Consider the following 120,939-nt stretch of genomic DNA (forward strand, 5'->3'; position numbering starts at 1 on the left):
CTTAATACTGTTGACACAGACTTAAGCCAATATTAAGAATATAAACAATATTAAGTCCAATATCTTCATATACATGGAGTCGTTAAACACTCCAGTGACAGCTCCATCTTCCTCAGATGTGCCCAATTTCACTGTCCCTAACAAAATAGTCGAGCGCGCTGTCTCCTGTGACAGCTCTTGTGGTAAAAGCTAGCTAGCGGGTCGTTTAACATACTAATGTTCAACATAACTGAGACTGAAAGATTTGTGAAGTAGATTATACTGGAATACCTTGGACCAGTTATGGAAACCAGAATGGAAACAACCTTCATTTAGAAAGCCTTAGGGTCACTTTGGGTTTATATATCTTGCATATAGCTGATTCTCAGCTTGACAATGCATTTGCAGCAGTTCGCACAGAAAGCAAGGTAAAAGCCTCTATGGGATTCGAAAGCTTCGGTCTTTTTCGTTGTTATTAAACAAAAAATCCTATCGTAATACCGAACCTCTTGAGACGGACCGGAATCAATTTTTTTCCAGGACATAAGCAGCAAGCTCCCGGAGCCCTCCTCCCCCTCCCCGCCCACGAGAGAACCATCCTACTATGGAACAGAATACTAGTAGCAATAGCTGGGGCTCGATCTTTGGCATTATTCAAGATTGTTCAATATATTTTAACAGGAGATTTTCTCCCAAACTGCTATACATAACGAGACCCGGGCTAGCTATGTCGTGCAATGTCCCCAACTGGTGTTAGTAACTGGGCCAACCGTTCTGCCTTTCTGCCTTTTTACTTTATCATACTTTTTCCTCTTTGTGCAGTTTATTCAGAAAACTAAACTCAAGAATTTCTCTTTCAAAACTACAAAGGTCTCCGTCGTCTGAGCTTCATAAAATACAAACTTGTTGTCATTACTTGATAGATCCAAACCACACTCAACGTTGATTATTTACACATGTTATAACTACATTTTCTAACTAAGCAACAACGTCTAAACTAGGTCCCATTTGAGGATTGAACTTACGACGTCTAAATGGATGTCGTGTGCTCTCCCTCATCAAATAATCGGTCAGTCAGGAAAGAAAGCAACAAAGAAAATTTCTTACTGAATTTCTTTATCCATTACAAAATAATATATCTTTGATTCATGTGATACAAATAAAATTCATCTTTTATAGAATGCAAAATATCCTAGGCAAGATGCAAGTGCAACTCCAGCAGCAACCACAACCAGGCTCTTTTTCCCCACTTTAAAATATCGAGAGTGACCTCCCTTATCTTCCGAAACGCCATTTACAAATTTGGCGCCATCGCCCTGCTCGCCCTCTGAATCTGACTTAGCAGAGGATACAATAACATCTATGATGCTTTGAGAATGAGTGTTCTTTGTCTTAGTCAGCTGTGTGTCAGGAGCCTTTGCATTTACTGAAATGAGTAACGGCAACATGTAAGAAAAACTTAAAAAACATAGAAATGGGCAACAGATAATGATAGAGTTCATGATAGAAGGCTTATTTAATAAAGTTGATAAATATTTAGTTATCATGCACAAATCGGAATAATGTCGGCAGGTAAACGAAATATCGACAAATACACCTAAAAATTTCTGCATATTTAAAGAATAATTAACCAAACGGATTTATTTGTATGATGTTATTATTACGTCTGTAAACAACGAATGCTTAAATGTCTTTCATCCCTACTTGACCATTTAAATCTGTATTTTCTCTCGACAAATTAAAAGACTACAACGATCAAATATCGACCAGATGTCGCAGACTTTTTGCCGACTTGTAGGTCATCGTAACAATGGGCAAGACGATATTTTGGATGTACAAATGATCCAATGATGGCCAGATATTGATTTACAGACAGGGAAGCCATTAAATAAAAAAAATTAAATACATCTTGTTTATCTCTTTGTAAATACCCAAATTTATTGCGACATCGTGCATTTATTTAATGTTATAAAACGTTCAAAGAGTGAAATCCAAATACATATATTATTGTATACAATATAATGTGAATCGAATATAATATAATATACAAATAGATCCACTAGAAGCATAGAACGCGATCAAGCAAGTAATACCTACGCAATCCTATTAGGGCCATGTCGTATGTCGTCCGTCGCGGTTTGCGGTCAGCCACGACAATGCGACACGGCATCGTAAATATCAGACTAGGTTAGATTGATTCTGATCATGAGAGGTAATGAAATGTGGAACATCCCTCACGCAACTAAGTCATATACTAGTAATATTAGAATTTTCTTTTATCGCGATGGCAAGCATGTACTAATGTTATATACCTGTATTTGTAGAAGTGTGTTTGAACTGATCAACTTTATTCTGTGTCTGTTCTTCTTTCATACTTGGTAAATTGTTGTGACATTCTTTCTGGTGTGCTGCCGGGGGCAAAGATGTGTTCAAATCTAAAAATAGAAAAGAATATTAATTATTATTTTTTCTGTCCGTCAAAATTTCATTTATATCTAATTTTCCTGTTTAAACTATATTAACCGAAAGATGAACTGATGGATCGAAACGTAATCATTAAAACAGTCATCCTTTAAAATGAAATATGCAACATTTAAAAACATTTCTTTTACCCTGGTTTTTGTTCTGACCTGTGCCATATTTCACACGGGCGACATTTTAAAAATAGTAAGAAGTTATGGACTTTTTGACCAGTTGTGCATATGGTGTGATATACACCAGAAAAAATGTTGTCCGAAGTGGTAGCCGAGCTCAGTGTGTGTATTTTTATATTTTCTGGTGCATATCCCATCGAATTGCACAGCTAAAAAGTCTATAACTGTTTTATTATATGAAGAATTGATACATTCAGTAATAATGGACGACTATTTTAGAAGTCGTGTTAAAGTTATATAATAATAATAATTTTATGCGCAAACAACGCGCGATATAGTATGGTGTTCTGAGCAATCATGAGCCATTCTGGCCAATCAGAAATCATATATTTATAGTTTAGATAATAATTACACTAAGTGGTTAAGAATAAGACTGCTACCATACCTTTGGAATTGTCTGTGACAGGTACCATGTTTTTATGCAGTATCATCCCTATGTTTCTTGGTGGCGTGTATTTTGGTGGATTTCTAATTTTTGGCACGACGAAACTCACTTTATCTGATTTTGGTATATTGAGAGATGGCACGTGAAAGGTGTCTTTTCTTCCTACAACCGTCGTTGAATGATTATAGCCCTCGTGTACTGAAACGGCAGAAAAATAGTGAGGCGTCACGTTAAAATAGGACCACGTCATTAAGATATAAAAACATAAAATACAAACTTTTCTCCATCATTTAGATCCATATACCTTGTTTTTAAGGAGTAAATAACTGAAACTTGTATTCTTAAAGGCTTACGAATATGTTGCTCAACCAATTTTAGTCCAGCAAGATTATTGAAGATTGTATTTTACTTCACTGCGACGCTTAGTCGTTGACTTACCGCAGTCGTTGATTTATCGCAGTTTACGTGTCTCAGTAAGTCAAAAAACATTCACATTATAAAATAATAGGCTTATCGCAATACCTTCTTTTCCTACGAATGCTTGTTTGTTAAATGTATGTTCAACCATGACAGGTTTTTGACCAATGTAGATTTTGTGCGGCAGTATGGTTTCAATGTCCACGGCAGCTCCAGTACATGCTTTTACTACCAGAAATTTATAGTGGATTGTACTTTCTTTTTGCAGCCTGAAATAAAGATTAACGTTATATACTGTTCATAGGGAGCTAGTTTTCATAGATTTCGCTGTTCAAAATCAATCAAAGAAATAAGGTAAAAATTCTTATTAATTTTATCTTTAGATGTAGTAGTACTAAAACAAATTTTATAAGTGCATGTAGTAGTTGCAATGATGATGATAATAATAATAATAATGATGATGATGATGATGATGATGATGATGATGATAACAACAACAACAACAACAACAACAATAATATCATTAATATTATTATTATAAAAAGTAGCAGTTAACCAAAACATAAAATATGTAATCACACTATAATAGGAACAATACTAAAATACAAAAATGTAACAAAAATGATAATATATGCTGTGATGACAACGATATTTTAATTCAATTAGGCAGTTTGTTTTAAAGTGTTCGAGAAAACATGTCTTCTTTTATCTTTATTTTAATGGCGTTGTAAGCATGAGGTTTCGTTAAAACTTTTGAAACATTATTTGGCTGTCAAACATTCTTTTTTGGTAAATGTATGCCCTTTTTCTGAAGACTTACCACAAATCTTTTACCCAGTAATTGTGACCAACAGGCTTACATCTTGGAGCTATATTTGGGTCATCATTCCCAAGTTGTAACCCGGGACCAACCACGGCAACAAAGTACTCGTTTGATCTGCCTTGGTAACTATCGAGGGGCTTGTACACCCTAAGATGGACTTTCACAAGATCATTCCGTTTAGTTGTCATCTAAAAAAATCAAATCGAAATATTTACACTTTGAATTACATGTACGGAATATTTACACCTTCTATTACATGTACAGAATATTTGCAGTTTATATTACACGTTCGAAATATTTACGCTTTCTATTACATGTACAGAATATTTGCAGTTTATATTACACGTTGGAAATATTGCACTTTCTATTACATGTGCAGAATATTTGCAGTTTATATTACACGTTCGAATATATTACACGTTGGAAATATTGCACTTTCTATTACATGCACAGAATATTTGCAGTTTATATTACACGTTGGAAATATTACACTTTCTATTACATGCACAGAATATTTGCAGTTTATATTACACGTTGGAAATATTGCACTTTCTATTACATGCACAGAATATTTGCAGTTTATATTACATTTTCAAAATATTTACACTTTCTATTACATGTACAGAATATCTACACATTATGTACGAAATATTTTCACATTCTGAAAGGAATATTTTTTTTTTTTTTTTTTTTTTTTTTTTTTCCAGGGGTAAATCTTTATTTAGAAAAATTCAATTCAAATGTTACAAACAAGCTCTATGGCTTTTTCAATACTACATTAACAATCACCACTTACTACAAAGTATATCTTCTGACAAGAAAGCGTTAAAACCGATCTATAGAAATAGCTATGATACATTAATAACAATTTAACAATTTCATGTAGATATTACTGTTCGATTACACTACCGATAATAAAAAAGTTGTTATTTTACCCCACTTTTATACATTTCCAGTCAATTATCTACATTTCAGTTCTAAGTTAATCCAATTCTGAATGTTGCATATTGCATAATCATTTTTAATATGAGTTCTAATAATGTTTAAAATGTTTTTCAAAAACATCAGCTACTAGAGAACAACATGACCAACTTATCCACAAGATATATAATTATTCATGTAAAAAAAATTCTTCTCCACACTATTAACTTTGTTCTTGAATAGGAATTCAAATTAAAGAATTAAATATCGAGCAAGGCGTCAGTATACCACTTTCACTGGCTTAGAAGATCTACAAGAGTCCATCCCTTTTGTTTATCTTCTCTACATGTTTTATCAATTATTGCGGTAGCAAGTTTAAAGCTTGCCTTAAGTCCATGTAAAGATGGTATAACATCCCTTCTTTTACAGAGAAATATGTATCTTTTAATTTCTAAGCACAACACATTATAATTATATACAGTTTCTCCTGGATAACCCAAGATAAAAGATTTACAATTAGTAAAAAACATATTATCATAAGTTTTGGCAAGTTTTTGAATTTCTGTGATCAAGTGTTTTACATGACCACATTCCCAAAATAAATGAACTAAAGTTTCTTTTTCACTTTTACAAAATGTGCAATATTCAGTTATAGTCTTGTTCATTTTGAATAACAAAACATTTGTACCTAATATTCTATGAGAAATTCTAGTTTGTAGCCACTGTAAATACGTATCCTTACATGTCATATAAACCCAGCTATATATGTGTTTCCATTCAGCAGTATCAATATCAAAGATATTACACCATTTTTCTTGAGACGTTGGATTGTCAGGGTTTTTTATAAAAATTCTGTACATTTGTTTTATTCCTTTATCTGTACTTAAAATAGGCTTCATAAAAAAAGGTATGAATGGGAATACATGGTCCATATCCGACATTTTATCAAGTAAACGAATAGATTTAAAAGCTTATGAGATTGCTCTTTTAATTCCTTCATATATAAGAAAATTTATTTTCAAATCTGAAGTTCTCTCTAGGTCTTGTTGGTCAATAAACATCCCATTTTTGTTCATAATATCTTTCACATATCTAATACCTTTATCATACCATAACTTAAAGAATATAGGTTTTCTATCAATAAGAATAAAGTGATTATAGTATAATGGCATTTCAAGAAAATTATCCACCGTAACTATCTCAGATTTTTCAATCAATTCAGAAAACGCACGCAATACATCTTTCCAAAAGCAATTTTTAACATTGTTGACCATTATGTCTATGTATCCCTTTCCACAATTGCATAGTTTTTCCAGATTCAATGAATTACTAGTAAGACAGTAGCATTTGTTATTTGTACCCTTTAACATCCTTTTAAACCAGGTAAGTTTTAAACTTTTCATGTATGCGTACACGTCAACCATTTTTAAACCGCCTTCTGCATATTCCTTTACTGCAACTGAGTTTTTAATTTTTGCCGGCCCTTGCCAAACAAAGTCCAAAAACAGTTTATTTATTTCCTGTAAAGTTTGTGTTTCGGGATTCGGTAAAGACATAAAAAGATGTGTCAGCAAAGGTAAAAGAAGAGATTTTACAACAGAAATCCGTCCAATCGGTGTAAGGTTTCTTTTGTTCCAGTACGAAATGACGTTCCTTATTTTATCAACTTTTTCTTTAAAATTTATATCGCACATGGTTTTAAGGTCAATATGAAATGTTAAACCAAGCAGTTTTAAATGATTTTGTACCCCAGTTTAGTTTCCATTTTGTTTTTATCGACCTTGTGCTATATTTCAAAGCACCGATCCAAACAACATGTGTTTTTTCAAAATTCACCTTTAGACCGGAATACATTTCAAACTCATTTAAAACATCTAAAGTAGAGTGCAGAGAGGTTTCAGAACCATCTAGCAATAACGATGTATCGTCTGCAAACTGACTTATTTTATATTTCTACTCCATCAATTACAATTCCTTTTATTTTCTTACTGTTTCTAATCTTAATTGCTAATATCTCGGCACATAAAATAAAAATGTAAGGACTTATCGGGTCCCCCTGACGACAGCCCCGTCTAATGATAAAAAAGTCCGACAAATAACCGTTTAATTGAATACATGTTTTGATATCTGTGTAAAACAGTTTTATCCATTTCTTGAACATTGGACCAAAATTAAAGAACTCAAAAGTCTTGTCATATATTTTCACATTCTGAAAGGAATATTTATACATTTGTCCGGAGTATACACTTTTTAATATATGTATGAAATATTTAAAAGTCGTACATGTCATACAAATACTGTCAACTTAAAGATTTAGATTTTGTAAATGTAAACAGTAGATTAATACCAAATTGAACAACGAGTTGGTCTCATATAAAAAGTGGAAATATGAAAGACATGACATTCTTACCATTATATATTTTATTTGTGTATGTATGAAAAAAAAACACATTCAAGTAAACGATGAAACAGAGGATATTTCTTTGTTTCGGTGTAAGATTGAAATGTCTGACACTTGTGAACACCAGATGGAATACTTTCACGAGTGGCAATGTAAGATATGGTGTTTATGAGTGAAAGATATTTTGATCGTACATGTAAGCAAATAATGTTCTTTTTATTTCATGTTTTGGCTAAATTTAATAATTTTATGATTTCTTACCAGAGAAAGATATATTTGATATTTTTCACTGCGAAAATACCATGGGTAAAACCAAGAAATAATGTATAAAAAGCAGTAAAACTTTTGGGTATAAGGGGTTAGCCTGATAAAGTTCTTTTATCCCATAGAGTAAAACAGATACAAACCTTTTAAGACATTCCATATTTTAGCGGTATGCCTTAACTTAATGCATCAAATCTATTAATTATTTAAATATATAAATTAAATAATTGATCAAAACTTTAATATAAGTGAACAGAAGTAACTAGATAATAAATACACAAACACTTTTAACCAAACAATGTATAAATACAAGTAAACTATATAAACTTGCGAATTAATAAATAAAAAAGAAGAAGACGAACTTTTATAATATAACAATTCATGGTAAATTATCATATTTCCTACCTTTTTGTTGGAGATAACGCTGAAATATTGAAATATGTATACCGCGAGAAAATTCTGCTATGGCGCTGTGTGTATGTTTCAGCAACTGACGTCCCGACATGGATACGGCGTTACGTATTGACGTCATGGTGTTGACGTTTTATGACATCACTGATGGTCAGAGACTACTATAATATGGAATAAAGTAATCGTTAACTTTGAAATTAGGTTAGTCCGTCTTTTATTGGTCAGTTATGTAAACAAATTCGGAAGCACATTTTTGCATTTTTCTCCTGCGGTCGCAGTATTATTTATACATTTTGAGGAAACCTTCTACATTTGACGTGTATTACAGAAATTGTATTTAATGCTGATCTCCCATTTTGCCACCGATTTAAACAAGGGTTTCGACACATTCAACCATCACACTAATATGATACGGTTATTATAATAGTAGCTCGATCTGGGATGCTGTATTCGGCTCGAGTGGATTTTTCGCCAGATCCGACCGTCTTGCAAAATCCACGAGAGCCGAATACAAAATCCAAGATATAGCTACTGTTATAACGACCCTTTTATTATATACCTCCACCTTTTTGTTGTTTGATTTACTAACAAAGCACGCAAAAATTAAGATCTATTTCCATTCTAACATGTTCGAATTACACCAGAAGGGATACTAATCTGGAATCCTGTTTTAGGCGTAAATGAACGCATTACTTCGGAATAGCCAAACGTAGGTCATAATCGACAAGAAAATAAACGGTAAAATCCTTGTTTTTAATACAAAAGAAAATCATAAAAGTGTTATAATTTCTTTTATGACGTTCTACTCGCGAAATGACGTTGAAAGTTAATCAGCGTCGTAATTATTTGGGTTTTTTTTCTTTCGTGTGTGTGTTTTGTTTTGGGTTTAACGCCGTTTTTCAACAATATTTCAGTTATGTAACGGCGGGCAGTTACCCTAACTTGTCTTCCAGGATTCTGTACAAGTACAAACCTGTTCTACGCAAGTAACTGCCAACATCCCCACATGAATCAGGGGTAGAGGACGAATTGCTTCAGACACAGTGTTGTTTTTTTCTCAAATCGTCACGGAGAAAATACGCCCCGGTCAGAGATAAACCTCACGACCCCACTGCATAGTTTATATCACGGTGTCAAGTAGAAGTTAGGATTAATTCACATACATGTATATAAAATTTGAAGCATAAATTATAGCAATAGACAGTTTACTAACTCATTGTGCCAGTTTCAAGGTCGAAGTCATAGCCGAACACTTTTTTCGGAATCGAATCGATATAATACATGGTTTTGTTGTCGACCGACCATGCAAGACCGTTAGAAACCCTGACCCCTTCTTTGCGTGTCTTCAAAGAACCATCCAGTTCTAGGCTGTAAAGAGAACCTTGGTGTTTGTCCGATACACCCGGGGTTTTCTCCAAGCCCATTGTACCTGGAAAGTGTAAAACAGTCCTGATCGGATATATTAACCACGTGGCACCAAAAGCAATTCATTTCATTCTCCATGTACACGGTCCTTTAATGCTGTAAAATTTAATCTTAAACAAATTCTATTCAATTAAATCGGTGGCAAGTTAACACGCCTTTGTTCCTAGATATAGTACATATACCTGTATCATGTATCAAATATACCTAGATGATTTAAGTTGGGAGAGCTATAGTAATAAAGATTTTTTGCCTGGTCCAGGGATCGAACAACTCCACAAGCTGTGTGGATTAAGAGTCATATTCCGGCCCGTCTCGACGAGTCGGTATTACGATAGGATTTTTGTTTAAAACAACGAGAAAGACCGAAGCTTTCGAACACCATAGGGGCTTTCTACCTTGCTTTCTATGCGAGCAGTTACAAATGCATTGGGAAGCTGAGAACCAGCTATTGCAATCTATAAACCAACAGAGACTCTTTCTAAATGAAAGTTGTTTCCTTTTTGCGTAAACTGGTCGATGGTATGCCAGTATATGTTCTTCACAGATCATTCAGTCTCAATTATGTTGAACATTAGCAAATAAACGGGTCGCTGACTAGTCTTTTACAAAAAGCTTACCTTGTGTTACAGTCTATAAGATGACTAAAAGAAAATGCATTTTACCGAACCAGAGTCTTCCAGAGGCATCACATTTTCCGTCGTTGATTCACGTGTCTTTTCCTTCGTCCACTGTTTGTAGAGTTGTAAGTTTCTTTGTGTCCCAGTCAAAATGGCAGATCGACTTCCCTACGGAAACTAAGTAGCCTCCTTTTCTGCACGGAACGACTAGGGAGCAAAACGTGTCTGAAAAAAGTCCCCATTTGGATACATCTTTCATTACTGGACACATCTTATAACTGACTACTTTTAACTTATATAGGTACAGTTTTATCACCTGCTATTGTAACTATAGTATAACTATAGTATAACAGTTTCCTTTATTTAGGTTACTGACCGTTCCAAGGCGGTGCCCCTATTTTCAACAGGTTGTTTTGTCTGTCTTGTATTGTGTGTGGCGTATGTTTTGTTGTTTGTTGTAAGCGTTTTTCCTCCACCCCACTCCCCCTATTGCCCTCTCCTTTCCCTTGCATTTACGTTACTTTTTGCATCCCCTCCCCCTTTACTTTTAGGAAGTTTTCGTGGCTCCTCTTTGTTTTGGCAGCCGAATCCCAAGACGGTATTTGATTGTTTTTCCTACTTATGTGGGTGCGTTTGTAAGCTTGTGAGTCTATAACGGTGCCCTACTGTTTTCTTATGTGTTGCTTGTTCGTTTTTCTATGTTATTCAGTTGCTCGTCGTTGTGTGTTTATCTTTGGTACATGAGTGTCTGCGCTATTGTGGTTTACGTTGTAGTGCGACGGTTTTTAAAGAACATGGCATTTCCTTGTATATTCGTCCTTGTTCTACTTCCCCCTTCGGATTCCTCCCCCACCCCCGACTCCATTTCGCCCCTTACCAATTCCTTCCCCTTTATCAATATTTAGCTTATATCAATATGTACTTGCTGGATGTTTGAAGCAACCCGTCTGTGCTTTTGGTGCTCTGTGCTTCCGAGAAATCTACCCTTACCTATTATCTCTAGTTAACAGATATGACGAAATTTCAGCTAGCGGTTGAGCATGGTTCCTCTAGTTTCAGAATGGTGGATAAAGGTTAGACATTGTTAACGGGGCTGTGGAATTACCGTGTTTTCAGTCTTTTATTTGCATTTATTGTTCGTTATAGCTATCAAAACAGGAACACACGGACCTTGCAGGAGTGTGTCTGGATGGTAATGTGGCCTGTTATCTACTGTTAAAAGTATCTAAAAAAAGAATGTCATATTTTGTATGACCAGTTCGCTCTACTGTAGTAGAAACTAAAGTACGTTCGATCAAGCGCATGTGCAGAAACACTTCCTGTTTCTTACTATGCTCATGAGTTTTCCATCTTTTGGTCGACCTGGGTTTGTTTTTATTTTTTGGAAAGGGTCCTAATGTCTGTTGTATACTTTTATAGGCCTGTTTGACTGATGATGGAATGTTCAACATTTCTGGTCAATAACAGTTGTCTTATCCTACACATTTGACTTATTATTTGGTTATATCATAGCTGTCTTGCCATCTGGTATTGCTCAAGTTGCTACATTTTTTTGGAAAGTGATTTATCAAAATCACCTTCTCTATGTAGCCGCGTAGAATTTAATCAGGAATAGACTGTCAAACAACTATTTCGTATCTATCCGCTGAACAATGTAGTTCAATGCGGAATAATTTACCACGTTTGACGTCATTATTGTTATAGACCGGAAAATTTGGCCTACTCTATTACCACCTTTGAGGCAGCCGTGGACTTGATCACTTATAAGTACTCATGTCCAGTAAAAATAGTTTGACATACTTCGAATATATACCGATGGCACAATAATTTACTACGAATAACTATCGGCTGCATGCCTTTATTAAACATCTTTTTACTTTACAGGAGGTTTAAATGCATAACTGTATATATCATCAAGTCGCAGTATCATATTAATGATATGGTTAGCCGAATCGAATCCTATATATTGGGAGCACTGTTGGCGCTTGTGCCATTTTTGGAATGGATTCTTTTCATACACGTACTAGATCTAACATAAATCACCTTCCATCAGCACTGTACTATCAGCACTTTGATTTATATATCATGCCTGTCAGTCACACGCCATTATGGGCCCTGAATTTAGCTATAAAACCTGCTGTCTCAAAGGTGGTAATAGACTACATCTTTCCGGTCTGTAACGATAATGACGTCAGAGGTGGTAAATTATTCCGCATTAAACTACATTGTACAGCGGATAGATACGAAATAGTTGTGAAACCTGAAGCAATCCAGGCCATATGAATGTACTGAAGTTCTAAACACCATTGAATATGCGGATACACTCAGAATTGTTTTCATTTCCTGGTGACTGACAGCTCCGAGGCGGGTTCACAATTTTGTGCCTTACGTTGTGCTGTTTTTGTTTTATTATTGTTGTATATCTGTGGTTCTATTTCAATGTAACTTGCTGATGGATTACTATTTCTGCTCTACCTCCCATACTATAAAACCATATGAGCCGCGCCATGAGAAAATCAACATAGTGCATTTGCGACTAGCATGGATCCAGACTAGCCTGCGCATCCGCGCAGTCTAGTCAGGATCCATGCTGTTCGCTAACAGTTTCTCTAATTGCAATATGGTTTGAAAGCGAACAGCATGGATCCTGACCAGACTGCGCGGATATGTCGGTTTTCTCTTGGCGCGGCTCATTATTGAGAATTGTCTAAGACGTATTTATCCAATAGCTTCAGACCATGGATATCAGCTCAAATATTATATTATTTACAACACGTTATTCCTACAATAAGTTAGATCCTTGGTGTTACAATTTACTTGTTTGTCAAACTCGTAGGTATATGTACTTGTAATGCCAAGATACTGTTAAAATTTACCAAACGCATATTTTTCTAAAATCACAGAAAGTCCCACGCAGCATAGAGCGCTCTATTTACCAAACGTATATTTTTCATCTTTTCCCGTTTCTGGTGACCATCTATGAACGGATCCATCGTTTATATCGACATAGAGCAAGGTCTGTGTCCGTTCATCCCAGTGTGGCCCCTCCCCTATAGTGACACAGCTGCGCTCTATCGCAGTTTCAACTTTGGTGGCCATCGTGCTCTGTTCTTGTTATTATCTGTAACAGAAATGAACTACATCACAGAAATCTACTAGTCCTAAATCACAAGACCTAGAATATTGCGATGTTGCCTTTAATCTATCAATTATATCACATGTATTTAGTGTTGAATGGTCATCGCTAATGTCTTTCTTAAAATCAATTTTAACAATCGATTTTGATTTATAATAATTCAAAATAATAACAAAAAAGCAGCAATGTAAGGAAAATTGGCAAATTGAGGAAAATTAAGCACGTTTAATTTGGTTATATGATTGGAAATCGATAAATCTACATCTTTAAAAAGTTTAATTAAAAACCTACATGTTAGAACTTGTTCTATACTCGAAAATGTCATCAAAGGTGCATACCCTTGTGAAAATTGAGCGGAGAACACTATAACAAATCCGTCTAACAAACAAATTAAACACCCATACGACCCTGTCTTTTCTTCTTCGGATACAATGCTGCTATGAAAAAAATATGGTTTATAATGATCTTCATTGTAGAAGAATATTTGATTGAAACGTGCAGAACTGCTTTAAGAGAAATATTATGATATTAATGAGAGATAATTATTATACGTTTCGTTTAAAAATAATTGTCTCATTAATTAAGCATAAAAATAGTCTTACTTTTTTGCACAAATACTTTCTATTCCTCAAGATCAGCAATGCGCTATTAAAATTGTCTCCGTTTTCATAATATGGTTATCTTATCAACCTTTATCTCGTTGTGCAAATGTAAAACCATGTAAACGACCTAACGTTAGCTAAATTGCAAGTTATAAACGTAGATATCATGTATATATAGTACTGGATTTTATTATTTAATTTGTACGAATACATTCCTTTACCTGAATCACCCTGGTATTCATTTGCAGAACTGGTGACCAGGCCCCGTGTTCACAAAACATTTTCAGTCTCAGCTGAGTTTGATAATGAAACTTTATTTGTCATTTATATCTACACATCATGTTTAAAACTGAACTTTAAGTTATCAACTATTTTCAAGTGACTATTCCGTATTGATGATCAGCCTCAGTTTGAATTTAACCTTAAAGTTTTAGTTAAATTGATATTAAAATTTTGAACTCAAACTCAGCTGAGACCGGAAAATGTTTTGTGAACACGGGGCCTGATCTGGCACATAGTGACAAGGAACTGGCGCCCAGCGAGTAGAGCTGGTACCAAGTGACCAGAACTAGCACCGAATGACCAGGATTGACACCTTATGACCAGACTGGCAACAAGTAACCAGAAATGACACACAGTGACCAGAACTGGAACGTAATGACCGGGACCAGTACCTATCGACCACAGGTGGCACCCAGTGACCAGAGCTGGTACTTAATGACCGGAATTGGCACCAATCGACAGGAGGTGGCATCTAATGAACAGAAGTGGCAACTTATGACCAGAAGTGGCACTAGAAGTGGCACCTAGTGAACATAGCACAAGCTCGATATTCTATACGCCGAACTGTCTGATTTTGATATTCTTGTCTCTCTGAAACCTGCATGAGTAACTTTCTCGTATCCGAAGATATACTAATACATTCATTTCATAAACCTGAACGCAAAGACCGTACTGGTGATTCTCATGGATATGTTATCTTGTATATAAAAGATAACATTCCCTACTTTCGCAGACGTGATCTAGAGATCAATCGCCTTGAATGTATATGGGTTGAAATAATGAGTTTTTTTATCGACTCCCAAGTTCAGATGGAATATACAACAATATCATAGAGGACTCCACTGGTCTAGCAATTGATAATAATATCCCTGATCTTATAGTCACTGGTGGCTTTAACTACAATGCCCGAGGTCCAGTTCCACATCGGAACATATTATCCATTACACAACAATTTAGTCTCGAACAACTAATTGACTAACCAACACATTTTACTGAGACTTCTCCGTCCTTACTAGATCTTATTTTCGTTTCAAATACAAAAAATGTAGCAGTAACGTTCTTCTCACTGGCATAGGAGAACAGTTCCTGGAACAGGAACAGCGCTATCACATCCCATTCTACGGCCTTCTCAAATTTCACAAACTTAAACAAAAGTGTTTCGATCGACTGGGAATATGATCGAGGCGATTACGACTGTCTGCGAGTAGACTACACAACTTTATTTGGAATAGCTGCTCTGTTCAGGATATAAACAAATACGCTTCTAACATAACTACCCAAATTTCTGCCATTGCAAAAACATAATATCCCCCACAAAAACATCAAAGTAAGACCCTGTGGCGTACCTTGGATGAATAATGAAATAAGGAAATACATACGCAAGCGTAAGAGAATTTACAGAAAAGCCAGAAAAATAAATTCACCTTACCAGTGGCAAAAAATTAGACAACTCCGTAACGAAACCGTTTTGCTGATTCGTAATGCAAAATCAAACTACTTCACAAAACTTTCAGACAAACTCAAAAATGGCTCATTTTCTTCTAAAGATTGGTGGAATACTTTAAAATCTTTCATTTTTAAATCAACCGACAACACTATTCCTCCACTACAATTCCAATACGCATCTCACCGCGCAATCTACAAGAAAGGTTATGCCACTCTGACTTTGATAAAGCTTACCTTCTCAACGAATACTTTCAGAAGCAGACATAAATTGATGACGGAAATCGAGACATCCCAGACCTCTATCCTTCAAACCAAGTCTTAAGTAATGTCTATCTTTATCCAACAGAAATAGAAGATGTTTTAAAGTCCTTAAAAGTTGACACGGCCGCAGGTTTTGACGGCATAAGCAATAGAATTTTTCTTGAAGCTTCTCATGAACTATCTTTTCATCTTTGTGATATTTTTAAAGCCTCATTACAACTCTCTATTGTACCAAATATGTGGAAAGAAGCTAATGTTAGCGCAATCTACAAGAAAGGTGATGCCACTCTTTTACTGGTAATAACCGTCCCATACCCCTCTTAAATACAATTGAAAAGGGTTTTGAAGGTCTTTTTTTTTAAGCATGTTTTCAATCACCTTCATGATTCTCGTTTTCTTACTCTAGTGCAATCTGGTTTCATTATAGATGACTCAACAGTCAACCGACTTGTCTACATATATGACACTCTCTGTAATGCTCTCGATAACGGTCTTGAGGTCCGAGTTGTCTTCTTCGACATCAGCAAAGCCTTTGACAAAGTCTGGCACAGAGGTCTGCTATGTAAACTTAAACATGCTGGGATTACAGGTGCTCTCCTTCATTGGTTTGAAAATTATCTTTCTAATAGTCGTAAACGAGTTTAAATCAAACTGGGCTTTTGTAAAAGCTGGCGTTCCTCAAGGATCAATCCTTGGTCCCTTACAATTCCTTATCTTCATAAATTATATTGTTGATGAAGTTAGATCATGTGTTAATCTTTTTGCTGACGACACAAATCTCTACGTTATAGTTGAGCAACAAGATACAGCGGCAGGTTTTCTTCAGTCTGACATTCAAACAATTTCCTCGTGGGCAGATAAATGGCTCGTCACATTTAATCCTGAAACTCTTTTGATATCTAGAAAAAGAAATGGCCAACTACATCCTCCTCTTCAAATGTATATTCAATACATACCTGAAGTAACTGAACACAAACAACTGGGAGTATTCTTGTCAAGTGATTGCTCCTGGCAACCTCAAATCAACTACGTTTTTAGAAAAGGCGTGGAAGAGGGTAAACATTAGACGCAAACTGAAATTCTCACTTGATCGCAGATTTCATGAAATGGTTTATCTTTACTTGAATATGCTGATGTGGTGTGGAGCAATTGTACTAAATATGAACTGGACCAACTTGATAAAATTTGAAATGAATGTTCACGCATTGCATTGGGTGCAACTAAACTTATCTCATTAGAAAACCTACAAAGAGAAACACATTGGGAAACTCTCTCAGAAAGACACTACAAACACAGACTCACTTGTTCTTCAACCCTCTTGACCCCAACATATCTGGTCTTCTCTTGTTCCTGACTCAGGAGACACACGTTACAATCTAAGAAATTCAGACGACATTCTGATATCATTACCTAGTAATTACTATACTCTTCAACACCTCTAACTTCTGGTATTATCCTCTTTCGTCTTAATTTTTCTTTAACAATAAAAAAAAGTAATGAATTGACAATCTGTGCACATTTTTTTTTCAGATAGCATTATTTTTTTCTAGTCCCGCTTTAGCCTTAAACTTATAATATGTCTACAATTTAATTGTCCGCGAAGGAGAAGAATTCTATAAGTTATCATCTCCTGGGTTATTATATTCAATGTATGACTATGTATCAATATATATATGTTTACTATTTGGTAATAAATATGTTTAAGCGAACGACCAAATCGGCGCCGATTAATCCGAACTGGCACCAGTGACCAGAGCTTGTACCATCTAACGACCTGAACTGGAACCTAAAGTCCAAAGCTGGCAACAGATCGGATCATAATAGGCACCTTATTATGCCACAACTTTTCTGTGGTGAATATGGATTTGGCATTGTTCATTCACCCGTCTGTCTGTCAGAGAAAATTTGTGTTCACATATCGCCAAAAATATTTGACCTACCGTATATACACTTAGCTGAAATGTTTTTTTAACAGTAAAAGGTGTACATAAGAGACAACATGGTCAAGCAGCTCATGCTGTTACTGAACAAATCATAAAATGACCATATCGCCCGGGGTGGTTCAAATGATATTGACTGTTTGGCTGTGAATATATTTCATGTCTAACTGTATCATGGAAACTACGATTTGTATTGAATACGAAGTTTCATGAAGATCCATATAAATCTCATTTTCTATTGTTTGGCCACCTAGTGATCTGCATTTTATGCGAAGGTGACCCCGTTTTGCAAATACTAAAGAAGTTATTTATCAGGAATACTGAATTCTATTGGATTCGTACACAGCAGTAATAATCCATATTTGGACGAGGCGAATTATATTTTTTTTTTTGTAATTATTTCCTATACAAGTCAATTTCATTGCAATGCAAAATGCCATTCATGGCACTTCATCAGCGGTACCTGTAGATTTCCCTAGAGATGTCAAAGGAGTCTTGCGTCCGAGTCCAAAGTTATAATGACAAGCATACATTTTCAAGCCATTTATTTGCACGTGTATGCAACACACCATTGTGTATTCAATAAAATATTTTACACTAATAACTGAAGTTTTCATTTTATCTATATCTCACTTAAGAGAATACATGTAGATCTTTTTGAATTTGCATAATGATAACAGTCATGCGTGGTACAATGAAAAATATTATAATAGTACAGACGATGAAAATCGAAATATCTTTCACATAGAGTGAACACAAAATACAGTTTTCACGAATGGCGTCGACAACAGTGAACATGTAAGATCTGGTGTTCGCCAGTTAAACATATTTTGATTTCAGATTTTTGAACCTCGTGTCTTGTGTATGCATTCGTTGTTTCATAATGGTGCAAAAATATATTTGATGATTTTCATTATGTTACCAGGGTTCATACATGAAGTTATAAAACTGTCTTTGGGGACCAGAGTTTTTGCGTCTGATTGATTTAAAATGTCTGATTATGTGTATTTAAGCACTAGGTCACATTTAAAATCTATTTACTAAAACAACATTCAGGAAATGCTCAAATAAATTTAAAACACAGTAGTCTAGGTCTTTGTAAAGACAATTTAAGCAATTAAACTATACCATAATCATATCAATAAACATTATTATTTGACTCATTTTAACAGTTTTTAACAACATGGAACAAGATCTATATTTCGGGCTTCTTCACATGCAAAACATCCCATTTGGCGAAAAGAATCCTCACAAACTTTAAACATTGCAGGAGCTGTAGATCTGCGAAGTGTTATCGGAGTCCGAGCTTTAGAGTAGGCAAGCATTGTTTCATAATTGACAAAAAATAACATGTCATTTCTATACATAATATTTATTATATCGAATGCGATAGTGTAAGTATCTGTTTGTATCGGAGTCTTGTTGCACTACTGCTTGAGTCCGTAGCCCAATTCAGCACCAGCCGAACAGCTTACATCTGCCCCTGTGGTGAATGTGGCTTCCGCTGCCAGAAACAAGCAGGTTTGGCCTATATCTCTAGGTTCAGCGACCCGCCGCAACACCTGTAAAAAACAACAACAAAAGAACTGGTGTGCCAAACGGAAAACTTTTTCCGCATAAACTTTCAGTACACGCCATATATTTGAAATTCCACGAGAGATCTAGATTTGTTCTTGTCAAATGCATAACAAAACTCAACAATTATCCAGACCCAAACGTTTTTAATAAATTATGATTTGACACGTACGGTAGAATTTTTGCATCTTTCTAATCCACCTTGTAAATCATCTTTAATGCAGTCTTCTAACAGCGGTGTTCGAACAGCTCCAGGAGATATTCTGTAAAATATATGAGCCGCGCCATGAGAAAACCAATATAGTGCGTTTGCGACCAGCATGGATCGAGACCAGCCTGCGCATCCGAGCAGTCTGGTCAGGATCCATGCTGTTCGCTTTCAAAGCCTATAGCAATTAGAGAAACCGTTAGCGAACAGCATGGATCCTGACCAGACTGCGCGGATGCGCAGGCTGGTCTGGATACATGCTGGTCGCAAATGCACTATGTTGGTTTTCTCATGGCGCGGCTCAATTATGATACAATTTACAATGAGAAACACACTGACAATACATGCTTTTTTAAAATAAAATTTGATATTTTAGTTATAATATTTTTTATTATGACTCCTGTCCAAAAAGATCTTAAAATTCCAGTCATTTGCCATTGTATCCAGAAACTAGTGAATCATCTTGACTTGAGGACACTTTACATGCACTCATTAGTATCATTTTTTGGCGAATGCCGTTATAAGAACGAATTCGTGACCTTGACCGACCCATGCCACGTGATTTCAGTTTGCAAATCAAACTACTTGATAACGCATTATAGATAATTTATCAAAATGAAAGATTTATGCAACACTCTGCCTGATTGGACGGGAGTGTCAATTTTTGTATCACTCCGCTGATTGTGCTACGCTGAGTGAAATGTAGACAAAGCGTTTATCCTAAACGACGCTGTTCACAGTTTTAAAGCTAACTTTCGCTCAGTATATTTAGCAAGAATATTGATATATCTCAAAATGATAACTAAGTTTAATAAATATGATAAAAACCTGTTCAAATACCAACATATATCAAATTAAAGAAAGAGCTGAATACGGTCTGCGTATCACATGAATAAGGGTGTGATAAGAGTCTTCTATGTAGGGAAGTGCTTTTTAAAAGATTTTCCTTGTTACAATTGTCGTCTGTATTTGAAAAGGTTTCTTGCTTTTGTGACTTATTCAGACTGCATATTAAAATGAGTACTTGTTTGCTTTGATATATTAGTATTTGTTATAAATCATTTTACTGATTTATTATATATGAATATTTTTCTTTAGTATGGTATGCAAATATTGAACTCAGTTGAAGTCTGTTTTACTATGTATATGCATATAATGACTGAATCTCATTACAGTGAAAAGAAGGTACGCTGCATACAGTTTATCTACGTGATATGACTACGGTCAAACTTTGCTTATGAATGTGTCCCTTGACCTTCACTTTTTTATAGGTGTGACGTTATTGTCCAAAGATTCAAGAATTAGCGAATATACATTTGTTAAAGCGGGATCAGTTGGCCTATTTTAGGGGCCGCTAAAATAAAAAATCCTTTGATTTTTTCTCATGTATTCTAATTAAACTTGATTTGTAGCATCTTTATTAGGCCCGCAGCCAACTTTGTTCAGTTGGGACATTTGACCCCTTTTAGGGGCTGCTAGAGCTAAAACTAGAAATGCCTTTAGACAGCGTCTCATGAACAGCTTGACGGATCTTTGTCATACTTGGTCTTGAGCATCATTATAAGATCCTCTTCCAAATTTATTTATATAGGAACTTGGGCCCTATTAGGGACCACTATAGCTAAAAGTAGATATGCCTTTCTTAGCATTAACCACTAAAATGTAATGGATTTTTATCAAACTTGGTGTGTAACAATATCGTAAGGTCTCCTGCTATTTTGTTACAAATGGGGATGGGGACCAATTTAGCTAAAAATATAAACACTTTTAATGACCTCTTCTCATGAACCGCTTGACGAATCTTCATAAAACTACTGCTGTAATTATTTGGCTAAGGATAAACGAAACAAAATTGCAACCCTACGAAACCTTTGTGAAAAATTTAAAGAGAACCATTTAAATTGTTAAAGAGCGGTGTTTAGTTTTGCATGATGAAAGATGAATGTTAGATGAAAATTTCATAAACTTCTTTCCTTATTTCAATTCGCCGACCATCTTTTTAAAGACATTTCTTGTTTAAGAATGAATCTACTGTTTATTGGTCATGCGGTGCCTGATAAAAAGTTTTTTTATTTTGCCCGAGACACACTTCAAAACGAGTGTCCTATAAGAACAAAAACGAGAAAATCAGCTTACGCATTAACACGAACGCCATGTTTTCCCTCGTCGGTTGCCAGTGCCCGTGTAAGCCCTACTACCCCACCCTGCAATAAACAGACGTTAGATTTAGATATTTTTTTTTATTATTGTTTTTTTTTTTAATTTTAACCCTTATCATGCTGGATACGATTGATTTTGCCCTTGCGACCAGTGCAGATCATGATCAGCCAGCCTGCACATCCGTGCAGTCTGTGTTCGCCATTCAGTCAGTATCGTTTTGGTACGCACCCCTTTTAACAGTTAATGAAAGATGGACAAGTTCATTATAGAAATTTAGCAGGGTAAGGGTTAAACTACTTTTTTTTTCAAAACCTTAGTAGAAGATGCATTGAATCTAAGGTTCATACGACAATGGACATTTGTACAATGTATAAGCATTTATAAATAAATAAGTCCAAAATATGCTGTTTGAAAAACACGTAATGCGAAATAAGCATTTTACTAAACGTGAGTGAACTAAAGTTAAAGATCCTAAATGAAATAGTTGTTGGTCTTTTCGTGGACATACCTGAAACTTATCTTAGTTGCTACATATTATACGACATCTGACAACGAAATTCCTAGTGACCTACCGTATCTCTAAGAGTATAAATGACAAAACCAGTAGTCTGACGAAAGTTTGACCTATTTAACACCAACAGAAAACCAAAGAACGCTGCAACTTTTGTATTGCACATCCATCCGATTAAGATATACATGTATATATGTTAATTTGTTTCGTTGGTTTTAACGTCGCAACGACATAATATAGGTCATATGGCGACTTCCCAGCTTTGTTGGTTGAGGAAGACCCCATGTGCCTCTCCGTGCATTATTTCATCACGTGCGGGCACCTGGGTAAAACAACCGACCTTCCGTAAGCCAGCTGGACGGCTTCCTCACATGAAGAATTCAACGCCCCGAGTAAGGCTCGAACCCACATCGATGAGGGGCAAGTGATTTGAAGTCAGCGACCTAACCATTCGGTCACAGAGGATTTGTTAAATTCACTGCATCACATACAGCAGTAAGGTGTATACAAATATACTAAGATCACATGGACAAAGCTGTTACATGGGAGGAGGGCTGGGAGGAGAATTTATTGTCAGACTGCAGGCTCAAGTTAATGAATTAACATGCCTTCTTCCTCTATGGGGACTTACGCCCATGGAGCATATAGACACTTACCTTCGTTGCGACATACATTCCTGGATATCATGGACACTTATCTTCACTTCAAGACATACATTTATGGACCATATGGAAGCCCATCTTCGTAGTGACACACTGGATCAAGTAAACACCGTACTTTGTGGCGCCATAAGTTTATCGATCTTACAGACGCTTATCTACGTGGACATACGTACACGGATCATATGGATACCCACCTTTGTGGCTACATACGTTCATGGATCATACAGACAATTACCTTCGTGGCGACATACGTTCATGGATCATATAGACATTTACCTTCGTGGCGACATACGTTCATGGATCATTCAGACATTTACCTTCGTGGCGACATACGTTCATGGATCATACAGACATTTACCTTCGTGGCGACATACGTTCATGGGTCATACAGACATTTACCTTCGTGGCGACATACGTTCATGGGTCATACAGACATTTACCTTCGTGGCGACTTACGTTCATGGATCATACAGACATTTACCTTCGTGGCGACATACGTTCATGGATCATACAGACATTTACCTTCGTGGCGACATACGTTCATGGATCATGCGGACACCTACCTTCATGACGACCATGTGAACACTGTCTTTGTAGCGGCATAGGTCATTGGATCATATGGAGACCTACCTTCGTGGCGACATCCGTTAATGAATCGTAAGTAGACACTACGTTCGTGGCGACACAGGTTCATGAATCATACGGACACCTACCTTCGTGGCGACATAAGTGACAGCCTCGCCCTGGCCTAATGTAAATGCTGCACTAGAAATATTTACGATAGATCCCTGTGTCCGTCGAAGGTAAGGTAGAGTGTACTGAAATATGAAATTAGTGAGATACTTGTTTTCAAAAAATCTATGATTTTGATAGTTTTGTTGTTGGTTTTGTGTAGCATAACAAAAAATCTTTAGCTTCTTACATCAATGTATCACTAAGTAGAAGGATAGATGTTACCGGAATAGTGCAAACATTGAAAAAAAAAACAGAGTTGATGTCATACTCGTACAACATGTGCAGCGTGTGTATACTCATCTCACACGTGTGTGTAACCTCACTTTTGTTATGTAGAAGTTAATACTATCAAACTCACGGTCCTCAGTACTTACTGCTACATGTACTATCTAAACTCCTCATATCATATAGTTTGAAAAATATAGTTACATTTTCTTTGTTCTTCCTTACGGTAAAAGTACAAAACTTAACAACAATGGTAAATATGATTAACATATTTATGATTTACCTTGCATGCGAGGTAATAGCCAACCAGATTTAAATCAAGGAGCTTGCGGAATTCGTCTGCTGAAAAACCGTCTATCGTTCGGGAAGGTGGATCTAAAAAGACATCGTTATTTTATGTCATTTTCTTTAATCACTCTTTTGTATGTTGCATGTTGCATGATTGTTATGTAATACTTGTAACTGGAACAGTGGCCAAGTGGTTAAAATGTCGACCGCTTAACCCGGAGGTCGAACGTTACTGGGGTCGCGACACCTTCTCATTTGACACCAGTACCACTTTTTCCAAGAAGACGATTCAAATGAGCCGCGCCATGTGAAAACCAACATAGTGCCTTTGCGACCGGCATGGATCCAGACCAGCCTGCGCATCCGTGCAGTCTGGTCATGATCCGTGCTGTTCTCTAACCGTTTCTCTAATTGCAATAGGCTTTGAAAACGAACAGCATGGATCCTGACCAGACTGCGCGGATGCGCAGGCTGGTCTGGACCCATGCTGGTCGCAAATGCACTATGTTGGTTTTCTCATGGTGCGGCTCATATAAGCTTTCATCACAATCGAGTTTAAATAACTTAACATCTGAAATGGAGTAACTGTCTTATCAAATTCACCAAAACTTACTACCAGCTACCACAAATTTCAAAATTAAAATTACAATTAACATGGTTATTCACAAAATGGCACAAGTAGACATTATGATCGTGGAATAATATCAAATACTAGTAATAAATCGTAAACTGCTTACGCCACCCTGCGTTGTTTACTAAGCAGTCAACCCTGTGGTATCTCTCAACCGTGGCTTCTACTGCAGCCTAAAATTTTAAAAACAGAACTACCTTTTGTACATGAAAGTTACACTCTCATATGATACAGCACAAGACTTTGTCATATGTTAAAGGCACACTTCTAAATCGATTCAATTTTTGTGCTGGATCTCGTATTACACGAAATATTTATTACTCGGAAAATTCGAACGATACTATTCGCTCAGGAGAAAACCAACATAGTGCGTTTGCGACCAGCATGGATCAAGACCAGCCTGCGAATCCGCGCAGTCTGGTCAGGATCCATGCTGTTCGCTTTCAAAGCCTATTGCAATTAGAGAAACTGTTAGCGAACATCATGGATCCTGACCAGACTGCGCAAACGCAAACGCACTATGTTGGTTTTCTCATGGCGCGGTTCAAATCTAATTAAAACGAAGAATCTCCTCAAAAAGTCAACTTGATCTTTTTTTCTTCAAGACTGGTATAAATTTTGTTCACAGAGACACTAGATTAAAATAGTAGTGTGTTGATGGAACGAGTACTGACATGGAAGATTAAAGTAATCAAATTGAAATCAACATTTTAAGGTAGTGGACGCCTAAATACACTATGATTGCGTATTCCCGGTAGGCAATTAGGAATTCTTCGGAGGTAAAGTAGCTGGACGCGATAATAACTTTCCGTAAAAAAAACCCGGAAACTGTCGAAATCGCTCACGGAGAGAATGTCACAACGGCTCCACTACCTTAATTAAACATATTATAATCGGGTGTAGTACTTGAATTTCCTCTTCCTTTGTCATATCGCAGTGGATGTAAAATACTTCTCCTGGACCTTCCGCCTTCATTGTTTCACCGACCGCATCTTTAACATTTCAAAAGCAAAACTATAACTTATTATTTCCGACTGAACAGAATCAAATAGAACAGAGACAGTGTAAAGAAATTAACGTTACATTCTGAAGTCTAGCTTTTAATGATGTCAATTCGACTTTCAAATTCAAATTCACCTTTGCGATGGTATCATTTAGATTCATATCTTGTGATGACCCAATATAACATGTATATTTACACTACGGAAGTGTATTATTTAGGTGTAAAAGATGTTTTTCTTCTAACTTTATAAAAAAGAGCATACATATGTGTCTTACCATCGATATCTAATACAGCCACTTTTCCACCATTTTCAGCTGGAAGTCAGATATTACAAAATACATGAAGATAAGTGTACACATATCTTAAAGCTGTACTACGGTCATCTTTCACTAAACTATTTTGTCATCGGGTATTGTTTTAAGTCTAGAAAGTCCGTTTGTTCGTTCGTCTGTCCGTTAGCAATTTCGTGTCCGCTCTGTAACTCTTGAACCCCTTGAGGATTTCAAAGAAACTTGACACAAAAGGTCACCACATCGAGACGACATGCAGAGCGCATGTTTTGGATGGCTCGCTTCAAGGTCAAGGTCACACTTAGGGATCAAATGTCATATGACTTTGTTTCTTGTCCGCTCTGTAGCTCTTGAACTGCTTGAAAGACTTTAAAAAAAACTGTAGCTCGATGAACTGCTTGAGGGATTTTAAAGAAACAGCACAAATAGCAGAACGCATGTTTTGGATGGTTCGCTTCAAGGTAAAGGTCACAGTTAGGGTTAAAAGTCATACCTTCGGACGTATACTGTTCCGCATGGCGGTGCCATTCATTCCTCATTACGTTGAATGTATTCTTAGGTAAGAGTTTACGAGGACAATTTGCTCTATGAATGTAGACTCTAAGTTGTTACATTGTATAACCGAGTTAACTCACCAGTTACAGAAACATGATCTTGTTAATAGTAGATTACAAAGTTGTACTAAAAAACTGTGTGACACAACTAGAGAGTTATAGGCTACAGATGCCGCGAGAAACATAAATGCACGAATCTATATATGTACACATGTATTCAAATGAAATACTAAAGAAGATTTTCTGTCATTTTAGGCTGTTAAATGAATTAATAATTTCCTAGATTTACGTCAGCTCGACACATTTTTTCGGCCAGTATGATTTTCCAGCTCTTGACATAGAGGATGACTACTTCGGCCATTATTTCGGCCACTGGCGGGTACCTGGGTAGAACCATCGACCTTCCGGAAGCCATTTGGATACGTCGATTTACAGATGTGCATCAAAATACAAATGTATTTACATTTGTTACTACTTAAACTACCCGCATCTAATGAAAAATAAAGGTGTTTATAATTGGCGATAGCAGGGACAGTACCCTTTTTATGTTTTTTCTTTCTATTTCATTCTTTCTTTTTTTGGTCAGTAGCTTTGTTGTTTTTTCTTGGAAAACTTTTTTGAGTTCCATTTCCAAAAAATCCTTTTGTTTGAGAAAATCCACATACACATGTATATATTTATTTTTTTCTTAATATCAAGAAGACTAAGACTGCATATGCGCATTTAATGTGTATGTCCATGTTTTTGCTGGAATTCAAAATATACATTGTTGTATATTAAATAAATTCATATTGTAAGTTTAACAGGTGGATGGCTCTCCGATCCCTATTGATACCATTTACGAGTATAATAGACGTTGATACCATCTGGACCTCAAAAATACTGATAATGTAATGTCATGGTTGGCAACTTCATACATAGATAATGTATAAGATAACAAAGTTTAATGAGAAAACAAAATTGCACGTAAATAATAGAGTGCTCTAAATGCAGCCAGCATCATAAATAACCGTAAATAGCTATCACGTATGTACCCGGGTCACGATTTCTGTCCCGATATTGATTTGCTCGCGGCGCGTGACTTGCGTTGCTATTTAGAATTTGTACTTTAATCAAACAAAAAAAAAAAAAAAAAAATACAACGTAGAATGCAAAGGTCGAATATAATTTACGTAACTCCCGGGTATTTGAAGGTACGGTACAACTGCACGTATTATCATGGGCGTACATATACCGCGGCGTCCCAGTTAGTCTGGCTACCGACTAGAAAATCTTTCTTTTTTTTTTTTTGAATCATTTCTCTTGATATTTCGTGCGTTTTTTTTTTTTTACAAAAGACATGATTGTTTAGAAAGACATGATTATACAAAACTTGAACAGCCTCAGGAATTATCTCCTGTGAACAAAATGTAGGGTCTGGAGACAAACTACGATCCAGCCGGAAATAATCCGATTGATATCAATCAGTTTCAAACTTGTATTCCGAACAGTTACCAACATCTGTTATAGTGTAAAACGTAATGTCAGCTATTCTTTATAGAATACATGGTTATTATAATAGAAGCTCGTTCTGGGATGCTGTATTCGGTTCGAGTGGATTTTGCCAGATCGGGTCTTACGGGGCACGTAAGCGCCGAGTGTGATCCGGCTTTGCAAAATTCACAGAGCTGAATACAAAATCCTAGGTCTAGCTACACTGTTATAATGACCCTCAACCTTTTTGCCGTATTTAACGAAATATTTTATGTGCGCTATTTATAGAACTGTGTCTGGTCATGCATATTAACGAAAGTAGTCCGGTACATACAATATTAAAGGTACAATACGGATCTTTTTCTGCGTGTTCATATTTACTTGTGAAATTCAAGCCGTTTTTTTTTCAGAATTTATATAGGTATATGATAAAACTTTATATTAAAAAAAAAGAAAAAAAAAGAGGTTTCGATTCCACGAATCAGTGCGTTTAGCCCGTCAGACACAAAGGCCTTGTTAAGCCGTTGAAGAAATAATGCAACAAACTATCCCTACAAACGCATATTTTGAGCCAATATAGTCTAAAGTATACAAAAAAGAGAAACACTCAGCCCAGATTTTAAATATAAAATGAAATAACAAATGAGGTGCCACAGTGAAAAGCATTGACAGTATGCTTCTTCTTCTTCTTATTATTAAATTATTATTATTGACAAGTCTGTAACTAAAACTGTTGCACGAAAAAACTGAATACTTACCAAAGACATCAACACAACCCCTTCCAATACCTTTACATCCCCCTGTTACTATGGCAACTTTGTCCTGAAATCTCAGCCGAGATGCCATCTTATCGGCGGCACATGTATTCACACATCGAAACGCTATATTTTGCTGAAAGATAAGACAGGTTTTAAATGGAGTACAACGCCTTATTTAAATGTATTCGCTGAAATCATCAGAAATTTGTATGTTTTTACACTTGGGAAGTATAATAAGCTATATAAATTTTGGGAAAGGTCATATACATCTCTTAATCTCCTTTTTAAATCAAAGAGTTATACAAGTATTAAATATATCAAAATAGATACACACATTTGATCATCTATAAATAAAATTTAGAGTTTATCTATTATCAGGGTCACTCAAGTTCATTTTCGAAAGACCATGCTGTAGTATAGCTAATTTTCATGTAATAAAATTCAAACCACAGAGAGCACTTCTGGCAGGCAATTGCAACAGGCTATTCTGCCACATCATAGTACAAACTTGACGATCATGTATATGAAAAAGAAAAAGAAAATAAAAACGCAAAAAGATAATTTTATACATGTCTTACTAAAACGTATGAGTCGGATTTTACGGCGATTCGACAGAAAAAAAGGGGATCATATATATACCGCCGAGTCATAATAAAAAGGTGCTTATTATCTGACTTGTATTTCTAAGAACTCAATGAATCCAACACTAAATAACTGCTTATTACATACCGCACTATTAACAGTAATTAATAAACGTCCTCGGAAACGGTTATTACTGCCGCCACTGGGGGACTTATAATATACAGCCGCGTCTCCACACCCTATTACCTGATGTCCACCACGCCGAGGGATGCGGCTGCCACAGAGGTCAGAAATCAATAACGATGAGTAGTGATGTTAGTCTTTTGAGCTGTATTTTTTCATTTCGACTTTCCATGAAAATATTCTGGTGCAAGCATACGTGTAAATGCCTTAACATATTATATAATTAATCCTGGTCGCCAACTTTGCGAAATAAAGAAGTATTCAGCTGTTTAAATTGGACGTTTATTAAAATTGATGCGAAGATCATATTCAACGGCCCAATTCGAAGTGTTTACAAAATAATTTGATCGGGTTTACCTCACAAGTCAAACGATCAATCATCTGGGGATAACCCTGGCAAGTTTCAAGTCTGTCCGTACGTCTACACCGACGTTATGACCCTCCAAAGGGACCCGGGTATAGTTACGTATGATAAACTTTACCGCAGAGGGCATTTTTAAATGATGCCCATCCCACCGAGGAGTCAAAATATAGGATACCGTTTACGGCAGAGGGGAATTTGGTGTAAAAACGTCTATTTTGGATGTTTGTTTCGCTTTTAAGTCTTGGGAGGTCATGGAATCATTTGCAGTATGCATTGTTTATATACTTATGTTTAATAATGGGCGATTTTCAATGGCGAACACCAATGTAACACAGTGTTAATCAGTCTAGATTAATTGTATTTCTATCTCCGACATTGCCTACTATCTGCTACATGTATAGATTGGTTCTGCTGCTGTAAATGTTCATTTTGTAAATTCATTTTTGTTCCAATTTCTTTTATGATGAAATATACAGAAATAATGATATCTTAAGTCCTGATACTTGCGTTCTTGCAAGATTCTGTGTTGAAGTTACGGTTGATATTAGGTATTAAATAGTTTTGCATTTATTATATACAGCTTTCATTTAAATACACATCAGATAATATAGTTAAACACAGTTTGTCGAGTAGTATATTTAAGCATATATATTTGAAATGCATGAGAATTGTTTAAAAAAAGCTAAGACACTGATTTGCAGCTTACGAGTGATTGACCATTTAAGTACATGGAACTGGAATAAGATGAAAACATTTGGAATGCTGGATATAGGACAGAAAACATATACCGACGTGATTCCAAATGAAGGTGAAATATTCATTTCTAGTGACCAGCGTGTTGGCATGTATCGAAGTTACAGGGCAAAATATCAAAATTGAATACATCTTTAAAGTTTTCAAGAGAAATCGATCAGAATGAAATCTTCATTTCAGATAGTAACTTGGTAATAACAGATGGTTCAGTTATTTCCATTGCATTTTGATAGATCTCTCTTGACATGACAATTAACTAAATGGTCAATCACTCCAGTGTTAACTTCAAAATCATTGTTACAGTAATAACACGTGTATGTCTTCATCTTTGGTTCTGAAATTGAATACAAAATAAATTGTTTAGAACATTTCTGTAAACGATTAATGAATAACAGCTTTATTTAGAACCGATCACTTGACTTATGCCACTGACAACAAATATATTTAAATTTTCTAGCCTAACGGATCTTTTATGTAGAACTATGTTACTATCAGTAGCCTCTTAGTACGAAAGCTTGATAATGCAAAACAATTTGATATTTGATATTAACCTTTATTACATACTCGTTTCTATTCCCGGTTAAGTCACACTGGTACCGGAAACGTCAATATTTTTCCATATACTGACGCCTGAATTTCATATCGGGTGCGTGACGTAATTCAGTGTGTGCTGTTGCCCTTTTTTCTATTTAGTTTAGTATTGTCAGTCCTATTCAGGCTATTGAACAAATTTATGATATTTGCATTATATTTATACATGTAGATGTGTATGTAATAAAAAGGTTATTATCTTTGCATCGGAAAATATGTACTCGTTCTTCAGTGGAAGAATATTGCGCTCCTAAAGTCGCGCAATATTTCCACTGAAGAACTCGTGCATATTTCCCGATACAAAGCTAATAACCTATAAATATTCAACACTGAATCCAGCAAGAACGCAAGTACCAGGACTTAGGATTTCATTGCTGGCAGCAAATGTCTGTATATTATGATAAAAAAGAAACAAAAATGATTTTACAAAACGAAGACTTTCAGTGGCAAAACAACTCTATACATGTACAGTATCAGATTGTATGCAATGTAGGAGATATATATAATCTAGACTGATTGCAAAACGATTTATCATTTAATATAAACCTAAAATTCAACACTGAATCCAGCAAGAACGCAAGTACCGATACCATCAGGACTTACGATATCATTATTTCTGTATATTTCATGATAAAAGAAATTGAAACAAAATTGAGTTTACAAAACGAAGACTTATAGTAGCAAAACAACGTCGGAGATAGATAGAAGTTCAATCTAGACTTATTACCATCGTGTTACAGCGGTGTTCGCCATTGAAAATCGCCCATTATTAAACACAAGTATAAACAATTCCATGACCTCCCAGGTCTCAAAAGCAAAACAAACAGCCAAAATAGACATTTTTACACAAAATTTCCCTCTGTCGTAAACGATATCCTATTTTTTGACTCCTCGGTGGGATGGGCATCATTTAAAAATGCCCTCTGCGGTAAAGTTTATCATACGTGACTGTACCCGGGTCCCTTTGGAGGGTCATAACGTCGGTGTAGACGTACGGACAGACTTGAATCTTGCCAGGATTATCCCCAGATGATTGACCGTTTAATGTGTGAGGTAAACCCGATCAAATTATTTTGTAAACACTTCGAATTGGGCCGTTGAATATGATTTTCGCATCAATTTTAATAAACGTCCAATTTAAACAGCTGAATACTTCTTTATTTCGCGAAGTTGGCGACCAGGATTAATCATATAATATGTTTAGGCATTTACACATATGCCTGCACCAGAATATCTTCATGGAAAGTCGAAATGAAAAAATACAGCTCAAAAAACTAACACCACTATTCACCGTTATTGATTTCCTACCTCTGTGGCAGCCGCATCCCTCGGCGTGGTGGACATCAGGTAATAGGGTGTGGTTTCACTAGGTGTGACATTATGCCCAGAAGTCACACCCTGGCGATTTATTAACCTCATTATTATATGAGCCACGCCATGGGAAAACCAACAGTGGGTTTGCGACCAGCATGGATCCAGACCAGCCTGCGCACCCGCGCAGTCTGGTCAGGATCCATGCTGTTCGCTATCAGTTTCTCCAATTGCATTAGGCTTTGAAAGCGAACAGCATGGATCCTGACCAGACTGCGCGGATGCGCAGGCTGGTCTGGATCCATGCTGGTCGCAAACCCACTATGTTGGTTTTCATATGGCGTGGCTCATTATGATTGCAGTTAAGTGGCTAGAACAGGGCCATTCAGGTCCAGACGTTATTGACAAACATGCATGTTAATTAACAGGTACATACTGACCGGGGCGATAATGGTCCAAACTAATACTACAATTTTATTAACCAATTGAGTACATATAAGATAAGATAGATAAGAAATCTGTTTATTAACGTGACCTGTGTGAGCATATTTAACAATTAAACACACCCGATCCAATGGGCTTATAAGTCACCAGGAAATGCAATACAAAGAACATGCCTTATGTCACATGAATTTTTTTTCTGAAACTATAAAGAGAGATAATCAATTATTTCAATATCATACCTAATACAACATTGTAATAAAAAGCACATAACAGATGTGGATCATGAATATAAATACACATAAATACATAATAAATATACTGAAAATAAGCAAATTATATACAGGCCTTGTCATTTGTCCCAGATGATCAGACGCCTTGGGTCAATTAGACCATAACAAAACAATGAGTACAAAAATGATTTGTTTATGTATTAACAGACTTAAAATAAATTACAAATGTTATTTTCGAATTTGCCAAGGATTAAGAAACAGAAGTGGAGGAGCGGCAACCAGGTTGATACTGACACTTCATGCCAAAATTCAGCTGTTGAAAACTATTTCAACACCGTTTTTTCATCTTTGATATAGATCTATAGTAAGGCTGGAAAATACAGTAATAGACAGACAAGCCAAGTAAGCATATTTAAATCAATTCGACTGCTTTTAACTGGTAAAATATCGTGTCAGATAGTTTTGTTTGTATGTTGCTACATACCGTAAAAGGTTAAGGGAAAGAAATACAAAGTGAACAGCTACGTTTAAATCAATGTAATTTAATTCCATGCAGACAAAGGTCACTGCATGCTTAACCAGTAGAAATGTTATAATCTACTTTAATATTCGCCAAAGCTGATGAATAATGTCCTACAAAATCAATAACTGAAATTGCACAATGCTCTAAACATAAGCACATTAACAATTATGTTTGTAAATAATGCAAATTCGCCATGCAATGTAGATAACATACACGAGTAAACATACATAAATCAAAATAAAATTTCTGCCCTACAGATTACAGTTGCGGTGAAATACTTCACAGGTGTAAACGACTTCTTTGATCTACCACATACACAAATGGTAAAGAATAAATAAAGGTAAACAACCGTATTAAGGAAATATCTATCGGGAGTAGGTATAACAATAAAAGGGAAGCAACTTAGTTAAACACAATATGATAGGATTAATATATCTATTACAGTAGCTCGAGCTGCATTCTCGCATACCAGAGGTCTACCGTGGTTCCCCGGATGAACCTCTGATGGATGAGAATGCTCGAGCTGGGGTTCTGTATTCGGCTATTTTTGCCAGATCGGATCTAACGAGGCGCGCTAGCGCCGAATGTGATCCCACGAGAGCAAAATACAAAAATCCCAGATCTAGCTATGAACCTTTTATTATATACCTCTACCTTTTGTTTGTTGTTTTGTTATTGAACGAAATCTTCAATGTTTATCGATATTAAAATGGAACTAAGTGAAGTTTTTATGTGTGCTATTTATAGAACTTTGTCAGGTCATGCATAATAATGAAATTAGTCCGGCAGCATACAATACGGAAGGTACAATAGTAGTATTAGAAATACCGATTTTAAAACAATATAACCCCCCCTGACCCCTTGTCCCTATTCTATAAGTGGACTTTAACCTTGCCCTAAAATTAAAATACTAATTTGGTACCCTTAATACCCTGAAAATCTTTTAAATCTTTAGTTAAACCGAATGAAAACCTTTGGTTTAACCAAAAAAAAGATTTAATCTTTGGTCCGGACTGACCAATGCTGGACAATTAAAAACCCAGTTAAAACCAACTAAAAAGTTTTAAATACATATGATATAGATGAGTTTACAGAATAAAATATATTGTTTGAAAGAAAGAAGATTTACTGATAATATAAATCCTCATTATGTTACAACAAAAAACGGGAGAAAAATGATAAAGGCTACTTGTTCATCTTGTGGAAAAATGAAATCAAAGTTTGTTAAAAGTACAGGGGGTAATTTAGATATTCACAAAGCAATGTTACCTTTATTACCTAAGAAAGGTTTAACACTTCCAGGATATAATTATTGTGGGCCAGGAAATCCCCTAGATAATGGACCCCCTGTCAATGAACTGGATGCAGTATGTATGGACCATGATTTTTGCTATGACAGTGGTGTAAAAAAGGGTACATGTGATAAGCAAATGCTTTCCAATTTAAATAAAACTAAATCAAAAACATTTGGAGAAAAGATTGCAAAACATTTAGTTGTAAAACCAGCTATCAAAACGAAATACACACTTGGTCTCGGACAAAAATCAAAAAACGGGAAAAGGGGGTAGAGCAAACTTTTACTACCCCCGAAATAAATTGGAGCGATGAATTAGCAGAAGAATTACACAAACCAATTAAAAGAAAATTTAGGAAACGAAGAGTGATAGTTAATGATATTGATGATACTTGGTCAGCTGATTTAGTTGACATGCAAGCTTTTTCAAAATATAATAAAGGAGAAAAAGTACTGTTAACCGTTATTGATATATTTATTAAATATGCTTGGGTTATTCCATTAAAGAAAAAAAACTGGAGAATCTGTTACGAAGCATTTGAAAAAATAATTTTAGAAGGACGATTACCAGTAAATTTATGGGTAGATGAAGGAAAGAATTTTATAATAAAAAAATTGAATCATTTTTGAATAAAAATAAGATTAATATGTACCTTACATTTAATGAAGGAAAGGCTGTAGTAATGAAAGATTTAATAGAAGTTTAAAAGAATAATGTGGAAATATTTTACAGCAAATAATACTTATATTTATTTAGAAAATTTTTGCAGGATATGGTTGATAAATAAACAAAACAAAACATTTAATATAAAAATGACACCAACCGAAGCTAGTAAAAATTTAAAATAAAGGTACTGTTTACTTTAATTTATATGGTGTTTTTAAAGATACCAAAGAGTAAAACAAAATTTAAAAATTGGTGACCGAGTTCGCTTAAGTAACTTAAAAGACATTTTGGAAAAAGGATATACACCAAACTGGACAGAGGAAATATTTATAATTTATAAAATTAAAAATACAAATCCCGAACATACCCTATTAAAATTTAAATAATGAAATATTAAAGGGTTCTTTTTATGAACAAACTTTTACCTACTACACAAGAAGTTTTAGAATAGAAAAAGTTATTAGACGAGACTATAAGAAAAAACAAGCTTTAGTAAAAGGGAAAGGTTACAATGAAAAATTTAATATTTGGGTACCATTTAGTGAATTGAAAGAAATTTAATTTAAAAATATAATTATTAAATGGTCCATAAAAATTTAATTTCTAATAAGGGAAAATAGAAACATTAGATCATTTAAATCATTCACTTAACAAAAACTAGCTGCGCTTACAGAAAAAGTTATAAATTTTTTTGGAGAGTAAGTCCCGGATTATATATTACAGCAGTGTTTTGGTTTTTTCAGCTGCATTAGCATTTTGTTACAGCTTTCCTATATTTGTAGCATTTTGCTGGCGCTGTTCCATCAGTAATTACCATATTTACAAACAGACTAAAACTTGACGACAAGAAATTTATTTTAAAAGCACACATCACAAAATAAAACAACTAAAAAACAAAAGCACGGTTTGGGAAAAAGTAAATAAAAGAAGAAGAGAAACAAGTTTATTCAGGATTTTTTTACAATACTATTAGAAATTGCAGGAAGAAAAAAATATTCAATGCCTTTTGAAACGTATATGAAGGAATTTAAATTAACCGGATATAAAAGTAAAAAAAAGAAGAGCGGTTTTAAAAAATTTTACGTGTGTTTTTAGGATTTTTTTCTATAAGTATATTATATATAGATGGTTAATGAAAGGTAAAATAATGATTATGTCAAAATTATCTAGCACTTAGGAGAAATAATGAACCCCAGATAAAAATTCATTTAAGAAAGTTTTTAAAAAGAAGAAATGTTTTAATCAAAAACTTGACAAATAGTTAGCGTGATTATAAAAACCATGTCATTGATAAATTACAAAATGTTATAGATCCTTTCTTCGTAAAAGAATTTTATTTGAATGGACTGTGGTTGTCTTTAACTGAGAAGAAAATGCTGAAAGATTATGTGTTTGTCCCAGACCAAATAATATTCGAAACAACCCTAAAAAAGTTATTGTAACCGACTGTAATACTAAGAAGAAAAAACATATAAAAGCAATTATGCAGCGTCTAAAGCCCTTTGGTATTATTCTGGGTTAATAACAATGTGCTGCAAAGGAGAAAAACCGAGTAAAATGTGGAATATAAAAAGTTAATGGAAAAGATTAAAATTTAAATATTTTATTTCTTCTTAAAGATAATTTAAAATTTTATTTATTTTATTATTTTTAATTATTTTTTAATTATTTTTGCTTAACGAATTTTATTTCTAAATATAATATATAGATGGAAATCGAGAGATCTACAAAAACAATATTATAAGAATTTGAAATTAAAATTACATATAGACAAGATCCAAAGAATCAATTATATTTAACTATAAACGACTCTTATGAAATACTTAATCTGAACTTAAAACTTTTAAAAGGTATAAAAATAAACGTTGTTTTAAAAATAACTTTGCAAAAATGGAATAAAATGATACAATATATATAAATCAGCTTATTTCAATCAAGGCTTTAGAAATTTAACACAAACGAAATAAAAAAAAACTTTAAAATCAAGCTTTTGATGAAAAATAATAAAATAAAAATTGGTTAATGATTTCTGAAGGAAGTGGCTGGAGAATAGAGTCAGTTGATGCTCATTATATAAATAGATATAAGTATAGTCCATTGGCTGCTTCAAGTTATTTGAATTACCAAAAAACCATTACAACATCCAATGAAAGGATCAATAAATAAAAGAATGATGATAACGAATGTTTTAGAGGGTGCATTTAGCTTACAAATTTCCTATTAAAAAAAAACCCTCATGAGTTTCAAAATATAAAAAACAATAAAAGATCTTGATTATACTGGAATTAAATTTCCTGTTACATTAAATCAAATACCTAAAATTGAAGTTTTAAATGAAATTATCATTTAATATATTTGGTTATGAAGAAAATAGTATTTATCCATTGACATATCAAATATCAATACGAAGAACACTGTGACATTTTGCAAATTACTAATGAAAAATAAATGATAAAAAAGATAAAATAACTGAGATGACTGTAACCCCTCAAGAACTGTAGTCCAACATTATGTTTGGATAAAAGACTTTAATAAATTAATGACTAAAAAAACCCAAAGACCAACATAGAAAATATTTTGTAAAAGTTGCTTACAACTTTTTACTCAAGAAAGAATATAAATGAACATATTCCATTTGGTTTAGCTATTAATGGTCCCAAGGCGTAAAAACCAAAAGAGGGAAGTAAAGTACAATTTAAAAATTACCATAAGGTTTAGCAGTACCTTTTGTAATTTATGCTGATTTTGAATAAATAACTAAGAAAGTTTTAACTGCTTTTTTAATCAACTGAATCTTATTTACTGAACCATATCAAAATTCATATAATGTGTGGTTACGGCTATAAAGTTGTTTGTTGTTATGACATAAATATACTAAACCAGATTTATAGAGGCCTAATGCAGTTTATAAGTTTATTGAAAAAATGCTTGAGGAAGAGGAATATTGTAAAGAAAATTTAAAGAGCACTTTAACAAAGAACTAAGAATGTCTAAAAAAGATGAAAGTGAATTTAAAAAACAAAAGTTTGTCATATTTGTGAAAAAGAATATATAGAAGATTCAATCAAAGTACGGACCATTGTCATATAACAGAAAATTCAGAGGAAAAGTCCTCACTCAGAATGTAATATTAATTTTAATTTAACACATAAAATTCCTTTTATTTTTCATAATTTAAGAGGTTATGACGGTCATTTTATTATGCAACAATAGGAAAATTCAAAAAAAGAAATTAATGTTATTCCTAAAAAATATGGAAAGATATAGGGCATGTATGATTTCCGACTTGGTCTTTTTTGATTCATTTCAATTTATGCTCAATCTTTGGATAACTTATAAAAAAATTTCCAGAATTTAAATATATATCTCAAGAATTTGATTATATTAATTTAAAAAACAAAAGGGGGTTTATCCATGATTACATGGTTTCATTTTAAAAATTCAAAGAAACAAAATTACCTTCTAAGAAGAGTTTATTCAATTTTAAATGAACTAATATTTCTGATAATGAATATGAACATGCTAAAAATATCTGGAAAAAAATTTAAAATTAAAACAATGGAGAATATCATGATCTATATTTAAAAACTGACGGTATTACTTTTGACTGATGAAATTTGAAAATTTTAGAAAACCTATGTTTGGAGTACTACAAATTAGATCCTTGTCATTATTTTAGTAGTCCTGGTTTTAGTTTGGGATGCAATGTTAAAAATGACTGGAATTAAGTTAGATTTAATAACTGAATTGATATGATATCTTTTATAAAAAGGGGACTGGAGGGGGAAAAAGTTATATTTCAAACAGATACAGTAAAGCAAACAATAAAATATGAAAGATTATAATTCAAAAGAAGAAAGCAAATACATTAGTACCTTGACCCCAATAACCTTTAGGGTTTGGGCTATGTGTCAACCTTACCCTCTGGAAACTTTAAATTTTTTATCCGAAAAACAATTCAAGAAATTAATTGCAAAAGGTAAAACTAACTTTATAATTAAATGTGATCTTGAATATCCAAAAGAATTACATAAACCCACAACGATTATCCTTTAGCTCCTGAAAAAATTAAAATCCCAGATCAATGGTTTTCTGATTATAGTAAAAATTAAAACAGAATTTGAAATAGGATAAAGAAAATGTAAAAAATTAGCTCCAACTTTAATGAAAAAAAAAAATTTAAATTATTCTTTTTTAAAAATCTTGAACTTAACACAATTAGGGTTAAAAGTAAACAAAATACATAAATATTAATTTTTTGATGAAAGTCCTTGGTTAAAAAAGTATTTGTTTTAATACTCAAAAAAGATCTAAAGCAAAAAATTCATTTAAAAGGACTTTTTTTAATTTAATGAACAATTCTGTATTCGGTAAAACGAGGGAAAAATTTACGAAAGAGGGGTAATATTAAATTAACTCATGATGAAAACATTTTTTTAAAATACATAGCCAAACCTTCATTTGTTAGTTAAACGATGTTTAACAAGAATTTGTTTGGTATTCATAGAATAAAAGAAATTTTGTTTATTAAACAGACCTTGTTAGTTGGAATGTGCATTCTAGATTTATCAAAATATTTAATGTATGATTTTCATTATAATTATATTAAGGAAAAGTACGAGGGTAATTGAAAAATTACTATTCACTGACACTGATTCATTATGTTATGAAATAAAAACCAAAGTGCCATATGAGGATTTTTTAAGGACAAAGATTTATTTGATAATAGTGATTACGATAGTAATTAAAAATTTTTTATTTGATAATAATAAAAAAGAAATTTTGGGAAAATTTAAAGATGAAGCTGCTGGCTTTCCCCATTGTTGAATTTGTTGGATTAAGAAGTAAAATGTATTCAATTTATTAGAAAAGAAGTTAATTTTAAAAAAAAGTAAAGGAATTAAAAAACTTGTTGTTAAGAAAACAATAGTTCATAAAAATTACAAAGATACTTTGTTTAATTCAACCCAAATAATCACACCTTTAAAGTTATTCTTTTCTAATAAACACAATCTTTCCAGTTATGTTTAAATAAAACTTTCTTTATCATGTTATGACGATAAAAGATATATTCTTGATAATGGTATTGATACATTGCTTATTCTTAAATTAAAACTTAAATTAATTTTTAAAATTTAAAAACTTAAATTAAATTCTTAAATTAAAACTTAAATTATAGAACCATAAATTGTTAACTGAATATTCATAACATTTAAAGAATTAATATAAATAACATCATTTTTTTAAATTCATTTGCAAAATTTTAATAGAAAATTATTTTTTTCTGTTATTTTTACATGATAACTTGAAGAATTACATTTTCTTTTAATTTTTTTATTGTAATTTAGCTTCTCCTTTATCTAATTTAATTGCATCAACAAGAATAATTAAGAGCAATTAAATTAATTGTTACATTTTTACCATTTTGAACTAAACCAGGACTAGCATTTACAGTTTTCCATTGAAATAATCCACCATCAGTATCTTGAGTATAACATGTTAAAAAAAATGAGGTTTTCTTATTAAATTGTCTTCCATTTTATTTACTTTTTCATTTATATTATTGAATATTCCCATTATAAAAATTTATTCCAGTTAAATAAAAACACAGTTTTAATAAGTTTAATTTAACATGTTCTTATTGGTTAAAATAATTTATAATAGTTTTTTTCATTTTGTTTTACTTTATTAATTTTTAGTATTTTTATAAATAAATCATACAACGGTACTTTATCTTGTAACAATTTTAATGAAAAATGAAACAATAAATCCGCAAAAGCATACTTTTTGTCTTGATATTGAACATTGTTGTATTTTACATTTGGTATATACTGAATTACTTCTTTTGGGGGAGGAAGTCCAAATGGGTCAAAGTACAAAGTATTTAAGTAACAAACCCAATGTGTTCCAGGACCAATAGAATCGTCCAAATTTATAATTCCCACTCGTCCTTTACTTTTAATTTTAATAAATTATTTCTACTAAATACACCCCTAAAGTTTTTAATTTTTAAATTGTTTTACCCATTGTTCAATTTCAAAGTTAGAAAAGTTTGTTTTAAAATTTTATTTTTTTTTTACTAAATTTTATTTTTTTTTTACTAAATTTTATTTTTTTTTTATATAGGAATTCGTCTGTAAGGTCTCCGTTGTGAATCAAATCTGTAGTCCTTTTCCACTTAACAAAGATGTAATCAAAGGATTCCTAGACTAGCAGCCAACATACCTAAAAACCCACCGTCTTGTTTTGTTTTTGTGTTAATTTAATCACTCCAGACCTACTAATTGTTTCTTTATTGGGTGTAAGATACGGTGATATCATATTTCTCTTATCATTAGCTACTGAAATCATACCATTTCCAAGTTTTTTACTAACACCAGACTGGCTACCCCAGAAAAAGCCCCAAATGCCTAGGGGGGCTAATATTTTTGGAGCTATTTTTGCTGCCATTGAAGAATTGTTTTTCCTAACAAACCAGCCAAGTTTCCAAAAAAATCCACCATTTTAAACCTTGACTGGACATTTGGCTTTTTGAAATTGTAATTTCTAATCCCTTAAAATTTGCAACAGCTTTTTTAAATTGTTTAAATTTGTGTTTTTGTTAAAAGTAAAGGAAAGTTTCCATGTAATTTTTTCATGTTTTAATCTAAAAGTATGTGGATTTTGTTGTTGTAGGCTCGGCAAAATTTTTCTTTTGTCCATCGGTAAGGTTAACTTTATATTCATAAAATTTTGTTGTCATTATATATAATTTATATTTATTTTATTTAAACAATGACAAGTTCATTTAAACAATGACAAGTTTCATTTCCAATGTATTTATTTCAACTGTTTCCTCTATATAAAATTGGGTAAATACGAATATTAGCTGCTGGGGAATATTTAATTTTAGCTGTTAATGTAATATGCTTGGGATATTCTGTAGTTAACTTCCTTTTTATATTCCAAGTTAAAATGAATAAATCCAAAAAAACTATTAAATTTTTGTCTATTTAGCAGACTTCCAGTAGTCTTATTTTTTTGTTTTTTAATAATAATTAATTACATCGTCAATATTCTTGATATACTTGTGTATTCGTTTCTGGATAAAAAACACCATTACCAACTTCAAGACGAACGGAGCTCAAAGTGCAATTTTCATTTGCTGCTTTAAATTTTTAAAGTATCAAATTTAAAGGGTGGATTATGTTCTTGTGAATTACTTTTATCAGGTCGTTGTAAATAAACAAATACATGTTTGTGGTTTGTTACACCAGCTGTTATTCTAAAGGTTATATTAGTTGTTGTGTATCAGTTGATTGTGTCACCATTTCCCTAGGTATGACCATGTTTGCTTTTTTAAAATTTCTTTCAGTAGTAATTAGATCAAACCCAAATTCATTAAAAATTAAAACGTGGAACCCATTAAAAATTAATTTGTTACAATTACCCCTACCTGGATCAGCCGAAATAGCTCTAAAAATTAATTCATATCATCTGTCAGCTGCAGTGTTTATTTGAATTTGACTTGGAGGATAATATTAAGTTTCTAAACCCTTGAAAAAATGAATAATTTATTTAATGGAATTTTAGCATTTACCCTTTACCACCTTCGATTAATAACTTCCTAGAAGCAAACCCGAATTATTGTAGCTGGTCTTTTCTGCTTTCAGCACTAGCGTTAAACGTTCTAAATAAAAAAATTTCCCATTTGTTCCAGTTGTTTTTGCATAATCTTCAGATAGTTCAACTAAATTTTACATTTATACTTTGTATAAATTATTACAATCATATACAATTTTTCCATTTTGTTAACCACTAACTGATCAATTAATGAGCTGCATTTTTAAATTAGAGCAATTTGATTAGCATCTCCACGTCACCATAATAATTACCTTTAGCAAGTTTATTTACTTTAAAACTTACTTCAAAATAACCATTAAACCAATCAAAATAGGGAACTTCTATCATTAATTGTAAAGTGATATCCGTTTTTTTTGTTGCTTAACATTATTTCCTAGGACAAAATATTAAAGCTGTATCAAATTTGAATAGGAGTTAATTCATTCTTTCACAATATTGTTTTGTTCTAAACATGTATTATTATAATATTTTATTCTTTATTCTATTTTTTTATTCTATTTTTTATTAAAGTTAAAACTTTAGTTTTTTAAAAATTTAATCTGTTAATACGTTTTTGTCGAGCTGAAGTTCCAGATCCTGAAAATATTCTATTTTTTTCTCATATCAATATCCCCCTCCTCCTTACTATTTTTACTGTTTTCTTTTCTTGTAATTCCTTAGCAATTAAATTACCACTGCCGGAGCAGGTTTCTTTTTAAGTTTTCAAAAATTTAAACAGCAGCCAAATTTCCAACTTCTGTTCCAACCTTTTTGTTCCACTTCAAGTGCTGCTTTTCCTGCTGTTTCCAAAGCTTTTTTTCCAGCTGTGCCCAAATTTAAGATGCAACTCCGCTTGAAAAAAATTTTTGTTAAAAATATCAAAAATTTCCTGTTCCATGTATGATTTCTTTTCCTGTGTGAGCATCAACATAAATAAATATTCCTTTATTTTTGTCATAAACTTTTTTTGTACATTATATAAAACTAAAATTTATAATTTCATAATTAAGTTTTAAAACTTAGTTTTAATTAATTTTTTTTAAAATTAGTGTAAAACTTGTTTCAACCCATTTTAAAAAAATTATTCTACCAAATACATCTGTAATATATATTCTAATTGAATTTATAATATTTTTTATTAATTTCAGAATATCCAACTCTTTGTGGTTCTTTTGTAAATGGAAAGCTCTTGTTAAATCTGCAGTACTTAAAGCATAAATAATATCACTGAAATTACCATCAACAAGTGAAAATTTTCAATAAGATCACAATGAAAGTAAATTGTATCCACAGAGTTATTATATTTTTGGGGTTGTAGTTCCCCATTCAGTATTTCTCATGCTTTTTTTTCAAACCCCAAACAATGTATGAAAATTTGACATTCTTAAATCCAACAAAATTATCTGTAATTGAAATCAAAATCTTAAAACTACTTAAATTTAAATTCCAAACTTATGGGGCAATTTCTGATTTATTAAATTCAAATCATCATTACTTATTAATGTTTTCCCCGATATAATTATTAATATCTGTGTAACTGTAAGAACCGTTTGTAAATATGATATCTTTCCATTCCTTACCATTATTGTAACGAATTCTTTTATTGTCATATTCATCACTAAATTATGCCAAGAATAGGTCAAGTGTTAATACTATCCAAAACCAACAACATAAGTTTTTTTTTTATCTAAAATTAAAGAACGACTAAATCTGATTGTAAAATCACTAGGAGTATTTTTATTATCTTTAACTGTTTCGAACTTAATACTATTTTTGTTCCATTTATATATTCAAGAAAAATAATTTTTAAAATAACTTTTCATGTTGTTCTGGCAACAATTCATCCATTTTTAATAGTTCATCAATATTCTAATACCCTTTATTTTTTAGTTCTTCATTATTATTTCCAGCATCAATTGAACCACAAATTAACTCCAAGTCATTAACCAAATTCTTTTGGATTACTGGACAAACGTCATAACCCTGTCCTCTAATTACTTTTTAAATTTCATAGATCTTTTATTGATAGGTAATCCTGAACTTTTCTGTTAATTCTTTAAAAATTTTCTAGAATGAATTGAATGTTTTTTATTATTGTTAATATCTTTTATTTATCAAATCAATCAAATCATTATCTACTTCAGTATTAATTACTTTTTTTTTCCAGTTATTCTATACTTAGCAATTAACTTATTTTGACCATAAAGTTTTTAAGTTAATAATTAAATTTCCATATTGTCCATTTTGGGGAAACTTTATAAGGGTTATGATGTTTATTCCTTGTCCACTAAATATAGGAGATAAATTAAAAGTATTTATCAACCGTTTTTTGTACTTTATCAGTTCGCTTGTCATGTTTTAATTCTTTTGCTTCTTCTTTCTTATTTGGATCTTTCGATCTTGATTTGCTAGCTAATTTGGGCCCTTTAACTTCACGATATTCGTAGTAACATTACCTATTGTATTTTGGACTGTGTTTTCATATATTTTATCAGGATTAGATTTATCTGCAGTAAATAATTTAAACATTTTAGACGGTTTGGAATATCCATATTCTTCTAAAACATCAGTATCCAACTCAGCATCTAAATCTACTGTATGTATTTTTTTTTCTTTCGGCCTTGCTCCCAATTTTTCTTCTGATTTTTCAGTTGTATCATGCTCATCTTCTTTTAGATATTGTGGTGATGGTTGTAATGGTTGTTGTAGTCCCGGAGGTGGTTGTTCTTCCAATAACTCTGTCACCATTTTTAGATTTTCTATTTCATGTATCTATCAGCAAAACTTTTGGAAGTAACGCTAATTGCTCCTTAATTCCAGGTAATGCTTAACTGACTTGATAATTGTTCTTTTTGACTTTCTATTTTTTCAGTAATTGGTTTATAAATTTCAGTATACAATCCCCATTTGTAGCTTTCTTATTTTTTCTCTCATTATTTCTTCTCTAAGATTTCTCATCTTTGCCCAACTAATTTTTTTTCTTATTATCATTTCATTAAGTTTTATTGCATTTATATAATAATGTAAGATAATGTAAGATATTGTAAAATAATGTTAAAAAAATGTATATTATATAAATGGAAAATCCAATTATGATACAAAAAGTGATAAATCCAATAAATTTAAACAATTTTATCCTTTTATGCCAGATTCATGTTTTAGAATGTTAATATGTGGATCTTCTGGTCTGGAAAAACAAATAATTAATGCATATACTTCGAAAACCTCTTATAATTATGATAAATTATACTTTATGCAAAAACTTAGAACAATCTAAATATCAAGATTTAATTAACCATTTAAGCCAAATTGCAAAAAAAATTAAAGTAGATCCAAATGAAATACTTAATATTCAGCTGATCCCAACCAATTGAACCTTGTGAAATCTTGAATCAGAAAAACAAAAAGTAGTAATATTTGATGATTTTGTATTGAAAATAAAAAAGTTCAAAAGAAATAACAAAATACTTTATTCAAGGACGTCACAAAAACTGTTGTGTTATTTATTTAAGTCAGTCTTACTATTTAAAACCAAAAGATATTCGAATTAACTGTTCACATTATATTTTATTTGAAAGTCCAGGTAAAATGGAAAATGATAGGATTTGTACTGAACAAAATATAGATCGTGATTCTTTTGCTAATGCAACAAATCAAAAATTGATTTCTTATATATTGACAAACCAAGGAAGTTTTTAAGAAAAAACTTTACTGGTAATATATAATGGGTGTTTTTTAATAATATAGAACAAATAAGTGAACCTGAAAGTGTAAGTAAAGTTAAATTGATATTGATTAAGTGATTATGCTACTAAAAACAATATAAAAGGCTTAGAAAGGACAGGAATCATATCTTCACAGAAATAAGGAACTTGATAACACAATGAAAAGAGCATTTAGATATGGGAGGTAATAAAATAATTTAAACCCAGGAAATCCAGATAAATCCACCAATGTAGTTTCAAGACGATTTATGTTTAAAAAAGTTCAAAGTGTAATAGAAACTATAAACTTGAAGACGTCAAAAGTATAAAACAAACACTAGAAGCAGAAGTAAAATATTGAGAATTAACAAAAGATTTTAAAAAAGAATTCATTATTTAATATTGAATACAAGGTAAAATTGAAGAAGAAATGAAAGCTATGGTTGATTTTATTAAAGAACTTGAAGAGAAATCAGATTTTACAGATGATAACATAAAAGAAGTATTTCGAGTTATTAAACATTTTACACCAAATTCAAGAATTAAAAAAATAGTATGATTAAACATGAAGAACTAAAAGACAAGATTATTGAAAGCAGAGAAAAAGTTACAAAATATGTATCAGTTTGAAATTAGAACAGAAAAAAATAACTAAATACTGAAACTGAAAATAAGCATAAAGATTTATTAGAATTAATTTCAAATAAACTTGCAGAATATAAATCTGGAATTGGAAAAGGCAGCTTCACAAAGAGGTGATGATCATGATACAGCAAATTTGAGGAATTAAAAAAGAAATTAATTCTAAAAAAGGATGACTTTAAAAAACAAATTCGAATTGGATTAGTATTTTTGACAACCGTCATAATTTAAAGTATGCAGACTTAAGTAATATTACAAAAAAATTACAAGAAGATATGACGCAGCTTTGCTAAAGTTGAAGAACATAAAAATGAACTGGACTTTGTAGTTGAAAAATCAGTTAAACAAGGAGAGTAATTACTGCTAATACTGAAGCAATTATTGCTAATACTAAAGCAATACACAGTTAATAATCAGATAGAAAATTTGAAGAAAACTTGTAGACCTGATTAATAATTTTGATGCACGTCACAATATAAAGTACGAAGAGTTAAGTAAACTTAAAGGTTTATTACAAAAAGAATTTAATGAATTTAATGATAATTTAATGATAAAATAAAAAATAATAAATGATTTGGACTCTGTAGTTGAAATATCAGCTAACAAGGAGAATCAATCACTGTAATACCCAAATAATTTCTGCTAATACTAAAGCAATAACCGCTAATGTCGAAGAAATTGCTACTAATGATGAAAAAATTTTTAATAATTGGGAAAAAATTATAGAAGTAAAAGATGCTTCTTAAAACAGAAACACAATTAGCTAGAACAAAAGGCGTTGTTGACAATTTATCTGCTTCTGAAGTTTCTACAAACAAAACGAGTTTATGATTTTAGGCTGAATTTTTAATTTCTTAAACTTAAAAGAAAGACAGTAAAATAGAAAAAAAGGGTAGAGGAAGTGAACAAAATTTGGGTTCTCTTTGAATACTATTTTAATCATACTTTTGATTACATACAAATGAAAAAGTATTTTGACCGTCGTGGTGCCTGGATACATTCAACATATAAAAATATGGCTGATCTGAACTATTTAAATATATTTGAAATAAGACCTGGAATTTTCGTAGATTATAAAGATTTTATAAACACAAACCAAAAATATAAAATAGATGTACTAGATAGCTTTGATGGTGGTTTATTTGTCAGAAAAACCGGAACTTATATAAAGATATTAAGATTTTATTAAAGGGGACGAGCTCTTTAGGTGAACCCGGGTAAAAACCGACTAAAAGCCCAATATCACATTTTATTTAGGTGGCGGAATTTTAGACCTCAGGATGATGTTTTATTTTTTTGATATTTTGAATAATGTAAATAACAGCTGAGGCAGCTGAGGGGCTTTGCACTGAAAGTTATATCTATGTATAAGAAAAAAATTAAATTTATCTAAACAAGGAACAATGTTTGATATTTACCCTTATACGATTCAGCATCTACAGAATAACATTTAAAGCTTTTGAGGGGTAGTTTCATTAGATTCTACTTTTCGGATGAACCTGTATCTTATGATGGAAACAGACTTTTGGATTAAAAGTTTAATTAAAGTTTTAATTACTATGTGTACCCTATAATATACTTACTAATTGAAAATAAGATCAAATATCTTACATTTTATTAAAAATATAATCGCCAAAGTTTTGCCCAAAAGTCTGCCAAGTTGGCAGACACTGCCACATCGCTGCCACTTGGCAGAAAATGGCAGGTTTTGATTGGTTGAATTTGTGGGTTTCCCGCATAATCATTTTTAAAAATGCACTTGATTACCTTTGACACAACAGGTACATAAAGGACAATAAAGTGTCTTACAAGTAGGACAAGCTCTCAATACACAAAAGAATTGTATTTGTTATAGGGTAGTATTTGTTCTCCAGTTAAACTGAAACCTGATCTTTATCTTGATATGCCCCTGTCAATCAGGAAGTAAATACCGGTGTATAGATATTTAAGTCAATTTTATTTCAGCTTGTATCTTTGATAAAGCCTGTGGGTTTTTAATTGTCCAGCATTGGTCAGTCCGGACCAAAGATTAAATCTTTTTTTTGGTTAAACCCAAAGGTTTTCATTCGGTTTAAACTAAAGATTTAAAGATTTCAGGGTATTAAGGGTACCAAATTTAGTATTTTAATTTTAGGGCAAGGTTAAAGTCCACTTATAGAATAGGGACAAGGGGTCAGGGGGGTTATATTGTTTTAAAATCGGTATTTCTAATACTACTTACAATATACAATACGGACTTTTTTCTGCCTATTCATATCTAACTGTGGAATACAAGCCGGGTTTTTTACAGAATTTGTATAGGCACATAATAAATAGATATACTGAAGTCCTATATATATCTGGGGCAGCGTTTAAAAAAACGGAGGGGGTGATAACACCACCAAATTGAATATGAAATTCAATATACATAAGGCGTAAAAAAAATTGTTCTTTTCCTGTATCTCGACCTACCCTAAATTTTTGGTCCGACCCTAAATGTTTTTACGGCCTTGGAGAATAATTTTTTCACTTTTTTTTACAAAAAGTTGCAAAACTGCACTTTTTATGCTTTAAACATTGTCCTTGATGTTAAAAAAAACTTACTGATCTCTAAAGCATAACCCCCTTATTTGTATTCATTTTTTTGACACAAAATAAATTTTCCCAAAAGTCTCCCTAAAAAAAAATCCCCCCCCCACGCCAAAAAAAAAAAAAAAAAAAAAAAATTAGACCTACCTACCCTAATTTTGTTGAGTATGTTACCGGAAACAAAGATTTTTTATTAGTCCTAATATATAAAACGTTACGGACAGAAAACATGTTGAAAATAGAGGCAGGTGCGCCTTTTAGCGGTTAAAGTAACATATGTAAAGGGACTTGGAGTTTAAACGCGTTTGGGGTAAATAAGTTTCAAATCTGCCCTATACAGCCAGCAGACCTGGCATTATTCATTTCATGAACCTTACAATACGCTGCGGATATTCAATCATAAAAACATTACTGCAGCCAAGTGCAAAATTTTATGCAGAACAAAAACTGTAAACGATTGCATTATTTAATCTATTCGGTTTTAGTAATCGTTTCGAGGGAAATTTAATCCCTCCCTGCTTAAGTGCATACATTATGCGTATGTAAATCGTATACGTCCTTCGGAATAAAGATTCATGTGTAATTCATAGGCTATATTTCATCTGAAATGTTCAACGTGAGTTTAAACAATACTTTCATGATATATTCAAATGTCCGCTTAAACAATATTTTCCATAAGAATTCTTTAGTCGAGACTGAGACCGGATGCTGTAAAATTTAATATCACCGTCTGGTGTTCATATGACAGGCATAACCGTTTAACCAAATACAGTATGCACGGTGCGTCAAAGTCGGTTGTCAAAAGGAACATTACGGCGCTACTTAATTCTGATAATAGATTAATGGTCAACATTTTATTGAACATGAGTTTACATTTCAGTTCTCCAGAAAAAAAATCTTAGCCATTGATCGAATCTGCACCAACATGCCTCGCATGTGGGAAGTCTGGGTTATATTACCTTATCAAATAGGTCAAACAAAAGACAATAAAGTGGAACTAGTAGCTGTTTCGCTTGACGTACGGCATAAATGCCTTATAGGATTTGTCTAACCGGTGTCAGTATAATGCGATTGGGTGGGTTATCCTGTCATGTGTCTATTCCATTGAGGCAAATCTTTAAAGTTGGACATGTGGCTGAATATAACTGAACAAGTGTTAAAAGGCTAAACCCGTACACATACGCGCGCGCGCCCGCGCGCGCACAAATACATGCCGCATTCACACAAACATACTCCGTATCAAGTCTGAGAACTCGTACATGTATCAGTATTTATTACACCTAGCAAAAACGCTCAATGCAAACTTTCCCATCTGACTGAAATAACATATCATAATATTATTCCCAAGTGTGCGCCATCGTCATTTTGATTTTCTTTGCTTGTGATATTATCCGTAATTAAATGTTTCATCAGCAATTGTGGTGATTTGGTTTTCTGCGCATGTGATATTATTTTTCGTATTTCCCGTTAAATGATATAAAACTTTCGCTTTGAATTAAAAGGTAAAGGTTAAAAAGGTGAGGGTTAGTTTAATTAACCGTTACTTTGTGAGAAAAAATGAACATAATCTCTATAGAGTTTTTAGGCGACCCAATAATAAGAACAGTTTAAACCAATTATACTATATCCGAAGCAATTTACAGCTGAGTCAATTAAGGCAATAAAGTGCCTTGCCTAAGAACATACCACAGTGGAAGCAGTGAGAAATCGAACCCGGGACTTTCAAATCCGTAGGAAAGCGTCTTAGCTATCTTGACAAATGCGTCTACACAACCTCCGTACAGGAATATTGTTAAACAATCATTCCTGCCTCCAGACAAATCATGTGATGATGGTAAAGTCATATGATCCTAAATGGCGACACGCTTAGCAACGCTTGTAGTCTGGTAGAATCCAAGTAAGACATTACATCAGCTACTATACAAAATGGTATTACATATTCATGTAGTATAGCATTGTAGGTAATAAATCCGACTGATAGGAAGTGGCATTTTTGTACATTAAGGTTACAACACACACATTTCTATATAAATTGACATATTTTCAATGGATGCAGCACACATAAGAACCCATTTTAAATTTCTGTAAATTACATTTTCTTGAAGAATATTGTCAGTGCTGAATAAAAATCAAATGAATTAGGGGGGTCATGTTTGATGCAAGAAAAATATTTGCAATCAAACAAAAACTGCAAAATCAGTTAAAGAATGAGACCCCAAATTGTACTCTTCTTCTTCTTCGTTCGCAAATACACTGTCAGATCAGTAGCCTCGATGAAACTTGTGGTTTGCCGCAGATCCTCAATGCCTCCATACAGCTTCTGTTGGATTGAGGTATCTATCGGCCAAGTCGCAGCTCGCTCCTGGTAATGCCTTTTACATCTCTGAGTAGATTCTCCGTAGTCTGATCTTCCTCACCGCATGGACAAGTTAGTGATGGTGCCAGTCTGTAATTCTTGTACATGTGGGCATTGAGCTTGTTGTGCCCAGAGCGAAGCCTGACCAGCATCGCTCAGACCGATTAAGGAGATGAAAAGGATCTTCCTCTATTGGTCTCGTTAATGCCTTGATGTTGGTGACTTTCTTCTTGTAGCTCACAGGTGTTGTCGGTTGTTCTAACTGAGCTCCAAGCTTAGCCAGTTGGTCTGCCTCTTCATTGCCTGCAAGTCTACAATGGGATGGAATCCACGGAAGTGCTACTTTGCAGGTTATACTCAGGCTCTGTATTCTCCTGGCTAGCTGCGGAGCTTTATTGTTGATCAGAGCTTCCATGACAGACAGTGCATCTGTGAGAAAGACGACTGAGGAGCTTTCTTCTGCCGAGTCTTCAACCATTGAGACGGCCGGCATGAGTGCTTCAGGGTCCGCCTTGTAATTGCTGCAGTGTTTTCCGTGACTGCATGTAGTGTTTCTCTCTTGTCAGATGGTAATGAAATGAAAACTCCTGCTCCTCCATCTTTAATGGCGCATGTGGCTGATCCATCTGTATAGACATGAGTCCATGTTTCCGGAGGATAGTCTTCATTGATCATAGCCAGTGTGGGGCTCTTCCGAATACCTTCATCCTCTTGCTTCCCGCGGTCAAGATGAGGAACAGCAAGTATCACAGTCACTGAGGACAGATCATTCGGTGGTGGGTTTATAATGTCTTAACTATATAGGGGAGTCGTTTGTATGTTCAACTCCGTTTTGAGCTCTCTCGATTGAGTTCTTTTCATCGTGAACAAAGCTGCTACGTTTGAGCCGATGTTTGGTATAGCCATCCAACTTGGCTTTCATGGGATAAAAAAGCTGAATACTTGAACTTCTGATGCTTGAAGCAGGACCTTTGCATGTCTCCTGTCTTGTAACGGCTGTGTACCTGTCAGTGTCTCCTTAAAGGCGATTGGTGTAGACTTTGTAGCACCTGTCATGATCCGCAATGCTTGGTTTTGAACCTTGATTAGAGCCTGTTGGTTACGTTTGGCAGTAGTGGACTAGGCAGTTGAGCTATACTCTAAATGGGGTCTCACTGTTCCCTGATATACTGAGTATTTTCTCATTTGCTCCCTACGTTGTTCCAGCAAGTTTGCGCATCATGGCAAGCTTCCTTCGGGCCTTCCCTTTTGCTTGACTAATGTGGGGTCTCCAGGTTAGCCGTTTGTCAAAGGTGACTCCAAGGTATTTTGCCTCGTCTGCTTCAGTCAGTAAAGTATTTCTCATCTTGTTTTTACTCGCCATCTGCTTTGCTTTGACGATTTCTCTGTATTGATCGAGACACATCAATCTTCAGCCCACGCTGAAAGCTTGTTGATGGCTTCTTGCATCCTATGTGTGGCTGTTGTGGCATGTTTTTCCTTTCACCATAACATCAGGTCGTCAGCGTAGAGTGCAGCCGTAACTCCTTTCGGTAGTTTAGACACCTGATCATTGATGAAAAGCAGGAAGAGTGTAGGGGATAAGACTCCGCCTTGCGGGACACCATGATGCAACAAGAACTTTCTACTGCTGGCATGTTCTAAGCTGACTCTTGTGCTCCTGTTGTAGAGGTATGACTTAATCCACCTCAGCATGACCTCCTACTCCACTCCTCATCAGTTTGACGAGGAGTCCATCAGTCCAGACTTTGTCAAACGTTCGCTGCAGATCAATTCAGGCTGTAAACATAACTTTATGCTCTTGTAAAGCGTCCTCTATCGCTGGCGATAAGTGGTCTGGTCCTCAGCGGAGCGGAGTTGTCTAAAGTCAGCTTGCTGCGTTGCAAGTAGGTACGTTGTTAGTCGCCATGTACCACTTCAGGCGTGCATTCACAATCCTCTCCATGGTCTTTCCAACACAGCTAGTTAGGCTGATTGGTCAATAGCTTGCTGCTTTCAATGGGTCCTTCCCTTTCTTATTGATAGGGATCATAACTGCCTCTTTCTATATCTTTGGAAGCAGTCCTTGTGTCCAGCTGTAGTTGTAAATTTCCAGGAGTTTGCAAAATGCTGCAGTGCTTAGATGGGTCAGCATTTCATTTTTACTCCATCTGGTCCAGGAGACTTCCTTGTCTTCAACTTCCTAAGAGCTGTTTGTAGTTCTATAGTTTAAGACTCTGTTTCATGCATTCTGATGTCACTTGACTTGTCTGCATTTTCCTTTTTTTCTTTTTGGGCTTCTCTTTTCCGTTCCCTGTTGATGGGGATGTTGGAAACATCTTTGTTGTAAGGAGCAAAAGTGTTTGCCGCTTGTTTACCCGTCAACAGTTCACGATTCTCTTCCAAAGTTACTGAGCCTCCTTCTGTGTCTTCATCGTTAATCTCCGCAGCTTTTGGCCATCTCGCTCTAGGTTGAGGGAAGCTGTTTTGTTTCACCAGCTCTTCCTCTGTGCTTCCATTTTGTGCCTGAGGAATTTGACTTTGACTCGCTGTAGAGAAATGTTAATTTCTTGTGAGGGATTGTTTTCTGCTTCCTCCCTAGCTTCTGATAGATTGGCTTGTGGATTCTCCAACTCATCACTCCAGTAGGGCTTATAGTCTTTCTTGCTTCCCTTGGAATGGCGCTGTAACCAGCCTTTAGTATACTGGCGTTGAAGTCTTTGACGACCCGGTTGATGTCTCTACCTTTCACTCTGATTTCTTTACACAGCTCATCACTCAGGCTTTGGTTAAAAGTCCATCCGGCCTTCTTGTAGTTCCATCTGGCGATATTAGGTGAAGCAGAGGCTATACGGTCCATAGTAAGATGGACTGGGCGATGATCGCTACCTCCTAGTTGCTCATCGACTTCCCGCTTGACATGTACATGTACATGTATTCACAAGTTACACTCCTTCTTTCTGAGGCTCAGAACTTGGAACTCGGAGTCATCCATATGCATGTTGGTCAGGACAGCACTGATGTTGTTCCTGACCAATGTCATGCTGCCTCCTTTTCGTCTGCCAATTCTGGCAAAAACTGGCGAAAACACGATATCCTCTGACTTTGAAGGATTTCTCTGGTTGTAGGTGAGTTTCCTGAATGCAACAAACATTGGTGTATTTCTCATGGAGGTTATGCTCAAGTTCAGCTTTCTTGTTGAAGACGCCCTCCGCATTCCAATGCATCAACCTTACAGGCTGATGCGGATTGGTTCTCCTCCTTAGTATGTTCCTCCTCCTTCTCTTTGCATGTTGTGGATTGAAGGAGGGACCCCCAGTAGCTGTGGGTGGACTCTGTCGAGGCTCAGAGCCCAGCACTGAATCTCCCTGGAGGGACCTCAGAGATTCAGCACCACATTGTTGAAAACCGGATGGCTGTGTAAATAGCGATATTGCATGGTGCTGTGGTTCGTTAATAGAGTGCCAATGGCCCAGCACCTCTGTCTTCAACTCTCTAGATTTCTGTCAGGGTTACCTCACCCTTAGTTCCGAGTTCATACCCTACCCTGGGAACACAGGGGGCATTGTCCCATAGCTGGGGATCTGTCCATAGGCATCAGGGCGTGTCCACGCACCGGAGGGCCGGGCCTGGCATGCCACATGTCTGGGGTAGACCTCCTCCGAGTCCCCTGCAGTTCTGCCTGAGGCCGCCAAGTGCTCATTTACCGTGTGGCGCCAACTGGGAGGCACTGCAAAAGAGCTTGTCTGCAGAGAGAGATACTATGTACTGGCAGGGAAGACTTAGGCACTCGGCTTCTTTTTCACCAGAAGGCTAGCCAGCGGCGGAGGCTGAAAGCGGAAGGTGACAAGCACACAACACACAGCACACCACACTTGACGCATCAACAGACCAATGCCACACTCCAAATTGCAATGAAGGTGTATGATCCATGACAAGTATTCACGACAAAGACTGTTATGAACCAAGTAGAATACTATTTCTTCAATTTCGCGCATATCAAACCTCGTGAACATACTCAAAATCTCAAATTCGCGGAATTTTGACCGAGCGAAAATATGTGTTTTTTATCCGCCATTATGCGGCCAATATGGCGACCGGGATAAGGAAAACACATTTTTTTTTTTAATTTATAAAGTTTAATTAACATCTCTATATATTATTCTTATACTAGAAAACAATAAAATCAATTTATTGTGGCATCTGTATGCAATTTGTAATATTAAATTATTACGTTACCAAAATAACTAAAATTAGCATTGTATCAACAGAGCAGGACATTTTCTGAATTTTCCAAATTGTTATTTTCCTCGGCAGTTTCTACAATTTTGTTTTGTTAGAATAAAATCACTGTTGTCGTGAAATCATTGTTGGATTCAGATGCGAAGGAATTAATCACGAGGGCCAATCTGGATGATATTATTCGTTTAACAATAAAGTTTTTAGAACACTGACGATTCATAGTATTTGCCGTTTTCAGCGATTTTTTCTAGCGGCGCTTGCCGTTTGATGCATGACGTTAAACTGTGACGTCAGAAAGTGATTGTGTATTATATTCATGTTTCTGCTTCTGTTTAAAAATAAAGAATCGGATCTTTAAATTTCTGATATCAGTTTCCTTTTTTTTTGGTCGTACAGTGATTCTTAAACTTTACCCTGCCAATTTCTAAAGATGGCTTGTCCATCATTCAATCGGCAGTATCATTTATTCCATTCGAGGATTCTTGAAATTACAGACTGATAGCGAACAGTGCAGACATGATCAGCCTTGCAGTGATCTTAGTCTGGTGTTGAAGGTGAATCACTTGCACCATTCATGCTGTCTTAGTCTTCGCTTATCGAAAGGCAGTAGGCCTATCACTGCCGCATCAGGTTACTTTGTCTGCACTGGTCGCAAAGGCAGTATCACTTGCCGCCAGCAGGCTGATCTTGGTCTGCACTGGCCGTAAAGGCAGTATCACTTGCCGCCAAAGGTTAATTTTGTTCAGAAGATTATTGTAATCAAGACTGTCCATTGCGTAAGAAAATTTGTTTTTTTTTTGTGTAAGATGAATTTTATGTCGAAAATAGTAATTTCACGAGTGGTGAATGTGTTTGAACTCATGAAATTAATGCTAGAATATTAACATGGGATGTCGAACAATGTAATTTCCTCCGTGAAGGCATGTCTGTAAACGACTGTCGTTAAAGCATTCTTTGTAAATTAGATATGTCAATTTGGGCCGACACAAAGCAGAGAGACGGAGAGAGATTGCGATTTTAAACATATACGAGTATCAGTACGTTTCAGTACATGGCGGGTACCTAAAGTACCGTGTATTGATGTGTAGAATGTCTCCACGTTACTTTCGCCAACAAAATGAATTTGCAAGCCATGACTAACTATTTCAATTTGACTGACGGACGGACATCCAAATTGTGCGAATAAAAAGGGAAGCCACTAGTTACTAAACGACATACACTAGACTGGCATCGTGGCCTCCGTAAACAGGTGGTTAAGGTCGCTGACTTCAAATTACTTGCCCCTCATCGATGTGAGTTCGAGCCTCACACTGGGCGTTAAATTCTTCATGTGAGGAAGCCATCCATCTGGCTTGCGGAAGGTCAGTGGTTTTATCCAGGTATCCGCTTGTGATGAAATAATGCACGGAGGAACACCTGGGGTCTTCCTCCACCATCAAAACTGGAAAGTCGCCATATGACCTGTACTAGTAAATGTGTCGGTGCGACGTTAATAAACTAGACTGGCATCAGTCGTTAGAACCCTTCAACACAAATACCTCTACGATAAAAGTCTCTATCTGGAAAAGTGACAATATCTTTTATCTCTGATTCTAGCTTAATAAACTAGGTAAAGCATTCCAGATCGATTTTGTTTAAACAAGTCCTTTTCGAAAATATTAAAATATTTATGATTTCAGCAGAAATCAAATAATGAGATATGAAATGAAACGCATACACCAGTCAATTCAATAAAAATCAAAACATTGAATAATTTGCAATTCACTGGATGGAAACCATGTTTTATCCATAATATTCATTTGTTGAACAACAAAATCAAGTTAGCAACGATCATTTGACTGTGGGTTCTCACTTCGAGATATTGCATTTTCATTTAGCTTAGAAAGAAGATATATAGACCTATCAGTCGCACTTTTTTCACTAGATAAACTTGACTGCAATGAAGCCTTTCCACAGCGTTTGTTTAGGAATCTTTCTTGCCTTTGCAATCAAAATATGTAGAAAGAGTTTCAATCTGGACATTGGATTAAAACGGACGATGCCGATAACTTGGACGTTCAAATTTTTCAAATGATTATACTTGAAGACATTAAAAAATGCATTGAATCGTGTAAAACCAGGAAAAAATGCAATTTCTTCAACTTCGAGAATCGCGCAAAACTTTGCTACCTCATTGAGGGAAACAGCACCATTTTGCCCGAGAAGAAACCCGGATTTAGCTTCGGAAATAAGACAGAATGGGATTTGGTAAGATAAAGGTTTTGGAGCATGCGTGTCAGGAAAGTATTAATGTCTTTTCAGTAGACTGTTTTTTTTTCTTCTTCTTCTTAAAACGTATAACAATGCCATTTATTTTATTCATCATTACTAAGAACTCAAATCGTGGTACTAGGAATTTTAATTCTATCTTTTGAAAAAATATATTAATGTGATTTGATTCCAACATCAAATAATAACCACGGGTTGCATCGTCAAATAACAAGTCACTAAGTATTTTAATTTTGGTGACTGATTTGTTGATGGATTATTATCAAACTATTTATCATTATTTTCTTTTATATTTTGTAAACTTTCGAAAAATAATCATTAGCCTGAAGCTTTTCATGTGCTAGGATTTCTCACAATTTTTGTTATAATGATATCATGGTATTAATGAATACCCGTACCGCTAGAATCTGATTCTGGAGGTACGGATCCGTCAATCTAGACAATCCTGTTTTTGGGAATAGTTATTTCGTTTAAACGAATTAGTTATTTCGTTTAAACGAATTAGTTATTTCGTTTAAGCGAATTAGTTAATTCGTTTAAACGAAATAACAAATTCGTTTAAACGAAATAACTAATTCGTTAATTCGTTTAAACGAAATAACTAATTCGTTTAAACGAAATGATTTCGTTTAAACGAAATGCTTTCGTTTAAATGAAATAGTTATTTCGTTAAAACGAAATGATTTCGTTTAAACGAAATAAAAAAAAGTCTCACAGTACCTAAGTGGGAAAAAAGTGCGTAACATGTCACTTTAAGGGCACCGTAAATTTGTACCACTTTGATTCCTCGTTATTTATAAGGTGTTCCTCGGTTATTAAGGTTCGAATGAAAATGTTAACAATTGGGCGAATGCTGGTATCTTATGAATAGTTTAGATTCAAGTTTTAGTTGAATACTGGTTAAATCTTTATTTTTGTTGTTTATTTGCAACAAAATTTAAGATGTAAATAACACACAACATCTGGAAAAAGGAGGTCCGTACCCACAGACAACCCCTAACTGGATTGTCTAGGGGTACGGATCCGTCGTACCTCTAGACACTTCCATGCATGTATTTCTGTTTCGAGGAGTGTTAGGTGAGAAACTATTTTAGTTTCAAAGACAAAATCTACTCGCTTCTTTGAACTTTTCGAGAAAAACATAATCTTTCGATTCAGCAAATTCGTCATATAACAGTGATGAAATGCGGAAGAGTTGCGATTGTATTATGTTTAATTTCATACTGAAAACTGTACAAAGTTGATAGCAGGTAAATTACTGGAAGTGTCGCTTATACGGTTTCAATTGTAAAAGTGTCAATTGTAAATAAGTCTAAAAAAAACATGGAAAAGCTGCTAGAAATGGCAAACCGAAGCAATTAATAATTGAAAATATACTTTAATGGAAACATTTGGGACTTTGGCTATATTAAATCGCGGCAAAAGCTACCTCAGTAAATCTCTAAGTTGAAGGGTTCTCTAAAACTAGAATGTCGTCCGGGTCCGAGTTTCAGATCAAGTTAGATAAATAATGTATTGTCTCAGGCAAGGCTGAGGCAGGCAGAGACCGTGCTAGGGCGATCATGGCTTCTTAAGATGCCAAAAAGAATTATTAAGGAGAATGCTAGGAGGGACAGATTTGGCATGAGAAAAAAACTCAAATAGCATAGAGGTTGAGATGGAATGTATAGTTAGTCGGAAACAAATAATAAAGTTCGAAATCTTCATTAAACATTAAATAGTTTCAAACATTTGCAATCTTCTTTTCAATAATTTGTTTCTAATCAAAGGTAAAGTAGCTTGGGGAAAGTTAAATCATTAATTCATTTCACATTGTTCTACGCGGTCATTAATTTGAGGTTTTATACAAAGTTTGAAGCAATTATTTGTTTTATATAAACTTAGTTGATATCAGACATTCGTCTGAGACTTTGGTTTAAAACAGACTGGCATTCATCAAACAGTAATGGTTTGAAACAATGCCTTGGTGAATGCATTTAGTTGAAACGGACAGAAGTCTGACACTCTGCTTTGAAACAATCATTAATTTGACTCAGTTCCTGCTCCAACAGTTATTTTTCCAACACTTTATGTCACTTTGTATTTGAAAGCTCGGCGAGAAACGTTGCGCTTCTACAGTGTTTTTCAAGCTTAAAAAAAAAAGATACCCGATGTTTACACAGTGCGCATGCGTAAACATTAAACTGTTTTCTCATAACACACCGTAACAAAACGACTTTTCAGGCATTCGCAGGAAAGGTTTTCAGATACTAGGATACATTATTTATGTTGCTGTACATTACTGCGAAATCGTTTAATTGTGCTGATATAAAATTTTGTGTGTTTTGTTCAAAACTAAATTTCAAAGTTTAAAGATAAAATGAGCCGTTCCATGAGAAAACCAACATAGTGGCTTTGCGACCAGCATGGATCCAGACCAGCCTGCGCATCTGCGCAGTCTGGTCAGGATCCATGCTGTTCGCTTTCAAAGCCTATAGCAATTAGAGAAACCGTTAACGAACAGCATGGATCCTGACCAGACTGCGCGGATGCGCAGGCTGGTCTGGATCCATGCTGGTCGCAAACCCACTATGTTGGTTTTCCCATGGCACGGCTCAAATATTCTTTAATCTTCTTGTTCATTGGGATTAAATTTTTGCGGCTTCACACTATAATGAAATCCATGAAAATTAGTCCGCAACGAAATTTTATATTTTCTAACGTTCTTTTACCTTTCACATGCTTGCAGACAGGATATGAAGCGTGTGGTAACTGCAGTGATTACAACGTTTGCAAGAAGGGTGGTGACGGCAAATACTCTAGATGTCTTAACTCTGGTGAATATGCTTTTTTTAATTACCCGCCGAACGCGGAGGGATATTGTTTTGGCGTTGCCCGTCCGGCAGTTCGTCCGTCCGTCCGATATTGAAACCCTCACATAATTATTAATTAACGCATAACCTTTGCTCACATATAGTATTATCTCCCTTGACCTGTAAAAGCAGAGTTTGTCCCGATGATTTTTTTTGCCAAAAAAATTGCTTTTAATTAAAATAGTCTTTCAGCTAAAATGCTAAAATTACCAAACCTCACATAATTACTAATTAACATATGGCCTTTGCTCAGATATCGCCTTTGACCTAGTAATGGCAGAGTTTTCTCCCTAAATTTGGTAACAGATATAGAATTTTGACTGTGTAACCTGTTGCCGGATCTTTTTCACTAGAATTTTTTTTTAGATATTGATTTAATTCGAAATGTATTCAACTTAGCCTTAAATATGAAATTTAGACGTAATATGTCTTTCAGATTGTTCTTCATGTCCTACGAATTTAATTATTTAATTAAATCCCTATTTTGCGAATCTATAAAAGATAATAACATGTACTAAATACGGTAAACGTTTTGACAAATAAGTTTCCATAGTGGCAGTTTATTGGAAAATCATAAATTAGAAAAGGTTCGCTTTGCCAAAATTATAGTCTATAAATTGAAAGTCTCTGAATGGAGTAAAAATAAGTTTTATTTCATCAATATGTATTCTTTTATCAAAATGCATGCAATAGTTTACAATTTATTCATTATCGGAGATAATATCTGATGTAAATGAAAACAGGTATGGGAAACATTAACCGGATTTCTAGACAAATCTAAAATTTTCAGTATGGACACAGATGTCGGCCATAACTAAAAAACTGAACATAAATCTGTGAAAGAAGCTGCAGTCACGGTCAAAATTTTTTTTCCTTGACTGTGCTCACCACTGAAAATATTCATATGGCAAAAAAAAAAAAAAAAAAAAAAATAAAAAAAAAAAAATAAAATAAAAAAATACCGATTTCTTTCTGCAACGTTAAGTGACATGTTTAGAACAAAAAAGTAATTGTTTCGAAAACTATACTAGTATTCAGTGGTGGCAAACGATGTTTATTTTTTTCAAAATTTGAAAATTTTCCAAACAGTGTACCCCATATCCTTTCCACAGCCTTAACGTACTAAAACGTATTAACGTCTGATGGCCCTTTCAATCTTCCGTAGAAACAACATTTATTACACGAAACTTATTTTGAAAATATTTCTGAAATGTCTAGGTCTGCAGCTCTCAAACACGGTTATATCTTACATCTGAGGCAAATACGGACACTCTCAGACAATATCAAAAATGACATTTTGAGCGATTTGATGAAGTTCCAAAATTATCAATGTACGCTTGGTCCGTTACGGACCCCTGTGGGATTTGTGTTTATCAAGAGCTCAAATATTTTTTCATAGATTAAAAGCTGACATGCTGTACTAAAGCCCAGGTAATTTCAATTCGTAATAAAATGCTGAAAATTGGCTCCCCAATAGCAAAAAAAAAAAAAAAAAGAAGTCCACGCGCATACATTTAGACGGGGTGACCCCTGCGCGTGACCCCTGACTATCTACGAATCAAAATGCAGCTTTCGTTTTCAAGTTTAACATTTCTACTTTCATTTTATTTACTTCTGGAAATAGCTGAAGGTCGAGTGACGTCATTTACTGTGTTGTCAAAAACATACATATGCCTGGCGAAATTGCATAAATATGTGCTGGCCGTCCTAAGGATATAACGCTTCAAGTCAACCTGAAGACATTTACGAATGAAGAAAAACAATTTAAAATGTTGATTTGAATGGACTTTCTTAAGTTCTTTACAAATTTTCCATAAATTAAGTATTCCAGTGTGCTTAGTTTTAGAAACTTGCCAGTGATATAAATATAATGTTTGTTTTTTTTATTTTGTTTAGACTGATAGTAATACTGTAAATGCGTTGAATGACGTCATGTGATGACTTCTTGCAGGAAATCTTTCGTATTTTTTTGGGAATTACTTCAGAAGACATAACATCATATTCTTTGAACCGATCAATGTGTAAAACATCCTACACACATCCATAACTCTCTGACTTTAAAAAAAAATGTAAATGAATGATTGAGAATAGATATATTTTGTTTGATTTTAATTCTGTATTTATGACAAGATAAAAAGTTTGTTTCAGAAACTTTTGGTCCGATATTTGAACTATCTTTTAGTATTTAATTCTATTTAGTATAACTATGAAGACTGGCTATGTATGCATTGATATTACCTAACCTTTTTACAGGATGTGGACCGCCGGAAAAGAAGAGTAATGCGATTGTCCTGGGGAACATGTTCTCAATCGGTGATAAGATCCAATACGAATGCAAGAAATTCTACAAACCAAAGAATGACGTTCCATTGACATCAACGTGCCGTGAAAATGGAACATGGACTCCAGTAGATGAGTGCGTGCTTGCAGGTAGTTCTTTCCTGTGAAACATTTTGATGGCTTCCATGAAACGCACAAGTCCTTGTTTAAATGTATAACACAGCATAGCCTAGGGAATTCACATAAATAATTAAATATCTCGTTAAATATGCTGTACCCAATTTCATTTAAGGTTTTTATGCATCCTTTTTAAAGGAAATCTAGCTTTGTTTAGGTCAAAGTATAATCTGTCCAATACATAAGTCAGGAGCCCTTAATGATCCGAGCAATTATAGAGGTATATCTGTAACTACCACAATGTACAAAATCTTTTCTAATATAATGAACTCACGTTTATATTCGTGGGCTTAAAACAATCAAAAAATTGATGAAGCCCAAGCAGGATTCTGCCATTGATAACGTGTTTTGTTTACAAGCCATGGCTCAGAAATACTTGTCTAGATCTGGTGGTCTTTTTACTGCCTATATGTCGACTTCAAGAAAGCTTTTGATAAGATTAACCATAAAAAGTTATTTGAAAGTTTACAATCTAAAGGTGTAAACGGTAATTTTCTCAGGATCCTTGCTCAAATGTATCAAAATTTACAATCTTGTGTTAAGACATCAACTGGGAGAGTAACGGATTATTTTCCGTGTAACATTGGTACAAGACAAGGGGACATAAGTAGTCCTATGATTTTTTCCTTATTTATTGATCAGTTATCCTCCTTACTGCGTGAAAAATGCAATTCAGGTATTTTTATCGACAATTCAATACCTGAGATATATTATGTCTGATGTTTGCAGATGACATTGCAAATTGTGCAGAAACTGTATTTAAGTTACAACAACAACTCAACGTAATAGAACAATTTTGTAATTCAACAGGGATGGAAGTTAACCTCAGTAAAACTGAAATAATTGTATTACGAAATGGTGGACCCTTAAGAATTAATGAAAGATGGTTTTTCCGTGGCCAATTAGTTAGCGTTACGACTGTTTATAAGTATATGGGCATCTTATTTACGCCGACCTTATCTTGGACAGCAGCTAAAGAAAAGTTAGCGTCACAGGCACAAAAGTCGATATATGCTATGTATAACTATCAAAGGCCATTTGGATATTTTAACATTAAACAGTTGTTTCAGTTATTTGATGCTATGGTAAAACCAGTACTCTGCTATGGATCTCAGATTTGGGGATATAAATATTCGCCAGAAATAGAAACCATACATACTAAGTTTTGTAAAAAATTTCTTGGAGTAAAAAACTCAACGAATAATATAATTGTTTTGGGAGAATGTGGCAGACTACCAATGTGTATAACCTATTATTCAAACTGTGTTAAGTATTGGTGTAAACTAATACAGATGGATAACTCTAGATACCCTAAACGGTGTTATTATATGCTAAAATCTTTAGATAACATAAGCAGAATCACCTGGGCTACTCAGGTCAAACACTTGTTATTTTTGTATGGTTATGTTTGGGTTTCTCATGATGTTGGAGATATTGACTACTTCGTTAGTATTTTTCGTCAAAGACTCATAGATTGTCATACACAAAACTGGAAAGAGTCTATCGATGAATCAAGTAGATGTCACCATTATAAACATTTTAAAACTTTATTAAATACAGAACGTTACCTTACAATAAATTTGCCATTTAAATACAGGCTAGCAATGTCAAAATTTCGTTGTTCAAGCAATAAGCTGCATGTTGAAACTGGTAGGCACAACAATACCCCTTTTGGATCTCGTATCTGCCAATTTTGTTATAATAGAAGTAACACTAGTATTGTTGAATGTGAATATCATGCTTTTTTTCAATGTGAGAAATTCAGTGAGTTCCGTAATCAGTATCTTCTTAATTGGTATTCATCTGACAGAAGTATACAAAGTTTTTATAACATGCTTAGCTCTGATAATGAAAAGGTGTTGTATCAAACAGCATTGTATCTTGAGAAGCTTTTAAATAATGTTTGACCTGTTAATTATGATATTCAGCAGCCTATAGAACTATTATGTTAAGATATGTTTGCTAGTCGACTGTGTGCTGAATCTATGAATATGTGTCTCAACTTAATCAGTGTATATGTATACATTTTGTGGGATCACAACTATCTGATTGAACCACATACTATATATTATTTAGTGTATTTTGGGCCGGAGGCCTTTGTTACATTTAATAAACTTTTGACTTGACTTGACTTGACTTGAAACAGTCTTTTTAAACTTGAAAACACCTTAAATTCTCCTTAGCCTTTCCGTGGAGGTTCTTCATTGTCTTCGACCATCGCGCAAAAGTTTGCTTTCTTAAAACAAAATAATAATTGTTTAAAAAGCTGTATTCAGTGGTGGCAAAAATTGTCAACAATTTTGAACATTTTCCAAACAATGTACACCATATAATGCTGCAAGTCAACCTGAAGATATTTACAAATTAAGAAAAAAAAATGAAATACTGATTTGAATGGAAGTTCTCATTACAAGTTCTTTATAAATTTTCCATAAATAAAGTATTCCAGTGTGCTTATTTTTAGAAATGTCGGTGATAAAAGAAATTTATTTTTGTTTAGACTGATAGTAATAGTGTAATTACGTTGAATGACGTCATGTGATGACTTCACGTGTTGTCAAACTTGCAGGAAATATTTCGTATTTTTTTGGGAATTACTTCAGAAGGCATAACATCATATTTTTTGGACCGGGCAAAGTGGAAAAAATCATACAGACATTCATAACACAGACTTTTTAAAATTAGAATATAAATGAATGATTGAGATTATTGTTTTTATATTCTAATTACGTTCTTATGTGAAGGTAGAAAGATTATTTCATAAACTTTTCGTCTGATATTTGACTTATTTCTTCGTCTTTTTCAATAGTATCAATTTTTTTTTATTGTTTTACAGAATGTGGACCACCGGAAAAGAAGGAGAATGCGATTGTCCTGGGGAACATGTTCTTAATCGGGAATCAGATCCGATACGAATGCAAAAAATTTTACAAATCAAACAAGGTGACATCAACTTGCCGTGAAGATGGGACATGGACTCAAGTAGACATTGTGTGCGTGCTTGGTAGGTAGTTCTTACCTGTGAAACTATTTGATGGCTTCCGTGAAACGCACCACTCCTTGTTTTAATGTAAAACGCAGTAGTCTAAGAAATTCACATGCATATATCGTTAAATATGCTATACCCACAATTTAAGGTTTTTATGTATCCTTTTCGAAGGAAACCTAGCTTTGTTTAGAAACTGTGTTGAACTTGTTTACACTTTATATTATCCGAAGCCTTGCCATGGAGGTGCAATTTGATAATGTTTCTTTGTATTGTTTTCGTTTTTAGAAGATGACGTTTACAAGGTCCCCGAGGGGAGATTCTACAAAATCATCCTTGGAAAACAAAATTGGAATGATGCTAATGTATGTGTATAGCTATTAATTTAGTTTTAAAAATCAGAAAAAGAAACGACAGGATAGTTACCTTTATCATTACATAATGTTATACAGGTATGAAGGCTAGTGTTTAGACAAAATTTCAATACACAACCGTGAATTTAGTAAGCTCACATTAATATCCACTTAAACCCAATTATGAAACATCTTGAAGCGTATTAAAATCATTCTTTGTTCCGATTTCCGGCGTTATTGGTGCGACATTAACGCGGTTGGTTTCGAACCCTCGATCGACAGTATATATGTCCGACAAATTATCTATTGAAATATAAACATATCTTTCTTTATTGAGATTTTTTAACTTATGATTTCAATAATTCTAGAAAATATGTTCAAGTATTGGCGGATATTTGATTGACATTACATCTCAAGGAGAACAGACTTTTATAGAAAAGAAATTGGGGGGTAAGTATTTCCACTTTTCATAAACCATTCCCGTTAAACGCAATAGTTGTGTAATTTTAAGTACCACGATCCGTCATCGTCCGCCCATCCCCATTCGTCCACCGTTCATCGACAATTTTTTATTATCCTATATATTAAGTTAATTAACAGGCAAAATTGCTTCATCAGCATTAGAACTATGATGCTTAGCATAGTCAAAACATGAACAAAAAGGCGCGGTAGGAATTTTAAAAGGAACATTAGATTATAGCTTTAACTGTGTTTTTTTCTGACGGTAAAGCTCAAAATTGCATAGGCACGACTATGAATTTTCCCTGGATTTCACGATATTTCAAATAACATCAGGAACTGTTTTTCTTTTCGGAAGTCGAATTACAACTGAACTTTGGTGGGTCTTTTCAGTTGTTTTATGTTCAATATCCTGGGTTTTGATTTGATTTTCTGATACTCATGTAAAGCAAACCACTTATTTTCATAGCAAGCTACCGTAAAATAGAATGCTATTTTTGTGCGTTTGTAAGTGTATAAACCACATTGGGACTTCTTGCATATCATTCAAGAATCGCTAGCGCGATTTACATATTTGCCAGAACGCACAAAAATAACATTTAATTCTTAAATGATCACGTGATCCGAGATAAGTTCATTAAGGTAGTACAGCGTTTGGAATTTCCAGTTATATCTAGAAATAATGAATCAGTTTTACTATTCAAAGTAATGTTTCTCTCTACCAATCGGGGAGAAACCATTCTGATGCCTAAGCGGCAGGCAAAATTGAATCAACATCTCCAGAACTAGGTTGCATGACACTGTAAAAATTGCCACTGGTAAACGGATAAGTGCAAGTTTCATGGAATTTACCAAAAATGTATAGAAAAAAAAAAGAGTTCAAAATGTAGTTCCATGCTGTTGATGGAATGAATCATATGAGGATGTGGCAGTAATATTTTTGGCTTAGTTTTATCGTTTATTGTATTGAGTAAAGATTTAGACCATTTTCATTGTGAATCATGTTCCAGTTTTATTCATTGAGTACATGTCTACATACGCGTAATTACTAAACGGCAATTTCCATGGGAGCATTTTCAGAGGGTGATGTTTTTCCAGAACTTATTATTTTTCTTATATGAAAATAACATCTCAATATTTTAGTTTTTGGTAAGAAGACATGTTATACTAATTGACTATAATGGTTTACGTATTATTGGAATGCTCTAAAGTACTGAAAACGAGGTCACAAGATTTCATTGTTTATATGAAATAAAGAAGGAACTGAATTGGTATAGTGTAACCTTTATACCCGGTCCGGAGAAAATTACTTCTTCTTGAAACGTCAATATTTTTGGAACATGGAAAGAGGGAAGAGGACGGGTTGTCATGTATCGGTTCAGAAAGATTTTTGACATGTTCAGCCATTGAGCTAATACTAAATGAGTAATATGGCTTTTCTACATTTCTAAAAATGCACTTCGGTCGAAATCCTTTCAAAATGGTATGTTTAGATCCACCACAAAATAAACAGTAGATGACCTTAAATATCCTGTACATAATAGTTACTAAGTACAAAGGAGAACATCTTACTAATAGGAAAGTGTTGTTTGATTAGTTATTCATATCATACTTATGCTTCTTTTATATATTTCAAGCACACGTCAATAAGGTATTTTCAACGGAAAATACATTCCTGCATTTTTATACGCACGAAGGGATGTATTATGTTATACCTCTGGTGTCCATCTGTCTGTCCGTAAGCAATTTCGTGTCCGCTCTGTAACTCTTGAACCCCTTGAAGGATTTCAAAGAAACTTGATACAAAAGTTCACCAGAACGAGACAACGTTTAGAGCGCCTGTTTTGGATGTCGCGCTTCAAGGTCAAGGTCTCACTTAGGGGTCAAAGTTCATATCAGTTTGTTTCGTGTCCACTCTGTAACTCTTGAACTGCTTGAAGGATTTCAAAGAAACTTGGCACAAATGTTCACCACACCTAGACGACGTGCAGAGTTTATGTTTTGGATGACTTGCTTCAAGGTCAAGGTCACACTTAGGGGTCAAAGGTCCAAATGTCATATATGACTTTGCTTTGTGTATATTGCTCTGCATTGCAGTGCTATTATTTTTTTGGCAGATCCCTTTTTTGTTCACTTACAATAAAAATTTTTTGCATTACTTCCCTTTTATGTTACTATAAATAGTTTATTTTGAAACGTTTTTATTATTGGCCGTAGGGAAAAACCGAGACCACTTTCCTGTGGTACAACATGGATGGTACCTCCAATTTTTAAGGTGTATTTTGACATACCTGTACCTGGTAAGGATTATTTTGTGGACTTAGAACTTCTGTTTGAATTTCTCCCCTTTGTTGTTTCTGTCCTTTGGGCTTCAACAGTCAGGTTCTTTAAATTTTGCTCCCATCCTCTGATATAACCCTTCGGGCGTATATTGCCCCGCTTGGCGGCGCTCTTGTTGTAGAGCGCAGCTGTCTCTTATCAAAACGTAACAAAAGATAATTCAAAGGTTTGTGAAAGTAATGAAAGTTGTATATTACCTTTACAGATCGGACCTGTTACTGGACAGGTGGTAAAAACATGCATGGAACATACAAATGGCTGGATGGAAGAGAAGTTAACTACACGAACTGGTACCCTATGGAACCTAGAGACCGCGACAAAGAATATTGTTTGGCTATCGAAGGTGAAATAGGATTCAATTACAAGTGGGATGACAAACCTTGTGACAGTAAATGTTGTCCTATATGTGAACTGAATTAAAAGAAGATTCTGATTCGTCAGGGAGAAAGGTCATAGTGATATACATATAGGTGTTTGAAGTAAATTTGTCTTTGGATTGAAAACAAGATGTTCCATTTTCCTTGACAGGTGTAGTAACGATAGATTTTCTGTGCATAGCAATAGATAATACTCGATTGCTTTATACGCTTTATAATTTAAACTTCTTTCTTTCATTGTGTAACACACGGTGGCATAATGGTGAATATTAAAAAATCACGAAACCAAAGTAAGTTGCTCGGGTATTTTTTGGTCTTTTGAAAAAAGTCATGAAACGATCAAGTGGACCGTGTCATTTTTTCAACAACACCACCACCAACAACAACATCATCATCATCATCAACAACAACAACAACAACAACAAAAATACACGAAGAAATTTCTTTGGTTTCGCGATTTCGCTTTATGCACAAACTTTGTCACATTTTTTTCCACTGTAGTCACAGATGTATCGTTTAGAACTTTTTGGTAATAAATATATAATACAATTATAGAAGCCGTGTTACTGGTCTTGAACAGAAAAAGAATTAAAAAAACGAAAGAAAGAAACCTCAAAAGAAATACATGTCAAATTTCAATTTGTGCAAGCATCTTCCGCTACATTGTACATTGTATATAAAAATAAAGCTATCATATAAATGCTTGTGTGAAAATGCTGTCTTCACTCCCTCTCATAGTCATTTTTGATTGTATTAAATTTCATAAAATCCCTTCTGTAATTGATAGATGTTCAGCCATTCAATTTTCTCTTTGTGCAATCTGTTTTTACATGTGAATGAAACCGCCAAATTGTATAAAGTAAGACTAAGTGCTGTTTAAAACAAAGTTAAAACAGCCTACATTGTATAAAACCGCACAAGTGTCACATTGGTATGTTCTTTGTTCTCTACAACAGGGACCTATGAAGGGATTTTACAGTTCAGCTAGACAAATACCCCATCATATTTGAAAACCTGTCAAATGCCTAAATTTTGATGCATTTTTGCAATAGAATATCAATGTGTAAATGTCGAAGGTAACGAGGCTCTGCTGAGTTACCGTAAAGCATTTATCCAGGAGCGAGATATTTCCATATACGCTTTCAACTAGTGACAAATTCTTTTTCTTGCATGTCGTATTTCTCAATTTATAGAAAAAAGTGAGTAGAACGAATGTTTTTCTTTTAAGCACTATCTTATTATAGTAGCCTATGAATTTACGCATTCATTCACCAGTTACAGCACATGAGTCATCTTACACCCCGGGATGTAAGACGAGTTTTTCCCGCACGGAAAAAAACACAGGAAAATCCTTTCCGGCATGTAAAAAATCTTTATCAAAGTTTTCAGCATTTTACTAGATCTATCTATGAATATGTCCTAGGAGATCATTAATTATATTCGAGAGAAATATTTTTAGCAAGGCAACCTACAGTTTATTTTTTATTTTTATAGAAATCAATGTCATCTCTGTTCGAAGAAAAAAGTGAGTGTTTAAAATTTTTATTTAAAAAATAGAGATCTGCATCTCACAAATTCTGTACTGGTGAAAAGGGTTTAAAAAGTGTCCGTTTGTTGGTCTCCGACCAGTAAAGCGTTTAAACATCAAATCACATTCTTATCCGAATATGATTCTTCCAGTAACTGATCACATTATACTTTCGGTAGTGGCTTAAGGTCTTGTCACTTTACCTAGGAGAGGAGGTTAAGTATATACACATTTTACACTTATAGTTAATATATAAATGATACAAATTTGTTATTTAGTCTGAGTAAAAACAGAAAAGGTCCTCTATACTCGTTAAATTCTTCTATACGTGACGACACGCATAAAACTGACAACACAAATGACGTCACGCACACGATATCAAATTTAAACGTCAATATTGAAAAAATATTGACGTTTCATGATGAAGTAGAATAATGTCTCTAGTATTTTTTTTTATAAACGGCTATGAAGTAGATAATTGTCCCTATACTCTAGTATTTCTTTATATTTGGCGATAAAGTAGGTAACTGTCTTAATTATGTCTTTTTATATATGGCAGTGAAGTAGGTTACTGTCTTTAATATTTCTTTACAGAGTGCGATGAAGTAGGTATTCTTTATATACGGCGATAAGTAGACAATGTCTCGAGTATTCATTTAAGACGGCGAGGAAGAAGGTAACTGTCTCTAGGATTTTTATATACGGCGACGAAGTTGGTTACGCTCTTTAGCATTTCTTTGTTACTGTCTCTAGTATTTATTTATATACGGCGATGAAGTATATGTTCCACTATTTATTTATAAATGGCGATAAAGTAGGTAATTGTCTCTGGTATTTCTTTATATACGGCGATGCAGTAGGTAATTGTCTCTTCTATTTCTTTATAAACGACAATGAAGTAGGTACATTCTCTAGTATTTCTTTATATACGGCGATGTAGTAGGTAACTGTTCCAACTATTTCTTTATATAAGGTGATTAAGTACTAAGTAACTGCTTTTAGTATTTATTTATTAACGCCGATGAAGTAGGTAACTGTCTCTACCATTTCTTTATATGGCGATGAAGTAGCTACTATTTCTTTATATGGCGATGAAGTAGGTAACTGTCTCTACTATTTCTTTATATGGCGATGAAGTAGGTAACTGTCTCTACTATTTCTTTATATGGCGATGAAGTAGGTAACTGTCTTTAGTATTTCTTTATATATAATCTTGTTCATGTTTTCTCGTTAAAATACAGTCAATTTGACTTCAACTGCATTTAATTTGATTTAATTTGCAATCTCCTAAAAATCCCGTGAACTTGGAAGATCATGTCTTTAAGTCTGATTGCCTAAGTTGAAATTTTATATGACACTGTATGGAATTTCAATCGACAAAATATATCGTCATTATGAATACAATGCATATAAACAGAAAGTTTTGTTAAATAGCTAAAAACAGGAACAAAAGTGATAATAAGTGTGGAAACATACAGGTCATTTAAAGTAATAGAATATATTGTTGAACAAGGCAATGCCTCGGATCGAAGTCTGAAAATTGTAAAGATGTTCCGAAATATGAAAGCACAAAAAATACATATAACTACTTTAAGGTGTCTTAAATCTCACAAGAGCAGGAGAACTCTCTATTTGTATCACACCAATGACATACGGCTTTAGAAATGTAACTCACAAGGCTTTCCGTTAAAGCAGATACCTGTATGAGCCGCACCATGCGAAAACCAACATAGTACATTTGCGACCAGCATGCATCAAGACCAGCCTGCCCATCAGCGCAGTCTGGTCAGGGTCCATGCTATTCGCTAACGGTGTCTCTAATTGTAATAGGCTTTGAAAGCGAACAGCGTGGATCCTGATCAGACTGCGCGGCTCATATCTTGAATTTATGCCACTTCATGACTAGAATGACATTATATCAATGAATTCTAGTAAAATATTTTGAAAAAAATAATACAAACAAATAAAATAAATTTTCGAAATGTAAGACATATTCAGTATGAGACAGTTTTGTTATAAGAACCATGTGCTGCAACTAAAGTTGTGACCGACAATTTGTCCACTTGTATGTAACGTAACAACTAAAACATTCGTACACTTTCATGAATTGTATGCTGCTGGAAAAGGCATGTTCTTGCTGAAGATAGTGTATTCTAAATGAAGCTCATAACTCTGTGTAAATTCAAAACAAAACAATACAATCTGCTGCACATCCAGGATCTACGAAATCAGTCGTGACCATTAGATCAATGACAGTTATAGTGGCATATTTTTGCCAAACTCAAATCCACTTTTATGCTACACAGATTTCTCTAAAATTTCGCATATACAGTTTGTATCCAGGACAAACCTACCTGTTAATGCTAAAACTCGTAGCTATCAAGTTGACTTTCTGTAGAAGTTGATAACATCGAAAAATAAGTGTCCGTATTCGCTAGGGGTTTTGGTTTCCATGCTGGAGAACATTTCAGCCGCACCATGAGTAAACCAGCATAGTGCCTTGGCGACCAGCATGGATCCAGACCAGACTGCGCATCCGCGCAGCCTGGTCAGGATCCATGCTGTTCGCTGACGGTTTCTCTTATTGCAATAGGCTTTGAAAGCGAACAGCATGGCTCCTGACTGCGCGGTAGCGCAGGCTCGTCTGGATCCATGCTTGTCGCAAACATACTATGTTTGTTTTCCCATGGCGCGGCTCATTTCTTGAATCTCTTAATAGCTATAGAGAACTCATCAATTGTAATTGCAAGAATACATGTACAAGCAGATATAGGTATACAAATCAAATATGCTGTATAATTATACAGTTGTGTCCGAAACTTTAGGGGAAACACATTCTTTTTCGGGAAAATGGCCTAAATAAACAATATTAATTGTAATAAAGTACATATATAGACCGGAAGTTTGATACCAAGCACTATGGTTTCGTGTCATTCTGAAGGCTTTGTTCTGAATGCAGATCTAATACTAGTATAGTTTTCAGATAATTATTGATTACGATGTTATAATAAACCTAGTGTACATCAAATTTTGCGTTATTTACAGGTGTTTGGATAATTATATGATATTGATATACAAAAATGTATGCTTTAAACATTAAATGTCATGTTAAACAAAACAAAGTTATGTTTATAATGAATTTCAGTAATGTAAAGGAGAAGTTTCACTTTTGCCCCAAACTTGCCTAACAACTGAAGGTCTCTAAACGGAGTAAATTCTGAGCCTCCTTCCATCAAACACATTTGTTTGAACTTCGTTATTGAATGTGTTTCATATAATGATCTAAGAAAAAAGTTTATCCCAGGAATATTTTGGAAAAGACCTAGTATGTATAAATTTGTACAACTTATAAACTCAGAAGATGCCAAACTCGTAAAAAATCTCGCATGTCACATCGAAAAAGCTTTTCAAATAAGAGGTAGCTTACTATATTTACCATAGTGAATATATGTAGATAGTATTTTTATCATACAATTATTTCAAAAGTAAAAAAATCCGTCTTTGTATTTGTTGGGAATTTGTTTACAGAATTGAGTATCTAGGTCGTGTTAGAATGTAGTGCCACATCATCCAAACGGATTTGCCATCTGTCAACCTTGTCATTTCGTTTTTCGGACAAGATGGGCGGAACGATGGTACAGATCTTGTTTAAATTTATTTGTCTGTTTGTGTTATAAGTTTGACATATTTCATCCAAGATATATATAACAGATCTTTCAATATTATTCTGAGAAAATCATTAAACGATATATTTTTATGATAGAAACATTTGTTGTCTGAAAATATATTTTGGTTATATATTTGAATTATGCGAATTTGAATCATATATCTTATTGTCAAATATGTGTGCATGGCAGTTGCATGTTGGAATACAGTTTAGTGTTATTAAAAATAAGAATGACTGATTAATTACACCACGATGATAATTTGTACTCTCTGATGGCCATCTTAACGGCCATATTGAATTTTTGGTACAACGTTGCATACCACTTTTATTTCTTGTTCTTAAAATAAGCTTAATAAGGTTTTAGTTTGTAGCCTAAACAGTTGTTTATCCTAACTACATGTATAATCTACCAATATCATTGTACAAGATGCATACGTTATATTACTGTAAAGTATTAATATATTCTGCGATAGATATGTTAGTCTTAGTAGGTATCATTGTGTGTATCTTATTTCAAATTCGTATTGTTTGACGTTGCTAATCTGTGCCACATGGGTCTAATGACCTTCTGGATTTAATAAATAAACTTTGAAACTTTGAAACTTTTTTGTTTACCAAACGACATGTACTATTTTGAAACGTGTTTCTTTTTAAAAACAACATCTGACGTAATTAACAAATTTGTCTAAAATTAAAATTATACAATAATTACATATGACTGGAAACTTTATACGTAATGTAATTGGTCTAAAGACCTTTTCACAATTCATACATTTTAACAGTCCGGAGTTACATTTTCATATCGATACTCCGAAATAATGATTTGTATTATGAAGGCATAATTTGAAGAAATAATGTATTGGTGGGGTTGAAATATACTTTAACAAACGAAATATTTTTTTTCCAAACCTGTATTAATGAGTAGTTTAAAACGAGCACATTATAATATATGATAGAATTATATGATAAGTGTATAATATTACCAGGCACACACTTTTCTAGATATAAAAGATTTTGTTTGTTTTTGGTTTAACGCCATTTCCAACAGTACATGTATTTCAGTTATTTAACGGCAGGCAGTTAACATAACCAGTGTTCCTGGATTCTGTACCAGTACAAACCTGTTCTCTGCAAATACCTGCTACCTTCCCCACATGAATTAGAGGTGGAGGACGAATGATTTCAGACACAATGTTTTTTATCAAAACATCATGGAGAACATTTGCCTCATCCGTTGATCGAACTCACGGCCGCAAGATCCGTAGCTCTGCGCTCTCCCGTAGAGCCATACGGATGGGGTCTAGCTTTATAAGCGTATATTGTAATATACATGACAGATTTATAAAATAAGTATAGACAATTACCAGGCACATTCTTTTCTAGCGAGCGTTTATGTGACGAGAATAAAAATCAATACATACTAAATTAACTAATTTATTTATAACCCTAAAAGTCTTCTTTAAAAATCTTTCTTACCTGTTATTTTACAAATAGTGTTAAGAGTCTAGTGCTGTTTAAATTTCCTCTTGTGTTATGGAAAAAATGTGAACTTTCTTGGATACATCAAATAAAAGAAATAAAATGAACACCGGAGAATATACAACTCTTCATATTTTCTCAGGTAATTTCAATCAGAGATTATACTTTTTAAAACCATATTTTAAAATGGAAAGCTAAATCTTTGTGTTCTTTGTAAGGTTTGCAAATTTAAAAAAAACAATCTTGAAACAATTTTAAAGACCTTCTTTTACTAGATATTTTACCTCAAGTTTACACCTAATGCATAGTATTGTTAACTCATATACTATTTGCATAAACTATATGTAGAAATTGTACATATTTTCAATTTAGTACATTTGAAGTAATCTAAACTGGGGGTCACGTAGGAATCTTAAAGTCGAATTGGCCCTTTTTTCTATGTCAGTTTTGTGAATGTGCTCAACAAGAAAATGAAACGGGATTTAAAGCCGCCGATTACTGTAAATTCGCGGCTCATATCCTAGCTAATATATTCCGTATAAATTTCAGTGTTACATCTAGTTATAGCTGTCGCGGCCGTTACAAACGGTACAGGAGGTAAGATTTATGTTAACTTTTATTGTTTATATGCTATTCAAGCTAAAAAGTTGAATCATATTTTGTAAAAAATACACAGTTCTACATTTATAAATGTTATGACATTAATTTGTTTTTTTATCATGTTTATAAAAATTAATTTTTATTAATTAAGCTGTGAAGTATTGCATCATTAGAACTTGTGATTAAACAACGAGAAATTAGTTGTGATTAAAATCTTCAAATTGACAGAAACCTTAGACAAATAGTGGCATATCCATAAATACATTAAAAGTAAATTGCTATTTGAATGTATCTATTATAACAAAGGAAAGGAAGAAACAGTTTGTCCTGAATTGAGTAACGTACGGAATGGCGGATGCTTAAGCTTGGTATGAATCCAATAAGAAACATTGATTAATAAGGTAATCAATTCTATAACTGCAAGAAACATTTATTAATATGGTTGTAATCAATACAAGAAAACCAAACCATGATATGTTGGGTACTCAACGTTACCTGCAGAAATGAACTATACGTGGAACGTTTGAAAAGTAGTGGCAACAGTGTCGGGCTATCCATACTCAGTCATTTCCCAAGAAGTGACTGTGTGATACCTTAATCTCCACCTGATTGTACACACTTTTCCAGGCGCAAAAGTCGCTCAGAAAATGCATTTTGGAAGCGCCCTTTAGGTATACTGTTTATACACTGGTACTGCGCTGCGGGTTTCAAAGCGGCATTCACGTAAATGATTTAATGGATGGCTTCAACAAAAATTCACCACTAGGGGAGAGATCAGGGCTATATGATGGGTGTGGTAAAACAACAATATAATTCTCTTTGCGGTAGTCCTGTAATACGGCTGAACGATGCGCGGGGTGTTGTCATGTAGCAGCTTGATGCCGCGCACCCATGTCTTTGGGCGCTTTGCTGTGTAGTGGTCGAGAAAAGAAGAGGACATTTTCCTTGTAAAATGTACCAGTAACACTACTGTGTTCAGGAACAGGGATTCGAACCATAATTCCATTTGAGTCAAAGAACAGGGCCTACACAACCCGACTAAAGCTCTGACGAGCAAAAACGGGCCTCTCGTTATTTGCACCTACCCACATTTTATTATTTTCTTTATTATCAGGCTTAAAAAAGTACAGCTAAGTCTTAATCACCTATAACAATTTCTTTTATGCGCCTACATTTATTGCTTTTTATATTTGACGAGCAGGGCGAACGTTTTTTTTTTATACACTCTCCCTCTTTTGCTCAGGGGTCAATAAATGAGGTATCTAGCGTGCACACACATTACGCAGGTTTAGACTTTCTTTTAAAATCAGACGCTGACGAATTAAGGTCCGACATTTCCCCTATCTGGTCTGTGCATCTTTCTCGATTATTACTTTCGCATCACCAATGTCTTTGTCCGACATAGCAATTAGTGGGCGCCAAGGGCGGGCCTCATCTTTGGTGCTGGTTCTCCCCTCTTTAAAGAGAGATACCCATGGAGCAAAAGTACGGTATGGCAGCGCACTGTCCTTGTAAACTTTGTCTAAGTCAGTTTTAATTTCTGATGCGCCAATGTCAAGCAGTCCGCGCATCTTACAATACAGCCTCTGCTCTTCGCGAAAATTGCAGCTAGATTCAGCCATTCTTTCAGCCGGTTTGATATATTACATTTATTTCAACTGCTAATTAAATGTGCTTTTGCACGTGATTTTAGTGCCATTTCCGATCAGTTGGACAGAAAAATCAATCCTCTTTCCACTGATATGCCACACTTGTCGGTGCACGTGCAACTGGTGAAAATACTGGACTGTTGCCACTACTTTTCAAATGCTCCTCTTTTTTTTGTACAGGGATATTTCTTACCATCATTTTCTAAATGGATACAAAATATGGACACCTTAAAGTAACTTCAGTGATAGATTATGATTATCTATGATATACATTTCAGTGTTAGCTGTAACTGACGATACTAATGGGACAGAGTGGACAGAGGGTAAGAACCCCTCACCCCCCACCCCACAAGTTAAATCATATTCTTGAAACAAACTGAAATGAACTTTGACAGTGTAGAATATCTTTTAAAAATAGTTTAGAAACTTTACAAAACGAACAGCGAACTATCATTGCTTAAACAAACAATTTTAATATTCACAGAAGTGGTATCATTTTACACGACCTTATTCATCTTTTTGACATTGATCAGTCGATTGAAAATCCTCTAATTTGGGAAGCTTTCATAATCCAGGCTTAAAACCATGAATAATTAAGATTCTCTATTGATTTCGTTAAACGATGATCATTTGTATACTCTGTCAGGATAAGTTTTAAAAGATAAGAGAATATTGCTACGTCAAGTCTTACTAACATACATGTACATACATATTCTGACCTGAATATTTTATCGTTTTATACAGTTTTGCTCAGATTTTTTTTATTTATTTTCTTGCATCTGTGTGTGGGATATTATATTTGCTATCATCCATATCCTTCTTTTCAAGAAATGAAATTATTTTTTATCAGATTCCAGCAATTTCATTTCTAAGACACAAAGAGCATATTAGTACTAAAACTGTTGGTTTGTCATTTCTTCTTGTTCAGGACACATCCCATTTTAGGAGAAATAATGAAACTTAATGGGCGAAAATGCGAACTGTAATTCTACTGACAAACTTTCCTGTCAACAGATATTAATTTTTCTGTTTGTTTTGGGTTTAACGCCGTTTTCCAACAGTATTTCAGTTAGATAAAGGCGGACAGTTACCTAACCAGTGTTCCTGTATTCTGTACAAGTCCAAACCTGTTCTCCGCAAGTAACTGCCAACTTCCCCACATAAATCAGATGTGGAGGACGAATGATTTCAGACACAATGAACATACGGCCCGCCCGAGGATCGAACTTACGACCCCACGATCCGTAGATTGGCGCTCTCTCTACCGAAGTACGCGGGCGGGTTTGGCGGATATTAAATCTCGTGTTGTAGCCATTTTTGCTGTGTCTTTTTGACACAAAGGCAAAGACAAACAATAAAACGGCAGTTTAAATTCATTTTGATTCTCTGGGGCGAGGACACGAACACAGCAGACCCGGTTACACGACAAATAAACTGTGTAAATAAAAAATGTAATAGATGTATTCCCTCTTTCATGTACAGATATTATTTACAATTACTACAATGCCAAATATCGTAACACATAAAACTATGTTTTCTTGCTGCGGATGAGTACTATAAGGTGAAGAAAAGTGGACGCGAGGGGTCGAGACATTGCAGATTATTCCATGTCTCTGTACGCTTTATTTAACAGTAACTACTGATTGATTGAAAAAAAATCAACAACAACAAAAAAAACAACACTTAGTATACATTTTTAGAAGTATATTTTGCAGATGCTGTTACAAATGTTGCTCTTCGAAAGGAAACGTTACAATCACATTTAACACAGCTCGATTCCAATGTAGTTGTTGATGGTAATACAGACCAGTATGTGGCAAACGATTCTTGCATCAATATTGAAAAGAAAGGAAATTCCTGGTGGCAAGTGGATCTTGGTGATATATACACAATTTTTCATATCAGAGTATACCTTGCAAAGGATTGTTGTGATGATTTCGGTAAGATCTACTACGACCCATTTACTTTGCTAAAATCAATCCGCCGTGCACGTAGGTGCTTTACACAGCACACGTCCTTATTTTAAACAAAAGCAAATCATGAAAAGGAAGGGTTGTTTCACATGAACATTTTACATCATATCAAACAGGTATATTACTCTACAAAACAGTTGTCAACATATTGATATGAGCCGTGCCATGGGAAAACCAACATAGTGACTTTTCGACCAGCATGGATCCAGACCAGCCTGCGCATCCGCGCAGTCTGGTCAGGATCCATGCTGTCCGCTTTCAAAGCCTACTAGTATTACAATTAGAGAAACGGTTAGTGAACAGCATGTATCCTGACCAGACTGCGCGGATGCGCAGGCTGGTCTGGATTCATGCTGGTCACAAAGCCACTATGTTGGTTTTCTCATGGCGCGGCTCATATATACATTGATTTTCGGAAATTGATTGCAAAAAGGGGCTACACTTTCGGACAATTAAACGCATTTAAAACATCATTTTCAAAGAACTGTAACATATCTTCATTTAGGTGCATTTGCAATTATACCCCAGTGTTGAAATTACACACAGCTAGGTAGAACTTAGCAATTTTTTTTCTTTACAAATTTCATTTTTGTAAAGGCGGGCATTTTTTTAGATTATTTTAAGTATCCATCGTACGGGACAGTATTGCAGAACATGTAATGGTCAGGTAGATTGTTGGTTAAAGATGTTGTTTGTTTATCAAATATTTTTGTGTTTTGATGATTAGACTCCGAAACCATTAATCACCTTTTATCACGTGACTTGTACATACTAGTAGTGTACCACAAGCGTTAGTAAGAAAAGCTTGGTGAAAAATGCGATACAAGGAATTAGACGGTACTTCATATACTTAAATACTGTAAAAGCATATATTTTCGCTGTGTCAAAATTTCGCGAAGTTGAAATTTTGAGTACGCTCGTGAGGTTTAATATTCGCGACTTTGTTAAAAACGTATCATACATGAATTTGAATTATATTAACGGTGAATATTTACGAGAGAATTAATTTTCGCGAGATATGGAGCCTCGCGGATATAGCTAAAATTAAACACTCGCGAAAATTTCTGGTTTTACAGTACTTACTCATGTTTTGATGAATTCTGATATATCGTGACCGGTACAATCTGATTTAAGAGATTGATTTCATGGTATATGATATGTTTTCTTCTTTTAAATTTAATCTCGCCATATTACCTACAAATGTGTCGGTGCTACGTTAAACCCAACAAACAATAATAATTTAGCTTAAATTAAACATAAAACCAAACCACGTGTGTCCTTTATCGGATACATTGTTCTGTCTGCAGATTATTTCATATTTAATGATATTTTCATCCGAAGTTAACAAACAAATTTAAGCCGAATAAAATGTTGGTTCTTTTATACCACTCTGTTGATGAAATATTTTCTGCCCCGCTCGGACATGAAAAGTACCTCGACTTACTGCAAACGTGTAAATGTCTTATAGCATTTTGTTCATTTAGCTCTTGAAGAAGAAGACTGTTATACAACACCATCGACATATCGAGGTAAAAGTAGCAGAACAGTCAACGGCAGAACCTGTAAGTACTGGGACAACATATACCCGTACAACCATTGGAATTACTTCTTTTTAAGAGGAAACAATTACTGCAGTGGCGTTATTCGTATTCATCAACTAGGCAATAAGCATTTATATTTAGGTCGCAAGGTCGAGAAACCATGGTGTTTTACTACTGATCCTAATGTAGCATGGGAATACTGTGATGTAGAACAATGTGAAAAAGGTAGGCAAATAATACTCTCTCTCTCCCCCCACCCTCTCTCTCTCTCTCTCTCTCTCTCTCTCTCTCTCTCTCTCCCTTGCTGCCGATTTCTGTCACCTTATTGGCGTCCTTGCGTACGTGCTTAAGTTGCTACACATCTAGAAAGCCAAAGTAATACTGCAACACGTTGAAGGATGAGTGATGTGATTTGAAATTTTGTTTCTACAGAGCTTTGCATGTTTTAGCTTTTTGTTATTTGTTATTGTCTTCAGGTTTAGCAAAACTGTTTTGCTTATTCTTTACTTTCAAATATAACAACTGCGCATTCACAAAACATAGCCAAAAAGGACCGGCCCACAAGTTGTATTATTAACCAGGGCTAGAACTCCAAAACGTTATCACATCAACTTGTCAAAATGAAAAGTCTTTTGTCTTTGCTTAGGTTTCCATCGCAACATGCCAACTAGCCAACGCACGTTTGGTGCAGCTGGGTACCAGAACATCATGCGCAGACAGGAAATAGTAAAAAAGAAATGGATTTTGTACTGTTTTCTGGCAGATACTATATTGAAGCGCAGTACTATGAAAAAAAAACAACCTTAATTTTAACACGGCCGTAAAGACGGTTATATAATGTAAAAACAGTCTAACCTCTTTCCCTATAAATGTTTATTTTTTTACTTAAGGCAATAAGTGCCAATGGAAATATAACTGACTTTTGTTGCAACTTGCCTCAAAAAAAGAGGTAGAGCTTACGTTTACAGACCGAGATATTTCGTAAACAATCGCATAACAACGCAAAGTTGTCAGAAATAAGCCACTATACTTTATTAAATGCAAGAAAACTATTTTCTTCAATTTTGGCTGGGCCATTTTTTAAATATAATTGCGAATCATGGTAATCGGCGATATTCGCGGTGTTAAGAATTCACAAAACTCTGTGTTAATGAATTAAGAAATGATGTAGAATAATATTCGCGAAAAAATGTAATTCGCAAGTGGTGGTTTTCGCAAATATTAGCGAAAATAAAACAGTCACTAATATTGCTCAATCTACTGTATTTATAGCACACTAAATTACAAAAACATGACTTAAGCCAATAAAGTCCCTGCCTTGAAAGTATTCAATCTTGATTAAGATTTTTATTGTACCTTAATCTATCTTACAGTCACAACTGATGATCTAAATCTAAAGACAGGAACTCAAGAAAAAGCTATGGGAATTCCTCATTATATAGATATAACTGACCACCTAAGACATGTTCGTGACCTGTTTTTGCCGAGTAACAGTCGAGCTAGATATGTAGAGTTGCACCAGGATGGTACAGCAGACTATTACCCTCTCTGTGAAGTCGAAGTTTATGGAATACAAGGTAAAACTGATGATGCATTTTGCATGACGCCATTAAACACAATAATTGATGGACTACACATAATTTTAATATACAATAAGACATGCATATTTTCATCTAAAACCGCCATGTTGAAGTCGCCACGACGTATTACTTGGCTCCACACTCCGAATCGTTTTTACGCCGCGTGTAATATTTCACAGGGGCTACGCCCTCGTGATATTATTCCACGGGCATATAACCTCTATGTATTGTATCGATATATCAAAACATTCTTTTCTGCTGGGTTTTAGTTCATAAGATGTCAGAAAATAGTATTCAATATGAATTTTACAAGGTTTTTAAACAATTAGGTTCAGGTTGCCTGTGCCAGTCAGAGAACCTTCAGGTACGTTTGTTTTCTAGCGTTAACGACTTATTTGAATAAAAATTTGCGTACAACACGTGTCTTATTACATGAATTACATGATCATCACATGTTCAAATATTGTTTAGGGTGAAAACTTCTGATGTGTCTTGCAAAGGCTCTGACAGACAATTTCGGCCAATTTAGATCATTCCTAGTGGAATATTCCACTGATAACTTCAAAATACTTGCTATTTTAAGATAAATGGTTAAACTTTTTTTTCAATTTTTCCTTTCGTTTCTCAGGTAAAGGCATTTTATCTAACCTTGTAGAAATATTAGTGACATCCCCGTATCAGGCAAATGGATAGTCGGAATTCCTGTAATTTATGCCATGTAGTAACAGTATATTTTTTGTAGACTCAACGCCATTTACATATTTCATTTTAGAATCTAAAATCTATTTCAGATGAGGCTACCAATGTTGCTCTTCGAAAGACTTCTCAAATGTCTTCAATAAATTCAGAAAATCTCTTTGATCAAAGTCTAGCTGTTGACGGTATTACCGAACAAAATATGCTCAAAGGGTCATGCTTCTACACTGCAGAAGAGGACAATCCTTGGTGGCGAGTGGACCTCGCTGGTATCTATGTGATATTTTTAGTGAGATTATACAACCGGCTCGACTGCTGTAGTAAGTCTGTTTACTGCCTTCCCTAGATAATAATTAATAATTACACAATATAATAGAGAAAGTAACATACAATAAGAAAGTAAACGAACAGGCTTTGATGAACAACTTGCCACAAGATGTACTCCACATAATCAAAATAACAGAGAAACTTCTACAAAATATCCAGAAATAAATAAATATGCTATTCATTTTGGTCATGTTGAGTACTTTTAAAACTATGTTTTATTACAATTGTCCCGTCAAATACGGTATATGTAGGCCTACAACAGCTTCATTCATATTATATGGTAGCATGCATGAATCTGTTGTAACTGTCATTTTAAAAGGTATTTAACAGAAAAGTAATCGTGTCTTAACAAAAACTCCACATGCTGTAAACACACATTTTCATCTAGGTGTGTGTGGTGTTGCAATGTTAAGACTATAACGCATATTCTAATGTGTTTGTCTCTGTTAAAACACTCTTATGCTAGAATGACGTCACATTAACGTGCGGTGACGTCAACATTTTTGTTGCGACTAAGAAACAGCGCTTCTATATTTTATCTACTGTCTTAGATTAAGGGCATATTAGAATCGAAATAATTTATAGTACAAGCGTGTTTTAACACTATTTATACACTCGGGTGGTGATACGTCGTTCAAAAAATTTCACCCGGGCTGCGCCCTCTTGAAATTATTACGCCCGACGTATAACCACCCATCGTGCATAATTAGTATTAAAGCATTCTTTCCCTATAATTTATTTCTTAAATAAATTTGAAAGGATATTAAGGTTGATCCGCACAAACTCATTTTACCAAACCTAGACAGAAAAGCAGGGTGCAAAACCACCTCTGTAGGTGTTAGGCCTATCATTATTCTAAGAAATTCTGACAGCCGGGATAAACCACTTCAAAATCTGTAAAATGTTTTCAATTACTTACCTTTAGTTTGTGAAGTTGCGAAACCCATTACAGGGTCAGGGTCAAATTGTGGTAAAATCAGTAGATAACCCTTGTTAATGGTAACTTCTCTGGTGGCTTAGATGAATAACGTTTTTGTTAGGTATAACGTCGCATCGACACAATTATAGGTCATATGGCGACTTCCCAACTTTAATGGTGGAGTAAGACCCTCAGTGCATAATTTCATTACGAGCGGGTACCTGCGTCGAACCACCGATTTATCGTTAACCAGCTGGATGGCTTCCATACATGGAGAATTCAATGCACGGAATGAGGCTTGAACCCCCATTAGTGAGGGGCAAGTGATTTGAAGTAAGTGACCTTAATCACTCGACCACGGAGGCCCCTTGAGCTGAAGTTTACTTGAAATGTATGATGCACTTATTAATAAATGTAAAATAGATCTACTGACATAAACACATAGACCTTATTATTTACTGGGAGGGAGGGAGTGGGAGTGGTGTTTTTTTTGTTTGTTTGTTTTTTGTTGTTGTTTTTTTTTTGCGTAGGGGTGGGGGTGGGTCAGCATGAAAGGAGAAAGCGGTATGTTTTTTAACATATACGTACCATACCTTATGCTGAAAACAATTTCCGAGGTCAAAAGGTTGTTGAAAAAGAAAGTTATCTAAATAGCAGAAAGTGTAAATGAATTCTTAGTAGAGTATTACAATTGTATTTGTTTCCGTTTTAAACAATGCATTTTAGTGAAATATCGCACACAGGGCTTACTGTGTGTTATGAATTTTAACTTAAAATAGTTATTTTTTCTTTCAAAGGTTATGACACGCATGATGTTCTACTGAAAGTAGGAACCTCATTAGGAACAATGATCAACGCAAGCGAGGTTGCGGGTCAAATAGAAGATATCCAAAATATCTATCTTCCAATAAACACAGAAGCAAGATTCATAGAACTGATACGAAAAGGATGGGGAGTTTTTCACTTGTGTGAAGTTGAAGTGTTTGGAAAGATAGGTATAGCTTTGTAATGAGAAAATGATTTATATAGTTGCTCTGAATATAAAGGGTGAAATGAACTTTATAGAGATAATGAATTTGAGATTGTGAGTGTTTCGGTGACAACAAGATTGCGACTATAAGCAATGGGTTTTAATACAAGTACCCGATTACGTAAAACACGAAATCATTTCTGATTTTGTTTCGTTCATTATAAACACTAAACAGTGAATTATTTAAGATACACTTTAAATAGATAAAACGACAACATTATCATTTTTAAAGGAATGAGCAATAACTCCATAGTTCAAAAATATTTCAAAACATCCTTAACATTCTAGAAAGTATGTACCATGTGTTTATTGTTTGTAAATGCCAATGCCATTCAGACTCGTTATAGTATATAAAACAGCAATAGGGAATGAAAAGTTAAATGTTTTACTACTGTAGTACTACTACAGTAAAAATGTAACAAAAATGTATCAAAATTTGTCTGATATTAAGAAGTTTGGAGATATGTCTTTGTTAAGGAGATACAAACTATCAAATTATCCTTTTAACATTGCATTTTTTCATAAACTTACCTCTGAACTTCTGTTATAGCTGTATGTAAATTCGACCCCTGTCAAAATGGAGGCAATTGTTCCGTCATACACTGTGACGATCTAGATAACTGCAGAAACTACACGTGCGCTTGTGCAGACGGCTTTGGTGGAGTTGACTGTGAAAGTTGTAAGTTAACTATACAGAACGTTTTTGCAAAATTGCTTTACAGTCCAACTTAAAGGATGATTTTACTCTTGACTGGCTGGTCGGTCAGGAGACCGGCTATGGCAGCGCTGGAGATGAACCTACTACATAGACTAAATTAATGATAAATAACTATGTATTAACCACAAACTGAAAATTATCTTCTTTTAAAAAACACTTTATATTATATACTAATTCAAGCATATATGGGAATCTAAGTAAAGATGCACCATTACAAAGCGTTTAATATAATAATTTCTTACTATTTGTAACAGTATCTTCTGGTAGTTATTCGTATCTAATAATGTTATTTTTGATGAACACTACGAAAAAAAAATAATATTGCACATGGTATTAAGCAAATATACTTGTTTTAATTACATCTAACCATAGTTAAAATTAGAACAAATTATGTATATAAAGGCACGTATAATGTTGCTGTTGGGAAACAAATTGAAGCGTCAAGTATTCACCATAAGAGCTGGCAGCCCAGTAATGTCATAGACGGAGATACCAATCAGAATGTCCTACTTGGAGCCACCTGTTTTTCCACCCAGAAGGCAATAAAACCCTACGTGATGTTAGATCTCGGTGATGAATATAATCTTACTGGTGTCAATGTTTACAAAAGACTGGACTGCTGTGGTAAGAAAACATAAAGGCTAATTGACTCATTCCTCCTTGCTCTGTGAGAAAAAACACTGAAAAGCCATTAACGTATGGTGCTCTTAGAATGGCGATAAATGACATAAAACACACAAGTGATTTCAACTAGGAAAATGGTCAAGTATACGAAGAACAAGGTTCACTTAAAACTTATATGGCCTACACCATTCGGAAAATTTTCTAATTGAATATAATTAGAAAAAAAACATACATTGTTTGCTACCAGAATGTTTATCTTTTATAGTCAATTAATCTTTAAGAAACACATTTATTATTCTGTTCAAAACACACTCAAGAACAACAAATATATTTTAACCATATGCCCAGCTTCTTTCATGGTATTTTTTTCTATTTGGGTCGACAGTTGTGCTCATATTGAATATTTCAGATTTTTTTAAACAGCAATGGTTAAAATTTAAAGTTTCCCATATAAAATTATTTTCATATACGCCAGGTATTTCTTGGATAATGAATAAATTGTAAATATTGCCTGCAGTTCGATAAAACAATATTTTTGTTTGAAAGAAAACTTGGAATTTACTCCGTTTAGAGACCTTCAGTTTTAGGCTATTTTTCGGCAAAAGAGAACCTCCTCCATTATCATCTAACCATTGATCCTTCTCTTATATTCTTGTAAATAGTGAGATAAAATGTCGACGAGGACATAACAAGTTTGAATTCGTTTTTATGACACACCTTCTGTCGATAAGGAAATTCAGTCTAATTTAAACATTTAATATGCTGTTTAGTCTGGTAGCCAAACCGTTGTTTTATCTGTACAATGTGGTTAATATAATCAATAGCATCGGCTTGCGGCAGTATGAACGCCAATCATAAGATCCTAACTTCTTTCGTGATCTCTAGAAAATTTGAGCTTTCACAAAAATAGTCATACAAAGCTCGGGGCTTTCTTATTCATCTCTATTTAAGACCTTTGCTTTATCAAAGTATATTACGATGCCTCTGTAATGCCAAAGTAGATTCAAATATTAGATATTATTGATAATAAAGTTGTCATCCTTATCTTAAAGAGGAAGATAACTACGCTATTGAATTGTTTCTCATGATGACAACATGGACCAGCTATGGATACACTGACGGTCCTGTCGAAAGGATAGCGGAATTTGGAATATATCCATATGTCGCAACAAAATATGTAAAACTTGAAGCAAAAGAACAGCGTCCAACATTCCTTCAATTGTGTGAGATAGAAGTGTTTAGCATTTGTGAAGAAGGTGAAGTATCATTTTGAGCCGTGCCATGAGAAAACCAACATAGTGGGTTTGCGACCAGCATAGATCCAGACCAGCCTGCGCATCCGCGCAGTCTGGTCAGGATCCATGCTGTTCGCTAACGGTTTCTCTAATTGCAATAAGCTTTGATAGCGAATAGCATGGATTCTGACCAGACTGCGCGGATGCTCAGGCTGGTCTGGATCCATGCTGGTCGCAAAGCCACTATGTTGGTTTTCTCATGGCACGGCTCATTTATTTACAAGAAATTTGTGAACTTGACTCTTTTATATAGATTTTAATATCAAAAAGAGATCAAGAAAAAAGCCTTATTTATTATTAATATTTTGTATTTTCGATAAATAAATCATTCTTTAGAAATGATTTTAGGAAAACATTACTATGTAATTGATACTTCACAATGTAATTTACTGAACACGTTTCTTGCTCCCACACGTCATGTGACTTGAAAATAAGAAAGATGGATAACTGGAATTATTTTCGAAATAAGTTTGCAGTTCTTTGAACACGCAGCATATAAGTATTTAAAAGTCATCTCCTGCTTCTAAAGGATCTTTTTATATATTTTATTAAGACAATATTTTGCATTTTAGTTTACAACCAATTCAATTTATGTTTCAGATATTACAACGACAACTTCTACTGTTCCTGAGACAATGGCTGAACAATCGGTGCCTTTAATACAGATGAGATTTTCGCTGTCAGACAAGTACAGTGATGTTGTAAAATCAGAAAAGTTGTTTAAAAAATTGATCAGACATGGGTTGTCTAGTCAAACTGGTTATTCAGAGGAAAGTTTTCGAAATATACAACTAGAGAAAGGTATTTTGAAACATTAGTGAATTGATACTCCACTTCTAAAGTCTGGAACTGTTAAATACACACAAAAGAAGTACTCTTAATCTGTTTTGCAAAATACACATGGAAGTATACACAATTATATCAATTTTATAAAACGTCTGTGAAGCATTTGATTTCTTAAATCAAAATCTACCCTCTACGTGTGTTTTCATATGTTATATCAAAACAATGGAGATTTTCGTATCTGGAAGCCTCCTCAATTCCACCCGGGAAAGAGATAATTTAAAATGGAAATGTCGTGATATATATCATTGTCTGTTGAACTATTTAATTGGTGAGATATTAGACCTGTTGGTATTTTTTATAATTAGATACTATATTCAGACAATGTCAACGGAGGGGAAGGGCCACGACAAACACATACATATAGGACCATATTTTCAACCTGCCCCATTGTTTTACAGTGATCTATCTATTGTTCCATCTTTTTCGACAGTTTATTTTATGCAAATATTTATTACAGAACCCTTCCGTGTCTCTTTTGAACTTCATGCAAGTGACAGAAAAAGGACATCGTTGAATGAGATGTTGGAAAAGATAGAAACCTTGAATAGATTTGGAATTCTAGACATTGAAAATGAAGATGGTCAACTATTGGCAATAACTGCTGGAAGTCTACAGTATCATTTGCTGTTTGTAGAAAACAAAGGTTAGCACACGACTAATTCCATTTTGGTCAAGTATAAAGATGAACTTCTTTCATAAATATTTGTTGGATATTTCATTTTTAATTATTTCTTCTAAATTTGATATAAATGGTAAGCAGTATTTAAGCATTATAGATAAAAATTTGATGTCACTATTTTTTATATCTGTTTATGTTGTTATAACCGAAAGTGAGTGGTTAGCGATAGAAGAACCAAGAAACTACGGTAGTAAGAATTGGTATTCAACAATGATTGTTGCTGGCACTGATACGATATTAAAATATGATTTATTTTTATGTTCCAACTACATACAGCAAGACGAATATATGGTTTGAAGTATATTTACCAAATGATTTATTTTCAATTGTTTTATTTTTGATATAGGAACTAGAATCGAGAAAACTATCTTGGTGGCTGTTTCTATCATCGTTACAGCAATGAGATATATGTGAGCTAGATTTCAACAGAACGATACGGCCGAAACGCTTACCACTGGTTTAATATTCACTGATAGCATAGAATATTACACATAAAGCTCCACTTGTTTTGGCACAAATACTTAATACTCTGACACTATTGTATGTTGTTTTACATGTATTCACAGGTCTTGAAGTAGAGTCTGTATGATACCTTTCATAAAGCTCCACTTGTTTTGGCACAAATACTTAATACTCTGACACTATTGTATGTTGTTTTACATGTATTCACAGGTCTTGAAGTAGAGTCTGTATGATACCTTTCATAAGAGCATTAAACAAGCCCTATTTTTGTATCTGTTCTTTGAAATGCCATTTTTTATTGAAGCAAATCTTTCAAAGTTGTTAAATTAAAGAAAAAAAAGTCATTTATTTATCTTCACAAAGAAAGCTGTTTGTTTGAAATTAACTATGATTACCTGCTTTTATTTATTTAGAAGTCTTGGTCCTATTATTTGCGGAGATTACACCAAAAAGCACAGAAACGCCCGTTGGATGTTGATACGTGCAGAAATTGTTTAGTTTAAGAAAGGGCGACAACTCAGATTTCCTTATTGATAATCATAGAGTTCAGCCAAACACAGTAATAATAGACTCGGTTCGACTGAGTTAGTTAATCAGAGTCAATGGAAAGTGCAACACCCCTCACAACCCCTAGCACTGACTTAATCAGAATTCTGTTATGCAGTTTTCGGTCAGAATCGATTACCTTTCTGAATATAGATATTTCTATTCCAAACATATATTAAAGTAGTGTACAAATTCACAAAACTGTTAGTCAGAAAAACGTTTTGAAAATTCTGGTCGGTTGAAAAACTTAAAAACAATTATCAGACTAATTTAATGACCAGGGCTTACAAAGACCTACAGTTGCTCTAACATCAAAAATGAATATAAACATGATGAAAACATATGTGTAAAATTAAGTGTCAGCATTAACATATGGCTACTAATGTACCATTTAAGCATTTAGATTCGACGAAATTAGCCTTAATCTGATGTAAGATGCACAAAGGAGTAGGGGTTGGTAGTTTCAAATATTTATTTAAGCAGAAAAGGTTTGGTTCTGATGTTATTCCTTACTGAAATATATAACAATTTGCTTTTGTGTAACAACAATGAAAATGATACTATATATTATTTAGACAGCATTATTCAAAACAGAAAGACCTAAACTATAAAAATTTACAAATAGAAAATAAATTGGATGGGGTAATTAGGTCAACATGTAAAAACGAAAGAGATGTTATAGTATTAATCATACATGAGCCGTGCCATGAGAAAACCAACATAGTGGGTTTGCGACCAGCATGGATCTAGACCAGCCTGCGCATCCGCGCAGTCTGGTCAGGATCCATGCTGTTCGCTTTTAAAGCCTATTGGGATTGGAGAAACCGTAAGCGCAAGCATGGATCCTGACCAGACTGCGCGGATGCGCAGGCTTGTCTGGATCCATGCTGGTCGCAAACCCACTATGTTGGTTTTCTCATGGCACGGCTCATACATTCTTATGTAATACTGACAACTTTGTGAATTCACAGTAAAGTACAAAATTTTAAATCCCTAAAACATTAAGTGGATTATCATGTGTTTTATAAGTGTCCCATTTTTTTAATTTTACTTTATTTCAAATATTCCTAAACAAGTTGTGACCTGTGCTTGTTTGCAATTATATGCCTTAGAAACTAATGTTCTTTAAGCTTGCAAAGTATAAAAATCAAAGTATACAAATCAACATTACACTCAGTGATGTTGAACCATGTTTAGTTATGACATCCTGGATATTTACGCTTAACTCTTAGCCTGCTCTGTCCTTGCGGTCAGTTCAGACCAAGACCAGCCAGTACATCCGTGCAGGCTGATCATGGTCTGCGCTGTTTGCCATTTAGTCAGTAGAGTTTTGGTAAGCTTTTAACAGTTAATGGTACTGTCCAAACTGAAAGATGAACATTGTCAAGTTCATTATAGAAATTTAGCAGGCTAAATGTTAATAGCAAAGATTGATATTAAAGATAACTATTCTACCTTAAACTCATTTCAACCAATCGCCATGTAATGTATAAAACCTTCTGAATAAATGCTGTCCTTGCTTTGTTGTTTGTTTTTTGTCATATATTCATATTAACAAATCTATAAACAGCTTTGCACTGTAAACCAATGATATCAGTGTATCGACAAGCCTTCTACACACCGTAAATGCTTTGTTTAAAATAGATGATATTCTTATACGTTGTCTAAGCAAATTAAGCTGTCATGTACATTTTTAAACAGTAAATTCATTTATTTACATTCACATTGTACAAGAAATAGTCATATACATACATAGCCTCCGGTTTTACGTAGTGAAAAGATACCGCGTTTTTGCTCATATACCTCTTTCCCTGAAAAAGAACATTAATATATTTGTCATTTACAATCTTAAATTTGTGTAATATGAAACTATCTGTACCTCTGACATTCTCAACTACATTTATTTTACATAGCTATTAATAAATCTTCAGGTTTCTGATTTACATTTTATTAAAAGTATTTAACATTTCTATCCTAACACGACCCGATTTATTTCCGTATTAACCAAAGAAGTTTGAAATTGTGTGTTAGCAGCAATAAAATCGCTGTTTATATATTACATCGTAGCGTCAAAATGCTTAGCGGTGACATGATAAAGTAAACCTACAAAGAAAACAGGGAAAATTGTTGGGGGGGGTATGTGATCCAATTTAGCAGTTTTTTTTTCAAACAGTTTTTCAGTAATATAAACGTCGGTGCATGCTTGTGAGAGTATTCACAATGATCTGCGTTATAGGGTTGCCTCAGTAGAACATCACACCGTGGACACGTGACATGATACTCCACCGAGTCAAATATACTGAAACAAGGCTGACAGCTCCTAAAACTAACCTTTTATGCCGAGCGCCAGGCGAGGAAGATACTAGTACCATTTTTCACGTCTTTTGATATCTCCCGCACTAGCTCTAGCTGCCTGCGCTCTACCACTTGGCTACCAAGGCGGTGGAAATGTTTGATGGGTCGTGTTAGAATCGAATTATCGTATATCAAATTGACTTTCCTTTAAATAAAATCAATGTCACGCAGACACGCACTCGTGAATTAGATACTCAAAAGCTAAAATAATGATTTTATTCAACGTAAAATCACTATTTTGGATTTATTATTTCTTAAATGTACATGAAGCGTTCTTTATTTGTGTCTATCATTATAATGATTGATTCTGAGGAAAGCACGACTTAAGGTTAGTTTATCGTTTTCAAATACAACCTGTGTAAAATATAAGGATGTGTCGCTAAGCAAAGAGTTTTGTTCTGAATACCTTAAGTGCTCCAGCGGCATCATATCGTAGGTACCATGATGGAAAATTCCCCGTAAGATGAGCCGCAGGGTCAAAACAATGGAATAAACTTTTTCCGTCGACATCATACGAATTTCCTACAATGACGCCTAAATTATGCAAGCACTTTCCTATTTCAACATCTTCAGCGCCGCCATCTTGCCTGCAAATGACGTCATCACTTCCGTCCTCTGCCAAGCGTCTAAGTGCCTCTCGACTCAGAACATAGCCAGCACCTCCACTTGCATATCCACCCTGAATAACGCTATCAAAATGGTGTCCAAAGAAAAAGGGAGCATTCTTGTCCTTCGCCGAAAGAAAATATTTCAGATTTTCAACAATCACATAAGTATTATCATCTGCTTTTAAGAACCAGTCATACTTAGGGAAGAAATGCTTGTAAATGTATCTAAAGGCTAGATGAGATTTTGCAGTCAAATGTTCTCGGCCTTCGGAAACATTTAGTCCAATGGCGGGAAAAGAATTATTAGTTACAGAACTAAAATAAAGTGTTTTGTCGCATCTTGAACCCCATGTCTTCTTTACATGTACGGCTCTTGTCCATAGGAATGTCGGCGAGGTCACAATATAACATAACACTTTGATGTTTTTATTTGGCACAGATTCATGTTTTCCTGAAAAGTGACAAAAGTCATAAACATGTTTTTTATGATTATATGGTGTTGGTTTGAAATTGAAAATTAGTAGCGGTGTATTCGTTTTTGAAAAGTTAGGTTGAATTTACTAAATAATATTAAGGATATGAAGTTTAAACATAGTTCCAAACATTTTCTTCCACGTGAAATAGAACGGTCTTCAGTTTGAATACCATTTAATCAATTACAGGCCATAAAGTAATACACAACACATAAAAAAATAACCGAACGCTTACCTTTGTTATTTTGATCTTTATTAATCTCAATATTATTATATATGGAAATATTATCTGATTTATCACTGTGTGGTAATGTCGAGCCAAGCAGATACCCTGAAATAAGTATACCGTAATTAATTATGAGAACAAAAAAGAAACAAACAAAAAAAAAACAAAAAAAACAATCAGTTAAACACCAATCCCTCGAAGCCACAAGGGAATAAGCGAAATACTTGGTGTTTCCAGGGTTCGAGCAATCGAAACATTAATCGTTTACAAACTTGTATTTTTCTCATGAATTTTGACTAAATATAAAATAGTCAATGCAAATATATAACAAATAGTATTCAATAGTTCTTATATTCATATCATTCCTCGGGCAAATTATGTTTATGAAATATATACTTATGCTAAAATAACTCTATCTTGATTAGACAACAAGGACAGGAAAAAACATTTTTTTTTAAATACGATCAATGAAATTCTAACCTGTATTAAGCCTTCAGTGAGCACAAACAGGTGTAAATGATCAGATGCTAAAGATTCAAATACAATGTTTGACCAAAATCTGATTACAAATACATGGCATTTATATAGCACAAAAATTATAAAATATTCAATTGTGCTTTACAACTACATAACACACATTTAAAACATATACATTCAAAATATGGACAGGATTTTAGAACTTAGATTAAGACATATATATATTATTTTATATAACTACAGATATTTTATAATTGTTCATGAAACTGACTATTGATCTAAAGCTGGCTTCAGACTTAATGTCTTTCGGATAGCTAGGTAAATCGTACCACCATTTGGGACCAACGACGGCCACATATCTGTCTGCTAATTTTGTCCGCCGTCTAGGGATGTTAAAGTTAGTTGATTAACCAACTTTTATAAGAATTTAGAAGATTCTGAATAGTGTTCGTAAAAAATGGAGAGGACAGGATTATATGTATCTCGGAAGCAGGTTCACGATTACTGGAATATATCTGAACGATTTTAAATTTTACGTGATATACAAATACAGAATAATGTATAAATATATTAATAATTCCACGTTATATGCTAGATGAATATATACTGTATTATTAACACAGATGTATGCATTTAGCTATGAACACATTGAACTTATGTATTTCCCATTTTACCCTTACCTGTTATAACTAAAGAACTATATACTCCAACTTGTACAAGAAACTGAATAAAACCAATTCCACCTGTTCTGCCTTTTCTCCGATAGAATATGTTGCGCATTTTCATTTTAATGAATTAACAAAATGATTATTTACATATTTATTTATCAACTTCCCTATTTGTCATGAATATATATACATTTACAAACACACGATTGCTGAAAACGAGAAAAGAAAACATAATTTTTTCTTTTTGAAAATAACCTTAAAAGTCGGTGATTTAATAGCCGTCTGCGTATTACAGTATTCAATATGAAAACACTAGGTGCCCGTCTTCCACTGAATACAAGTTTACGGTTCATTAGCATATGAATCAAATTCACGTAAAATTCAATTTCACTTTTTATAAATTATTTACATTTGAATGGAAGTGGTGTGCAACGCCCAATATAGCCCAAATGTCCCGTTTGAACTTAGTTATAATGCAGTAAATTTTGTATTATTATTCAATATAAATTTGATACCGCGACAGCTACACGTTTAATCCTTTGAGAGCGATTGTTAAAAGAAGTAAAAGATGTTATAAAAAGGAGAAAATATTTGACAAAGGTAAGAGTGCGGGTAGACGCCTGAAAATTCACATCATTTTTACATTCAAAATATACTGTTATTAATTCATTCAAGTATATTGTTTGTGAATGTCATTTAAATTTGAATTTTAAAGTTTGTTTTTCGAATATTTTTCATGAATTCGAGTTTAAAGTCGTCAGTGCGGAAGATGAGTGAACTTAAGTTATCTACTGTTTTAGGTTGCGTCGACTTTTACTGACACTGTTAAAAGTGATCTTCGGAAAAACGCACCTATATCCTGGGAATTGCCTGAAAATGAATCAAACGGAATTAAAATCTGTTGAAGTAGAGTCTATGAAGTTGCTATGTTTGTTTGTTAATAAAATTTGTTGAGAAAGCGTCATTCAGACGCATGCAGCATAACACAACCATGTAACAAAATAGCAGACGCTGTTGGACTGAGTCAGTTCACACGAGGTAATGAAGAGTGCAACACCGTTTACGCCTCCTGGAACCGGCTCAAACGAAATTTTATCACACACAACGAATGTTCTCAGTGACCCAAAACAGAAAGTATAACAACATTAAGTCAAAGTAAGGAGGAACATTTTACAGTCGTCACACAGCACTTGAATCCCTTGTTGTGACAGTTAATAAAATCTGCGGGAAGGTTCTTTTGGAAGAACGCAGCCAAAACAACAAATCACAATTTCACTCCTATCTTATAAGATAACATAAAAAACATTACTGGATGTCGTGTATATCTCGTAAATAGACTACGGATTCGAACATCTATTTTATGCTGCGTTTACACTTGTCCACGATGTCCACGATTTAAAAGACCTCGGAGTTCAACGATTTATTGCATACATTTAGTATTACTCAGCTTTCCTACGCTTTCTTACGCTCTCAGTACGTTTTGTTACTACCTGTAGCGTTTTGTTACGAAACCAACACGATTCTGGTCAAGATTTACTACGATTTTCATCACGTTCTCTCAAGTTCTCTTACGATTACCACGATATGCTATCACGTTTTGTCACGTTCTATTTAGATCCCGCACGTTATCACGTTCTGTTAAGCTCTCCTACGATTTATGGCCATGATTTGATCAGGATTGTCACATTTTGAGCACGATTGGAGTATAAATAGGAGGCATGGTTCAACCTCTCATTCTCTCCAGAGATTCCGAAGAGGAACGAGCTATGCATCCAAGAGATGAAGAAGATGCTGAATTGGCAATTTTCACGTATGCCTATATAGTTACTCGTTGGCAGCAGCAACAGCAAGGGACGAATAGGGCATGATAGAAGAGAGAGGAAGGATCGAAGAAATAGAAGGCCTAGGATCTTGGTGAAGTGTAAACCGAAGGCACCAATTGTCGGGAAAATACTCTCAACTTCTCAACAGAAAACTCAGGCGTGAAGATGTTGGCTCCTACGTCAACTATGTAAGGATGCCTCCAGATCTATTTGAACTTAGGGAATCGAGTTTCCAAGTTCACCAAGATCCCCTACGATGGAGCATCAAGGTCTGATGCGCTATGTTAAGGTTTGTTAAGCTGTACTACGCTCTACTACGATTTCCACGTTCTGTCACGCTCTTTCAAGATTTAACGATAAATCGGGATAATCGTGGAAAAATTTTTGACTGTCAAAAATTTGGTCACGATCCTTACTACCGTCACGATTTCACCAAGTTTCCTCAAGATCACCACGATTCGATACCACGACCCCATGCCCCACCCCCACCCCCACCCCACACGTTCACCACGCTTCTTTCAAATCGTGGACATCGTGGCAAGTGTAAACCCAGCATTAGGAAACTGTGAGCGTCTGAACTGAAATATAACCAATACCGCGGTGGAAACAATTTGAGTATGAAAATACTATAAAACAAACTGAATATGAAAATATTTAAATTTGCTGCCTTTTACTTTTTGTTATATCTTCTTAAAAAAACCCAGATAGCATCAATTTATGTTGGGTATCTCCCAAACTTTATATTCTAAAGAAATGGCCATTGTTACTTTTTTTAAATCTCTAATTAGTAATTGAGATTATTTTTTCACAGAGTGATACATGAAATGCCTACCTACGATTTAGAATACGTAGCACCGAATATATTTGTATAATAAACATGTAAAATAAAATTATGAGCCGCGCCATGAGAAAACCAACATAGTGGGTTTGCGACAAGCATGGATCCAGACCAGCCTGCGCATCCGCACAGTCTGGTCAGGATCCATGCTGTTCGCTAACAGTTTCTCTAATTCCAATAGGCTTTGAAAGCGGATGCGCAGGCTAGTCTGGATCCATGCTGGTCGCAAACCCACTATGTTGGTTTTCTCATTGCGCGGCTCTTATTTGTTTGTTATATTGATTACAAAAACGTCACTGGCGCTGCGGAATATCTTTTTGAAACTGCGTTTTATACCTCAAAAAAGTAATAAGTACATATAATTATACTGTTATACAATTATATGGTTACAGCTAGAACTGAGATTTTCTGAGACCTTGAGATCGTGAAGTTCAAATTGTGATACAACAGAGATAAGGATATCGTTGTTTTATTGTCGGAATGAGGTTACGAATAGATTGATTCGGGCATGAATCCACGCAAATTAGTCCGTCATGTAAACTAATTAGTTCACATTTCTTTACACCTACACGTTTTCGGTATTTTTACCCACTAGGACTCCTCCAACTATGAAAGGCTGTCAGATGTATCGCAAAATGTGTATAAACCCATTAAAACCACGCGATTATCATATTATTTATTTCACCATTTATAGCTCTCTTTTCTATCACGTGGCGAAAAACATGTTTTAATATTGAACTGTTTGATCTAAAATGCATTCACTAAGTTTAAGTATATATAACATTATTACATACTCGTTTCTATTCCCCGTTAAGTTACACTGGTACCGGAAACGACAATATTTTTCCATACACTGACGCCTGAATTTCATATCGGGTGCGTGACGTAATTCAGTGTGTGTTGTTGCACTATTTTTTTCTATTTAGTTCAGTATTGTCAATCCTATTCAGGCTGTTGAACATATTTATGATATTTACATAATATTTATACGTGTAGATGCGTATGTAATAAAAAGGTTATTATCTTTGCATCGGGAAATATGCACTCGTTCTTCAGCGGAAGTATATTGCGCTCCTAAAGTCGCACACTATTTCCGCTGAAGAACTCGTGCATATTTCCCGATACAAAGCTAATAACCTATAAATATTAAACGTACAGTCCAAAACGCCATATTTTTTCGTATTGTACTAAAGTCCAAATTATCCGTATTTGTTTTGCATTGGACGGAACAACTCTTAACGCAAACAGTCATTCGAAATTACTTCCCTTGTATATAGAGTTTCATTTGCAGACACAAAACAAACTGCGATAACATTCTTATTTCGGAAGGAAAAGTAAGTTAGAGCGCTCAATAATATCATTGTTTGCCGATTAAATGCTTAGTATTATATCACTCTGTATGCGCCCTTATGACATAATAACTTTGTTTGGTTTATACTAATTTATTTTAGCTCGATTGTGATGAAAGCTTCAAGCCTTTTCTAACCACTTTCGATTTCACTTTCTAGCAAAACGAGTACTTATGTCATATAAGAAGGCATGGTATGGCCGAATGGAGCTCGAACCCACGATCTTCTGGTTGAGCAGCCGACACCTTAACAAGCAGATCGCCGCTCCCCTTTTACATAATCTTTTCGCATCTGAATTCCAAACAATGATTTTATTCAACGACAAATCACTGTTTGGGATATATCAATTCTTAAATCAAGTATAATGGCCCTTAAAATCTCTTTTTAACTAAAAACGAATTACTTGGTATTGATATTATGTATGATATAGTCAGAAATTTAATACTAAACCGCGATGCACGATGGAACGATGACGAAAACGCGATGGCGCGATGGCACGATGATGAAACAACGATGGTACGATGGTGAAAACGCGATGGCACGATGATGAAATGTCGATGTAATATCGCGTTTTCATCATCGTACCATCGCGTTTTCGCCATCGTATCACCGTACCATCGCGTTTTCATCATCGTATCATCGCGTTTTCACCATCGTGTCATCGCGTTTTCATCATCGTACCATCGCATTTTCGTCATCGTACCATCGCGTTATCACCATCGTACCATCGCATTTTCACAATCGTACCATCGCCTTCCGGTGGTCATGCGCAGTGGTACAGTATTTGTGTCAGTAAATTACAGGCTTGATACAATCTCATTTTCACATTGCACTATGTACCTTCTACATCCTAACAAGAATAACCTGAGTTTAAATACTACCATGTGACTATTACACCAAGCTTTTTATTTACTTTCATGCATGCATAAAATACAAAGGACGTGGCCTTGAAGATTTTACAGTTTTAATGAATTGAGCATTGAACATTTTGTAAAACATATTGCAAAACAGCAGAATCTAAATGGTAAATTTCTTCTCACAAAATACATTGAGATACATTCATCTATTTTTGACAAAAAACAAGTGTACGGGACTACGCATTTCTAACCGGAAGGCGATGGTACGATGGTGAAAACGCGATGGTACAATGGTGAAACAACGATGGTACGATGATGATAACGCGATGGCACGATGGTGAAAACGCGATGGTACGATGGTGAAAACGCGATGGTACGATGGTGAAACCATGATGGTACGATGATAATAACGCGATGGCACGATGGTGAAAACGCGATGGTACGATGGTGAAACCACGATGGTACGATGATGATAACGCGATGGCACGATGGTGAAAACGCGATGGTACGATGGTGAAAACACGATGGCACGACGGTACGATGATGAAAACGCGATGGCACGATGGTGCGATGGTGAAAACGCAATGGTACGATGATGAAAACGCGATATTACATCGACATTTCACCATCGTACCATCGCACGATCGCGATTTCGTACCATCGTTGTTTCATCATCATGCCATCGCGTCATCGCGTTTTCGTCAACGTACCATCGTGCATCGCGGTTTAGTATTAAATAAAAAGTCACGATTGTCCAAACGGAACACCGTACAGAAATGATCGTAATTAATTTGTTATGTACAATGTACTGAAAACAGACAATTAATTTAAAATATGTTGTTGAATTTATTATTTGAATTTATTTATTGAAATAGTACACAAAGTTGTACCGGACTTCTGAATAAAACAAGTTCAATAAATATTAACACAAACATGAAAAATTGAATATTTTACATAACTAGTTTTAAAATACAGCCTTTAAATAAATCTTAGTAGAAATAAAGTACGCGATTTATGTGAATGAAAACTTAGTTTGAATAACACAAATACTTCAAATATTTGTACGAAAATCTGCAATATAAATCGGGCTTCTTTATACACTGGTCATAATTTACTCCTGACCCTGGTTGCTATTAAAACAGTACAGATTGTTTTCGTGACAGTATTGTTAAAAGTGTCATTTAAACGTATTTATCCTATATCACGCTATATGTTATTTTTAAAAATATACCGCTAACTACCTATTTATTTCTATTGAGTAAACTTCTTTCAATAAAAGTTTGAAAGCGTTTAGGTGAAAACAAATCGTGTCTATGTGTTTTTATTAATATCGCAAACGTTTGAGATGGGATGTAAATGTTGCAAGTGCGGGGAAGATTCAAACGTTGAATTAACTGAAAGGACACCTCCTGTGAAAGATGAGCCGGCACAAAACGTTAAACAGTTGCCATACGATCAACCAGTTTATAATGAAACACATATGGAAACTTTCAGCATAACACCGATTCAAGAAGAGAGGCAGCATAAACTTAATTTGAATGATAAGTCGTTTGTACGCGAGAGACTCCAAATAACCCAGAGAAAATTAAGATAACACATGGAGAGGTATTAGATATACCACCGGTACAGGCAGAATAACAATATAAACTTTATTTGAATGATGAGTCGTGTGTGCGCCTGAGACTCGAAATAACCCTGAGAAAGTTCAGATAACATCAGACAAGGTATTAGATATACCACCGGTACAGGCAGAATAACAACATAAACTTTATTTGAATGATGAGTCGTGTGTGCGCCTGAGACTCGAAATAACCCAGAGAAAGTTCAGATAACACCAGACAAGGTATTAGATATAACATCGGTGAAGAAAGAATATAGATATAAACTTAATTTGCATGACAATCGCGTGTGTGCCAGAGACTGAAAAGGGAGAAAGTTTAGATAACAAGAAACATGTTCTATATATAACACCGGTATACTTTAGGCAGAATATCAATGTAAACTTAATAACTTGCATGACAATCGCGTGTGCGCCAGGGACTGAAAAAGGAGAAAGTTTAGATAACAAGAAACATGTTCTATATATAACACCGGTACAGGCAGAATATCAATGTAAACTTAATAACTTGCATGACAATCGCGTGTGCGCCAGGGACTGAAAAAGGAGAAAGTTTAGATAACAAGAAACATGTTCTATATATAACACCGGTACAGGCAGAATATCAATATAAACTTTATTAGAATTATAGGTCGTCTGTGAACCAGAGAATCCAAATAAGCCGTGAAAGTTAAATTTTATGGTGCGAGTATGTTATGCAAAACTGGGAAAATATCAGGGAAACGAGACTGTTTAGACATTGAAAGTAAGAGATCGCTTACGGTTTTAGAAAAATAATCACATTTCCTCAACAACATTTAGATATTTTGTAAACAGAAAGAACTCTTGTCTAATGAATGGACGGATGAAGAAAAAGCCCGTTATATTAACGCTCGTCCAAAAAGTAAATAGATAGTAGTGTAAATTGTGTAACTTTCACGTAAGCTCTACTTACCAGTTTCAGTTGTGAATTACGATATAGAGAGTCGCTGTACAGATAACAGAGTTTTGAAAAAACATGTCATCATGTCCGTCTAAGAAAGACGAATTATCAACCCTTCAGGAAATATATGTTTATGTAGCTGTAAAACAATATCAAAGAATACTTTGTTGAAAGGGGAAAAAAAACTCTTACAAATGACAATGTATTGAAAGAATGTGATTACTGCCTTCCGACAAATAAAGTTTAAGAATGATGAATTATCAGCTCATGGAATATTTGTATAAATACAATGTAGAAGTAACTGTTTATGTATTTGTAAAAATGCCGACAAAATTAAATTACAAAGACTCGAATACAAGTTCATTGATGCTATGTGAGGATTATAAGAGCATTGTTCAAATTTCACGATGAAATCTTAGCATCGGCAGTTTGATATTATTGGAAATTGCTGAAAATCAACATAATGTCAGATACAGTAATCGAAAGTTAAAAGTACATCTAACAGTTAGCAAATGCATGTCAGCTTTTACAGTAACTGTTTTGTAATATTTATTATTATGAATATATAATTATTTTTGTATCGTTCTACAATTATTTCGATAAGAGAGTACATGTAAAAACGGCATATATTGTGTAAATTTCTTCTTATTATAACTTTCAGTGCGGTTATTGATAGGTTATCCCGGTATATCATAGGTCACTGCAATACTTCATTTCAGGTCCGCACTTAGTTGTAAGTAGTTATTATCCAAAACGTAAACATGATATATAGCGCCATTCATATGAACATGCCATATAGTTATGCCACCAACTGACCATATGCGTACACAGTTTCAATATTTAAATAACAAGGAACGTAATTTCGTGTATTTTTGTAAGGATTCACGTAGCTGACTTTATCACATTTATTTTTTCCTCAGCGACGGTCCGGCTAAAATTTGACAAAAAGAAAGGACCAGTAATCAAACTAGCTTCAGTCAGATCAAACGGTAATGAGATTTATCACAGACTACCACTGGAAAAGATATTATATTTCTAAAGTGACTGAATAAGAACAAGAATAAAACAGGCAAGTTTCCATCACATTACTCTGTGTACACGCCCCTATACAGCTGAAATGTCTATTAATTTCTTACCTCCCCGGCAGTCTCATAGCCCCATATATAAACATTGACGCAACAGCTGCGCGACAAGTCACTTCCGAGCGCAATACCATGCACATGGTCACATAATATTGAGCCGCGCCGCGAGAAAACCAACATAGTGCGTTTGCGACCAGCATGTATCCAGGACCGCCTGCGCATCCGCGCAGTCTGGTCAGGATCCATGCTGTTCGCTTTCAAAGCCTATTGCAATTAGAGAAACCCTTAGCGAACAGCATGGATCCTGACCAGACTGCGCGGATGCGCAGGCGGTTCTGGATCCATGCTGGTCGCAAACGCACTATGTTGGTTTTTTCATTGTGTGTCTCATATAACTGTCATATCATGTGTTATTATTTTTTACTTTAGTCCATTTCTGTTATTGCATATGTGACATGATAACAATATTGTTTCTTTATATGTAATCCAACGCTTTCACGTACTTTTCTCAGGATTTTGGTGCGCCGATTACAAATAACATTTATTCTATCACCACTTGTACATAATTGTATCTTATTTTAATTTCTTTGTATTGTACTACTTCACTGTCTATGTTACGTACATGGTGTACGTATTTAGGATGAATTTTTACATTGTTATGTTTGGGACCATATGTTAGACTGGCTATAGCCAAATATGTTATCCGCTTTAAATAAAGTTATTATTATTATTATTATTATTATTATAACCTTTCAGAATAAATATAATGACGTTATTTAGGGAGGCTCCTTTCAAAATAATTTTCTAGAAGTTTCGGAACATAAGTTATATCTTTCACATATCTTAAACCGAAGTCAGATATATTTCAGCGATTGACAACGACATTTACATTTCTACTTTTTTCCAGTTTTTTGATATGCAGTTAAAGCATTAAACACGGGACAAAAATTGGTCCCTTCAGTTTCCGCCAATGCGCAAAGTCGTTAAATAATAACACAGTGTCTTTTATAAGTCTGATCACTACCAAATCATACTTTTAGCCTCCACGAGTATATATATAAATAGTGCTAATCTTTCTCCCCTTGCTCGTGTCCTTTCTCAATAGCATCGTGTTTCCTTTTACTCTATCGCTTTTCAGTATGTATGTGTAGCATTCTATCGAAATCGGCATGTTCCTATCCCATGCTAGACAAGTCAAATGGTTTATCGCGGCCAGAAATTTGTACAAACTGGACAGAAGTTGCAAAATTGTCATTTGTGCAGGAAAGAAGCGTTTACCACAATGTCCAGTACTGGACAGGTATAGTGACCATGCACGGACACAGCCAATTTTCTCAGAAGGGGTCCGATCCCCTGCCCCCCCCCCCCCCCCCCCTCCACACACACACCCTGGAAATTTTGAAATTTAGCACTTCATTTTTTTGCATTCTGGGACAGTTTTATGGACTAACTTGTTAAATGGGAAAATGATAAAATCAAGCTTTCTTGAAGGTAAAATTCTTAGTTTCTTTTAGATAAATAATATGAATTATGTCGGGGTCGTATGTAGCAGCAGCCGCATATACTTTACATGCAGTCCTAATGTTGCCTTTTTCGAAAAACATTTTCTTTTCTTCTTGTCTTCTTTCCTTTTTTAAAGATTTTCCAGAGGGGGCCCGGACCCCCGGTCACCCCCACCCCCCCCTCCCTCTCTGGATCCGCGCATGGTGACATATCATGCTTTCTGTTTATGCAGGTAAACTTGTGTTTGGTTAAATTTCAGCAGAGCACAATTGTCTGAACAGTGTACAAACTCAGTACTGTTTTTTCAGGCAAGGGTGGGAAAAAAAGTGGTAGACAATGAAAGCAGTAACATTTATATTAAAAAAAAAACAAAAAACAATGAGACAAAAAATTCCAGCATCTTTGGACGGTTCAAAAATCCCATGTTAAACTCACGATAAAGCCCGAAACGCTTGAAAATGTTCCGAATGTAAATCGGATGAAGTAGGTGCTCTATGTATAGAGTTAGATTATGCGTCTAGATACTGTGCCAGAGGGGTTGGTCAATTGTGGGTTATTGATTAAACTGGGCGAGCCTACTTACTAATTACTTGAGGATAAAAAAAAACGTGTTTTTTAAATGTTGCTCTTAAACAAGGGTGGCGGTTGAGCTACTAAAAGTACAACAACAGTTAATTCACAACAAATCGTACGGTATGTTTTATAATCAGTAGAAGCTAGTCGTATTTACGCTTATGAGACCTGCTTCACCCATAAGTAAAAAATTCACAGGTCCATCATGAAATATTTTCCCCAGCGCGCATATAATTTAGCTATTCAATATGATCGCCGCGATCAATAAAATGGCGGCGTTAGAATTTTAGTGGCAGGGGCCAGTTTCGCATTTGGCCCGGGTACGTTTTTTAAATAAAATAGACAGATGCACTTTAAAGGCATTTATATTCAACTGGTTATTTATGATGTTTATAGAACTGAGGATTCCTGGCTACGAGTAGTTATTGTGTAAAGTAAATATGTACTTGAATCGATTTTCCTAGCTCCGTGTAGACGGCCGGGTCTAAAGTCTTACCTGAGGTAACGGAATTCAGACGAAATGGAAACGGTCATTCATCCATCCAGATTCAGCTCAAAATAGCGGAAAAAGTAAACGGTTATGAGACACTTTTCTTCCCACCATTATTTTTGTATGGCCACATGCTTTAAAAATATGCATGTGTTTTAGGTCAGTCATTTGCAGATAATACGGTACAGGTCGCGCAAAGTGTGCATTTTGGGACATTTGTGCCTCAAAATTTAGTGTCCTGAAACCTGCCTTTTACTCGTTTTTTTTATCACAGAAGCAACAGAATCGGCAGGCTGAAAATGTCACACAATGAAGTGCCAAGTCTATGCAATACATTCGCTCAAAACTTGCCTTGAATTTATCAAAATTGGATTTTTCATGATTTGTTTCGCACTGGTATCAGCGCAGATTTGTGGAATTTTCAAAGTAACTGTCCCTTGCCCCCATAAATGTCTCAAAGAAGCGAAAAGGAGTAAATTCAGCGGGTTGTATTTAAAGAACTGTAGTTTTCTTATATGAATGTTAACACCTCTTTTTTTCTATAGAAGCGATATAGTTCTTTCTGGGAAAATAAGTCAATGAAAATCTTATATGCTAGAAAATGTCTAAAAACCGTTAGAAAGTTAGTGGATTTTATATGAAATAAAAAAAAAATCAGCCAGATTTAGTGGTGTTCATCCTATAACTGTGTTCAGCAGTATCAATGTAAAGTTAGAAAAAAATCATTTAATAATGCTCAGCTTATTTGGATATTACTATATGAACACGTGGACACATTTCGGAGACATCAAAATACGCTTCTGATATGTCAAATTTCATACTACTACAGTGTTCATAAAAAATTAATGGTCTATTTTTATGAAATATCTTACTCTTAGTGATCTAATGCCGTAGAATGTATTTCTATCAATGCAGTTAATTTACTGAAAAAGAACTAATTTGCAATTCTTGCAAGTAGGGGTTTAATCCGAGTCGTACTAAATATATGGATTAATTAGAAGTTAACGTGTTCAAGAAATGCGCAGATGTACCTTTTGAGAAAGCATTTATTTTGACATTGACAATTCGTCTTATCAGAATGTAGGATAAACTTTATAATAATTGAATTTATATGAAAGTAAATAATGTTTAGAATACACTGTAGTGGGCTATCTTGAAAGCACTAAAATGCTGCTTACGTGATGTCCAGTAAGATCGATCATTTTTAAATTTAAAAGACACTGATCAATCTATAACTCAAAGAAAAATTTAGTAGAATTCTGACCTGTACTGTACAGCTGTTTCGTCTTTGGATTTAATCACGCAACTCTAGACAACAAAAATAAAGTTTTAAGTTCAATAAATGTAAAGTACATTGCCAAATTTATTGAGGTTTTGAGTTCAAAAGCGTAGAAATTAAACTACGATGGAGTAGGCCAGAGTGTTATCAATTAGCATCTTAAAGGTAATAATGAGTATAAATTTGATATTAAACAATGGAAGCGCACTTATTATTTTAATTTGGTCATGCTAATCTTCTAGATATTAGCCCGTAATCTGTGTGGTACTCACCAAAAAAGGTAAAAAAAACAAAAACAACAACAACCTTATATGAGTAAATAATATTTTAGTTAAAGATGGTCATTGGATTCCTTTAAAGTCTCAAATATTTACGAATAACAGTCAATCTACCAGCAGCTATAATTCGCTCAAAATCTTACATATCTCTGATACAGTATAATATCGTCTGACATACTTTTAAAGATATTAGTAACCATATTACTCAACAAAAACAAATAAACAAGTTGTTGTAAAATAAAACAACATATTTTCTTTGATATGACGGAAGCAGACACGTGTAAATTTTGTTGAGGAAGACTTTAAAATTTCGGTATTTTTTATTTTTACTTTTTACCTGATTTATGCCCATCATAATATGATTTACGGCCAATATATGACAAGCGACATGATAGTTACTCAAATTGTCTTGTTAACATTGACAACTACAAACTTTTTACTGTAACCTTATTGCGCAAGGAGTCCGTTCCCTTTGATTTTTACCAATTTGTTATTGCCCATCATTTGGTCATCTTTAAACGTGCGAGTATAGGCGCTGCGTTTGACAGTCTTGTAAACAACAACATTGATGAGCGATGTTTTTCGTATAATGACAAAAAACTGTGCAATTCACCTTGTTTTTCGTTTCCTATAAGGATGTACAACTAAAAGATGGCTTGTACATGGCCATAAAGATGTCATTGGACAATACTTATTAAATTATTAAAGACAATGAAGCAGCGAATTAATTGTAAGGAAGGGTTTACGTTGCTTGGCCTCGGGTCTATAAATACTGGAAACTGGACTGAAAAGGGCACAGTTGTGAAACTTCTCTATCAAGGATAGCCGCCCGCTGCAGAAAGACAAGTAAGTGAAACTTAAGTTTTGAAAACTCTTGAATATTTACATTCGTGTGAAATTATACTGTGGAATTTACACTTAGATAATTCAACAATAGTTGCTACCAAAGGCGTATTATCTATGCAATTCGAAACTTAAGATTTATTTTGTCACATAATTGTGCACATAATGTTAAGTTAAAACTAAAAATTATAATTCATTTATACATACAAACATTTCATGGATCTTTAAAGATTTGTAAAACAAAAGTCATATGAATAAACAGCAAGATTATTGATAAAAAATCTCAAGTACGTTACCAAGTATTACTTTACTGAATTAAATTTATTTTCGCTCTGTTGGTTTGAACAACCGCAAAGTAGAAATATCAAAATTTTAATCTTACATTACTTCTATAAAAATTCATTTATAAGATGCAGGAATGTTTTGCAAATACAATATTACGATTGTCCAATAATTTGTTCATTTGCTGATATTTGTTACGTTTAACAATACGAAATAGTTCGTTTTAAAAGATTTAAACGTTTGAATGTTTCGTCCCCTTTAAGTCGGATGACAGGTAGGAACGTCGTATCCTATAGTTCATATTACAGTACCCCTATTTCTAAACGATAAAATGGTTTGCGAATGTTGAATTCTGGTATTATTTGTGAGTATCAAATAACAACAAAAGCAACGCGAAAAAAAAATTTCAAACTTTAAGGAGTTTTCTCCCTCTCAAACTTAATACAATTTGGACGACATATGAAGTAGCAACATATCCTTTCAAATTATCAAAATGTTGTGTAGAAGGGAGTACACTATTGCAGTACTTTTGAAAAAAAATGGAGAAAATCAACATTCCGCTTATTTTATTTAATCTTTTCACTCACTTTATCACTTTTTAGTGACATTTATAATACATGAAATGAGCCGCACCATGAGAAAATCAACATAGTGCATTTGCGACCAGCATGGATCCTGACCAGACTGCTCGGATCTGGATCCATGCTGGTCGCAAAAATATATTTTAAGATATTGGAACCTTCTATGACACTCGGCAATTTCCGGTTATTTACGTATTCTCAGGACAACCTTTAGCCATGTGGTTTAAAGGTCAATGGCATTTTCGGCAATAAATGTGGCTCAACTTGAACATTGCTTTCCGAAAATTCCGGAAAATACCGAACGCACGTACGGAAAATATATTACTTGCCGATTGATTTACGAGTCAACTATCTTGAAATATTTGTGCTTTATTTCTGAATTACAGAATGACCTCCGTGAAATTAACTTTAGCTTCCCTGTGTTCTCTTCTGGTTGTCTCTGACGTCATAGCCACTGGCAAGAGTTATGGTAAGTTAAAAAACTACGTGTCCACCTTTCTTTTATTTACAATATAATTACTTACAGAACAACATTTTCGACTTGCAAGTGCTTAACAGATATACCTCATTTAAACATTTCAATATTTTTTCACTGTGACACCATCCTGTCAGAAGAACAGCACAACTGACTTGACACATTTGCCGTTCGTCCTCTACCTTTTATTTATTTGGAGCAGTTGTCGGTTACTTGTGGTATTCAGTAGAACAATATTCAGTACCGGTGTACATTCCATAAACTCTGGTTAACATAACTGAAACCTGTAATATACCGTTGGAAAACGGCGTTAAACCAAAATCAACACAGCTCAACTTAGCTGTATGGTCTTTGAACTACAATGAGTATGAACGTTTTCCACTAAAATATATAAAAAATATTTTACAAGTAATTTTCCGTTTAATTATGTATGTGCCAAAAAGACGTGTATCTTTTTGTTTTATTTAGAAAGTATATAAACATATATGTTTTGGAAAAGTCTTTTCGGTCAATACAACTAATTGTGGAGCTTGCAGATAAAGGTCACAAAAGGACTGTAAAGTCTTAACCATTCTCTCTTTTCGAACAAGGTTTAACTATCCAATAGTTTAACTGCATGCTATAGGCTATTTCCTGTTCATAGATTTTTGAAGGAAGAAAACCGTGTATATTTTAATTTTATTACCCTTTATCGTGTGGTTAAGGGACTATAACATTTCTGTCATTGGATATTAAAGGGAAAACAGTCGGCTTAAAGACAGCTGTCGGAATTCTGGTTCCCTCAAGCAGGGGATACTATTTAAAATGCAGTAAATTTGTAAGCCTTGGTAAAAAATGATGATGTGAAACAAAATCTAACATAGCATTCTATAGTCATAAGGATTATGCACAGTTTTATTTTAATCTGTTCAGAGATTGAAGAAACCTTTCCATAAACGTATAGATTTATAATTATACTTTTTAAATATATTGGAAAATATACAAACTTTTGATTTGAAGATTTTGTAAAAAAGAATTTCGTAAACCGTTATATGCCACACCTTAAATGACTTTTTTTGTTACAGGAGGAGGTGGAGGTGGTGGAGGCAGTTGGAGAAGAAGATTTATGGGTAAGTCCTTGTTTTAGAAAGTACGACTTCTGCTAACGAAATACGCTGTTACAAGATTAAAAAAACATTCACAAATTCCTAATGAGGCATTAAACTTAAATAAAATGAATGCTGTTAGCATTTCATAAAAGAAATTAATGTAATTATACAGTATAACTTGTGTAAACGGCACCTTTTACGAGTAAATACCGCCCTACGAAATATTTGCTTTCCTGCTAGACGAAATCAACAACATCTATACAACATTTTTAACAGTCTCCCATTCACCTGTGTCAAAATACACAACCGTCAAAAAAAAAGAAAAGAAAAAAGATTCTCTAATATTTATTTTAACATAATCTTCAATTCTGCAATTATTCATGGAAACTATTCAGTGTTTGTGAATTGCAGAATATATTGTTAATCGTAAAAAAATGAATTTTATGCACAATTTCCTTATGCCATATTTAAAATTCTTTTCATATTATACATGTCATAATATGAATACAGTAAAACGTTGATATTACATGAGTTTCTTTTCATATTGAACTAATTCAACGAGTTTGATAACTTCAGTTTGGAAAGTCACAAATGCAATATTCCTTTTACCACATGTAGGCTTTTCCTGCTAAAACATCAATTTCTTCATTCTTTACTACGTAAATTCGGCTAACGTTTCCTACATTTAAGTCAACGTCAACGTCAAAGCTTTATTACGCTAGTGTATTATCAAATTTATGTGATGTTTTTTTTTTTTATTTCACTCCTGCCATGTCAAACATGTGATACATAAATTTAAAGGAAAACATTAATGTGTCGCTGGTCCCGGTAATAACACGGGCATACTTAAAAGATGCAAACTATGCGCAACTTGACCGATTACACCAAGAACCGTTTTAACATCTTGAAATCATATTCAAAATGTACAAATTTTGGGTCTCTGGCTACAAGCACCTAATGGAAATACAGTATACTGTAAAAGCAGAAATTTTCGCGAGGGTTTTAATTTCGCTATATTCGCGAGCCCTACATATCGCGAAAATCAGTCCTCGCGTAAATATTCATCATATGTATTATTCAAATTCTACTCGATACTATTTTTACAATTTCACGAATATCAAACCTCGCGAACATACCCAAAATTTCAAATTCGCGGAATTCTGACACAGCGAAAATATGTGTTTTACAGTAACTTTGTTTAACGCTCTATCAAACACAATACATCCTTTACTAGTTTATCATGTTTAATGCTTTTGATTGTTTGAACTATAGGTGGGTACGGAGGAATGGGAAATGGAGGAATCCTTGGGATGGGATCAAGCAGTATGATTGGTGGAGGAGGTATAGGAGGCGGTAACATGCTAGGAGGGGGCGGAATCGGTGGCGGAAACATGCTAGGAGGGGGCGGAATCGGTGGCGGTAACATGCTAGGAGGGGGCGGAATCGGTGGCGGAAACATGTTAGGAGGTGGCGGAATCGGAGGAAGTGGCAAACTGGGAGGAGGAATGATTGGCGGGGGCGGTATTGGAGGTATCGGGGGTGGTGCTATAGGAGGTGGAAATATGATCGGAGGTAAGACTTTGTTTACATTTAAGGACTTTTTATAATCTGTGTCTAAAGAGAACGGGTCCGTAATCGCTCTACCGCTGTATTGCCTAACTATGATGTCTTGGCCATTTCTTTGGCTTCTTTCTATATTATAACTTTGTACCTCTAAACCACGTAGAGCTATTCATACCTTAATTGCAACTTACAAACGTGTATGGCTGATACAATTTTAATAGTACTTCTGTGCAAAAACAATGCGCTAGAATGCATTATTTCATGTCCTGTTCTATTTTCCCCGGAATCCCCACCGCGGTGTCCGTCTGTCCGTCCGTCCGTTAGGAATTTCGTGTCCGCTCTGTAACTCTTGAACTGCTTGAAGGATTTCAAAGAAACTTGGCATAAATGTTCACCACACCGAGACGACGTGCAGAGCGCATGTATCGGATGACTCGCTTCAAGGTCAAGGTCACACTTAGGGCTCAAAGGTCATATATGACTTCGCTTTGTGTATATTGCTCTGCATTGCAGTGCTCTTGTTTTTATTCGGCAGATCTCTTTTTGTTCACTTACAATAAAATGTTTTGAATTACTTCCGTTTTATGATACTATAAATAGCTTATTTTGAAACTTTTTTTTATTATTGGCCGTAGGGGAAAACCGAGACCATTTTTCTCTGATACAACATGGATGGTACCTCCAATTTTAGGTGTATTTTGACTTTACCTTTACTTGGTAAGGATTTTTTTGTGGACCCAGATTTTTTTTTGAATTTCTTCCCTTCGTTGTTCCTGTCCTTTGGGCTTCAACAGTCAAGTTCTTTAAATTTTGCTCCCATCCTCTGATGTTACCCTTCGGACGTATACTGCCCCACTTGGCGGAGCTCTTGTTTGTGTAATGGAATGCCGTTTATGACCATATAAGCGTATTACGAGACAGCATAATCGATGCCTCATTTTTTTCGTGTCATTTTGTCTTTAGACACAATGAGAAAAACAATTCTGCAAATTTTTCCAAAGTCATAAAAGAAAAACAAATATTTCAACATGGCTGTTTTTTCCCCTTAAAACATAATGCTGTAGTCTGTGTTCAGACCATGTATTTTGTTCACAGGAGATAACTCCTGAGGTTATTAAAATTGTGTATGATTATGCCCCTTCCCTTCGCAAAACACTAGATAATCAGAGCTCAGAATGTATAAGAGGAATGATTTAAAAAAAAATAATAAAAAAGATTTTCTAGTCGGTAACCAGACCAGTTTAAGCGTTGTTATATCAGATTTTTTTGTCTTTATGAAATATCATAAATTAATGCACGTTAAATGCAATACATGTAATGATAAATCTATAGGGCGTAAATAATATCAGTTTAAATGGCTCAACCCGGAAGCGACAGTTTAAATTCTTACTATAGTTGTTTTTCGGCAGTTTCTTTGAAAAAGACATTCGTTTTGGGATAAAATGATAAAGAATACTTAAGTCTCAGGATTAAAATCATGGCGACATTGTAAAAGTTAGTTTTTGTCAGATTTTAAAGGATGAAAAACGCCTTAATTTTAGGTTTTGGCAATTTTAGTTCAAATAACAAAAGATCATTTATTCGTCTTCAAAATTATGTCACTGACCTGTCGTTACTTTTGCATGTTTTAAAATATAGCTGATCTACCAAGTGAGTATTTTAAAAAAAATGAAATAATTTCTTTAAAATGTACACGACAGTTGGCATTGTTTCACTTCTGCGGTGTAAAGATTTTTTTTCAAATCATCTTTTTTACAGGAAGACATTTCCATTTCTAGTTAAAGCTCCGCTACTTTTGAAAATCTTTTATAGGCAAGAAAATAAAGCTTAGTCATAAAACACGATAAAGATATTTTCGCGTAATTTGAGTAAAATAAAAGGAAGAAAACTGTCGAAATCGTCTTTTAGAAAGATGATGTCACATTTAATTTACTAAACTGTATAACAATACATTTCTTTTAGGTGGTGGCATTGGAGGCGGTGGAATGATTGGGGGAGGTGGAATCGGAGGTGGAATGATTGGGGGTGGCGGAATTGGTGGAGGAATGATCGGAAATGGTGGCATTGGCGGTGGATCAATGATAGGAGGTGGGAAAAGAGGAGGTGGCATGATTGGAGGAGGAGGGATTGGTATTGGAGGAGGCGGTATTGGTGGAATTGGAGGCGGGGCTACAATTGGTAATGGCGGACTGGGCGGAGGAATGATTGGGAATGGTGGCATTGGTGGAGGATCAATGATCGGAGGTGGAAAAATGGGAGGTGGTATGATTGGAGGAGGAGGTATTGGTGGGGGAGGTATTGGTGGAGGAATGAACATGGACGATGCTGGTCTGAACGGAAACAATGGCCTGTCAAGTGAGTAGACGTATTCTCTGGTAACATATTTTGGAAACTTGACTTTGTTGTGTCATTCAATGAGTTAATTGTTGAAAAGAACCTGTACTTAAGATGAAAATCAAAACTTGTCTTTTTACTACTTGCCTAAAATAAGAAGCAATAATATTGTATCTAAAATACTATGTGTTATATTCTTAAGTTATGAAAGTTATACATATGTATTTGAAATAATTTGGCATTATTTTACGGAGTGTAAAAAATTACTTATGTAACTTTCAACTTTTTGTCCAGACAATGGTTTTAACGGTAACAATGGTGGTCTGGGTGGTAACAATGGTGTCTGGGTGGTATAAATGGTGGCATGGGCGGTCTTGGCGGTGGAATGGGCGGTCTTGGAGGTGGAATGGGCGGACTTGGAGGTGGAATGGGCGGACTTGGAGGCGGAATGGGCGGTCTTGGGGGTGGTTTCGGTAAAGGATCAATGGGTGGAGGCGGTATCTTAGGTAAGATTTCTGAGATCCTTTACAAATTGATTAATATACAGTTTTAGTCAAAATGTAAAGAAATTAAAAAAAACTGTTATTGATTGCTTTTTGGCTTAACCTATTTTGTCAGTAGGTTAAGCAATACACATGTTTTATCAAAGTTAAAGCAATTCTATTTCGCGCTCATAAGTCTTCCTCTGTAACAATTGAAAGGTTTTCACAAGTTAACACTATCTTTTATCACTTATGAAGGAAAATATATGTTTCAGGCGGAGAAAACATTGGAGGTGGAAGTTTAGGTGGAGGAAATATTGGAGGCGGAAATTTAGGTGGTGGAAATATGGGAGGCGGAATTAACAGTGGTTTCGGAATGGGCGGTCTTGGAAGCGGAATGGGCGGTCTTGGAGGCGGAGGCATGATAGGAGGAGGTAAATATTGGCATGTTTAGATAAGTTGACTCATCAGGCTTAAGTTGGATTTTAAACAAATAAAAATAGATTAAACAGAATGTACGCAGTCATCCATTGGTAACACTGTCCGACTACGAGACTAGGGCTGTTGAGTTCGGCTACACCCCCAACCCAGCCTCTCCAGCTAACATAACTAGGATAAGAGTCTTGTGTCTGTGTGCTTTATACCCGGCACGCTAAAGAATCAGAAACGCTTCTGAAATTTGAGTTACTACTGGTCTTGCACTATTCTCCCACTAAAATTACCAACAGTCTTTCAAAGGAGTCGCACATATGGTTACCGCTTGCGACTATAAATAATATTTGATACAAACAAACTGACTGGACTTCATATAAATGTTGTTAAAAGGTTCTAGAGAGTGATATTTGATTATTTGGCTGTGTGCAATTATATGACTCTCCTTTTCTTTCTTTCTATGAAAGTATATTTGTAACAAACTGGTTCTAACTAGAAAATGAAGACCTGATACGAGTTAGGCAAGATTTTGCGTGTACTGTCCTTCTACTTCCTAAATAACTGGACCATCTGACGGTGTGTATGGCAAAGCATAAAAAATAATGCGACCGCTTAATACATTTATATCCCCTTAAAAACCTTTTCATTTAACATGAGACAAATATTTATTACTAACAGAAAATGTGCTCAGTGCATTTATGCCACGTGGGTTCAGGGTAAAGTCAAGTGTAAAAAGACTATTCAAATGCAAGTGGGTGGACTTAAACATCATCTACTTTTATTAGTACTTTTACGCTATTTGCTGAATAACCGATTTAACCAATGGCATGTACATTGTAATTGATTAATAAAGTTGTGTATGTAATGAAAAATGTTATATTTTCTATTTTTTCAGGGGGAATGAACAGACTAAGAAAATCCTACTAGATATGAAAGCATATCAATTTGTTGATTTTAAACCCTTACAACTGGCTTATAAGCCTTCGCATGACGACTGCGCATTTTGTATTTTGTAAATGCTGCGATTAAACTGATTACGAATGCCATATGTTGCATGATTTTTGTTAAGATTGTAAGATTATCTGTTTCGAAATTTGTACTGTTTTATATATATGATAAGGAAACATGCAATACAATGTTACATGCATATTCAAAAGAGATTTAGTATATATATATGGACATGATCTTATGAAACCAATTCATGTTAATGGACTAAGAATAATAACGTGCGTATTCAAAGAGGTGTTCTTCTTAAACATTCTGTAGAAACATTAATTATCTTGATAGAGCTAATGGTAAGCCTGATGAGTCGGATGATATACGCTAGCTTTGTTATGAAAATTGACTTACAGATGATCCTGTACATAATATTAGCGACATAATCAATGAAAGTTTTTACATTTATATATTGATGATCTTTTGTATTTTATGTATTTGAATGAATAAAGACGTGTTGCATTAAGATTTTGTTTGTTTGAATGTATATTATTTCTAGCTGAAATATAAAGAGACCCCTGAAAGTTCCATAACGCTTAAAAATTTTATGCCGTTAAAAACAGATAAAACAGCTGTTCAAACAGATGTTATGCATAATTACATAGTCAGAAAAGCACTACTTTCATTACTGCACATGAATTTATACAGTTGAAGTCATAAAGGGAGGTAATCAAAAGTAATGGATTCAAAAAACTTTCTATATTGTAATCAATATTCGAATCTTTGACAAATATTGCAGAAAACACTTATGGAAAATATGACTTAACAAGAAATTGATATATTTCATGTTCATTACCAAAAATGTGGCAGCCACTTTATAAAAAAGACATTATGAGCCTTTAAAATGATTGACTCTATTATATAATCAAATAGTTTATCATTATAGTTATGCTAGACTGCCGAAGCTAAAATAAATATCGTTCGCTACAAGTACATTTCCACAACTACGTCTATAAGAAACAAGAAATATCTGTCTTCGCAAAAGAATGTGATACGAAATTGTACTGTCACTTATGGCCTTTAAAGTTGTCTGTGCCTAACAGTTTTATAAATCCCTTAAACTGAGAGCTACGAGAAAATTCAAGTTTTGTTTTTTATCCCAATCGCCAGTTTTGTTTGTG

The 120,939-nt window shown here is 34.4% G+C and overlaps 8 protein-coding genes across 8 annotated transcripts; 4 read left to right on the forward strand and 4 right to left on the reverse strand.

Moving 5' to 3' along the window:
- Nucleotides 1-1,069: 1,069 nt before the first annotated feature.
- LOC123534527 (uncharacterized) lies at nucleotides 1,070-8,409 on the reverse strand. The gene is made up of 6 exons (XM_045316813.2): nucleotides 8,250-8,409; nucleotides 4,256-4,446; nucleotides 3,541-3,704; nucleotides 3,019-3,216; nucleotides 2,292-2,414; nucleotides 1,070-1,405 (listed from the first exon to the last, which is right to left on the reverse strand). The coding sequence occupies exons 2-6, from the start codon at nucleotides 4,444-4,446 to the stop codon at nucleotides 1,146-1,148; spliced, it is 936 nt and encodes a 311-aa protein (XP_045172748.2). The 5' UTR covers nucleotides 8,250-8,409; the 3' UTR covers nucleotides 1,070-1,145.
- A 961-nt stretch (nucleotides 8,410-9,370) lies between these two features.
- On the reverse strand, nucleotides 9,371-14,167 carry LOC123533101 (regucalcin-like). The gene is made up of 5 exons (XM_053520424.1): nucleotides 14,036-14,167; nucleotides 13,772-13,867; nucleotides 13,234-13,418; nucleotides 10,390-10,522; nucleotides 9,371-9,716 (listed from the first exon to the last, which is right to left on the reverse strand). The coding sequence occupies exons 3-5, from the start codon at nucleotides 13,394-13,396 to the stop codon at nucleotides 9,464-9,466; spliced, it is 549 nt and encodes a 182-aa protein (XP_053376399.1). The 5' UTR covers nucleotides 13,397-13,418; nucleotides 13,772-13,867; nucleotides 14,036-14,167; the 3' UTR covers nucleotides 9,371-9,463.
- A 4,327-nt stretch (nucleotides 14,168-18,494) lies between these two features.
- On the reverse strand, nucleotides 18,495-34,418 carry LOC123535036 (17-beta-hydroxysteroid dehydrogenase 14-like). The gene is made up of 10 exons (XM_053519235.1): nucleotides 34,281-34,418; nucleotides 29,038-29,170; nucleotides 26,238-26,276; nucleotides 25,866-25,951; nucleotides 25,066-25,132; nucleotides 24,324-24,415; nucleotides 23,794-23,898; nucleotides 21,884-21,951; nucleotides 19,712-19,802; nucleotides 18,495-19,526 (listed from the first exon to the last, which is right to left on the reverse strand). Exons 2-10 carry the CDS (start codon nucleotides 29,123-29,125, stop codon nucleotides 19,392-19,394), a joined length of 771 nt encoding a protein of 256 aa, XP_053375210.1. The 5' UTR covers nucleotides 29,126-29,170; nucleotides 34,281-34,418; the 3' UTR covers nucleotides 18,495-19,391.
- A 24,492-nt stretch (nucleotides 34,419-58,910) lies between these two features.
- LOC123534783 (complement factor H-like) lies at nucleotides 58,911-71,851 on the forward strand. Its single transcript, XM_053519236.1, has 7 exons — nucleotides 58,911-59,319; nucleotides 62,069-62,156; nucleotides 64,446-64,622; nucleotides 67,486-67,653; nucleotides 67,924-68,000; nucleotides 68,357-68,438; nucleotides 70,993-71,851. Exons 1-7 carry the CDS (start codon nucleotides 59,143-59,145, stop codon nucleotides 71,205-71,207), a joined length of 984 nt encoding a protein of 327 aa, XP_053375211.1. The 5' UTR covers nucleotides 58,911-59,142; the 3' UTR covers nucleotides 71,208-71,851.
- An 11,505-nt stretch (nucleotides 71,852-83,356) lies between these two features.
- LOC123534535 (uncharacterized) lies at nucleotides 83,357-93,701 on the forward strand. Its single transcript, XM_053519237.1, has 10 exons — nucleotides 83,357-83,826; nucleotides 84,975-85,178; nucleotides 85,973-86,197; nucleotides 87,921-88,118; nucleotides 88,704-88,832; nucleotides 89,274-89,495; nucleotides 90,548-90,751; nucleotides 91,391-91,591; nucleotides 92,094-92,279; nucleotides 92,662-93,701. The coding sequence occupies exons 2-10, from the start codon at nucleotides 85,022-85,024 to the stop codon at nucleotides 92,727-92,729; spliced, it is 1,590 nt and encodes a 529-aa protein (XP_053375212.1). The 5' UTR covers nucleotides 83,357-83,826; nucleotides 84,975-85,021; the 3' UTR covers nucleotides 92,730-93,701.
- An 846-nt stretch (nucleotides 93,702-94,547) lies between these two features.
- On the reverse strand, nucleotides 94,548-98,328 carry LOC123534897 (glycoprotein-N-acetylgalactosamine 3-beta-galactosyltransferase 1-like). Its single transcript, XM_045317360.2, has 4 exons — nucleotides 98,143-98,328; nucleotides 96,995-97,090; nucleotides 96,085-96,737; nucleotides 94,548-95,134 (listed from the first exon to the last, which is right to left on the reverse strand). The coding sequence occupies exons 1-4, from the start codon at nucleotides 98,246-98,248 to the stop codon at nucleotides 95,030-95,032; spliced, it is 960 nt and encodes a 319-aa protein (XP_045173295.1). The 5' UTR covers nucleotides 98,249-98,328; the 3' UTR covers nucleotides 94,548-95,029.
- A 12,978-nt stretch (nucleotides 98,329-111,306) lies between these two features.
- On the forward strand, nucleotides 111,307-118,405 carry LOC123534744 (uncharacterized). The gene is made up of 6 exons (XM_045317140.2): nucleotides 111,307-111,588; nucleotides 112,835-112,917; nucleotides 113,988-114,032; nucleotides 115,284-115,583; nucleotides 117,537-117,929; nucleotides 118,203-118,405. The coding sequence occupies exons 2-6, from the start codon at nucleotides 112,836-112,838 to the stop codon at nucleotides 118,262-118,264; spliced, it is 882 nt and encodes a 293-aa protein (XP_045173075.2). The 5' UTR covers nucleotides 111,307-111,588; nucleotide 112,835; the 3' UTR covers nucleotides 118,265-118,405.
- Nucleotides 118,273-119,749, forward strand: LOC128547490 (acanthoscurrin-2-like). Its single transcript, XM_053520425.1, has 3 exons — nucleotides 118,273-118,414; nucleotides 118,666-118,824; nucleotides 119,718-119,749. Exons 1-3 carry the CDS (start codon nucleotides 118,273-118,275, stop codon nucleotides 119,747-119,749), a joined length of 333 nt encoding a protein of 110 aa, XP_053376400.1.
- The last annotated feature ends 1,190 nt before the right edge of the window (nucleotides 119,750-120,939 follow it).

This window comes from Mercenaria mercenaria, chromosome 12 (assembly GCF_021730395.1).
Source record: "Mercenaria mercenaria strain notata chromosome 12, MADL_Memer_1, whole genome shotgun sequence".
Classification (NCBI taxonomy): domain Eukaryota; kingdom Metazoa; phylum Mollusca; class Bivalvia; order Venerida; family Veneridae; genus Mercenaria; species Mercenaria mercenaria.

Excerpts from the sequence above, each read along its gene's own strand:
- LOC123533101 (XM_053520424.1), bottom strand. The coding sequence starts at position 13,396 with ATGGCCACCAAAGTTGAAACTGCGATAGAGCGCAGCTGTGTCACTATA. Across the intron at positions 10,523-13,233 it reads AGATGAAAAATATACGTTTG|ACACGTTTTGCTCCCTAGTC; the intron begins GTAAATAGAGCG and ends GACTTTTTTCAG. Across the intron at positions 9,717-10,389 it reads GTGGACGAAGGAAAAGACAC|ATATCCGATCAGGACTGTTT; the intron begins GTGAATCAACGA and ends CACGTGGTTAAT.
- LOC123534527 (XM_045316813.2), bottom strand. The coding sequence starts at position 4,446 with ATGACAACTAAACGGAATGATCTTGTGAAAGTCCATCTTAGGGTGTAC. Across the intron at positions 3,705-4,255 it reads TACTGGGTAAAAGATTTGTG|GCTGCAAAAAGAAAGTACAA; the intron begins GTAAGTCTTCAG and ends TCTTTATTTCAG. Across the intron at positions 2,415-3,018 it reads TGTCACAGACAATTCCAAAG|ATTTGAACACATCTTTGCCC; the intron begins GTATGGTAGCAG and ends TTCTATTTTTAG.
- LOC128547490 (XM_053520425.1), top strand. The coding sequence starts at position 118,273 with ATGGGCGGTCTTGGCGGTGGAATGGGCGGTCTTGGAGGTGGAATGGGC. Across the intron at positions 118,415-118,665 it reads GGGTGGAGGCGGTATCTTAG|GCGGAGAAAACATTGGAGGT; the intron begins GTAAGATTTCTG and ends TATATGTTTCAG. Across the intron at positions 118,825-119,717 it reads CGGAGGCATGATAGGAGGAG|GGGGAATGAACAGACTAAGA; the intron begins GTAAATATTGGC and ends CTATTTTTTCAG.
- LOC123535036 (XM_053519235.1), bottom strand. The coding sequence starts at position 29,125 with ATGGCATCTCGGCTGAGATTTCAGGACAAAGTTGCCATAGTAACAGGG. Across the intron at positions 19,803-21,883 it reads CATGGCGTTCGTGTTAATGC|AATATCTCCTGGAGCTGTTC; the intron begins GTAAGCTGATTT and ends TATATTTTACAG. Across the intron at positions 19,527-19,711 it reads AAAGATGCAAAAATTCTACC|GTGTTGCGGCGGGTCGCTGA; the intron begins GTACGTGTCAAA and ends TGTTTTTTACAG.
- LOC123534535 (XM_053519237.1), top strand. The coding sequence starts at position 85,022 with ATGGGAATTCCTCATTATATAGATATAACTGACCACCTAAGACATGTT. Across the intron at positions 89,496-90,547 it reads CAAAAGACTGGACTGCTGTG|AGGAAGATAACTACGCTATT; the intron begins GTAAGAAAACAT and ends CTTATCTTAAAG. Across the intron at positions 92,280-92,661 it reads GCTGTTTGTAGAAAACAAAG|GAACTAGAATCGAGAAAACT; the intron begins GTTAGCACACGA and ends TTTTTGATATAG.
- LOC123534897 (XM_045317360.2), bottom strand. The coding sequence starts at position 98,248 with ATGAAAATGCGCAACATATTCTATCGGAGAAAAGGCAGAACAGGTGGA. Across the intron at positions 97,091-98,142 it reads TAGTTCTTTAGTTATAACAG|GGTATCTGCTTGGCTCGACA; the intron begins GTAAGGGTAAAA and ends TACTTATTTCAG. Across the intron at positions 96,738-96,994 it reads TAAAGATCAAAATAACAAAG|GAAAACATGAATCTGTGCCA; the intron begins GTAAGCGTTCGG and ends GTCACTTTTCAG.
- LOC123534744 (XM_045317140.2), top strand. The coding sequence starts at position 112,836 with ATGACCTCCGTGAAATTAACTTTAGCTTCCCTGTGTTCTCTTCTGGTT. Across the intron at positions 114,033-115,283 it reads TTGGAGAAGAAGATTTATGG|GTGGGTACGGAGGAATGGGA; the intron begins GTAAGTCCTTGT and ends TTTGAACTATAG. Across the intron at positions 115,584-117,536 it reads AGGTGGAAATATGATCGGAG|GTGGTGGCATTGGAGGCGGT; the intron begins GTAAGACTTTGT and ends CATTTCTTTTAG.
- LOC123534783 (XM_053519236.1), top strand. The coding sequence starts at position 59,143 with ATGATTATACTTGAAGACATTAAAAAATGCATTGAATCGTGTAAAACC. Across the intron at positions 62,157-64,445 it reads CTCTAGATGTCTTAACTCTG|GATGTGGACCGCCGGAAAAG; the intron begins GTGAATATGCTT and ends ACCTTTTTACAG. Across the intron at positions 67,654-67,923 it reads AGACATTGTGTGCGTGCTTG|AAGATGACGTTTACAAGGTC; the intron begins GTAGGTAGTTCT and ends TTTCGTTTTTAG.